Below are 144179 nucleotides of genomic sequence, written 5' to 3'. Positions count from 1 at the left end.
ACAAATACTGTATGATTTCACTCATATGTGAAATCTAAAGAGAACAAAACAAAAACAAACTCATTGCTACAGAGAACAGATTGGTGGTTACCAGAGGGGAAAAGGGTGGAGGGGTGAGCTAAATGGGTGATGGTGGTCAGTTGTATGGTGATGGATAGTAAGTAGACCTGTGGTTATCACTTTTTAAGGTATACAGATATTGAATTATAATGTTCTACACTCAAAACTTATGTTACATACCAAGTTTACCTGAAAAATAAATAAATAAATAAATACTCTGATAGATTGAGGAAATTCTTAAGAGAAAAAAAAAAAAACCTTTCACAAAATTTAACTATTAAATATCCAACCAGGTACAGGTTGTTTTCCTTGAAAACTATGGCCGTTTGAGAAATAAGGCAAATTTTTAATCACTAATTACAGATTTCTCACAGTGTTTCATTTACTTGGAGGAGAACAAAAAGGTAGGAGACTCTTATTTCTACATAAGACAGTAATCTAAAAGTGCCAAGGACTTCACCAAAACTCTCTCCAGATGAGAAAAATGGCCCATTGCAAAAAGTGCAATTGTTGGATGAAGAAGTTTCATTCTCCCTTGGTGCAGCTTGTGTGTTCTAAATCAAACCAGCTACCCCAACCTCTAAGAACAACTGGCAAATGTTTCCTTCTGTATCTTATGAGCAAGATTTCTCTCCCTCAGCTTTGGAAACAGATAGGAAAGGAATATATAGTTGCTTTGGTCAGGGCCAAATTTGTGAATGGTTAGTCACATTTTTTTGTTCCAAGTAATGAGTTGTTTATAGAAATATTCAAACACTGGTTTTGAAATCACACTGATATAATCAATCATTTTAAATAGGTACAGCGTAAAATATCTTTCCCTGAGATGTCCATGGTATATCGAGAAAGAAAATAGTTCAAAAAAAATCGGACAAAGCAAGCTTCTTTTCATTTGCTAATACTCACTATTTTTACATTTGATATGTGCCTGGATATTCTACAATCACACACCTTTTATAAATCACAGAAATGAAAATAAATATACATGGACTGCTTATATTGTAGAAGAAAAAAATAACTGTTTACTTTCATGAATGTCCCAATCTTCTAATCATAATGTACCTTTCCTTTTATATGCCAATGAAAAGAATACCCCCTACAAGAAAAAGTCTAAAAATGTCTAAAAATTATCCACATGATAGGGTTTTGTAATATAGCTTTAAAAATACATGAATATATACCTGTATATGAGAACAAGCCCATTACATCAAATTGAATATCCTTCAAAATGATAAAAACCCTTTTACTGGTGCTTGCACTTGGTGTCATTTGAATACCTAGGAAATCAATATCTGCTTTAGTATGTGTTTACAGTCATATAATTGAAGTATCAGACAAGCAGTGAACCACAGGATTTTTCTGTGCAAACAGCAAGGAGTTCTAACTATAAAGCTCCTCTCAGTGCTAGTGGACCTCAGGTTGTAATTACATAAAACTTTTAAATGTACTATTTTTTCAAAAGAACCTGTTGGGGTAACAATTCAAGGGAAGAAAAAATTCTAAAAATACCAGAATTGACACTTCATACTGAGGCAAGAAAGAAGGAACTGTTTAAAGGGAAATTGATAAGGAAGATTCTGGAGGGCTCTCATTCACAACACCTTAACAATACCATCCTCCTGATCACTTGAAGCTTTTCACGCACAGCCTGGAGTACCTTAGAAGCATTCAGCTTCATTCTTCACCAGATCATCAGGGATTTTACTGTTTCTTTACTTACTTCTAAAAGCTTAAACCTCTTTTTCTGGCCGACTCTCATACCTTGTCCTGAAAATACTTTCTATCTGATAAGAATAAATTCTTCTCAACCAGAGCCAGTGCACCATTGCAGCCTCTGGGATGCACAGTCCTTACTATCCTCTCATCCAGTAGTGCATTGGATCAAAGACACATGTGCCTACAGGCCAGGCAGGTGAGGTTGAAGCAAAGCACCAGTGGAGCAAACAATTAATAAATGGCAATTGACATCTAGCTTCAGAGCAGCGATGGAGTGGGTGTGGCTTGGAGTGTAACCCAGAGAATTTATTGCATTTCTTACTGTATATTATTTGAAGTTAATTATGTTAGTATGATTGCCGACCATATTTTTTGATACTCATGGAGCAATGGTGCAAAACTAAAATATTTGACTATGCTTTCTAATTCTAACTTCCTATAGAAATAAAACAATCCATTTACCTTAAGAAAAACTGAGCTATAGACTCTTATATTTGATAATGTATGCTGTAAAAGTTACTATGTAATAGAATGTATCCAATAACTTCCTAATTTCAAGAAAATTTCTGATCTTGATGATGTCATTAATTTCAAATCTATGCTTATTAGAAGGAGGTCATGATTTTTTTTGTATTGCTCATTTAAAGGATAAAAAAGAAACAATCTAATGTGATGTGCCACATTATGAATTTAATTAATAGTAATAATAGCTACTGCATTTTAAGCAACAACCATCAAAGATCTACATGTTAATAAATGTTTATTGTATTCAGTCCTTCAAGTTGTTGCTCTGTTATTTTTATATATTAGGTCCATTTCTCTGCAGCATGATGGCATTTTTCTCAAATAAAACTCTTTAAGTTTCAGGATTGTAACTGGGATGTTACTTAGCACATGCTAAAGGAAAAGAGGGAGTGGAAAGTATTGTAACTTTTATCATTGTCTAGGTTCTAGAGACTATGTGCACTTTTTCTTGGTCTTCAAAGATAAATAGGAACTGAATAATAACATAAGGACTCACAAAATGGGCTAAAGTTCAATAACTTATGATCCATTGATATATGAAACCACATTAATAAATGGTTTTCTATGAATCACATTGGTTTTATCAGCAGGTTTTTGACACTTGCCTGGTAGTCTTAATCTGTTCCTCTGTTTATAACACTTGGACCATTACCATTCTCTCCTCGGTGGGTGAGTTTTATACTTCCAAACAAGATTAGAAAAATCATGAACAAAGAATTCTTTATAATTTATCCTCTTGACATTCTAGACCAGCCTAACTTTGGTTCCAAAGAGTTATTCTTGCCTTATTTCTCAATACACAGTATTACTGAATACATATATTCTCTATATATACAATATTGAGCAATATATACTCAGTGTAAACATGGTGAACATCTAAAGTACTCCATCATATACCTCAACTATGCCTTTGATTCATGTTCCTAAATTGTTAGCTTTCTCTTCTGGGAATACCTTTTTTCCTACCACCATCTTTAAACACCATCTTTAAACACTTTACTTACTTTTAGTAGGTGTTATTTTTGGTTCAACATCAAAAACCTCTCCACATAATTGATAAATCTTGTGGATGGCATAAATTGTCTCATAGTATTAAAGCCAAAAAGATCTGATGTTCATAGTTCAAGACTCCCATGTAGTGAAAACACAGGAGTGACCTAAACATGGGAAGTTAGGTATACCTGCTTTGGATTTTGAATTGGAAGCTAAAGATACCAAAAATCAAGACTGATGAAGTCATGTTTGTGACAGAAGTGGTAATAGTGATATTTATTATATACAAACAGAAATGACAATGATAGCAGAGTCAGTGTCCAGTGGTCTTTTTATGGTAAGACTACATAAGACGTCATCTTTTTATAAGAAATTGTTGCTTCTGATGTTTACTGATTGATGTAATAGTACTCTAAACAAACTGACCCCATGGTAGGATTGTGACAGTGATTCTGGGTACATAACCTTCTTTGTTACCGTCTGTTTCTATAGCCTGGTTCTTCAATTATCCCAGGAGTTCTGTGACCAATAAATATATTTTCTGTTTAAATAATTAAGAATCAGTTTTTATTGCTTGCAACTAGGAAAACTCAGAATAATACATATTGATGCCAAGCTAGAGTAGTAAAGAAACTGATATCTAGCTGTTGCTGAAGAAAGTCCTTTATATTCTCAGTCTCATTAAATAAAAATGTTATAGAAATTGTTTTTGTCTGTCAGAGACATTAGAACATCTTTCCCATTTTTTCCTTCAGATTAAGTGAATTTTAAATTCTGCACCATAATTTGGATTGTAAGATTTTAATCATGTACTCATTTCATAAACCCTTGAATTGGTCCATAAATTTAAAATATTATATTGATAAAACAGGAAATCAGAAATTAATAGAAACTCAATACTCTTTTATTGGTAAGAGATATATCCCATAACATGCAGAAATTTGACGCTGAGTAAATCATCTGATGAAAAGGAAGGCCTGGCGTGTTGTGATATCCCCCTCAAAATGGAGGACAAAAGGCATCATATGACATATTTAGGTGTTCTGATGAATTAACCAGTTGACCCAAAAGGCTAACAGATTTGAGTTAGAGCCATTTCAACAGAATCTCTTCAACTGGTGCAAGTTTCTGTACAAGAAGCTTGGTTGAAAGAACTGTGGGATCTACAGCATGGCTTGGCAAACTTTTCTTATAAAACCAGACACTAAATATTTTAGGGTTACGGGCCATACAGCCTGTGTTACAACAGCTCAGATCCACATCATTTTAGCATGAAAACAGCCACAGACAATTCTTTAACAAATAGGTGTAGCTGTGGTCTAATAAAAATGTATTTATAAAAATAGGCAACAGGACATAGGCTATAGTTTGCTGATTTCTGATTATAGGATTCAAGTATCAGGGAATAGGTTTGAGGGGAAATTAGTTCTCAATTCAAAATGTTATTCTGACTTTTTACTATGGTAAATAAGAAGTCAATTAAACAAACTGTCTCAACAGCTCCTAAGTAAAATGAAGATAGCATTATTTTAATTGTATGTACAATTTTTAAAAATACAAGATTTCTGCTGGAATATTTAGGAATAAATTGGCATGAAGCCTGCACTTTACCTTCTAAAAGTATGGCAAAACCAAAGAGAGAGCTAAATCAAATATGGCAAAATTATTTTTTCTTTAAATCTAGGTAAATCATATAAGAATATGCACTGAAAAATTCAACTTTTCTCTAGGATTCAAAATGTTTACAGTAGATAGGAAAATCATAGTAAAATAAGAAGAAAATCACAATATTCTTATTTAGATTATTTTGAGTATCATTAATTCAAATTATTATGAATTTTAAATTCTTGGCTATAATATCCACTAGCCTGAATTTGGTATTTATACAGTAAGTAAACTTTAATATGTAACTTACTATTTGTATTAATCATTGGAATTCTGTATCCTTCAACTGGTTTGTTTCATAGGCTCATTTTATTTTTTATAATTCTAATAAAGCATTTTAACATATACTAAATGTTTGAGTATTATAGGAAAAGGTAGGATTAAGTGTTGGGACATCTTTAGCACTTCGTACTTTGCAGAAAAACATAAACATAAACAATTATCATTATACTTTCAGGTCATCTGACCCTTCCAAGTTCACATGATACTAGGAAGAAAATTAAATGGCCTACTCTAGGGGAAGCTGGGGTGAAGTGAGAGTAGCACTGACATATATACACTACCAAATGTAAAATAGATAGCTAGTGGAAAGCAGCAGCATAGTACAGAGAGATCAGCTGGGTGCTTTGTGACGACCTAGAGGGGTGGGTTAGGGAGGGTGGGAGGGAGGCTCAAGAGGGAGGGGATATGGGGTATAATGTATGCATACGGCTTATTTACTTTGTTGTACAACAGAAACTAACACAGCATTGTGAAGCAATTATACTCCAATAAAGATATATTTTTAAAAAATATTGTTAACGCACTAGTTCCTTCTTCTGAGTTGATCACAACTTAATTTTCTGCAGCCACACTGAGAAACAAATTATGCATGGATTAGTCAGACTTGTTTGTAATTAACTAAAAATCATTCATTCCATTCTAAAACAATCATTCTCCATGCATTATGTCTAAACAGTCTGAAGCAAGTAAAATAAGTGGATCATTTCCACTTTAACATATAGTAAAATAAAATCGAGGGTGCTGGATTCAGGAGAGAAGCTGTTTAGATTTAATAGCAAAGTAAAAAGAGTAATTTTAAAAACCAAAGGACATTAAGAGATAGTGGCTATGATATTAAAAACCAAAAATATCATACCATAATTGAATCTCATTTCTAAAATAAATAATACATTTTTATGATTTCTATTGAGGCTAATTTCACAAATTAAATATATGTATGTATATATATATTTTCTAAGTTGCAATAGATCTGGCACGGAAAATAGTAAATTTTCTACTAACTATGCAATTTGATGTACTTTTAAGTCTATGTAACTATAAGAATGTGAAGGAAGTAATTCTGGGAATAGTAGAGAAACAAATTACAAGTACACTATATTCACTGGGCGAATATAGTTGATGGAAGAAGTAAATAAGAGAAATTCAAGCAAAAGTACTGGGATGAATAGATAAGCAGTTTTGATGAGTGGCTTAATCTTTGCAGTATACATTTTCCATAATTTGCTTATTCTAATGTTTGGAAAGTTAATACTCATATTCTTTATGTTTGAAGATATCCCAGGGATATGAGTTTTTCCTTCAACAAACCTTGCCTTTTTTGTCAACTCTGATGTTTTCCAAATTTGTTCTGATCCTCCTGTTTTTATTTAACCAGAAACTTTTCTCCCTCATTTTCTCTTTTGGGTCTTCACTATAATTTGAGATTAATTATTTTGCAAGTAATTTCACTAATTCTGTTGTGGTTTGATCAGAGTGAGAAAAAGTCAAATGGGCCTTTCAAATGAATTTATGTGTATGCATAGAGATTAAAAGGGAAAAAAAGCATCACAAATTGAATCAACTGGCTCCCTCATAAGAACTCTAAATAAAATTAGCTCAAGGTTTATCTGTCATTTAGCGTTTCTAGTCTCTGGCAATACATATAGAGTTAAGAATATATTTTCCTCTTTGTTTCTAGAACTTATCCAGAGAGAAAACAAATTTAGGGGCAAAATTTTCTTTTTTCTTTCTTCCATTTTTATTGAGATATAATTGACATACAGTACTGTATAAGTTTAAGATGTACAGCATAATGACTCTCTTAACAAGTTTCATATATAACATACAGCAGTGTTAATTGTATTAATCATGTTGTGCATTACATCCCTAGTACTTATTTATCTTATAACTGGAAGTTTGTACATTTTGACCACCTCCATCCAGTTCCCTTTCCCCCAGCCCCCACCTCTGGTAACCACAAATCTGATCCCCCTTTCTATGAGTTTATTTATTTGTTTGTGTTTTGAAGTATAGTTGACCTATAACACTATGTTATTTTCTGGTGCAAAACATAGTGATTCAATAATTCTATACATTACAAAATGATCACCATGGTAAGTCTAGTTACCCTCTGTCACCATACAAAGATATTACCTTATTACTGACTATATTTATTTATATTTAAGTGGAATAAATATTCAGTGTATTATTAAATTAATATTTAAGTGGAACAATCTTCAAGATTATATGGTTGTAGTTAAATGCACAGACACTAGAACTAAATTACATAGATTTAAATTCTGACTCTACCACTCACTAAGATGTTTAATCTTTGGCAGGTTAACTCAACACTCTGTGCCTCAGATTCCTCATTTATAACATGGAGTTATTTTGTAACTGGAAGTTTGTCCCTTTTAACTTCCCTCACGTATCAAACCTGATAGCCTATAGATAAAGTTTTTGCCAAACTATTAAAGATTTGATTATTAAAGTATCTTAAAATTCTTATAATTTAATGATGCATAGATTCTGGACAAGAGAGCCATCCAACTGCATCCAGATAATTCTATGTAAAAAATTAGATGAGTGGCTAATCTAATGATATGGCCGTTAAGGTGAATAGACAGCATGAATCAGAATGATAAACTAGAGCAGAAACAGCAGTAGCCTTCCCCCAACATGAAAACACATGACACTTTATAAATTACAAGACAGCATAACAGTTTAAACAAATGTAAATTTCCCTAACTTCTGGTATCTTTAGTCCCAAGAAAACCATTATACATTTAGTGAATATTTAGATATACTTCTAAAACTCTTTATCTCTCCCTCTTTCCTGTTTTCTGCTTTATTCTTTAATTTTTTCCAGCTTCATTGAGGTATAATTGACAAATAAAATTGTAATAAATTTAAAGTGTACAGCATGATGATTTGATATATGCATACATTGTGAAATCATTCCCACCGTCAAGTTACATAACACATCTATCAACTAACAGTTACTTTTTTTTTTTCTTTTTGGTAAGAATGTTTAAGATCTACTCTCTCAACAAATTTCAAGTATACAAAATACTATTACTAACTATAGTCACCATGCTATACCTTAGATCCTCAGAATGTATTAATCTTATAACTGAAAGCTTGTACCCTTTACCAACCTCTCCTTCATTTCTTCCATCCCTCATCCTCTGACAACCACCATTCTACTCTCTGTTTCTATGAGTTTGACCAAATTTTTGGTAAAACTTCACATGTAAGTGATAACATGTAGTATTTGTCTTTTTAAATCTGGATTATTTTGCTTAGTAAAATGCCCTCCAATTTCATCTGTATTATCACAAATGGCAGGATTACCTTTTTTAATGCTGAATAATATTCCCTGGTGTGTGAATGTGTGTGTGTGTGTGTTTGTCTTTAGCCATCCATTCCTCTACAGACACTTAAGTTGTTTCCATTCTTGGTTATTGTGAATAATGTTGCAATGAACACAACAGTACAGATATCAATTCCAGACAGTGATTTTGTTTCCTTTGGATATGTAGAAGCAGGATTGTTGGCTCATCAGTTATATTTTTAATTTTTGAGGAATCTCTGTATTGTTTTTCATAATGGCTGTGCAAATTTACAGTCCCACCAACACTGTACAAGGGTTCACTTTTTTCAATATTTTACCATTTGTTATCTCTTGTCTTTTTAATAATAGATATCAGAAAAGATGTGAGGTGATAACTCTTTGTGGTTTTGATTTGCATTTCTCTGATGATTAGTGATGCCAAGCATCTTTTAAAGTACCTATTGGCCATGTTTAAAGTACCTATTTGTATGTTTCTCAGGTCTTTGCCCATTTTGTAAGTGGATTATTCGTTTTTCTGCTATTGAGTTTTGTGAGCTCCTTATATATTTTTGGTATTAACACCTTATTGATATATGATTTGCAAATATTTTCTCACATTCCTTATGTTACCTTTTAATTTTTTTATTGTTTCCTTTGTTGCTGTGAGGAAACATTTTAGCTTGATGTACGCCCACTTTTTAAAATTTTATTGCCTTTGCTTTTATCAAATCTAGAAATTTATTGCCAAGACCAATGTCAAGGAGATTTCCCCTATGTTTTCTTCTAGGAGTTTTACAATTTCAGGTCTTACATTTAGCATTTTAATCCACTTTAAGTTGATTTTTGTGTATGGTGTAAGATAGGGTTCTTATTTTATTCATTTGCATGTGGATATCCAGTTTTCTCATCACCATTTATTGAAGAGACTATTCTTTTTCTGTGTATTTTTGGCATCTTTGTTGTGAATTAATTGACCATATGTGTGGGTTTATTTTTGAGCCCTCTGTTCTATTCCATTGATCTCTGTGTCTCTTTTTATGCCAATATCATACTGCTTTGATTACTACAGATTTGTAATATAGTTTAAAATCAGGAAATGTGATGCTTCCAACTTGGCTCTTCTGGCTTAAGATTGCTTTCACTATTCAGTGACTTTTGTCATTCAACACAAATTTTAAGATTGTTTCTTCCATTTCTGTGAAAAATGCTATTGAAATTTTGATGGGATTACATTGAATCTGTAGATTGTTTCAAGTAGTATGGACATTTTCATAATATTAAATCTTCAAATCTATGAATATCAAATATCTTTCCATCTACTTATATATTCTTTAATATCCTCCATCATCGTTTTATAGTTTTCAGTGTACAGATATTTAACCTCTCAGGTTAAATGTATTCCTAAGTATTTTATTCTTTTTGGTGTTACTGTAAGTGGGATTGTTTTCTTAATGTTTTTGTCAGATAGTTCATTTTTAATGTAGAGAAATACAAATGATTTATGCATATTGATTTTGTATCATGCACTTTTACTGAAGTTTTTAAACTGTTTTAACAGTTTTTGGTGAAAACTTTAGGGTTTTCTGTATATGGATCATATCATATGCAAACAGAGAAAATTTTACTTCTTCCTTTCCGGTTTGGATGCATTTTCTTTTTCTTGCCTAATTGCTTTGACTAGTAATTCCAATACTATGTTGAATAGAAACAGTGAGAGTAGGCATCCTTGTCTTTTCCTAAACTTAAAGGCAAAGGTTTTAGCTCTTCATGATTGAATACAATGTTAGTTGTGGATTTCTCGTGAGTGGCCTTCATTATGTTGCAGAACATGCCATGTGTATACCTAATTTGTTGAGGGTTTTTACATGAAAGGATGTTGAATTTTTTCAAATGATTTTTCTGCATCTATTGAGACGATCGTGATTGATTTTTATCTTTCATTCTTTTAATGTAGTGCATCACATTTGTTGTTTTACATGTGTTGAACTACCTTGCATCCCTCATATAAATCCCACTTGAGCATGGTGAGTGATACTTTTAATGTGCTGTTGGATTCATTTTGCTAATACTTTTTGAGGATTTTGCATCTATGTTCATCAAGGTTATTGGCTTGTAAGTTCATTTGTTTATAAAGCCATCAGGTCTTGGGCTTCTCTTTTTGGGGGAGGTTTTTGATTACTAATTCAATTTCCTTTTTTCATTTTGGTCCATTCAGATTTTCTCTCTCTTTATGGTTCAGTCTTGGGAGGTTATTTCTTTCTATGAGTTTACCTATTTTTTCTAGATTATCCAATTTGTTGACTTAGAATTGTTCGTAATAGTCTCTTATGATCTTTTGCATTTCTGTGGCATCAGCTGTAATGTTTCGTCTTTCATTTCTGATTTTATTTACTTGAGACTTCTCTTTTTTCTTCATTAGGTCTAGCTCCAGATTTGTCAATTTTGTTTATCTTAAAAAAAAAAAAGCTCCTAGTTTTGTTAACCTTTTCTATTGTTTTTCTGGTATCTATTTCATTTATATCTTCTCTGATCTTTGTTGTTTCATTCCTTCTGCTAACTTTGGGCTCAGTTTGTTCTTTTTTCTAATTTCTTGACTTGTAAAGTTGGGCTGTTTATTTAGGATTTTTTTTTCCCTTAAAGTAGATGGTTATTATTATAAACGTTCCTCTTAGAACTGCTTTTGCTGCATCCCATAAGTTTTGGTATTTTGTGTTTCCATTTTAATTTGTTTCATGTTCACATTTCAAATGTTCATTTTTTTAATTTTTAGATTTCTCTTTTTATTTTTTATTGACCCATTGGTTGTTTAAGATTTTATTGTTTAGTATTCAAATATTTGTGAATTTTACAGTTTTTCTTCTGTTATTGATTTCTGGTTTCATATCATTGTTTTCAGAAAAGATGCGTGATACAAATTCAACCTTCTTAAATTTGTTAAGACTTGTTTTGTGGCCTAATCTATCTGAGAGAATGCTTTATGTGTGCTTGAGAAAAATGTATATTCTATGACTATTGGAAGAAAAGTTCTTTATATATCTGTTAGGCCTATTTGATCTAAAGGGTAGTTCAAGTCCAAAGTTTTCCTCATTTATTTTCTGTCTGGTTGATCTATTCATTGTTGGAAGTGAAATATTGAAGTCTCTTACAATTATTGTATTATTGTCTATTTCTCCCTTTGGTTCTGCTAATATTTGCTTTATATATGTAGGTCCTCTAAAATTGTATGCATACATGTTTACATGTATATCCTCTTGATGAATTGACCCCTTTATTATTATCTAGTAACATTCTTTACCCCTTGTTACAGTTTTTGAATTAAAATCTATTTTTGCTGATACAACTATAGCTACTATGCTCTCTTTTGGTTTCCATTTGCATGGAATATCTTTTCCATCTCTTCACTTGCAGTCTATATGTAGCCTTAAAGCTGAAGTGTGACTCTTGTAGTTAGGTTTTGTTGTTTTTTTGTTTGTTTATTTGTTTTTAAATACATTCAGCCATTCTGTGACTTTTGATTAGAGAATTTAGTCCATTTACATTGAAAGTTAATATTGCTAATAAGGAATTACTATTACAGTTATGATAATTGTTTTCTAGGAGTTTTATGTCTTTTGTTCCTTTCTTTCTCTCTTACTGTCTTCCTTTGTAATTTGGTGACTGTCTGCTTTGATATCTTCCTTTTTATCTTTAGTGCATCTACTGTGTTTTTTTGTTTTGTAGTTAACATGCAGTTTACATAAAACATCATATAACAGTCTATTTTAAGCTTATAACAACTTTAAATTGATTACATACAAAGGCTCTATGTTTTTTACTCTCTCCCTCCCCACATTTTATGTTTTTGATGTCAAAATTTACATCTTTTTATTTTATATTGTGTATCCATTAACAAATTATAGTAGCTATAGTTATTTTCAATACTTTTGCCTTTTAATCCTTATGCTAGAGTTATAGGGAGTAAATGTGAGTTTATTACACATATTATTTTAGAAATTATTCTTTTACTCATTAACATATAATTGACATCCTTCGCTATTTATACAAATGGGACTTTATCATTGGGTCAAATTATATTTTCTATAAATATAAATGTAATAGTTTGTAATGTTTCTGAATTTGTGTAAGACAAACTACTATGGTGAATAGGTGTAAAATTTATCAATATGATAGTTAAAATGTAAATTTCCTTACTAGTGAGGTAGGACATCTTTTTCAGTTGTTGAAGACTATTTTAAAGGTATTTTTTGTAGCTTTTGATTTTACTTATATAGCACTATTACTCAAACGTTTTTATTTGTATGACTTCAAAATATTTACTATTCTTTTTGATTTCTCGGTGTGCGTGTGTGTTTGTGTCCATGTTATGTATAACGTCCTCATCCCATAGTTTTATTTTCTATATTTTAAACTTTAATCTATTGGGGATTATTCTCAGTATAATCAGTACTATACAGATATAACTTCATTGTTCAAAAAAATACCAAGTTTCTAAAAATACATTTTATGAGACTTTATTCACCATAATATGACATCTCAAATATTTAATATACTAAATTATCACAAAGATTAACATTTGTACATTGCCATTATTAACATTTGTATTAAGTACTAGACAAATGGCAATACCTAAAAATACATATATAACTTTATAATATTTGATACAGAAACCTCTCTCTTTTTTTTTTTATAATTTTTTTTTAATAGCTACATTATTTATTTATTTGTTTAATATTTTTAGCTGTGTTGGGTCTTCGTTTCGTGCGAGGGCTTTCTCTAGTTGCGGCAAGCAGGGGCCACCCTTCATCGTGGTGCAAGGACCACTCTTCATCGCGGTGCGCGGGCCTCTCACTATCGCGGCCCCTCCCGTTGCGGGGCACAGGCTCCAGACGCGCAGGCTCAGCAGTTGTGGCTCACGGGCCCAGCTGCTCCGCGGCATGCAGGATCCTCCCAGACCAGGGCGCGAACCCGTGTCCCCTGCATTAGCAGGCAGACTCTCAACCACTGCGCCACCAGGGAAGCCCAGAAACCTCTCTTTTCAACCAATTTCTTTTATTACTTTTTTCTTCATTACTTCTTTCTATGTTTCCTTACTTTCTCTGTCGGTCCTTTTTTTTTTTTTTTAGTATACTTTTTAGCGCTTGTTATCATTGGTGGATTTGTTTTTTGTTTTGGTTGCTCTCTTCTTTCTTTTGTTTTTACTTTTTTATTTTTAATAATTAAAAAAATTTTTTGTTTTAATAACTTTTATTTTATTTTATTCTTTCTTTCTCTCTCTCTCCCTTTCTTTCTTTCTTTCTTCCTTCCTTCCTTCCTTCCTTTCTTTCTTTCCTTCCTTCTCTTTCTTTCTTTCCTTCTTTCCTCTCTTCTCCCTTTTCTTCTGAGTCGTGTGGCTGACAGGGTCTTGGTGCTCTGGTCAGGTGTCAGGACTGTGCCTCTGAGGTGGGAGAGCCAAGTTCAGGACACTGGTCCACCAGAGCCTCACAGCCCCATGTAATATCAAACAGCAAAAGCTATCCGAGAGATCTCCATCTCAACGCTAAGACCCAAATCCACTAAACGACCAGCAAGCTACAGTGCTGGACACACTATGCCAAACAACTAGCAAGACAGGAACACAACACCACCCATTAGCAGAGAGGCTGCCTAAAATCATAATGAGTTCACAGACACCCCAAAAGACACCACAGGACATGGTCCTGCCCACCAGAAAGACAAGATCCAGCCTCATCCACCGGAACACAGGCACCAGTCCCCTCCACCAGGAAGCCTGCACAACCCAATGAAGCAACCTTACCACTGGGGGCCGACACCAAAAACAACAGGAACTACGAACGTGCAGCCAGCGAAAAGGAGACCCCAAACACAGTAAGTTAAGCAAAATGAGAAAACAGAGAAATACACAGCAGATGAAGGAGCAATGTAAAAACTCACCAGACCAAACAAATGAAGAGGCAATAGGCAGTGTACCTGAAAAAGAATTCAGAATAATGATAGAAAAGATGATCCAAAATCTTGGAAATTGAATGGAGAAAATATAAGAAACGTTTAACAAGGACCTAGAAGAATTAAAGAGCAAACAAGCAATGAAGAACAACACAATAAACGAAATTTAAAATTCTCTAGAAGGAATCAATAGCAGAATAAGTGAGGCAGAAAAACGGATAAGTGACCTGGAAGATAAAATAGTGCAAATAACTACCACAGAGTAGAACAAAGAAAAAAGAATGAAAAGAATTGAGGACAGTCTCAGAGACCTCTGGGACAACATAAAACGCACCAACATTCGAATTATAGGGGTCCCAGAAGAAAAAGAGAAAAAGAAAGGGACTGAAAAAATATTTGAAGAGATTATAGTTGAAAACTTCCCTAATATGGGAAAGGAAATAGTCAATCAAGTCCAGGAAGCACAGAGAGTCTGATACAGGATAAATCCAAGGAGAAACACACCAAGACACATATTAATCAAACTATCAAAAATTAAATACAAAGAAAAAATATTAAAGGCAGCAAGGGAAAAGCAACAAATAACATACAAGGGAATCCCCATGAGGTTAACAGCTGATCTTTCAGCAGAAACTCTGCAAGCCAGAAGGGAGTGGCAGGACATATATAAAGTGATGAAAGGGAAAAACCTACAACCAAGATTACTCTACCCAGCAAAGATCTCATTCAGATTCAATGGAGAAATAAAAACCTTTACAGACAAGCAAAAGCTAAGAGAATTCAGCACCACCAAACCAGCTTTACAACAAATGCTAAAGGAACTTCTCTAGGCAGGAAACACAAGAGAAGGAAAACACCTACAATAACAAACCCAAAACACATAAGAAAATGGTAATAGGAATATACATATCGATAACTACCTTAAATGTAAATGGATTAAATGATCCAACCAAAACAGACTGACTGAATGGTATATATGCTGTTTACAAGAGACCCACTTCAGACCTAGAGAAACATACAGACTGAAAGTGAGGGGATGGAAAAAGATATTTCATGCAAATGGAAATCAAAAGAAAGCTAGAGTAGCAATACTCATATCAGACAAAATAGACTTTAAAACAAAGACTATTACAAGAGACAAAGAAGGACACTACATAATGATCAAGGGATCAATCCAAGAAGAAGATATAACAATTGTAAATATTTATGTACCCAACATAAGAACACCTCAATACATAGGTCAAATGCTAACAGCCATAAAAGGGGTAATCGACAGTAACAAAATAATAGTAGGGGACTTAAACATCCCACTTTCACCAATGGACAGATCATTCAAAATGAAAATAAATAAGGAAACACAAGATTTAAATGATACATTAAACAAGATGGACTTAATTGGTATTTATAGGAGTTTCCATCCAAAAACAACACAATACACTTTCTTCTCAAGTGCTCATGGAACACTCTCAAGGATACATCATATCTCGGGTCACAAATCAAGCCTCGGTAAATTTAAGAAAATTGAAATCGTATTAAGTATCTTTTCCAACCACAATGCTATGAGACTAAATATCAATTACAGGAAAAGAACTGTAGAAAATACAAACAATGAAGGCTAAATAATACACTACTAAATAACCAAGAGATCACTGAAGAAATCAAATAGGAAATCAAAAACTACCTAGAAACAAATGACAATGAAAACACAACCCAAAACCTATGGGATGCAGCAAAAGCAATTCTAAGAGGGAAGTTTATAGCAATACAATGCTACCTCAAGAAACAAGAAACATCTCAAATAAACAACCTAATCTTACACCTAAAGCAATTAGAGAAACAAGAACAAAAACCCCCAAAGTTAGCAGAATGAAAGAAATCATAAAGATCAGATCAGAAATAAATGAAAAAGAAATGAAGGAAACAGTAGCAAAGATCAATAAAACTAAAAGCTGGTTCTTTGAGAAGATAAACAAAATTGATAAACCATTAGCCAGACTCATCAAGAAAAAAAGCAAGAGTACTCAAATCAATAGAATTAGAAATGAAAATGGAGAAGTAACAACTGACACTGCAGAAATACAAAGGATCATGAGAGATTGCTACAAGCAACTATATGCCAATAAAATGGACAACCTGGAAGAAATGGACACATTCTTAGAAAAGCATAACCTTCTGAGACTGAGCCAGGGAGAAATAGAAAATATAAACAGATCAATCACAAGCACTGAAATTGAAGCTGTGATTAAAAATCTTCCAAGAAACAAAAGCCCAGGACCGGAAGTCTTCATAGGCGAATTCTATCAAACATTTAGAGAAGAGCTAACACCTATCCTTCTCAAACTCTTCCAAAATATAGCAGAGGGAGGAACACTCCCCAACTCATTCTACGAGCCCACCATCACCCTGATAGCAAAACCAGACAAAGATGTCACAAAGAAAGAAAACTACAGGCCAATATCACTGATGAACATAGAGGCAAAAATCCTCAACTAGCAAACAGAATCCAACAGCCCATTAAAAGGATTATACACCATGATCAAGTGGGGTTTATCCCAGGAATGCAAGGATTCTTCAATACACACAAACCAATCAATGTGATAAACCATATTAACAAATTGAAGGAGAAAAACCATATAATAATCTTAATAGATGCAGAAAAAGCTTTTGACAAAATTCAACACCCATTTATGCTAAAAATTTTCCAGAAAGTAGGTAGAGGGAACTTACCTCGACATAATAAAGGCCCTATATGACAAACCCACAGCCAACATCATTCTCAATGGTGAAAAACTGAAACCATTTTCTCTAAGATCAGGAACAAGACACAGTTGCCCATTCTCACCACTATTATTCAACATAGTTTTGGAAGCTTTAGCCACAGCAATCAGAGACAAAAAAGAAATAAAAACAATCCAAATCGGAAAAGAAGAAGTAAAGCTGTCACTGTTTGCAGATGACATGATGCTATACATAGAGAATCCTAAAGATGCTATCAGAAAACTACTAGAGCTAATCAATGAATTTGGTAAAGTAGCAGGATACAAAATTAATGCACAGAAATCTCTTGCATTCTTATACACTAATGACAACAAATCTGAAAGAGAAATTAAGGAAACACTCCCATTTACCTTTGCAACAAAAAGAATACAATACCTAGGAATAAACCTACCTAAGGAGACGAAAGACCTGTATGCAGAAAACTATAAGACACTGATGAACGAAATTAAAGATTATACAAACAGATGGAGAGATATACCACGTTCTTGGATTGGAAGATCAATATTGTGAGAATGACTATACTATTCAAAGCAATCTACAGATTCAATGCAATCCCTATCAAGCTTCCAATGGCATTTTTCACAGAACTAGAGCAAAAAATTTCACAATTTGTATGGAAACACAGAAGACCCCGAATAGCCAAAGCAATCTTGAGAAAGAAAAATGGAGCTGGAGGAATCAGGCTCCCGGACTTCAGAGTATAGTACAAAGCTACAGTAATCAAGACAGTATGGTACTGGCACAAAAACAGAAATATAGATCAATGGAACAGGATAGAAAGCCCAGAGATAAACCCATGCACATATGGTCACCTTATCTTTGATAAAGGAAGCAAGACTATACAATGGAGAAAAGACAGCCTCCTCTTCAATAACTGCTGCTGGGAAAACAGGACAGCTACATGTAAAATAATGAAATTAGAACACTCCCTAACACCATACACAAAAATAAACTCAAAATGGATTAAAGACCTAAATGTAAGGCCAGACACTATCAAACTCTTAGAGGAAAACATAGGCAGAACACTGTGACATAAATCACAGCCAGATCCTTTATGACCCACTTCCTAGGGAAATGGAAATAAAAACAAAAACAAACAAATGGGACCTAATGGAAATTAAAAGCTTTTGCACAGCAAAGGAAAGCATAAACAAGGTGAAAAGACAACCCTAAGAATGGAAGAAGATATTTGCAAATGAAGCAACTGACAAAGGATTAATCTCCAAAATATACAAGCATCTCATGCAGCTCAATATCAAAAAAACAAACAACCCAATCCAAAAATGGGCAGACAACCTAAACAGACATTTCTCCAGAAACGATATACAGATTGCCAACAAATACATGAAAGGATGCTCAACATCACTAATCATTAGAGAATTGCAGATCAAAACTACAATGAGGTATCACCTCACACCAGTCAGAATGGCCATCATCAAAAAATCTACAAACAATAAATGCTGGAGAGGGTGTGGAGAAAAGGGAATCCTCTTGCACTGTTGATGGGAATGTAAATTGATACAGCCACTATGGAGAACAGTATGGAGGTTCCTTAAAAAACTAAAAATAGAACTACCATATGACCCAGCAATCCCACTACTGGGCATATACCCTGAGAAAACCATAATTCAAAAAGAGTCATGTACCACAATGTTCACTGTAGCTCTATTTATAACAGCCAGGACATGGAAGCAACCTAAGCGTCCACTGACAGATGAGTGGATAAAGAAGATGTGGCACATATATACAATGGAATATTACTCAGCCATAAAAAGAAACGAAATTGAGTTGTTTGTAGTGAGGTGGATGGATCTAGAGACTGTCATATAGAGTGAAGTAAGTCAGTAAGAGAAAAACAAATACTGTATGCTAACACATATATATGGAATCTCAAAAAAGAAAAAAAAAAGGGTTCTGAAAAACCTAGAGGCAGGACAGAAATAAAGATGCAGATGTAGAGAATGGACTTGAGGACATGGGGAGGGGGAAGGGTAAGATGGGACGAAGTGAGAGAGTATCATGGACATATATACACTACCAAATGTAAAATAGACAGCTGGTGGGAAGTAGCTGCATAGCTCAGGGAGATCAGCTCGGTGCTTTGTGCCCACCCAGAGGGGTGGGATAGGGAGGGTGGGAGGGAGACGCAAGAGGGTGGAGATATGGGGATATATATATATGCGTATAGCTGATTCACTTTGTTATACAGCAGAAACTAACACAACACTATAAAGCAATTATACTCCAATAAAGATGTTAAAAAACAATAAATAAAATAAAATAGATAACCAAGAAAAAAAAAGTGAAAAAAAAATTAAAGAAAAATAAATTATTCTGCGAAGTTCTTTAAATCTGGTCTACTTTCTTCATTCCTTGTACAGTGAACTTAATATACAGTTGATGCCAATTTCTGTCCATTAATTTTTACATGAAAAATAAAATATTCTAGTTTCTCAAGTTGAAGGAATCTGATACTTGAATTCAGAAATGAGAATCATATCAGGATTTACTGTGGCATCTCTTTCCCTCCTACTTACGAGTATTTTAAAAAATTTAAGTAGAAAAATACAACTTCATAAGAGAATGTCACTTTTGTGCTTCTAAATGTAGAAGGATTTAGACTAGGGAAATCTTTATGCATTTGGAAGAATATTCAAAATTTATTTAATACTCTCAAATTGGATTTCCCAGAAAGTAGACTCTAACATACATTAGCATGTAAGATGTTCACAAGAGAGTGCTCTTGGGCTCAACCTTGTATAAAAAGAAGCAATATGAGAAGGGGTAGACGTTGAGCCACCATGCATTCCTGTCAAAGGCCTTAATTAAAACAGTGGGAGCTCTAGAGCTAATATGGATTTTCAGATTTACTCTGAGTTGGGAAGATGAAGCCGTATCTATACAACCTTATATTTATTAAGTATTGAATGAGGGATGCCTCTGGAAGAATGTGTGACCTTGAGCAAGGCAGTTTTTTGAACCAAGGCGAAACGTACAATAGGCTGACAGATAATGGATATTTTCTGGCACTGATTCCAGAAACTGGGAGGATGAATCTTTAAATCATAAGAGTGTATCTGGAAGTAATAACACAATATCCAACTCAAGTACTGTTGAAATTAGCCCTTTTTGAGTGTGAGAATCACAAAGATACTACCTCTGGATCAACTGAATAGTTTTCATGACAAATGTAAAAATAAATTATCTAATTTTAGTGTATTAGCCAATCATACTTTTAATATCATGAATTGCCTATTAAGCCTGAAAAAGTATATTATTTGTATATACTTATAAAATAGAGTTTGCATTCCACAATGTATTTTTAAATTAATGTGCATATATCACTCACAAGTATAGAAGAAAGGTTAAAAACTTGTGGGAGCAAAAAGAAACAATTAACACTTTTATTGAAGAATTTTTTTGCATCTATGTCATGCATAGCATGGACTGTCATACCTCCTGAAGCGAACATTTTCAAAATAAGAATGAGAATTTTGTTCTGAAGGAAAAGCAGAAAGTAGTAGAGCTAGCATTTGTTGAACACTTAATATATGCCAGGTTATCTACTGGACATCCTCTATTGTTATCTCACTTTCAGTCCTCACCAAATCCTAGAAGATTGGAGTTTATGTCAACAACTAACTAAAAGATATATCGCTTTCCATTTCCTCAAATGCTGAGATAAATAAATTTGATACTGGCTGTGGTACATGCCCTTTACCCTGAGCAAAAGTTATTAGTTTCTTCCTTACTTGTTTTTTCTGAAGAATAAACACTGTTCAGAGATGCAAAGACCCCACCAGAAGACCCCACAGCAATGTAGTAATTTAAAATAAAAGGAAAAAGATAACATTTGAGAAAGGAAAAATTATCATTCATAGATAAAGATGGTAGAGATACATATCAACTATTCAACAGAGTCCATAGTAGTAAGGACCTTGCAATGTGCTTGGAGAAAGGAGAAATAAACATAGAATGCAAAAAAACATTGCAAGTGGTACCAAACAATTCATAGTGAAATATAAGAGACATCAAAATGTAAAGTGTGATTAAAATTAATGGCTCATAAAATAAGAACCCAGGATTTCACTGAGAAGAGAAGCTACTGTGAGTTGAAGTAATCTAGAGATCTTTATTGAGAAGAATGAGATTTACCTAGGACTTAAAGAACTCTGGGAATTTGGGTAGTTACCAAAAGAGGGCAAAATAGTGAAGGAAGAAAAACTGCAGAGTGTGGTAGAGAGGGCAGCAATAGTTAGCCAACTACTAAGCTCTTCTGTGAAGGGAATATGTGACTAAATGTGAATTGTATTGAATTTGAGGCCAATAAGCCCTAAGTGGAGTGAAAAGTTATATTTACTCTCTAGATTTTCATGGGTAAACAAGCCCTGTAATTGTCAAAGGGAAGAATTATTTTTGTTATAGGAATTCTCTAATGGTTGGCATTCACTTGAGGAAAAAAAAAAAGAAGAGAAAGCATTACATTAGAAAGTGCCCAGTAGGGTGGCAAAAGAATATACTGCTCTTTGTTTTGGAATATAATCCTAGGAACAAAAAATAACAACAATAAAAACTTACTTATAAGCCCTGCTCCATTGGGGGTATAATTTTGGTCTAAAAACTTCACAGATTTTTATAGCATTCTGCTAACTTTTTTTTCATTGACATAAAACAAAGAAAATAAGAACAATCCAAAACACCTTGCTGCTAGTATTTTTTGTGAGTATTATTAAAACCACTAATGTTTATAATTCAACATCAGTGTCCTGGGCTCAAGTAGGACTAATTATTTCTTTTTCCTTTTCACTATTTCATGGCCACAGCCCTAGTTCAATCCTTCATATTCTTGCTTAGTGTGCTAACACCAATTCTCTCTTTCTTCTTTCCATTCCATCCTTCTGAATGTTATGGAACAGGTGTTGGCAAATTTTTTTTTATGTATTGGCAAGATAGTAAACATTTTAGGCTTTGTGAGTAATAAGGTGTCTGTTCAAACACCCAACCCTGCCTTTATAGGCATGAAAGTTATGTAGGCTACAGAAATAAATGATCTTTGTCCCAATAAAACCTTATTTATGAAAACAGTCAGTGGGTTAGATATGGCTCAAGGGCTGTGAATTGTCAGCCCACATTGTAGAACACATTTATTACAGTGACTATGGCTTTGCTAAGATAAAAGGGGCACAGTCTTCTTCAAGGAATGGGAGAATGATGGGTGAAGACATTCTTACAAAATCATGTGGAGACTGCAGGTATTAAAGTATATTATCTTTGAGGACCATAGAAGAGATGTTATTCTTGTCCTGAATCCCATATCCAAACAATCATTTCATATATACTATGCTTAACTGCACTATTCCCTGAACACGGTGAACACTTGAATAGCTCAAATCATATTGTTTTGTCTTTACCTGTGGCTTAAATATCATCACTACCTTTGCTCTATTTTAAATACCATCCACACATTATCCAAAGAGAAACTTGCTGATCACTAAAACTCAACCTAAATATTACTCTCTCTCTCTAATTTCCCTTGAGTACTCTCTGAACATGCTCTGATATGTGTTTCTAGAGAAATTCAAAGCAAAAATAATAGCTAAAATATATTTTAAAGCTTGAGCTGCATAATTAATATACAGTTTCTCAATTATAAAAATATGGCAATCTGTCTTCTTACATACATTCAATAATAAGGGCACAGTAGCCTTGAGTATTTAATTTATTTTCCCAAATTTAGTAAAAACAGACAAATATTTGTTTGAAACTAAAGCACATTTTCTCTCCTCTATGCCAGCTTATCTCAATTATAGCACTTGCCAATTTTGTTGCATTTATTTTTTGCACTACTATCTTTAGTCCTGGATTAAATAGTTCCTTGAAGGCATATTTGTGCATTTCTAGCCTTTTACACAATTCCTGAAACCTATTGCCCAAAAAAGGTTTATTGAAAAAAATTAATTGAAAAAAGTTGTCAGATATGCTTACCTCCATTATCAATCTTTTCTTCTTAATATAGAAATGTTTATCTATTCTTGTGAACCATTATACATGTATGAGAAAAAAGACAATAAAAATGTACTTCCCAATTTGTTTTTCAAAGTGACCTGCAGAAAAACCACATGTCCTTGAAGATATAACCAATTAGACTACACTAGGCTAGGGGAAGGTTTCAGTTTTACTTATATCTTGGAACTACATCTTATATTGCCAATAATAAGGCCAAAGGAGGAATTATGAGAGGGATAGACAGCAGAATGCCATCACCAACTCTATTTTGCTTTTGAGTTTTACCCTTTTAGCACCAGAGCACATAGGTAAGTTTGGGGTGATAGGTTAGATTTTTCTAAATCTCACCATCACTTCTGGCCACTGCTGCTGATATCAAGAAAAGGTACTGGAGACTGAAGTAACTGAGACCCTGGAAATAGCTTTGAGATTTAACAACATGGACTTGAGTAATTCTTCCTGCTTTTGAATACTATAATTCCCATTTCTGTCTATATATTTAATATCTCAGGTGATTAATGCAAAACACACACATACACATACACACACACTGCAAAATCTATTACTCTGTATTTACCTGTATATACCAAGATGTCAAACATTATGAGCCCAGTAGATTTTTGAGTATTTTACTAATACTCTTCACAACTATTTTTGTTGCCATATCTCTCTTGCTTGGTTTTTCTCAGAGATTTCCATGACATTCTTATTTTGACTAATTTTATGTGGAAATTATATGATGCTTGAAATACTCTTCATACTTATTTCAAATATGACACCTGTTAATATTTTAGTTTATTCAAAATGCTACTCAGTTTGATAAAATGTATTGTTTGTAATGCCCTTGTGACAAAGCTACTCTATTTTAAAGAATAAATCATCCTGTTATTATAGATTATTCAGTATTTTATGCTTATGGCTACAGAATATTTAAATAATTTGCTCTCATTAAGTACTTCATATTTTAACTAAAATAATTTTTATATTACTGCAATGCAATTCTGATTGTTGACTACCAGAAGTTAGGTCAAATTTCATAGGTTATGGGCACAGTCTTCCACAACACTTCTCTCAAATTGGACAACTACAAATTTGGAAGTTCCCAGGCTACACACACTTCTGACAACTTGCTACTAAATTTGGGGTTCCAACTACCTCCTCAGGTTTTATAATTCAGTACAATAACTCACAGAAATCAGGAAAAGACTATACTTATGATTATAGTTTTGTTATAAAGCACAAAAATCAGAACACTCCAAAATAAGACACATAGTGCAAGGTCTGAGAGGGTTCCAAATGCAGAGTTTTCTTGTAATTTCCCATGGAGTCAGGATGAGTCACGGTCTGGCATATCAATGTGTATCACCTACCGGGAAGCATACCTGAGCTTTGGATGTTCTCAATTCTTTTAGGTTTTTTTATGTAGGCATGATTGATCGAATCATTGGTCATGTTTTTAAACTGAATCTCCAGCCCTCATTTCTTCCTAGAAGATTGAACTGATATCATGTGACTCAAAACTCTAACCATCTAATCCCACATGGCTGGCCTTTCTGGTATGGCCAGGCCCATCCTCAAACAATCTACGGACCCCCAGGAGTCACCTCATTAGCATAAACTCAGGCGTGGTCCGAGAGGCTCACCATAAATAAAAAGACACTCCCCACAATTGGGGAAATACCCAGAATTTGGAGGCTTCATCCCAGGAACTGGGTACAAAAACAAGCCAGAGTCTTTATTACATAAGAAGTACACTAAGATTTTGCTTTAATATTTTAAGGGGAATCATTGAAACAAGTAGGGTACTGAAAACAAGTCAACAGATCTTAACTATAATCTCAATTTCAGTCAGACTACATGAAAGTTCAATGTGTTTTAGAATATCTTATTATAGCTATCATGTTAATAGGTAGACACCACACTAATTCATAAGAATGTAAGTAACTTCTAACATTGGACGTATTCATATGTGTGTGGTCTAATTGAGCATGGTCAAAAGATTAAATCAATCTGATTGACTATGGCCCACTTTTATAACCCTTTGACCATGAGGGAACCACAAATACCAATCTCATTATTCACTGAACCATTTTAGGAAGAAGAGAAACTCAATTATATTTATGCCCTGTCTAACCCTAAAATTTAGCCATCCAAATGTCACTTAAAAAAATTTTAAATTCACCTCTTTGTCCCCAAATTTATAAACATTATTTGAACAAAAGCAAATCACTGAAACTCTAACTTGATTTTTTTTTTTTCATCTAAAACTCAGGTCAAGGGATAAATTGGCTTAAATAATCTAAAAAATTCTTCCATGGTAACTATTATAAAATTTTCAAACATGAAAATGTGTAAGTATTTGTTGAATTTTTTTTGATACTATAATAAAATGACTAAAGATTTGTAACATAGGGTTTTAGACCCTTACTCCTTTTTCTCTATACTTTTGCAAACCTCAGAGCCCATGACAAAAGATACTCAATAAGTAGTTATTAATTAGTGACGGTAATGGAGGAATAAGACAATCTTTAGATTGTATTTTAATTATTCTTTTTATATAAAAATGGGTAAAAGTATACTTGTCTTGGTTTAAAATCATTTTGTATCAGATAATTTCAAATCTCAATAAACATCATCATAGAAAATCAAAAGTGGTGCATTAGTGTTAAATATATTAACATATTACTATCACTTTGTAGATGCATACTAGGATTGATAAAAATTTGTATATTTAAGATTATTTTTATATATGTTGTTATTATTCCTAGTATGTATATTAAAAAGGCTGAAAAGCAATACATGGAAGGCATAAAAATAATAATTTATTTTTATTTTTGATAATAATGTATTTGATTATTGACTGTTGATTTGATATAACATCAGTCTTGGGGTTTGAGGATGTACATAAGGAAATATGCATGTCTTTTTGTTTTCCATGTAGTTTATCTGTTTATTATAAATATTGACAGTAATAATTTTTTTTAAATACTACATTATCTTCTCAGGTAACAAATCTAACCTTAAAAAATAGCAATGGTATATTGAGGACAATTAAGTGAAAATAATTTCACAATTTTCCATATTCCTTTTAGAGGTTATATATGGCTGTGGCCTATACAGCATTGTCTCATTTAGGAACTATCTCTGCATGTCCATATTGCTGTGAGAGGACTGACAGTCCACTGTATGCTCCCAACCTACACAGAGAGAGAGGCAAGTGAGCCAGTTTGACCAATAAGACACTATCTCTTGATGGTGGTGATTTGTATAAGGAAGGGAAGGAAGAAACATCCTGATTTATCCCCCAGAATTGAAAAATAGATATTCTCTACTCTCTTGGTTAATTTTTAAGTAGACAATGTAATATGGGACTAGGAATAGTCATGTCTCACATCACTTTGGAAGAGCCTACCTGCAGAAAAAAGATTTTGAAACCAGGATGCAAAGAGAAAGGAGAGACTAGACTAAGAGATGGAGAAAGAAAATCAAGAACTCAGATGACATTTTTGAGTATTTACATACAGCTTGTCTGAAGACAGTTCTACAAATAAGTTTCACAGTTACATGACCTGATGAATTTTATTTATTTCTTAATGATGCTGTCTTGGATTTGTGCTCAATAATAAATACTAGATTTATGATAGCATACCACTGTGGAAGTAAAAAATACCTAATGCAATGCTCAGAGACACCTTGGGTTATATACTGGATATATAGCTACAAGATATAAAGATTTAATCTGTTGAGTTCTCTATGTATAGGAATATATTAAATTTAATAGTTGGTATATTTCAGATTGCTTACTATGTGTCAGGCAATACTCAAGGCCCAGTACATTCTGACATCACTAATTCTCATGACAATCATATGAAGGAAGCACTATTATGTAGTACTTTTATAGATGAAGAAACTGAGGAACAGAGAGGCTAAATAAATTGCCCAGTTAACACAGCTATCAAGGGCCAGAGTGAAAGGTGAATTCTAAGTCCAGAGTCTCAGCTCTTAATGTCTATTTACTATCCCTGCAAGGGCCACTCGGAAGTTTCTATTCTGCATGATAAAAGTCTTATTGACCTAAACTGTTGTCAAATGCTGACAATATACTCACTATAATCTGAACACCAAATAAAATTTTGTTTACTCAGAAGATATGTTCCTGTGGGGGAGTGTCTGATCATTGGGGTGCAATCTGCATAAACATATCATATAATTTTTACCAAAAAATCTATGAACATAAGAGATGAAATACTGTAAAAATTTCTATTATATAGTAATGATATATTTCTCAAAGGATTGGTAAAACTCAAATAGAATATCACTGAGGATAATTTTAAAACCATGTTTCGTTTTTATACATCATTATATACCTATGCTGCTTTACTGCATATTTATGGTTATTTTGGTATATTATATTTTTCATAAAAACCATTCCTTTAGTAACATTTTAAAAATTAACTGTTACATAGCAAAGAACTATATGGGATGCTTATTAATTCATTTTATAAAACATAGCATGGCATTACAATCTGACACAAAATTAGGAAAGAAAACAAAATTAGAGAGTTAAATAATCTTTTAAAAAAGAATATACATAAAAACTTTGCACTTCCAGTTTCCTGCCCACTTCAGTACAAGTAAAATATTGAACAAACTGAAAATTAACAACTCTTAGATTCATCAGAGAATTGAGATCACAGGGCAAACCTCTGTCCCCAAATTTGAGAGACAGGCAGACACATAAATTTATACCTTATTTGAACATAAGCACAGGAGCAGAAATTTCTTCTGGAGCCTGTATATAGGGGACAACTCAACCTGCAATTGATGAATCTCTGTAGGCTCAGTGTGGGCAAATTAAAAATGCCAGAGGGGCCAGTCATATGGTGGTCCCCAAACTTTCATGAGCTTTACTGTTAGGAGCTCTGCCAGATTCTCATACTGAAGACTGAAGAAAAATCTTCTCATACTTCCAGCAGGAGAAGGGGAAAAGTAGCTATTTTAAAAAACACCCAGAGCAATATCTTTTTCCTTAACAGGATTTGCCATCATTGGAAACTATTTTATCAGAGCCTAACTGACCTGGGGAAAGGACACACCTGAGTTAAAGTATAATGTGTTAATAGAAAGTTTGAGGTATAGTAAGGCCAACAGATCAGGAGATGATTTCCATAAAAAAGATAGTTTGTTGCTTATAGTTTCCAAGTGGAGGGGGCATACCTTGCAACTTGGGTTCACACTAGGAAACACCAGGTCAAACAGGAGGCTGAGGAAGGAGAGAGGAACTATGGACAGGAGCCTTTACTATGGTTTCCAAGGGGAAGAAGGGGCCAGGCAGGGTAAGCAGGCTAGTTTGAATAATTTCAGTGGACTCTGGGGCATAAAGCTTCTTCCGAGTTGTCCCTGGGGTACCTGTCCCTGGAGGGATTATAGCAGGTGCTCAAGTGGCCTGGAGTGTGAAAGCCTGAAAAAGAAGGTGGTTGAAGTGTGGGTTCTGGATTGATTGGATTGTATTTGAAAAGCACGCTCATGTGCAAGCTGCTTACTATCTCTAGGGATTGGCTCTAACCCTGGGAGGCTAAGTCTCTCCAGGGTCAGCAAGGCCCCAGATGTTAAAGCATCAGGGTGCAGAAAATAAAAGACAGTTAATACAACACCTAACTGCAGCCCCCTCTAACTTAATAGCCCAAAGGTGAAAACAACCTAAATGGCCATCACCTGAAGAGTGGATAAACAAAATGTCATGCATCATACAATGAAACATTATTCAGCAATAAAAATAATGAAGTAATGATCCTACAACATAGAGAAACCTTGAAAATATTTTGTTAAGTGAAAGAAACCAGGCACATATAATTAGATATGGCAATATTTGTGCAACATGTGAATATACTAAAAACCACCTTAGGTTGATGAAATTATGGTAAGTGACGTATATTTCAATAATGTTTTTAAAATGTAACATACAAACAGTAAATTAATATTGCAAGAAAAATAAAAACATCAGTAGCTATCCTATATTTCAGTAATAACCACACAGAAATGGTAGTGAAAATATTGTTGCATTTACAATAACTTTAAATAATATAAAATGTCCTGGGATATTAATGCCATAATGAGAAATACTGTGTGAAGAAAATTATGAAGCTAATTAAGAGTCATAAAAGGAGTTATTTTAAAAAGGGAAAGTCCACTGTCATAGTCATAGTAGTCAATATTACAAAGAAAAGAGTAAGCAGTCAATATTACAAAGAAAATTTATACATTAATGTATAATGTATACATTATACATTAATATATAAGTTAATGTATAATTTATACATTATTTTCTTAAAATAATTTATAAATCTAATTCTATCAAAATAGAGAACTGATGGGTTTGAGAAGGTTTGGGCTTTACATTTCTTCTAAATATCCCATAGATCTATATAATTTTGAGACTAGAAAGAGCTTTTTAAAAATTAAAATAGTTATGGCATCAGAATAGATAGACCCGTGAGGCAGAATATATATTCAGCAAATATTATCATTTTAAAATTATTTATTACAATAATAAAGTGGCCATTATATTTAGTGGAAAAATAGAATTATTGAATACACTCTTGGGACAACTTACTAACGATTTGGAAAATAATAAGGGTGTATTAATGTCTTATACCTCATTTCTATATGAATTAAAGTTTAAATAAAACAGTACAAATTTTAGAAGTACTTTAGAAATGACAGGTCATTATTTTATAGTATGAACATGGAAAGTACAATATTTTTAATATTAAATGAAATTATGAACACGAAATATAGTTTATAATTTTATATATGTGTATGTCAATAATATAGTATGAAGTGATTCAAAATAATGCACTGATTTTATATATGAAAATATATTAGTAAATGATCATACATATGTATATATATATTTATATATATATGTAGCCTTGTAGTTAAAAACAGTCTCTTGAGTGACATTTTGACCAATTACTAAGTCTCTGTTATCCATTTTTCACATCTGAAAATCATAAAAATAGCATTTACCTCTTGAAATATTTATCACTATTAAATGAAATTATACATGTAAAATAAGTTAACAGTGTTTGAGATGTAGTTAAACTTTAATAAATGTTACCTATTAATTAGTAGTGTAAAAGATTACACATTCTGAAATATATTAAGTAATAAAAAGGATCTCATTCAAATTCCAGCCCTTCCCCATAGGTAACCAATATTGACAATTGTGTATACAATTAAATACTTTTTACATCTACTTTCATACATGAGTATTTTAAGAAAATCTTTACTTATTGTTAACTTTTTATAAAAAGATATAATTTATATCATTCTGTGAATCATATTGTATTTACCTAACAATTTAGCTCATTTTGGTATATCATTGGACTTCCAATATCCATTCCTCCTATTCTTTTAACACAATCATATTTCTGAGCCATCACCTCTATCTAAGTGGATTGGATATGCCAGCTCCATCCCTAGCCCCAGGTGTGGTCACATGACTTCAGCCTAGCTAAACAGGTAATGGAATCTTCCTGGAAACAGTATCTTGTTTAGGGATGAGCAAATGATATGATTTTGTATAGTGTAACACTGTACAAAAGTACAGTGAAAAATGAAAACATTTATATTTCTTCTGGATTCAAAAACTGAGCCTCAAATAAGTGGCAGCAATGTTGCCACTAACCAGTGAGAATCAGCCTGGAGCCAACACAAATAAAAAGATAGAGAGAAAGTGATAGTATTACTTGAGGATATTGCTGGAACCCCTGCATCTCCCTTTGACTAAATCCAGAACATCTCTGAATATTTCCATTGCATGTAGAATATATTCCTTTTTCCTTAATTTTGTTTGAGTTAGGTTCTGTCATTTGCAACCAAAATTAATAAATATGTAGAGCTCTCTCTTTCTTTCTTTCTTTCTTTCTTTCTTTCTTTCTTTCTTTCTTTCTTTCTTTCTTTCTTTCTTTCTTTCTTTCTTTCTTTCTTTCTTTCTTTCTTTCTTTCTTTCTTTCTTTCTTTCTTTCTTTCTTTCTTTCTTTCTTTCTTTCTTTCTTTCTTTCTTTCTTTCTCCTTTTCTGTGTCTATTTTTAATTATCACACCAATGCTAAAACAAATACAGACGTCCCTCTGTATCTGAGCGGGGATTAGTTCCAGGACCCCCACATATACCAAAATCTTTGGATACTCAGGTCCCTTATATAAGATGCTCTAGTATTTACATATAACCTATGTACATTCTCCTGTACACATTAAATCACGTCTAGATTATTTATAATACCTAACACAATGCAAATACTATGCAAACAGTTGTAAATACAATGTAAATGTCATGTAAATAGTTACCTGTGCATGACAAATTCAAGTTATGCTTTTTGGCAGTTGCTTGAATTTTCTTTTTGTATATATTTTACCTGCTGTGGGTTGGTTCCATAGATGCGGATGCCAGGAATAAGGAGAGCTGACTGTACATTCATCTATAGAGTTGTGCATATGTGCAAGTGTTTTTTGTATATGTGGAAAAATAGCTAGAAGTTGCTCATTTGAGTCAAATTTATATACAGTTTCAATTTGGAAAAATACAATTAAATATTTCACTCTATTTTTTCTTTTAATTTAAACTTTAATGAAATAAGATACAAATTTATTATCAGGTACTTCTTTGCCAACACTGAATGTCACCAATATTTTATATTTTGCATAATCTGATGGTTTAATCATGACATATTAGTAAACATTAGCACAGTCTATACTATACATATGTATATATATCAACCATTTGTGTTTTTGATGTGCAATTTATCTGGCAATAACATTAGAATTTTTAGAAAAATTTTGTATTACTTTTCTCAAAGATTTTAAAGATCTTATATTAGAGTTAATCATTTGTTATACATACTGCTAAAAATATCTGCCTCTATCATCTTCTTTTTCATGATATCTTCTTTTATATAAAAGATTGTTTTGTTTACTGTCAATCTTTATGGCTTCTGACTGTGTGTCTAATTTAGGAATGCAGGAAAGACAGCCTAAGCATAATACCAAAGCAATTATCAAAAAAGAGTTGCTTGATAATTTAATAATGTAAAAATTAAAGAGCTTCTCAACAGGATAAAGAATTCAAATAAAATAAAGCACAAGTTAAAAAATGGAAAAATATTCACAATACACGTGGTAGAGGGTTCATGTCCATCATATACAAAATTCTTTTACAAAATTTTGAGAAAAAAATTATGAAAGATAAAAGATTTTAAATATACATATGAAAACTTCCATTGTCCAGGAGGTTATTAAGAAACAGGTAATCTAACAGACTGTAAGAAAGGATCCCTTATAAAATTTCTGGAAGGCACGTGATACATATGAATAAAGTTATGCAAAATATGCATAACAATTGACCCAGAAATTCTACTTCTGGGAATTCATTTCAAAGGAAGAATTTAATAATTATATGACATGCTCATATAATATATTAATTGCAACATTGTTTATAGAAGCAGAAAATTTTAATACAACCAAAATGGATTAAATATATTTATATCCATAAAATGGAAAATTGCCACAGATCAATTTGATTTGACAAGTAAAAATAGATAAGGCAAATTTCACATGAAAAAGTTATTATCAAATACATATTACTCCTATTTTAAATGTATAGATTTAAAATATATTTTTGTACAAAAATGCATATCTAGGCAGACTAAAAATAATTAGAAAAATAATAATATAATAATTAGAAAAATTAGTAGATATACTTTGAATGCTAAAATCAATTTTTTACTTTTATCTTTATATATTTTGGAGATTTTTAATATATTATAAAGATTTACTTTGATGGTAAAACAATTGCAAAAACGTTTATTTTGATGATAAGGATATTATGACAGAGGCTGTGACTAATTTGGGGAAAAGCAAGGAAAGGAGAAAGTTCTGAAGCAGTAATCATCAGATTAGAGTTTTTAAATAATCAAAATATTTGAATTACAAAGTAAGATTCTTTCTTCACTTCACTGGACTATTTTTTTTTATGTTATTTTCTCCTTTTCAGTATATCTTGGTGCATAATTGCTTTGTCTTTTTGTGATTGCCACCACCATATACTGTTTTTTTTTTTTTTCTTCTCAGTTCAATATGCTGTTTCTCAGCATTTCCTATCAATTCCTGTTTGCCACTCCATGCTAATTTGCATTTCAAGTTGTTACTAAAACCACCCTTTTGTCATTTCTTTTCTGTTAAAGACATTACGTAAATTTTCCTTTCTTTATTTCTCATTCTTTTCTCTCACTTTAATTCAAAACCAGTTTTATTTAGCCAGGAAATTTAGAAAAGTGTCTAAATGTGCATTAATTTTGTTAGAACTCAAGAGTATGTGTTTGTAGGTAGATTTTGCTACCATGGGTCTATTTTCACCAGTGTAACTGGTGTGAATTCTGACAACTCTGTGTTTATATTGAACTTAAAATTCAGAACTGAATTATTGGAAGATCAACAGTATGAAATAGTTGTATTTGTGCTATCTACTTCTCGTTAGAGCAAAAAAGATTCTCTGTCTTTTTGACCTTGCCATTCAGAAAAGGTCATAACAAAGTAATTTTAAAAAGATGTCCAAAATTAAAATATCAAAAAGAAATGAAGCATGTATGAATTTTAATTTCTTGGCACATGGTAATAAAATTACATCAATCTGAAACTGTGTAGAGCTGAGTTTTAAAACTTTCAAATATCAAATGATGGTAGAGTTCAATGTTTTATCTGTCTAGCCCAAGATGCATAAACATGTCATAGTATGGCATCAAATTACAGATACAGGTTTCTCCCCATTTCACTAGGTATTCAATGATACAAATATCCTGGAGTTCTCTGGAGGTCTGAGTTCAATATCTACAAGCTGAGTAATGGTTCCATTATTTTTAAAACTTTCTCTATAGAGAAAGTTATTATATTGGGACTTATTATGTCTACATTCACTTTACAGAATGTCATGTCATGGGTTCTTTCTTATGATACATTGACCTTCTCTAAAGCACTGAACTGCTAAGAGACCTCACCCAAAATGCAAAGTCCTAGATCTAGTGTCATCCTCTACTTCCAACCAGTTTTACATTTGATTACTGTTCGCATTTTCACTATCCCTTATAATCAAAAGTTCTAAATCTGCTCTTTTAAAAATCATGTATGATGACCATATGGCCATGTCGACTGAATTTTTAAAAAAATCACAGTGTGAGGGTTGTGAGTTTTAGTTTTATTTGGGGACCTTATTGAGGATTATAGCCTGGGAAACAGTCTCTCAGTAGCTCTGAGGGCACTGATCTGAAGAGGTAGGAGGAGAGGCCAGTATATATATGATTTTGGCTAAGGAATATGTGCAATCCACATTCATCTTGGTAGAAGGTTACTGCTAGTTATGAGGAACAGGTATCTCAGTTAGTGATTTGAGCACTTTTCTATGAATGGGAAGATGCAACAATCTGCATTCATAATTTTTTTGCCTAGAGATACTCCTGTCTAACTGAAGGGCCAGTTTTTCCAAAGGACAGAGTGCCTCATTCTGGTTTTTGTCATGAATTCCTTTTAGGGTGCACTGTTGGTCAATAACTGTAGTGACTAATGACTTAATCCTTGTAGAACTGAAAGGTGAGCAACATTCTTTGTTTTATAGCCAAAAGAGCTAATGATCTTAGAACGGAACTCTGAAGTTTAGCATCACAAATATATTTAGTATGCACTTAAAAATATCCTGTATCCACTTCCTTGAAAGAAATGATAAGTGCTTTTATTCCTTCATGATCCCTTTTTCTTCCTCTAGATTTGTTTGGACAGCTCCTTCACATCATATCAACAATCAAGCAATGAAAAAAAATGAAAGAACAATCAAACAAAACCCACAGTTTGAAAACTCAAAATATGATAATATAATTAATTAGGAAATGTAAAATAATAAGAGATGCTGAATAACCAGAATTACAAGGATAATATAAGAATAGCATAAGCTGAAACAGATCATATATTTATACATAGCTTGCTCCAACTATTTATTCTGTTTGATTTATTTTTATAAATCCAAAATCATTAAAAATTAGCCCACATATAAACCTTTTTACAGTTATTAAAAGTGACTTTAAATTATTAATACAAATTTAGTGGTTGGGATGGTATAATTGTTTTATTATTTTCTTCTAATTTTTATTATATTGTATTATATTGCAAAAATCATAGTTAAAAAAGAAAAAACTCAATAGAAATAAGAATTTAAAAATCTATAGTATACATGAAAGATAATGAAAAAACCTTTTTGTCTTGGGTTAAAAAATGATAAAATATCCTGAACAATTATATTTCCATTCCCTTCCCTTCAATGAAAGGAAGTAAAAGTTTTCAGTTATTATTACCATAGTATTATATTTAGAAGAAATCAAAGAAGCAATCATTGTTTACCTTTGTCTGCCAACTATGTCCTTCTAAAGAGGTATTGTACATAATACAAATAGATGTTCTTTGAATATAAGCAATTATGAAATAATTTTTAGAAATTCTGATTTAAACAAAAGTTAACCCACTTACTTACTATAGAGATTTTTGGGTGCTTAAAATTTCTATTGGTAAGAATTATCCATGGTAATGCCTTATGTTTTTGTACTTTACTTGATCAGAAATTTTTCCATCAAACATTGAAAAAATTTCTCATATATTTCATGAGATACCAGCATGCTAGCCTAACAAATTTTAACTTGCGTGCTATCTCTTCTTAAAAAGATATCTTACATTCTAAGTGACTTAAGAATTAGATAAAGTATCCTTACTGTTTTTCCCAAGTCATACATTAATAAAAACTAATTAAACTCAGTGTTACATAATTGTCATTTATCTAACTCTACAATATAAAACAATGAATTTTGGGGGGTGTAACATAGCAGCTACAAAACTCATATCCTTTTTTTGGTAGTTTTGCTCTATTTATTACTAACCTTTATTAATAAAATTCTTCCATTTCATTGTTGAGAAAACTAGAAAATGAACATTAAACTCTGTTAATGGTTTAGAATCTGATTTCAAAGATGAAAGAGTTAAACTTGGATAACTTTGTTAAGATCTATATACAACAGCAAAACCAGGTCTGCTCTCCATTGGACTACGTATTGATAAAGTTTGCCTTAAAACTTTGGGAATTTTAAACATGCTGCAAACAAAATCAATTCTGTAAAATTTGTCAAGCTTGAGTCTTTATTAGAATTACTAATTATCTGTACCATTTGATTGAGAAGACATATGATTCTGAGCACAGCAAGGGGTATGTAAAACCATTAACTGTCTCTCCCTCTAGATATTACAAGTGATGTATAGACCTAAACTCAGCAGGGACCATATTTATAACAATGCCCTGAGGGGAAGTGGAACATGCTTGAATGGAATACTGTTAAATGAGCCTAATATGACCCTTCTTTCTCTCCTCCTCCATGTACTTATTCTCTGTAGGCCTTGATTTTTGAAATGCAGGAATTAACTTCCATTCCATCCATGTAAGACATAACATGGTACATTACTATTTTAAACTAACCTAATAAAGATAAACATTGAACCACAAAGAATGTCAATGACGCAACGCAGTTATATTTTGAATTTTGTAAAGAACTCTGGTAACATGAAAAGTCATTTTGCAGCACAAACTATGATTTTAGCAGGACCATAGGTTTGGGCTACCCTACAGAGCAATACAATATTTGCTCAGTGCCTTCTCTCAGAATGTGCCCTATGTCAATTGTCTCAGAGAAAAGAAGGAATTTAAATTGGCCTTCACCCCTGGGAGCTCTACTTCTCGTCACACGACATCATGAGAGGTTTCCTGGACTATTCAGTGCAAGAACCCTGAGCAGTTAGTGCTCTTCCGTGATAAAATAAATTCTGTTCTCACTCTATAGATCTACTGCTCCTCAAAGGAAAACTTTGGTTAGAAAAAAGAAAATCTTCGAAACTGAAATAACTCTAGGTAACATTTTTAGCTATGTTAATAGGTCTGTAGGGGAAAAAACAGAAAAAAGGCAGGGAATGTGAAATAGTCACTCCATGGAGGCATTTGCGCTTTTACACAAAGCGGACAGGGAATGCCTCTCATGATTTTTGAGAGAAATGAATTAAACAAGAGTCTGGACCAGTTAATTATCTGGGAGAAAATCATTTTAAGCATAGGTTGTCATGAAGTCCAGTGTGGCTGAAGCAGAAGAATAGGGTACTGCAGAAGGAAATATAGGCCAGATTATATAACTCATTTTAGGCCACATTAAAGGTGGTGGATTTTAGGTATTACTTTGAATAAGATGGAATGCAATCATAGGGTATGCAATGGAGGAGTGACTTAATCTACCATATTTATATATTATTGTTTTCAATGTCAACTAAAGGCTTGTAGGTTAAAGATGGAAGCAGAAACACCAGTTGTAAGGCTTTTGCTATTCAAGTAAGATACGGCAACAGTTTATATTTGGATGATAATGATGGATCAGTAAATAGTGGTTGATTTGAGGTGTGTAATGAATAAAGGCATGATAGCTTTTGCAGATGGATTAAATGTGGTTTAGGAAAGAATGATGGTAGATAATGATGCATCTTTGGGTTTTTGTCCTGAGCAAGTAGTAGAATACTCTTGTGATTTACTAATATGGGAAAAAATCATGAGGATCAGGTATGATGAGGGTGAATACATGTTTGATCTTGGACATATTAAATTTGAAATGCTTTTTAGATATGTAACAGGATAAGTGAGTTAGGCAGTTGGCTATATAAATCGGATGCTTAAACAAGCCATCAGATTAGAGATTAAATTATGTGGTCATCAGTGAGGAGATGGTATTTAAAGACAAGGGACTTGATGAGATCCTTTAAGGAGAAGAAAAAATGTCAGAGATTTAAACCTGGGTTGTGCTGACCACAGTGATTGGGAAGATGAGGAGAAACCAGCAAAACTGGCTGAGGAGCTGGGGTAGCTGGAGGTGTGGTGATTAGGGGAATGGTTTTTGGAAGAAGAGAATAATTATCTGGGTTAAATGTTGGTGACTGATGAGAATTAAGAATTGGTAGTTGATCAGGCTACATGGATCTTGTATTAATAAGACTTTAAGAATTGAAACTTCTTTCTAATTTGGGGATAAAACTCAGGGAAGGAAAATTTTTTTTAAATTGAAGGATAATATTTTTAAATTTGGAGACTGTGCATATAGAGTTTTTCCTGTAAAAAGAACTAAAATAACAGTATGTAGTTGTAGGTCAAGGAATGATTTTTTTAAGATAGAAGAGCAGATGGTAAACATAAGATATTCTATATGATGTAATTGTCTACTGGAAATTGAAAGCAGGCAATTTACTCTCAGTTATTAAAATAACTTGGAGTAAATTGATTTGATATTTTAAGAACCTGAATATGGTTTGACTATGGTCTATATAGATTGTTGAGCCTGAACATAGAGAGCTGAAAGACCATATTTTCAAAGATATAATTATTCTTGTCTGGCATAAAATGATAACTAAAAAATAAATAACCTTCATAAATATTAGAAATTATTCATAGGACCTATGCCATGTGAACCCAGAGTGAAAATTATGTTCTGGGGCACAATTTGGCTACTCAGTTTAAAATGTAAATACAATAAATGTTTAAGATAGAATTGTCCAGAATTGAGAGGACAGAAAACATAATACAGAAGAGGTATGCTAACGAGAGAGAGAGAGAAATCACCAAACATGAATAAGTAATATCCAATTCCATAATCTTAAAAAAGAAATTCATATAATTAATATAATTATAGTTCATATAATTCATAGTAAAATAAATATAATTATATAATTTATATAATTCTTATAAGATTTTGCATTTTCAAAGACAATCATTTTATCAATCCAAAACTAGGTCTTTGAGAAGCAGAGCTCAGATCAGAAATATTACAAGTTGAGTCATCACCGAGAGAACTAAATTTGGCCAAGGGAAAACTGGCTCTGTTTTATAGGGCGTATTCAATTCATAGGCTTGAACACATTTCTAAGTTCTGAATTAAAACATGATACAAGGCATTAAAGTAAACTACAAAAGAAGATAAATTTGATTACTCTAAATCGTGACAGACATGCCACTCCCTCTAATTTTTTTTTTTTTTAATTTATTTTTGGCTGTGTTGGGTCTTCGTTTCTGTGCGAGGGCTTTCTCTAGTTGTGGCAAGCGGGGACCACTCTTCATCGCGGTGTGCGGGCCTCTCACTGTCGCGGCCTCTCTTGTTGCGGAGCACAGGCTCCAGAAGCGCAGACTCAGTAATTGTGGCTCACGGGCCCAGCTGCTCCGCGGCACGTGGGATCTTCCCAGACCAGGGCTCGAACCCGTGTCCCCTGCACTGGCAGGCAGACTCTCAACCACTGCGCCACCAGGGAAGCCCCCACTCCCTCTAATTTTAACAACACTTTTTTGACCACTGAGTATGGATAACATTATTTATTTTCAACGACAGGTAAAAGTTTTAAAAACTTTAAAACGAACTCAGAATATTTGTCTTAAAAAGATAGCAAAAGTAATATTTTCAGTGTATTTATGAAAGATTTATTTCCATGAGGTCTGTTATCACAGAGATAAAACTGTATTCCGTGTAATCGATAAAATATTATTAAAAGTATAATCAGGAAAAATGAACTGCCACCAATCTGCCACAACATTTTTCAGTGAATAGGATTTAGTTAAACTAATTAAAACAATGTGTTATTAAAATGATGGTGTAAGCTGTTATACATAATCATGTATTTAATGTACCACACTAAATAATAATGCATGCTTTATTCAAGTTTGTGAAGAATTTCTGAGTTTTTTAAGGTTTCATAGAAATGCTTTCATATATTGAAAGTTTGAACAGGAAAAAAGTGTTCCATTTTCTGGACTCAAATATGAAGTTGCTCCAGAGTGATTAGCTGCGCTATCATTTCCCTTTAAAAAGACATGAAACTAATATAATAACCAAAAAATAAAACTTCAGTTGATACCCATTTTGGAATTCATCTCAGGGAAAATAGTATATTTTTATAAGAAAAAAAGGCAAAGCAAGTATTTATATGGCACAAGAGTGGTACACTCAGAGTAAATGCATGGAGAAAAGGAAATCTTAAGATGAAATTTCATCAAGAAACCATGCAAATATTAAAACATTAAATATCTCAGTGACATGGGACTAGAACGATTTATCAAAATGTGATATGTGTATCTAAAACATTACTTTAAGAATTATTCCATATGATACTCTGCTTGTTAAACATTGCAGTAACCTAAATATAAGTGCATGGTTTGATGCTCAATTTAAAATATAGGAACTTCTCCAATCATTTAAATTGCACTCTTCTATTGTATTTGTTTAGTTTTTAAATTAGAACCAATTTTAGTTGTAAATTGAAAGCATCCGAAACCTATTTGTTCTGCAGGCCATCAAATCCTATTTCTTCATGGCTTCAACATGTTTTCCCTCAATTCATGATTGGATCATCATACTTCAGGACCCATCAGACTTAATCTTGGTCTGTACAGAATTAAATTCCAGTTCAATATTAAGACTGCACATCAAGTCATTTATTGAAGCTAGACTAGCTTTGATGTGTTTTTTTCTCTATTTGAAAAAGAAAGTATGTTCATCCTGTTCCCCAAACCTAAGACCTGTCTTATAATCTAATTTGCTTAATTAGATTCCATTTGTTTCCTGTGCCTGCGATCCCCTCTATTAGTAGCTTGCTAGTATCTTTGTCCATGTAAGCCTAGGAGTCTGTCAAGCTTGTGACATTCTCTTGAAGTCATACTGAATTTATTCTGGTGGCTTTGGCCACCATAAGACAGATTTCTAAAACATCAGTTGCGTTCTGCCTAGCTGTCAAATTCAATCGTCAAATTCAATTTCTAAATGGATCCAGGTTTTATAATCCTTGTCGATGCAGCCTACTTATCCCTTGCTTGTTGTTAAATTCCATGATACTTACTGAAGTTCCAATATCTGAAGTGCTGATTGTCATGTTCTAAATGCTGAGCTTAAATTCCCCCCATTACAGGATATTCCTAGTGTCTCCCACCTTCTAGCAAGAATGTCTACTTACAGACTCCTTCCTCAACTCTCTTTTTGTTCCATAAAACTTACCAAGGTAGATTTAGCTATGCGCCGAGATATGACAGAACTGTGTAAGATGGCCACTTCTATAATGACTGAATGGTTGCTATTTTTGGATGTTATGATATTATTATGTTATTTCAGAATTTGCATTGTAGTTATAATTTTTGCAGAGATTTTATCTTTATAAATTGATATCATTATGTGTTTTTATACTTAATTGTTAATAGAAGCAGTACCTTTCTTGAGTTCCATATGTTAGAAAAACAAATTGTAGAACATTTTAATTCCTTTTTAATTCAACAAGATTTGTGTTGACAAGTGTTTGATTCTTAGTTTTTTCTAATAAATACTGCGGCTTTAGTACAGGCTTATTTTAAAATAGGACATGAAAATCAAATACATAGCGGTTGAATAAAACACATAGCAGTTGAATGCAAAACTGATATTATTCTGTTTTTAACTGGTATGGCATAAGAAAGATTAAAAAATATTAGTAACATAAAGGAATCTATATAGGTATCAGAGAAAACCAGTTCCTAAGTGGTGGTATGCTAATTATTAGATGAAGATGATAATGATAGCCTTTGCAATGGTGTAGGGTAAGTCAAACAATGTCTGATTATTTAACTTCTAGCTGAATTTTTGTATCTCCTGACTGTTTCGATAACTTATTCAGTTCTGTTGAATTTACGTATAACAAAAAAGCACATGAGGTAATTATTTAAATATTTTTTAGGGACCAAGATATATGTTAAATTAATTACATATTCTGAGGCATAAACCAAAAGTATTCGTTTATTTTTTACAGATGTTTTCTCTATTTCCATAGAATATTCCTCTTCTATATAAAATAAGTTCCCATAATTTGAGCATCAGAATGAACAATGACTGGAAAAGATTCTAAAATATTCAATTAATAAAAATTTATGAGTCCATGATGACATTAAAAATGGGAGATAAGCATAAAGAAAAGCTCATTTGCCACCAATATTACCCAGCTCTGTTGTCTGATTAAAGAGGCAGAATTAAACATAAATGTTGCCCTTTAATCCAACTATAGTTCATTTCCTGCTGATAATCAAAAGCTCTTTTTTAAAGAGGGCCAGCTAAAAATATAAAAAGAACGATATAATTAGAAAATTATTTCATATTGAATAGATGATTTAGTAAATGATCATTAATGCATGCAAAAAAAAGTGAGTGAAGTATTATTGGGGATCAGATATTTTTAGGGTCAAAAGTACCTTACAGATTGAGATTGACATATATACACTAATATGTATAAAATAGACAACTAATAAGAACCTGCTATATAAAAAATAAAATAAAATTCAAAACTTCAAAAAAAAAGGCAAAAAAAATGTATATCATAAGAGAGAAGTAAAAAGGTGAGGGTTTAAAACAGATTTTTAAAAAAATAAAAAGACATAACCACAAATGCAATGTGTGAAATATTTTGGATCATGGTTGAAAATAAAATAGCTGTAAATGATATACTGGCAGACACATGGGGAATTTTGAATACGGACTGTATGTTAAGGTATTAGAAAAATATTATTATTTTTAGGTAGGATACAGGTATTGTGGTTGAAGAGTATGTCCTGTTTAGGAAATGCATGCTAATTTATATATATTATTTATATTTACATATATTTATAAATATAGAGTGTAATAATCAAGTTGTTCAGAAAAATATGTATATATAAATATTAATAAATAGATAAAGCAATAAGACAAAATGTGAAAGAATTTTTAATCTAAGTAATGAATATGATACACTGGTGTTTGGTATAAGATTCTTTCATTTTTCTACATATTTCACATTTTTCATAATAATAAGATGAAATGGAAATGTACCAGAACATTTTCAGAATAAGCAAAGTAGGATTATGATGCTGAGTAATTTTCTACCTTAATATGCATATTTTCCTTGGTGTAGTAAATCAGAATTTACAACATTGTTTAAATGATACCTTCAGCTTGAAACACAAAAAATCTAAATCTCAAAGAAGGTCTAACATTGTCAAAAGAATATTAATTACATATTTACTAGATTGGTCTCCATTCTCCTTTGAACACTTCTAAATTTGTAATACTCTTTTCTAATTTATAAAACTGCCAAGACCATTTTAATCTTGAGATTTTACACATAAACTTTGCTTCATCAAGTTGAAGCAAAGGTTTTTTTCTGTGGCTTAATGAGAGCTACTTCTGTTTTGCATTTAGTTCAATCTTGCCTAATAAATCTCATTGAAAATCATCCTGTGCGCTGTTGATACAAACTTTGTTAGATAATAAATAAGTAAAAGATTTAAAAACTTAAACAAAAGGAAATCATGAATTATAGATAGTACTTTTGTGAACCACAATAATCAACTTTGCTTTTTTGAAACCAAGTCTAAGTCTTTGCAGTAGTCACATTCCATTTGTGTGTGGTATATTGTAGTATCAATCTTGTTGCAAACAAAATATCTTTCACTAAAAATCAACAGGGTAGGATTTGCAGCTAAGAGTATTTGCAGCTATTTTTTTAATGGGGTATAGTTTCTTTACAATGTTGTGTTAGTTTCTGCTGTACAATGAAGAAGTGAATCAGCTATATGTATACATATATCCCCTCCCTCTTGGACCTCCCTCCCACACCCGCCCCACATCCCACACATGTAGGTCCCCACAGAGCACCGAGCTGAGCTCCCTGTGGTATACAGCAGGTTCCCAATAGCTCTCTGTTTTACACATGGTAGTGTATATATGTCAATCTCAATCTCCCAATTCATCCCACTCCCCCTCCCCGCCATGTCCACATGTCGGTTCTCTATGTCTGTGCCTATATTCCTGCCCTGCAAATAGGTTCATCAGTACCATTTTTTTGGATTCCACATATATGTGTTAATATACGATATTTGTTTTTCTCTTTCTGACTTAATTCACTCTGTATGACAGACTCTAGGTCCATCCATGTCTCTACAAATGACCCAATTTCATTCCTTTTTACGGCTGAATAATATTCCATTGTATATATGTACCACATCTTCTTTATCCATTCATCTGTCGATGGACATTTAGGTTGGTTCCATGTCCTGGCTATTCTAAATAGTGCTGCAGTGAACACTGGGGTGCATGTGTCGTTTTAAATTATGGTTTCCTCATGGTATATGCCCAGTAGTGGGATTGCTGGGTCATATAGTAGTTCTATTTTCAGTTCTTTAAGGAACCTCCATACTGTTCTCCATAGTGGCTGTATCAATTTACATTCCCACCAACAGTGCAAACGGGTTCCCTTTTCTCCACACCCTCTTCAGCATTTATGGTTTGTAGAATTTTTGACGATGGCCATTCTATCGGTGTGAGGTGATAACTGGTTTTGAAAAATGAATGGATAAATGTTTCTTGTGATTTCTAATTATTTGTTACTACATTAGGAGAAGATAGTGCAATGTATATAAGATGGATATAGGCAGAAATATGCGAAGTGCCAGGATCCCAAATAGCCTCAAATAGCTGATCACACAATGGCTCAGATTCAGGTGGGATAAATCCTTGTTGTTTGGAAGAAGTTTAAATGAAGACTGCTAGAGATGTTTGTATCTTTTTTTTAATTTTCTTTTTTTTTAAATTTATTTATTTTCTTATTAGTCATCCATTTTATACACATCAGTGTATACATGTCAGTCCCAATCTCCCAATTCATCACACCACAGCCCCCACACCCTGCTGCTTTCCCCCCTTGGTGTCCATACCTTTGTTCTCTACTACTGTGTATCAATTTCTGCTCTGCAAACCGGTTCATCTGTACCATTTTCTAGATTCCACATATATACGTTAATATATGATATTTGTTTTTCTTTTTCTGACTTACTTCACTCTGTATGACAGACTCTAGGTCCATCCATGTCTCTACAAATGACCCAATTTCATTCCTTTTTACGGCTGAGTAATATTCCATTGTATATATGTACCACATCTTCTTTATCAATTCATCTGTTGATGGGCATTTAAGTTGCTTCCGTGACCTGGCTATTGTAGATAGTGCTGCAATGAACATTGGGGTGCATGTGTCTTTTTGAATGATGGTTTTCTCTGGGTATATGCCCAGTAGTGGGATTGCTGGGTCATATGGTAATTCTATTCTTAGTTCTTTAAGGAACCTCCATACTGTTCTCCATAGTGGCTGTATCAATTTACATTCCCACCAACAGTGCAAGAGGGTTCCCTTTTCTCCACACCCTCTCCAGCATTTGTTGTTTGTAGATTTTCTGATGATGCCTATTCTAACTGGTGTTAGGTGATACCTGATTGTAGTTTTGATTTGCATTTCCCTAATAATTAGTGATGTTGAGTAGCTTTTCATGTGCTTCTTGGCCATCTGTATGTCTTCTATGGAGAAATGTCTATTTAGGTCCTCTGCCCACTTTTGGATTGTTTGTTGTTTTAATATTGAGCTGCATGAGCTGTTTATATATTTTGGAGATTAATCCTTTGTCCGATGATTCATTTGCAAATATTTTCTCCCATTCTGAGGTTGTCTTTTCATCTTCTTTATGGTTTCCTTTGCTGTACAAAAGCTTTGAAGTTTCATTAGGTCCCATTTGTTTATTTTTGTTTTTATTTCCATTACTCTAGGAGGTGGACCAAAAAATATCTTGCTGTGATTTATGTCAAAGACTGTTTTTCCTATGTTTTCCTCTAACAGTTTTATAGTGTCCGGTATTACATTTAGGTCTCTAATCCATTTTGAGTTTATTTTTGCATATGGTGTTAGGGAGTGTTTTAATTTCATTCTTTTACATGTAGCTGTCCAGTTTTCCCAGCACCACTTATTGAAGAGACTGTCTGTTCTCCACTGTATATCCTTGCCTCCTTTGTCATACATTAGTTGACCATAGGTGCGTGGATTTATCTCTGGGCTTTCTATCATGTTCCATTGATCTATATTTCTGTTTTTGTGCCAGTACCATATTGTCTTGATTACTGTAGCTTTGTAGTATAGTCTGATCAGGGAGTCTGATTCCTCCAGCACCGTTTTTTTCCCTCAAGATAGCTTTGGCTCTTCAGGGTCTTTTGTGTCTCCATACAAATTTTAAGATTCTTTGTTCTAGTTCTGTAAAAAATGCCATTGGTAATTTGATAGGAATTGCATTGAATCTGTAGATTGCTTTGGGTAGTATAGTCATTTTCACAATATTGATTCTTCCAATCCAAGAACATGGTATATCTCTCCATCTGTTTGTATCACCTTTAATTTCTTTCATCAGTGTCTTATAGTTTTCTGCACACAGGTCTTTTGTCTCCCTAGGTAGGTTTATTCCTAGGTATTTTATTCTTTTTGTTTCAATGATAAATGGGAGTGTTTCCTTAATTTCTCTTTCAGATTTTTCATCATTAGTGTATAGGAATGCAAGAGATTTCTGTGCATTAATTTTGTATCCTGCTGCTTTACCAAATTCATTGATTAGCTCTAGTAGTTTTCTGGTGGCATCTTTAGGATTCTCTATGTATAGTATCATGTCATCTGCAAACAGTGACAGTTCTACTTCTTCTTTTCCAATTTGTATTCCTTTTATTTCTTTTTCCTCTCTGATTGCTGTGGTTAGGACTTCCAAAACTATGTTGAATAACAGCACTGAGAGTGGACATCCTTGTCTTGTTCCTGATCTTAGAAGAAATGCTTTCAGGTTTTCACCATTGAGAATGATGTTTGCTGTGGGTTTGTCGTATATGGCCTTTATTATGTTGAGGTAGGTTCCCTCTATGCTCACTTTCTGTAGAGTTTTTATCATAAATGGGTGTTGCATTTTGTCAAAAGCTTTTTCTGCATCTATTGAGATGATCATATGGTTTTTATTCCTCAATTTGTTAATATGGTGTATCACATTGATTGATTTGTGTATATTGAAGAATTCTTGCATCTCTGGGATAAATCCCACTTGATCATGGTGTATGATCCCTTTAATGTGTTGTTGGATTCTGTTTCCCAGTATTTTGTTGAGGATTTTTGCGTCTAAATTCATCAGTGATATTGGTCTGTAATTTTCTTTTTTTGTAGTATCTTTGTCTGGTTTTGGTATTAAGGTGATGGTGGCCTCATAGAATGAGTTTGGGAGTTTTCCTTCCTCTGCAATTTTTTGGAAAAGTTTGAGAAAGATGGGTGTTAGCTCTTCTCTAAATGTTTGATAGAATTCACCTGTGGAGCCATCTGGTTCTGGACTTTTGTTTCTTGGAAGATTTTTAATCACAGTTTCAATTTCAGTGCTTGTGATTGGTCTGTTCATATTTTCTGTCTCTTCCTGGTTCAGTCTTGGAAAGTTATACCTTTCTAAGAATTTGTCCATTTCTTCCAGGTTGTCCATTTTATTGGCATAAAGTTGCTTGTAGTAGTCTCTTAGGATGCTTTGTAATTCTGCAGTGTCTGTTGTAACTCCTTTTTCATTTCTAATTTTATTGATTTGAGTCCTCTCCCTCTTTTTCTTGATGAGTCTGGCTAATGGTTTATCAATTTTGTTTATCTTCTCAAAGAACCAGCTTTTAGTTTTATTGATCGTTGCTATTGTTTTCTTTGTTTCTATTGCATTTATTTCTGCTCTGATCTTTATGATTTCTTTCCTTCTGCTAACTTTGGGTTTTGTTTGTTCTTCTTTCCCTAGTTCCTTTAGGTGTAACGTTAGATTGTTTATTTGATATTTTTCTTGTTTCCTAAGGTAGGCTTGTATAGCTATAAATTTCCCTCTTAGAACTGCTTTTGCTGCATCCCATAGGTTTTGGATCATCGTGTTTTCATTGTCATTTGTCTCTAGGTATTTTTTGATTTCCTCTTTGATTTCTTCAGTGATTTCTTGGTTATTTTGTAACATTGTTTTGCCTCCATGTGTTTGTGTTTTTTACATTTTTTTCCCTGTAATTGATTTCTAATCTCATAGTGTTGTGGTCAGAAAAGATGCTTGGTATGATTTCAATTTTCTTAAATTTACTGAGGCTTGATTTGTGACCCCAGATGTGATCTATCCTGGAGAATGTTCCGTGCGCACTTGAGATGAAAGTGTAATCTGCTGTTTTTGGATGGAATGTCCTATAAATATCAATTAAATCTATCTGGTCTATTGTGTCATTTAAAACTTGTGTTTCCTTATTAATATTCTGTTTGGATGATCTGTCCATTGGTGTAAGTGAGGTGTTAAAGTCTCCCACTATTATTGTGTTACTGTCGATTTCCTCTTTTAGAGCTGTTAGCAGTTGCCTTATGTATTGAGGTGCTCCTATGTTAGGTGCATATATATTTATAATTGTTATATCTTCTTCTTGGATTGATCCCTTGATCATCATGTAGTGTTCTTCCTTGTCTCTTATAACATTCTTTATTTTAAAGTCTATTTATCTGATATGAGTATTGCTACTCCAGCTTTGTTTTGATTTCCATTTGCATGGAATATCTTTTTCCATCCCCTCACTTTCAGTCTGTATGTGTCCCTAGGTCTGAGGTGGGTCTCTTGTAGACAGCATATATATGGGTCTTGTTTTTGTATCCATTCAGCAAGTGTGTGTCTTTTGAGTTGGGGCATTTAATCCATTCACATTTAAGGTAATTATCGACATATATGTTCCTATTACCATTTTCTTAATTTTGTGGGGTTTGTTTTTGTAGGTCCTTTTCTTCTCTTATGTTTCCCACTTAGAGAAGTTCCTTTAGCATTTGTTGTAGAGCTGGTTTGGTGATGCTGAATTCTGTTAGCTTTTGCTTGTCTGTAAAGCTTTTGATTTCTCCATCGAATCTTAATGAGATCCAGGCTGGGTAGAGTAATGTTGGTTATAGGTTCTTCCCTTTCATCACTTTAAATATATCATGCCACTCCCTTCTGGCTTGTAGAGTTTCTGCTGAGAAATCAGCTGTTAACCTTATTGGAGTTCCCTTGTATGTTATTTGTCATTTTTCCCTTGCTGCTTTCAATAATTTTTCTTTGTCTTTAATTTTGGCCAATTTAATTACTATGTGTCTTGGCGTGTTTCTCCTTGGGTTTATCCTGTATGGGACTCTCTGTGCTTCCTGGAATTGGGTGGTTATTTCCTTTCCCATGTTAGGGAAATTTTTGACAATAATATCTTCAAATATTTTCTCGGGTCCTTTCTCTCTCTCTTCTCCTTCTGGGACCCCTATAATGCGAATGTTGTTGCGTTTAATGTTGTCCCAGAGGTCTCTTAGGCTGTTTTCATTTCTTTTCATTCTTTTTTCTTTATTCTGTTCTGCTGCAGTGAATTCCACCATTCTGTCTTCCAGGTCACTTATCCGTTCTTCTGCCTCAGTTATTCGGCTATTGATTCCTTCTAGTGCATTTTTCATTTCATTTATTGTATTGTTCATCTCTGTTTGTTCTTTAATTCTTCTAGATCTTTGTTCAACATTTCTTGCATCTTCTGAATCTCCATTCTTTTTCCGAGGTCCTGTATCATCTTCACTATCATTATTCTGAATTCTTTTTCTGGAAGATTGCCTATCTCCATTTCATTTAGTTGTTTTTTTGGGGTTTTATCTTGTTCCTTCATCTGGTACATAGCCCTCTGCCTTTTCATCTTGTCTATCTTTCTGTGAGTGTATTTTTTGTTCCACAGGCTGCAGGACTGTAGTTCTTCTTACTTCTGCTGTCTGACCTCTGGTGGATGAGGCTATCTAAGAGGCTTGTGGAAGTTTCCTGATGGGTGGGAGTGGTGGATGGTAGAGCTGGCTGTTGCTCTGGTGAGCAGAGCTCAGTAAAACTTTAACCTGCTTGTCTGCTGATGGGTGGGGCTGGGTTCCCTCCCTGTTGGTTGTTTAGCCTGAGACGACCCAACACTGGAGCCTACCTGGGCTCTTTGGTGGGGCTAATGGCGGACTCTGGGAGGGCCCATGCCAAGGAGCACATCCCAAAACTTCTTTGGCCAGTGTCCTTGTCACTTGGTGAGCCACAGCTGCCCCCCTCCTCTGCAGGAGACCCTCCAACACTAGCAGGTAGGTCTGGCTCAGTCTCCTTTGGGGTCACTGCTCCTTCCCCTGGATCCCAGTGCGCACACTACTTTGTGTGTGCCCTCCAAGAGTGGAGTCTCTGTTTCCCCCAATCCTGCCAAAGTCCTGCAATCAAATCCCGCTAGCCTTCAAAGTCTGATTCTCTAGGAATTCCTCCTCCCGTTGACAGACCCCAGGTTGGGAAGCCTGATGTGTGGCTCAGAACCTTCACTCCAGTGAGTGGACTTCTGTGGTTTAAGTTTTCTCCAGTTTGTGAGTCACCTAGAGATGTTTTAAAATGCAATTAATGAAAGTATAACACAGTAAGAGTAAAATGTAGAGAAATGTAACAAAACTTATATTGGTGTCTACTAATAATTTATTGCAAATTTCTAATTTTATCTGGAAAAAGCAACCCACAAATATTTTAAGTAATCTCAATTTTTTTCTGTATTTTGATTTTTCCTTGCAAATCTTGAAGCAATTAAAACTAGAAAACCAAACTCTGTATGGCACCTTAACCATTCCTCTTGTAAATAATTGGATTTAAGCTATTGTTGAATCAAATTTCTGAGATATAGCTGAAAGTTGTCAGTAATACCAATTTAATGTTTAATCAGTTATTTAGAAGGAAGTAGTGAGCACAGTTGCCATGGATATATATCCAAAACTATAGGTTTGAGTATCAAATATTTCCAATTAAAAAAAATCACTTATTATAAGTGAGTTTTACTGGATTTTGCTTTTAGTGATTTCAATTTTTTAAAAAGTGTATCTAATTGGAGAAATAAATTCTGCTTATTTAAGCCTGGTTGAGAAAGCTGAGTATTTTATGATGTCTTGCCAGTCCTCACAGACAACAGTCTACACTGCTACAGTGAGGCAGCACCTTACTCTATTCTTTCTGTAAGGCCCTTAATGTATTTTACTTAAATGACTGATTTTCACATATGACTATCTGTGAAGAATATAATCTCTTTAGGTGATGGATCATGTCTGATTTATCTTTGACTGCCTGGACCAAGCACAGGACCCAGCACATACCTGATTCTTTTTTTTTTTTTTACATCTTTATTGGAGTATAATTGCTTTACAATGTTGTGTTAGTTTCTGCTGTATAACAAAGTGAATCAGCTGTATGTATACATATATCCCAATATCCACTCACTCCTGCGTCTCCCTCCCACCCTCCCTATCCCATCCCTCTAGGTGGTCACAAAACACCGAGCTGATCTTCCTGTGCTATGCATCTGCCTCCCACTAGCTATCTATTTTACATTTGGTAGTGTATATGTGTCAGTGTTACTCTCTCACTTCGTCCCAGCTTACCCTTCCCCCTCCCCGTGTTCTCAAGTCCATTCTCTATGTCTGCGTCTTTATTCCTGTCCTGCCCCTAGGTTCATCAGAATCTTTTTTTTTTTTTTTCAAGATTCCATATATATGTGTTAGCAGTATTTGTTTTTCTCTTTCTGATTTACTTCACTCTGTATGACAGACTCTAGGTCCATCCACCTCACTACACATAACTCAGTGTCATTTCTTTTTATGGCTGAATAATATTCCATTGTATATATGTGCCACATCTTGTTTATCCATTCATCTGTCGATGGATACTTAGGTTGCTTCCATGTCCTCGCTATTCTAAATAGTGCTGCAATGAACATTGGGGTGCGTGTGTCATTTTGAATTATGGTTTCCTCAGGGTATATGCCCAGTAGTGGGATTGCTGGGTCATATGGTAGTTCTATTTTTAGTTTTTTAAGGAACCTCCATACTGTTCTCCATAGTGGTTGTATCAATTTACATTCCCACAAACAGTGCAAGCGGGTTCCCTTTTCTCCACACCCTCTCCAGCACTGATTCTTAATATATTTGTGTTGAATGTAATTTAAGAAGCTGGAGAAGAGTTGCTGACTTTGTCCTGGCAGAGACCTGCCTTGTGTACCAGCTCACCTGCTCTACCACTTAGGGTCTCTGAGTGAACTTGAGAAAGTAACTTGGCATTACAGATTCTCAATTGTGTCGTATTCAAATTGTCAATAAGGTCATCTACTCACAGGATTGTCATGAGTATCAATTGTGATGATAGTAGTAACAGGTAATCTTTACTGAGTAACTTTTTTGAGCGCCTACTATGTAACAAGTGTGGTCCTCGATGTGATGTGCCCAATTTTCTCCTAAAAATTTTAGATAAATGATTTTATTTAGACCTCCACAACTCCATAAATTATGTATTATTACTTCCCAATTTTACAGATTGAAAAAATGAGACAAACGGAGTTTAAATAATTTGCTCAAGGTCAAACAGAAAGTGAGCTAGGAACCCAGGTGATTTGATTCCAGAGCCTTGTGCTATGTAAAGGGTTTGTATATAATACACGATCAATAAAGATTAGATTTAAAAAAACAAAACAAAAATACTTCAGTTGCTATTCATGAGTTTCCTTTCTTATTTTTTTAAATGCAGAGTTTCCTTTGGTTCAATAATTGCTAATGAGTGTGTCATTTTTATGAACGTATGATTATACTTAAGCCTTCAAAGACTCTCACTTCTGCAAGTGGTTGAACACTAAATGGATGTGAATAGCTGCCGGGAGATACTCTCTGCATAATAGGAGTGTCCTTTCTTTTAAAGAAAATCATGTGTGACTCGGGTAGGATGTGGCACTTCTGCCATATAATTTACAACAACATGTCTGTTCCTTTAACTCCTCCTAGCAATTTCAAGCCAGCTTATACATGTTTTTGGCTTAAATTGCCCTTGCCTTTCTGTGGAGATTCGACATTTGAAAATATGAAATAACAAGTGTTATTTCCACTTAATTTGAAAAATTTTGGTTTCCATCTAGACAGGCACCTGATTTAGAGAAAAGCAGAGGCTCTAGCCAGCTGGAAAGAAGGAAAAAGTAAAAAAAGAGTCAAGGTTTTCAAGAATGTAGGTCTCTCCCCACTTAAATTGTTCCAACCCACACTCACTTAAAATCATAGACCAAAAAAGTCTTGACTCTTTCTCCATAGAACCTTTTTAATCATCTATGGCAGGCCAAGGGCTATAGCTTGAGGCAGCCACATGGCCAGAATCTCTGTTCTCATGTCTTTGGCTATAAGAAAAGCCTGTAAACCAATTTCCAGACTATGTTAAAAGCAGTTTAACTGTCAGAAGAAAAAGAAAGTACTTTGATGTTCAGTATTTGAAATTAAATGTTTTTGGTTTATATATGTGGACTTTTTAGGATTATTAAACCATAACCAGTCACTTATACTTGAGACTCACATTGCTATACCGAACTAACAATTATACCACTTTTCAGCTGCCTCCAGTATTAAGTTTACAAGGGCCGGTTATAATTTAAAGTAATATTTAAAGAAAATTCACTTCACAGTTTATCCATAGTACTACACGCATTTACTTTGTTGACTTCCCTGTAGGTAAGCTAAGCTAAACAGGTAAAGTTCTTCTAAAAATTGCCCTCCAATTTTTTCCCGCCAATATTTATAGCTTTCAAAAAAAAAGTGTTTTCCATTATTTTCTGACTTATAGCTGCTATGACATAGGAAAAACACTGGTTTGAGTGACTCAATTCTAGGAGAATGCGTATTTATTTTCCCCAATATAGGAATACTTTTACCTTCGTGAATATTTCCTCCATTAATACTAGAGAGTCAGGGTACAAATTCCGACATAGAAATAAAACTTTTAGTATCTGAATAAAACTGAGACTAGTTAGCTTGGTACATCCCAGCATAGCAGATGAGTTCTTCCTGAAAACAGTCTATTCTCTGCATTGCAAACCAGCTACTGAAGAACATTCATGAGTCTCTAAAGAGAAGTTCTATTTCCACAGGACTGTTTCTACAGAATACTATTAACTGGCAGCAATAAGATGTTTGTGGTACTTTATTTTCTGTCTCCATCCATTCCTCTAGGTCATCCCACATAAATACCAAATTGAAATGCACTGTGCTTGGTATTCAAAGGAAGCAGTATTCAATTGATCATGTATTATATGCAAACCCTTTACATAGCACAAGGCTCTGGAATCAAATCACCTAGTGTTGAATCTTCAAAGGAAGATTCAACACTAGTCCCCGACAGTCTCCTTCCAGCCAGACTGGCTCTCCTAAGCCCCACTTAAATAGGCATTCTGAAGCTACCACTGGTGTTATTCCTTCTATTTTGAAACAGCTTAATCAAAATAAAATTTGAATGCAGTAGTTTTCTTATTCTCATGCTTTAAAGGTTTGCCAACTTCACAGAGTCCTATTTGTGCTGCCTAAGTAAGAACGGTTAACAATTTTTTCCTTCTATGAAATTAGGGAAAAGGGCTCTAATTTTGTGTAATTGTAAACCTTGGATGCAACATAAAAATTTGTTTCGAGTCTTCATCTCGACAGCATCACTTCTAAATTGTTTGAAATATTCAAAACTGATACATAGATTTTAATTCAGTAACCAGACTTCTTATCAAACCCAAATTTATTGAACAATTTTTTAAAAATTAATTCTATAAAATATTTAAAGTAACCCCTGATGATATCAGCATAGTTGCTGCATTTTTGTACATTAATGAATTAGAAGGGAAACAATGAAAGAGAATAACCTTCAGTTATTCAGCAGGTACAAAGTGCTTATATATTTCATCCAGAGAATGATTCATACTTTCATACTTCTGCTTATTAAAGGAATATGATATTCATTTTGGCTTGTAGACTTTTCCTTTGTAATTCAATTGAACAAAACTTTTCTCATAGAGTCTCATTATAAGAAAAGTGTATTTGCCGATACAGTTTATGAACTCACAAACATTAATGTGTCCACTATTTGATTTATTGGGGAGATATACACATTGCTAACTTCCCTTAACTACATTATCCATTAGACTGTAAATGTAGAATGAGATCCAAGCAAGAACCTTTATTTTCAAGCTTATTTAGTAATTTCATGAATTTAATATAAATATTTTTCTTGCCCATGATTGATATGTCATAGAGGCAGTATAAAAGAAGATGGCTTGTAAGCTACAATTGGTGGCTTGAAAAGTAGTTTTATTTTCTACTTTACTTCCTACTTTGTAAAAAATAGTGTGAAATTAATATAACTATGGTAAATTACTCAAATACAAATCAATTAAAAGCAGTTTAACTGTCAGAAGAAATTTCCCTAATATTTAACTTCAACTTTATGTTTAAACGTGTATAACATGCATAAAGGTAAACAAACCTATGAGAGGAAGATAGCTGGCAAGGTTTTGTTTGTGTTTGGTATGTCAAAAGAAGTACCCACATATAACCATTAAACAGAGCAAGAAATAGAATTATATCTGTATTCTAGAAACCTCTACTATGGCAGGGAGGGGGGGGCTCCTTCTAGTTATAATGAACACAAAGGTAAGTACTTTTCTTACTTCCATAGATTTAGTCACCTGGTTTAAAAGTTTATGTAACAGAATCATGTAGAATGCATCTTTCTGTGTCAAAAGTCTCTCTCTCAAATGTTTTGATTGTGAGATCTATCCATGTCAATACGTGTTACAGTATTATTTCATCTCCATTTCTGTGTTGTCTTCCATTGTATACATATACTATAATTTATTTATCCACCTATTATTAATGAACATTAGGTTGTTTCTAAATTGGGGAATTTTGAATAATACTGCTATGATCATTCTTATGCATGTCACCCGTTGCACATATGTACCTGTAACTGGGTCAACATATGCATGTATGTAGAATGGAATTACTAAGTCATATGGTATCTGATGTTCAGCATTAGTAAATACTGCCATTTTCCAAATGTATTCTACCAGTATATGCTCTGTTCAGCAGTGTATGAGTGTTCCAACTGCGCCGCATCTTTGGCAATTCTTAATAGAGTCAATGTTTTGTTTTGTTTTTGTTTTAATGTTCTTGATGGATGTGAAATGTCATCTTATTACAGTTTTAATTTTGTATTTCATAATCACACATTTACTGATTTTTTGAATATAATGTTTAGACAATGACCTATTTTATTAAGTTATTTGTTTTTTCTAATTGACTTGTAAGCAAACTTTAATCCAGATAGGACTCCTTTGTCAATCAAATATATTAAAGATAACTTCTCTCATTTTACAATGATATTTCACTTACTTAATAATGCTTTATAATTTAAAACATATCACTATTAATTGCTATTAGTATCATTATGAATGCTTTATAATTAAAAATATTAAAAATTAGCCTAAGTATCACTTTTTAAATTTTATAATTGATGCTTTTTGTGTCTAAATATCATTGTCTATACTCATGGTCTTGAAGATATAATTCACACACCATAAAATTTTCCCTTTTTAAGTGTAAAATTCAGTAGTTTTTAGTGTATTTATAATTAGTGCAACCATCACCACAAATCTTATCACCTTTAAAATAAACTATCTCTTAGGAATCACTCTCCTGTTTCCCGTTTCCTTAGCACTCAGCCACAACTAATCTACGTTCTATCTCTATGAATATTTCTATTCTGGAAATTGCATATAAGTGGCATCATACCTAATGTAGCCTTTTATGTCTGGCTTCTTTCACCTAGCATAATGTTTTCAAGGTTTAATCATTTTGTAACATGTATTAATGCTTCTCTCCTTTTTATGGCTAAATATCAATAATTATCCGTTGTATGGATAAACCTTAAATATCTATTTATCAGTTGATGGGAAAGTGTGTTGTTTTCACTTTTTAACTATTATTAATAATTCATCTATGAATATTTGTGTACAAGTTGCTGTGTAAACGTAATTTTAAAATTTTCTTTGGTACTTATCTGGAAAGGAACTGCTGAGTCATGTGGTAAATCTATGTTTAAATGTTCGTCAAACTTACGTCAAATTATGTTTAAACATTTTGTCAAATGTTTTTCAAAGTGGCTGGACTATATTACATTCTCACCAGCAATGTATGAGTGCTATAATTTAGTAGTGTATTCACAAATAATTGTTATGGTCCCTCTTTTTGATTAGAGCAATACTAGTTGGTATAAAATAGTATCTCACTGTGGCTTTGATTTGCATTTCACTAATGACTATTGATGTTGATCACCTTTTACTGTGCTTGCTGTCCATTTTCATAGGTTCTGTAGAGAAATATATTTAAACAGCCCATTCTTAAAGTTGGGTTTTCTCTTTATTGTTGAGTTGTAAGAGTTCTTCAACTCTTATGTGAACACTAGTCCTTTATGATTTTCAAATATTTTCTTGATTCTGTGGGTTGTCCTTTTCAAATTACTGATGGTACTTTGGAGTCCAAAGATTTTAAATTTTTGTAAAGTCCAATTTATCTATTATTTTTATTTTGTTGCTTTGCTTTTGGAGAAATATGTAAGAGACCTTGGCTAATTCAGAATTACGAGGATTCACACCTATGGTTTCTTCCATGACTTTTATAGTTTTAGCTGTTACATTTAAGTCTATGATCCATTTGTGTATTTTTGTGTATGAATGAGGAAAGAGTTCAGCTCATTCTTCTGCTTATGTATATACAGTTGTGTGGTCATCATCATTTGTTGAAAAGAGTATCCTTTCTCCATTGATTTGTCTTTAAAACTTTGTTTTTAATTAATTAACCATAATTTAAGTGTCTATTTCTTCACTCTCAATTCTATTTTGTTGACATATGTGGCTGTACCTATGCCAGTGCCATACTGTCTTGATTACTTGTCGCTTTGTAGTAAGTTTTGAAATCAGGAAGCTTGTGTCCTCCAATATCCTCCAAATTTATTATTTTTCCCCTAGGATTTTTTTGGCTAATCTGCATCCCTTAAAATTCCATGAAGTTAAAATAAGTGTGTCAATTTCTGCAAAAAGGGCAGCTGGGCTTTTGATTAGGATTGCCTTCAATCTGTAGAACAATTTGGAGAGTGTAGACATCATAACAGTATTAGTCTTCCAGTTGAGTTTTTTTCATTTATTTATGTCTTCTTTAACTTCTTTTAACAATGCTTTGTAGTTTTCAGTGAACAAATCTTGCATTTTTTGTTACATTTATTCCTAAATATCTATTCTTTTTGATGCTATTGGAAATGAAATTGTTAATTTTGGAACTATTCATTGCTAAATTCTTGAAACGCAATTGATTTTTTTAATAGATCTTGTGGCCTGCCAACTTGGTGAACTTGTTGATCAGATCTAATACATTTTTGTTTATTCCTTAAGTTTTTCTAAATAAAAGGTCATGTAATATGTGTGCAGAGATAGTTTAATTTCTTTCTTTTCAATCTGGATGCTTTTTAAAAATATTTTTATTGCCTGAATTCATTGGCTATAACCTCCATCTTAATGTTCAATAAAATGGTATGGTGGACATCCTTGTCTTGTTTTTGCTCTTATGATGAAATCTTTCTTCTTTTTCCATTCAGTTTGAGGTTAGCTGTGGGTTTTTCAAATATATGTCTTTTATCTGCTTGAGGAATTTCTCTTCTATTTCTAGCTTGTTGAGTGTTTTCATTAAAAAAGGGTGTTGATTTTCTCAAAATTTTCTTTACTGTACTATTGACATAATCATAAGGTGTTGTTATTTTTTCTATCACTGTAGGGTATTACATTGATTAATTTTGATATATTAAACCAACTTTGTCAGCTTGAGCTAAATCTACATAGATCATATTGCTGGATAAAATCTGTTCATATTTTGTTGGGAAATTGTGTGTCTATATTCAAAAGGGATATTGTTTTGTATTTTTCACTTCTCGTGATTCTAAACCTGGTTTTAATTTCAGTATAATCCTGGAATGAGTTTGGAAATATTTCTCCCTCTTCTGCTTTTTGGGAGAGTTTGTGAAGTATTGGTGTTAAATATTTAAAAGTTTCTTACAATTCAAAAATGAAGTCTTGAGGGCTGGACTTCTATTTCAGGGGAGTTTTTTGATCAATAATTCAGTTATTTTACTTGTTACAGATTTATTCCAATTTCCATTTCTCCTTGAGTCATTTTTAGTAGTGTGTGTCTTTCTAGGCATTTGTCCATTTCATCTAGGTTATCTAATTTATTGGCGTACATTTGTTCATAGCATTTCCTTATAATTATTGTTTTAATTTCTGTAAGATTAGAATTAATATTCCGTTTTTATTTATTTTAGTAATTTGGTTTTCTTATATAGTTTAGCTAAAGATTTTTTTTTAATTTTGTGGAAATTTGTAAAGCAACAAACAGGTTTCAATGATCTCTATTTTTCTATTCTTTATTTATCTGCTCTAATTTTGTCTTCTTCTTCCTACTTGCTCTGATCTTAGTTTACTCTTCTACTGCAGTTTATTTATTAATTTGAGATATTTATTTGTTTTAAATATATGCATTAAATTTATGAATTTCCCTTTAAGCACTGCTTTAGCTAGACTACAAAAGTTTGCGTATGCTGTGTCTTTATATTCATTCATCTCAAACTATTTTAAAAATTTCTCTTATGATTTCTTGTTTTGATCCCAGGGTTACTTTAGGAGTGTGTTGTTTAATTTGTACGTATTTCCTCCTGTTATTTATTCCTTTTGAATGCCCCAAATTTCCTTCTGTTATTGTTGTGGAATTTCCTTCCTTTGAGATTGAAGAAAAACTTTTGATGATGAGTCCTTTTAAATTTTTTGAGACTCATTTTATGGCCTGACATATGGTCCATCCTGAAGATTTGCTCACTTTTTCATTCATTTTTCTTATTGTTCCTCAAAATGGGTAATAGCAATTGCTCTACCTCCAAGTATGCTGATTCTTTCTCTCTGTGGCTTGAGCCCCTTTAGTGAATTTTCATTTCAGTTACTGTACTATTCAACTCCAAAATTTTATTCCTTCTATCTCTTTATTGATATTCTCTGTTTGGTGATAATCACTATTTTGTTCTCATACTTTGTATAGTTATCTGGACATCATTTGTTTGTTTTAGTTCTTTGAAGATATTTTAAATAACTGATCTAAAATTTTTGTCTCTTAATCCAGTGTTTGTGTTTCCTCATGGGCTGTTTCTTTCAACTGCTTATGTTCTCATGTATTGGCCATATTTTCTACTTTTTATATATCTTCTAATTTTTTGTTAATAATGTACGTTTTAAATCAAATAATGTGGCAACTGTGTAAATCAGATTCTTTTCCCTCAACGTAGTTTGTTGTTGTTACTATTTAGTATAGTTTTTCTTTGTTTGCTTAGTAACTTTTTCAAACTAATTCTGTAAAGTCTATTTTCGCTGTCACATGTGCTTACTCTCTGCTTGGCTAGTTTAGTGGCCAACTAATGATTGGATAGAGATTTCCTTAAGTGCCTTGGACTAAGAAGTCTTTCAGCCTTTGCTGAGGTGTTCTGTATGGATTCTGGTGTATGTCTTCAATATTCAAGCAAGCAGTTTACAACACTCTATTATTCTTCACTTTCTGTTTGTGCAGAACCTCAAGTTAAGCCACACTTGAGAGATGGGGGCTTGATCAGGTCTTTCCTGGGCATGCACAAACCCTGAGTATGCATACCATTCTGTGCATGTGTGTGGTCTTCTAAATTCTCAGGGGCATATCAGAGCTCTTCAAGGTTCCCTGTGAACACACATTCACCAGTTTTTCCTTTTAAGTTTTTTGGTTAACCTCTTGTTTGCCACAAATGTTATCACGGCCTTAGGCAGCTGAAATGTTAAGCAGTTTCTGCTAATTCTCACAACCACTCTGGGAAAGGGCTGTGCTGAATGAATTCTGAGTGAATTCTGAATAAATTCATTCTGAGTGAATTCAATTTAAGAATGTCTTGGCCATTATCTCTTCAGTATTTATTCTGTCCTTTTTCTCTCTCCTTTTTCTGTGATGTCAATCTTGCAAACGTTAGATAGTTTGATATTGCCCCAAAGCTCTTGGATGCTCTGTTATGCATTTGAAATGATTTTCTCCTTGCACTTCAGTTTGAATAAGTTTTATTTATTTATTTTCAGACTCTCTTAATCCTTCTGGGAAAAAATTCTGGTTGTGTATTGGGTATAACTGGAAAATAGGTGAAGTTATAACGACCTCAATAAGACACACTTGTTTTATGTTGGTAGCAAGAGAACAATAATAATCTTATCAATCACCTGAAGGTAAGACTTCAGACACTGGGAGGGAGTTACGCTAAGTGTGTCTTTTAGAATCACCCCTAGAACCTTCTTCATAAAGGACACCCCTTCCCATGTGACTCTCCTGAACTATTGCAAGTACTTTTAATGTTAAAGTGCAATGTGCAAAATTTTAAATAAATAATATTTATTAATATGCTTAGTAAAAAAAATTACAATTAGATCTACCAGACAGACAACACCATCCATGATTTTACTGCCATTCTCTTAATTTTTACTCATACATATATTGGAACAGAGGAGAGGCCCCCAGCAACCCCATCTCCAACAAAAAACACCTGTCAAGGTCTTTGGACGTCTTGCCCACCTGCATTCCAGAACCATCACCCAGTCATTCTGTGGGGCAGACAGATGCCATTCTGTTGGTACCCTAGACAATCCCTTTGAAACAAGAATTAGATCAATTATTCAAACTGAACTTGGAAACCCCAAATTTATTAGTTTTTAGGGAGACTACATTGCAGGCATTCTCAATCTCTGCCCTTTCCAATGGATATTAGTTCCACTTACAGGACCCCAAATTTTTGAAAAAGAATTTCTTTTTTGGAACTTTGTATCTGTCTGTGACTTTGTGCTTCTTATCTGGTAACAGTTAACTTACCCTGCTCCCCAAATCACAGTACCTTAAAACTTAGAGGAAGATGTAAGAGACCTTCAGGTATTTTATGAAATACTAACAGTAGATCAGGCAGCTCACATATAACTGTGGATATCTTTTCAAAATGAGGCAGCTCTTGGTTGCTTGGGGATACTTCCCAGAGGGCTAACTGATTCATTATTTATATGCTCCTTGGAGGCAGTTATCTCTACCATGTGTCAACAAATTAGAAATCATGGTACAACACTTATCCCTGACTTTAACTGAAGTGATCAGTTACATTGCAATGGTCCTGGAAGGCATTCAGCCTGGACTCACTGGTCATAGTAGTTATGGATGATTGCTTGAAACTTGTTCCTTACAGGCAAAGGCAGAATCTGTGCAATCACTAATGCATCTGCTGTGCCTGGACTAATACCTCTAGTCAAGTGGAAATATCAGTGCTGAAACTTACAGAGTAAGACACCAGGCTTTCTGAGTTAAAGCCTGACTTGTTTGTTCAGCAGTGTCTGGTACCTTGGATGGCATATTTTAGTCAACAGCTTAGGTTGTCTTCATCAGGCTGCTTAGAATTTTATTGAGAAGAGCCTTAATTAAATATTGTACGAAACAATTGAATGGATTTTGTTAGCCTCTCTAGATCAGATTAATCAGAGTGGCCGATAAAGTGGCATCATATTTACTGGAAAATTCATCAGAATTCAAGACAATGTAGAAATTAGGGGCAAATATTTTAGGGAGTCAGTAATCCACAAATCTCTCATGTTTCTGCATGCTTTGTGAGTGAGGCACTGATGGACCTTTTCAATGACATTTGCACAGAGGATTTCCTTGGAAGACACAGTTATCACTCTCAAGATCAAAGTGCACACATTCTTAGTGTCCAGTACAATAAAGATAATGACTCCCTACAGAGCAATAAGTGTAATTATTGACCACTATTAAAAAAAAAAAAGGTTTCCTAAATTTAGGTTTAATTTCCTGAAACACAACCCACTTCATGTGGCACACTTTAACCAATGTGACAGTGGGAAATTCTACAGGACAAATTAGCCCATTTATTCAAATAATAAATAGCCTGAAAAAACAATGAATAAGGATATATGATGCCCTAGAGTAAAAAAAAAGTCAACCAACTGCAATATGTAGATCTTGTTTGATCTTATTTCACAGGAATCAACAATAAAAATACATTTTTGAAACAATTGGTGACACTAGCTATCAGCTCTGTATTGGATGAGATCAAAGAATTATTATTAATTGTGTTTATTGTGGTTACTAAATTAAGGTTGTGTATAAAAAGAAAGTTTTATCTGTTAGAAATACATACTAAGTATTAACACATGAAAGGGCATTTTTGGGAATTTTGTTTCAAGTTAAAAAAAATTTTAATGAAATTCTTTGCAAAAAAATTGAGGTTTAGCAAAGAAAACAAGGTACATGCAGATAAATAAATACTGCGAATATAATCAAGTACAAAAAAATTTAAGTAGTCAAATCCCTAAATTATTCTGTTATAATGGCACATAATTACTTTCAGAATGGCCTACAGTCCGTGGTCTAATGGTCCAATAACTGACCAGTGGTTCTCAATGTGAAGCAATTTTATTCCTCAGATGACATTTGGCAATGTCTGGAGACATTTTTGGTTGTCACAACTGGGGAGGTGCTACTGGCATCTTGTGGGTAGAAGCCAGGGATGCTGATAAATATCCTAAAATGCACAGGACATCCCCTCAAACAAAGAATTATGCAGTTCAAAATGTTAATAGTGCCAAATTTGAGAAATCCTGTACTAGATAATTAAAATAAGGTGGAATTATCCACTGTTGTCATGTTTAAATTAGCACGAAGAGTGAGAGTAGGAAAAACCTGGATGTGCCAGTATATGGTCAGGCCACTCATGATGGCTGTTCTCTTGCTGTTTGTATGTCCCCTGCTCGACCAGTCCTGCTTCACCTACACCCTACTCATGCAAACATGCTTGACCCTGCCCCTTAAGCCAGATGGCTCCACCTGCTAGTTTATTAAAAGGAAACATTTGCCCTCATTATGATCGTTAAACTGAGGGGCTGTGAGGGATGTACCTCAGCTGCTGGTTTCCCTGGTAGTTGATGAGCCAGCCTGATGTCAATTCCCCTTATAAATGGTAGCTTCCTTCCCCCCTGAGTAGCAAAGATGGCTGCCATGTCCTTTCTGCCGTCTGCTGAACATGTGTGTAAGATCTCCTGTCTATTAAACCAGTGATGTCTCTGGTGCTGTCTTGGGGCTCTTCCTTCAGTCTTGAGGCTGGGCAACTACAAGGCTTTCAGGCCTGCGAGGTGCAGCCCAGAAGCCAGTTTTATAAGTCAAGTTCTGGACACTTGCAAATAGCCCAAGCACACCACTGTCATCCTCAGCTGATTCAGAGAAGGATGTGATTCTGCAAGCTGCAATGGAGACAAGGAGGGTTTAAAGTTGATATGCACTTATCTTCAGTGAATGTGAGCATCTCTCAGTATGTAAGAAGAAACTGCCGGCTTTCCTGGATCCATGGTGATCTTTTATCTTCTGACAACTTCTCTCCAAGGAACAACAAACCAGTACTCCGGTTGCTTTCTTCCTTTGTTGTACTGCTGGATCACAGCTGCAGTGTGAGTAGCAAAGGCTTTTCTCATTGGTTTTCCCACTTTATAGAAATATGGGTGGAATCTTAATACTCTTCTCTTCTTTGGAAGGACATATATTTCCAATGGGTACCTGAATTATTTTTAACAGTCATAACTGAATTTCAGATTTATTATCAATGTGCACCTTAGCAGCTGATATCTGAAGTACATACCAAAGAGGAATCTAGTGACTTTTTACTCAGATTTTCTTCTGTTAAAGAACCTAGTTGCAGTGAAAGAGACTTTCTCTCTCCTTCAGGTTTTATCCGGCTCTTAATTGCCCTCAGTTGAGGGATCCCATGCCTGGAGAAAAGAACTACTAAGGGTGATGTATTTTCCCACTGTTTCAATAATTTTTCCATCATTTAATTCTGTCTTCTGCAAGTTTTCATGTATCTGTGACCCTTCTTTGTTCTTATTAAGGTAATATTCGATGAGTTTAACTTTATATCTCCATGTATGTTCAATGTGTTCTCCACCTGGCTTTCTGGGGAACCGAATTGCTTGTCCACTTCCAGCATTATATCATGATTCTCACAGGCTTCTAAATCTAGGGCCCCCTCAGTTCAGCATCACACCCTGTTCCCAAAAAATTCAGAGTTGAGTGTATTTGAATTCCTGTAGCAGAACCAATTATTTGTGACTTAGCTACCTCAGCTCCTTGCAGTCAAGAGAAAGGTACTGCTTTGAGGTGTCTTTTTTGTTCATTCCACTATCAGTTTGAGAAGAAAGTTCTTCTAAGTAAGCAAAGTCATCATCCCCTAAAAAGGAATTTTCTTTGCCTATAGATTCAAATGCAGCATGAGTGTCAGAGGTTCTTGCTGACCTTACTCAGTTCCATCTAACACTAAAATGTGGATATGTTGGGGAGGATACAGTTAAAACAAAATTGGACAGATATTTCTAGTTGTTGAAACTGGGTGATGAGTATATGAAAATTCATTATGCTATTATCTCTCCCAACAAAACAAATATGGAACTTAGGGTATAGCTTTTATGATGAATCCCAGGTCCACTACCTAATAGTTGTGTGACCTTAATATTGTTTCTTCAAATTTTCCTCAGCTGAAAGTAGGAATAATATTTATTTGTACCTATTTTATAGAGTTGTAATGAGTTTTAAATGTGTTAATATTTTTAGGCACTTAGAACAATGCCTTGCTATGTATATTACTTAAATAATAAAAGATAAATATTGCTGGATTATAGTAATTATAAAGAATTTTGCCTCACAATTATGTTTAAAGGATTAATTAATAATGCATACTATAGAATAAATACATACCTAATATTAAGCACATGAATGGTAATGATTTGTAGAGAATCAATTAACAAGATTTATAACCATTCATGTACTTGTATTTTTACCCTAGAATGATAATGGGAGCCTTTTAGAGAGTCTGATTCTAATTCAAAATCTCCCAGTATTTTCATGACAGCCACTGTATGCACTAAATCTAGGAATTAGTTTAAAAATTCCCTTTTACTTATATTCAAGTTGAAAAATCATTTCACTTCTCCTCCAGGTCTGAATAAATATAGATCATTTTTATGAGAAAAAAATCCCCAGAAAGCAAAGAAGATATTTTCTTTTCTGAAATATACATTCAGAAATCTAGCCCCAATGCTTGGCAAATAGATAACATTCCATTAACCAAACAAATCAATCAACCAATCAATCAATATTTAAATGAATTACTTAACAGAATTCAAATGTTTCCTGATTCAAGGTAGCACTAGTAAAACTGTCTGCTTCATAAAATTCACCTGTTAATTCATAATAGAGACTAGTATTCACAGCAAGAAAATCACATTATCTACTTCCTCTTCCCCCAATAAGTTAAAAGTGGTACTTATATCTACTTCTGCCAGAGAACTGCATTTCCTACTCACTGCTGAATGCCCTTGCCTCAAATATAATTCACAGAAGGATGATAATTTACCTTTCTCAATAAGAAATAAATGTTCAGTGGTTTAAAGGAGAGAAAAGTCTCACCTACTTGTTTATTTCAAATGTTTTCCCACAAATTAACCCCAGTTATATTGGCTTTCTCTGAACATGAGAATGTAAATTCCTGGAACAGAGATTCCATTTCGCAAACTAAACGGATGTAGTAGTTTTACAACTCAAGTGGCTGTGGTACTTCATTTCACATTTTCTCAATTAGGATAATAAACCCTGGAACAAGTGAATGGTTGTTAAAAGCTACTAGAGAAATTTACATAAAAAAGAAAATATAAAGTAATATCTTTTTTAAAATTAATTAATTAATTAATTTATTTATTTTTGGCTGTGTTGGGTCTTCTTTGCTGCGCGCGGGCTTTCTCTAGTTGTGGCGAGCGGGGGCTACTCTTCGCTGCGGTGCGCGGGCTTCTCATTGTGGTGGCTTCTCTTGTTGTGGAGCACGGGCTCTCGGCAAGTGGGCTTCAGTAGTTGTGGTACGTGGGCTCAGTAGTTGTGGTGCACAGGCTTAGTTGTTCCGCGGCATGTGGGATCTTCCCAGACCAGGGCTTGAAACCGTATCCCCTGCATTGGCAAGCAGATTCTTAACCACTGCACCACCAGGGAAGTCTCAAAGTAATATCTTTTTAGAAAGAGCAAGTCTAGTTAAGTTATGTAACAAACACAATGAAACAATTCTGGGGAAGATTTTGTATGACAAATTTTACATGATTATAATATCAATTCAATTAATAATCTCAAAAATAACTAAATTTATACTACAGAATTAGATAAAACCTTTTTTAAAAAATTTGAGTATAGTAGACATACAAGAGTATGTTAGTTTCAGGTGTGCAACATAGTGATCTGACATTTAAATACATCATAAAATGATCACCACAATAAGTCTAGTAACCATGTGTTACAATACAAAGTTATTACAGTATTACTGATTATATATCTTATGCTGTATATTGCATTCTCATGAAATTTTTATTTTATAACTGGGAGTTTGTACCTCTTAATCCTTTACCTATTTTACCCATCCCTCATCCCCTCCCCTCTGGCAACTACAAGTTTGAGACTGTTTCTGTTTTGTTTGTGTTTTAGATACACATGTAAGTGAAATCATATGGTATTTGTCTTTCTCTGACTTATTTCACTAAGCTTAATACTCTCTAGGTCCATTCATGTTGTCACAAATGGCACGTTTTCATTTTTCTGTGGCTGAGTAATATTCCATTGTATATACATACCACATCTTCTTTATCTATTCATCTATCCATTCATCTATCAATTTGATACCAAATTTTAAAAGTCAACATTTGATCTTATTGTCAATTAATGAATCAGTCCTTTGTTGTAAGCATCTGTACCTGTATAAACTCAGAATGAGTCAGAAGTTTCATCCTGAATTTTTATCATTTGAAATAAAATTAGGAATATTAATATAAATATTAATTACTTCTACATTTATATCTACTTTAAATTGCTTAAGATCCAATTTATATTATAAAATTATTTTATAGACAATTTGCTAATGAGAGTGTGAGCTCTCTGACAGCAAGTTCTGTGAGGATATAATGCTGTATATTGTTTTAGAAATATGTATTTTAGAAATAATATGGCCTGGATTCTAATTCTGACTTCATCATTTACATGACTTTAGGAAATGACTTAATCTTTCTGAGTCTTAGCTTTCTAATTTTATAAGTGAGGATAATATCCATAAAATATAAATACACATAGAATTTAGGAAATGATTGAAAGCTACCTAATTATGAAGCACATATAATCCTGCTAAAACCTGCCAAAATAACACAAAACAAACAAAAATTACAAGCTAAAACATAATAAACTGTGAGTGAAGTAGTCATTGCTCTAGTTACATTTATATCTAGTTATGTTTATATCTTAAAAAAACAAATTCCTGGTTAAAAGAACAGGGATTATACATTTCTGTAATGCACAATGGGTTGATATGTTAACTGCCATAACTTTTCTAGGAAGAGGATATGATACATGAGGTTTAGAATTCTCACTTATGAAAAAAGATGTTAATTTCTAAATAAAATACTTTGAGAACACATTAAACGCATACTAAAATGCCTTTTTTGAAATTCAAATAAAGGAAAAAGCAAGAAAAGAGAACTAGATAGATTAAAATAATAGACAACTACACAACAAATTAAGAAGTGGTATATTCAATCCAACAATATTAATTAGATTAAATGTTAATGGACAAACTACTTCAACTAAAAGGCAAAGATTGTCAGAAGGGAATAAAACTGTAAACAAGTAAAACCCCTGCCCCAACTAGTTTTCTATACAGATATGCATATGGTTAGTTAGTGACACTTGGTGAAGAGTTATTTCATACTGAATTACCTGTCTACATTTGTCCAACCTTGTTTTTTTTCCTCAGGGTTGTTTTGGCTATATTAGGTTATATGACTCTGCATAAAAACTTAAAAGTCAACCTGTTGACTTATAAAACCTAGGATGTTGATATGCAATCACAGATCAAGTTGGGCAGAGTTGCAGTTTAACAATATCAAATCCTTCAATCCATTAACACCAGATCTCCGTTTATCACATTTTCTTTAATTTCTCTGTGCAGTGCTTTGTAGTTCCCTGCTCTAAGCATATGTGACTAAATATATTCTTTAGTATTTTACTTTTGATGCTACTATGGTTGGGTTTTTTTTTTTTTTTTTTGAGTATTCTGAATTACAAATGGCGTTTGTAATTGATCTTGTGTCCTGTGACCTTGCTAAAATTACTTGATAAAGTAACTGTCCTAATAGATTTTTCTATATCTTTTAGGGTTTGTACCTATAATATTAATACAATAAAATACCTATAATAAAGACAGTTTTATTTCCATTCTAATCTTTGTTATTTATTTGTGTTTCTTCCCTTATTTTATTAGCCATTATTCCTGTTGAATATTGTAGTAAACTATGTAATAAAATAAAGATGTATTATATTATAAATAAATTGTAGTATAAATATACAATGAATATTATCTATAATATATATATTTAAATTACATTTTAAATAAAAATACAAAGAACACAAAAATGATCGACACACTTAAGCAGATACTTCTAAAAGGAAAATATGCACATGGCCAAGAAGCGTATGGAAAAGTACTCAACAATAATACTCATCAGAAAAAATGCAAATTTTGCCATATTGAAGTACTACTCTATGTTACTAGAATGACTATTATTAAAAATACTAAAACCTCAAATGTATACCAAACTCTCTTACATTACTGGCAAAAGTATAAAATTAAACAACCACTTTGTAAAAATTATTTGATAGTTTTTGTAAACATATGTCTATGAGCTAGGAGTTCCACTCACATGTTTATCCAAGTGAAATAAAAATGTATTCACAAATGACTTCTAAAATCATATGCATAGAAGTTTTCTTCACAGTGGCCAAAAAAAGGAAATATTCCATAATAAAAGGGTTGAATAGATAAATATATTGTAAAATAGCCATACAATGGAATACTTTCAGCAATTAAAAGGAGTGAACAACCATTATATGCAATGAAAATTTGACTCTCACAAAAATCATGCTGTTCTTATACAGTTTTTACCCTCTGATTTGATTAGCGTGAATTTTCAGAATAGGCAAAAATTAGGTAACCAAAATTGGAAGAGTGTCTGCCTGCTGAGTAGTAGATGTACTGCAAAGTGGCAAGAGGGAACTTTCTGATGTGAAGAATTTTTTACGTCTTAATATGGATATGAGTTATATGGGTACATTCATTTGTCTGAACTCATTAAACTATATACTTAAGATGTATATCTTCCTGTATATTTATTATACTTAAATAGAAAAAGATTTTTAAAAACAGAGAGGGAGAGAAACTGTGTATATATATGTAGATATATAAAATTATACCTAAGTAAATGAATAGAAATATATGTATAGACCTTGTTTTATTATATTACTTTATTATAGTTTACTACAATATTGTTCAATAATGCACTACTATTAAATTGAAGTGAAACTGTCTTATTTGACAAATCAACCAAAAATATTTTTTGTAAAAAAAAAAAAAAAAGTGACAAATCTCAAATTACAGACATTTTAGGGTAAATTAAGATTTTTGGTAAATTTGTTTGCCTAAAATTAATACTGAATTTATGCTAATAAAACTTATCTCTAGAGATATATACAGAAGTTTTTATAGGTATATTACATATCTTGAATTTGAAAGAAAAGGAAAATGGTGTTGGTGGATGAAATAAAGAAAACAAGATAAGCAAAGTGATAATTTTTGAGGTGCTACACGTGGGTTCATTTTTAATACTTTCTCTTTGGGGTACATTTGAAATTTGCCTAATAAAAGCATGTTTCTATGTGTTTTTTTTAGTTTTGATATCATAAGAAAATTTTCCCCACTATAAGATTTCAAATGTCTCTCATGATTTATTCTAGTTAAATACTTTTTAAAAAAATGTTAGTTTTCATCAATACCTATTCATTGTAGAGCAATGAGAAACTATAGATAGACCAGAGGAAGAGGATAAGCATGCATGATCAAACTGCTTAGAGATAAGGACAATGTTAATGATTTTCACTTAAATAAATACGTCTTAATTGAAGAAATGACACAAAGACAATCTCTAAATGCATCTTACCATATTAAAGGCTGTGGTACATTTGGCTATAAAGAACACTGATTAACTTTGCCTAATTACATGTGTGTTCAAGTGTGTGTGTATTTGTGTCTGTCATGGGTGTGAATGCCCAAGAGTTTATGCAGAAGAGTTAGACAAAACTTGTTACAATTTTTATAACTCAGTTTCAGACACTATCCATTTACATTTTCATATAATTTTACCTTTTGATATAATAAAATAGCTTCATATTCAGCATTTATGAATTTTTTGACAAATGAATGTTAAAATTTATGAAATGCCATTTTGGTATATTGAATTGATTGTAGGGCTATCTAATGTTAAGCTATTTTAACTGAATTGAATAATCAACCAAGAAAGTGAAAATATTAGCAAACAAAAAAGAAAGGAGTAAGAGAAATTAATACTAAAATGTATAATATTAATTAAAAAGTATAATTGTTTTAAAATAATTGTATTGGATGTTTTTATAAAGTATTGAAATAGGAAGCATTGGAAGGTAATTTTTTAAAAAGTTATAAAGCATAAATGTACTCTATTACAACAGAGAAAATGAACATGCTGGAAATAATTTAGACAAAATCAATAAATACAGTTCAGTTAACAACTCTATAGCACAGCATTTAAAAACAAATCAAATGCCTGGATATAAAGGTGGCTTTTGTTATAGTTTAGTCTGAGTGTGTATGGAGTCACAATATGTATAGAGATTGTGGCCCATAAAATTGATTGAGATTGTCTTTGAACAAACTTTTTTTGGTAAATATTTCATTGGTATAAAAAATGTAGTTATAAAGAAGGTGAAAAAGATAATACAAAGTGTATTATCCCTTCAATAAATTAACCATATTACTTATACCATTAAATAAACACTATCTTTGTATATGTTTTGCCCACTTGATCTGCTAAAGAACATCAAAATGTAATAATTGCTTTTTTACTTCTGTCTACTTATATTTGCATTTCCTAACAGTTTTACACAAAGTATTTTTATGACTTTGCAAAAATTTTCATTACAATTATATTTTGATCATGAATTTCACCCTTTCATACAAGGTATAATTTAATGTTCATTATCTTGAGTTCTATTTTATGCAGTATTACTATGGATTTGGAGGGCTCTTTTTATTTACATTAGTTAGACATGGCTTTGATCAACCTTTTGTTTTTAATATTTTTTGTATATTTTTCTTGAGGTATACCCTATATCTACAGCATAGGCTATATTGCATGTTTGAAAACTTAGGAAATACATTTTTAGCAAGAAATTTTAATGCATTTAATTTGTTTTTATGAGCTATATTTGTTTATAATTTGTCATCTTGTTAAAATTTTTATATTTCTTACCCTCTTAGATTTCTTGCTTTTATTTTTGGTTGTATTATTATATATTTAGTGTGCTTTTTCTAGTTGTCGAAGTAAAGATTTAACAGTATCTTTAAAGACTGAAGCCCTCCATTTAAAGCAAAGCTTAAATAAGCTCTTTCTTAGCTCTCCCCCAATTTCCTTCACTTTTCAGTAATTGTTGATATTATCTGGCCTTTAAAAGCTAGAGTTCACATTTATACATACTTTCTCCTTTCAAAAAAACTTATATTGCATTTGCTAATAATATGGTCAGAAATTATTCTACTTTTTAAAAAAATTTAATAGTGTTTATCTGTTAATCCCATAGTCCCAGTTATCCCTCCCTCTCCCTTCCCCTTTGGTAACCATAAGTTTGTTTTCTATGTCTGAGTCTGTTTCTGTTTTATAAATAAGTTCACTTGCATTATTTTTTAGATTCCACACATAAGTGATATTATATGATATTTGTTTTTCTCTGTCTGACTTCACTTAGTATGATAAATTCTAGCTCCATCCATGTTGCTGCAAATGGCATTATTTCATTCTTTTTATGGCTGAGTAATATAGGTAACACCACATCTTTATGCATTCATCTATTTGATGGTCACTTAGGTTGCTTCCATGTTTTGGCAATTATAAATAGTGCCGCCTTGAACTTTGTGGTGCATGTATCTTTTCAAATTAGAGCTTTTGTCTTTTCTGGGTATATGCTCAGGAATGGGATCGCTGGATCGTAGGGTAACTCTATTTTTAGTTTTTTAAGGTATGTCCGTACTGTTCTCCATAGTGGTTTCACCAATTTACATTCCCACCAGTAGTGTAGGAAGGTTCCCTTTTCTCCGCACCCTCTCCAGCACTTATTTGTAGATTTTTTGATGATGGCCATTCTGACCTGTGTGTGGTGATACCTCATTGTAGTTTTGGTTTGCATTTCTCTAATAATTAGTGATGTGGTGCATCTTTTCATGTGCCTGTTGGTCATCTGTATGTCTTCTTTGGAGAAATGTCTATTTAGGTGTTCTGCCTATTTTTTGATTGGGTTGTTTGGTTTTTTGTTGATATTGAGTTGTATGAGCTGTTGGTATATTTTGGAGATTAAGCCCTTATTGGTCCCATCGTTTGCAAATATTTTCTCCCAGTCCTTAGGTTGTATTTTCATTTTATTTATGGTTTCCTTTGTTGTGCAAAACCTTATAAGTTTGATTAGGTCCCATTTGTTTATTTTTGCTTTTATTTATATTGCCTTGGGGGACTGACCTAAAAAATGTTGCTAAGATTTATATCAGAGAATGTTTTGTCTATGTTCTCTTCTAGGAGTTTTATGGTTGTCATGTCTTTAAGTCTCTAAGCCATTTTGAGTTATTTGAGTTATTTTTGTGAATGATGTGAGGGAATGTTCTAACTTCATTGAATTACATGTGGTTATCCAGCATTCCCAACACCACTTGCTAAAGAGACCACTTTTTATATATTTAATTTGTAATCCTTAAAACAGGTCTCATTATAAAATGATACTCTTTTTTGGTTATCAATATTCAAGTTTTCTTTGTTACTTGGAAACCACCCTCAAATAATTTTTAGAAGAGTAAATACATCAAATGTTTTTTGAAATCTTACTTATCTGATGTTCTTTCTGTGACATTTGTAATGAAAATAGCTGGGTATAAAAATAGTCTGTGATACACATTTGTTCATTGCAGTATATATGTTGTCATGGTAACAATTTTTATTTAAATTTGTAAAAGATGTTTTGGTCATTTCTGAGTTTTGTTTCTTTACATATATATTTGCATTCAATACGATTTTTCTTTATGTTTATAATAGAATCATAGTATGCATGGAAGTGTACATTTTTTTAGAATATCATTTGGAGTTTTTCTGGTTTATCATTCTACTTTTACTTTGTTACATTTCTTTTACTTCCTTGGTTTATTCTTCAGGAATATCAATTAACAATTTACTGTATATCCATTTCCTGAATTACACATATAAACTTTCCTCAAAGTTTTTTTTTTTCAACTCTCTTAAATTTATTTGCATTTTTGGATGTTTTCAAATCTGTTTCTACCTCATTGATTTAATTTTCTTTAATATCAATTTTGCTTCTTAGTTAAGGGTTTAACTATTTGATTATAGTATTGTGATTTAGTAGATGCACTCTTATGTTTTTTTTTCTTATTCACATTTCATTCTACTGCCATCTCATCTCACCCTTTTTCACTTTTTGGCTGTTTTTACTGATAATATTTTCTTGGTTCTTATTTCATGAAGAATGTGTCTTTTTCTTGCTCATGACAGTGCCAAACTTTTTTTCTGAAATTTGAAAGGTGAGGACCCTAAATTATGTCTTTATTTCAGATGTAGCCACTTGTGGTATTCACTTTCCCTTCTGCTATATTTTTAGTGGAAATATTTTCAGATTTTTTTTTACTTAATAAGGTGGTTTTGGCTTATATTTTATGGTTATGTACTTATGTCCTCTTGAAAGTATTATTTTTGACAATTAAAAATAAATCCTTTTCTTATATGTTAAGCTACAGGTCAAGTTGATACGTTTACCATATCATGCTTTACATATTTATTGGCTTTCTCCAGAAACTTCCTTGTACTCCTCTACTTGGTTCTCTACATAATTTTAAATAATGTGCAAACTAAAGTTCTCCAGAATGCATAATTAATAGTATGCTTTCGTCTTCAACTCTTTCTCCAGTGGTGTATTTGATAAACTATTCCTCCAACAATAGAATCAGTGGTTTCCCTCAATTCATTTTTAGAACTCCTCCCTATTCCTTTCTTTATGCATAAATATATCCTGTTATTTCTCACTCTAAAAAGCCGTTAAAAGATGATATCCAAGAAGTACTGATGGCTCACAGAGGCCTCAGAACAAAATCCTAAGAGGCAGATTGAAAGTTGTCCAGTTTTCTGATTGTTACATGCTCTGATTCTCTAACACAGAAAACAGATGGTGTAGGGGACTGCATAATTCTTGTAACATTTTTTTAGATATATTCTATATTATATTTTTAAATGGGTGTTTTAGGCAAAGAGTTGAAGCTTAAATATACTTTAAAAGAATATGGCTCCATCTGTCTTTAATAAGTGTTGATACATCCACAATTCAGGCGTTCAATTGTCTGAGTCTAGTTTGGAGAGTACACCAATGTGTTTATGGTTATCTTACTGAAAATTTTGTATAGACAATATTGTCGGCTTTTAGCCATATTATTTTGAATTGAATGTATTACTTATTTAATTAGAGAAAAATACATTTGCCCCAGTCTTCTCATAATCTGTTAGAGTAATCATAAATTAGTTGAAACTTTTAGAGGGCAATTTGATGATATCTATTATGTTCTAAATGTTACGTATTTGCTGTCCAAATAATTTCACCTAAGAAAATTTATAGAGATATGTTCAAAAAAATGTGCAGTAATTATATGTTCATTAGTCTTTGTAGCATTACTTGAAATTGAAATAAACCTGGAAAAAGTTGAAATGTTTATCAGCTGAGGGTTGTTTAGATATTAAGCATACCTTGAATAGAATGAGGTGCATCCAATTGTACTGGTTTATAAATTCCTCAAAATTCTATTGTAAATTTTAAAGCAAGTTTTTGGAGGATATGAATAATATTTTCCATTTATACACATAAAGGCTATAAGATGATGCACATATTAATATTTTTATAGTCTTTATAAAATATGTGTGTTTCTGTGTTAATTTGTTTAACTCAGGTGTATAACTAGAGGATTGTGAAGAAGCAAGGAGAATGTTATACTTTTGAGTATATATATTATTTTGTTTTATTTTTTAAGCAGATTTATTTTCATAAATTATAAAATAGTTAAGGAAAAAAGCAAAAGGAGATTTTTTAAAGTAATCCTATTTCAAAATATTATAAAACAAATATGATGTGCATGATTAGAGATTTGTAATCTATAGCATACTATAAAAAAGTTATAATTATATTTTGTTTGTGAATCCCACAGGACAACACTTAAGCACAGGATTTTTTACATATCAGATAGTGTGCTTTTGTAATATACATATCTATGGGGTAAACATGATTCTTTTTTTATAATCATTTAACTCTTACTTATTTTGAAAAATTGTTTACAGCCAGAGGAATTCTGCTTAAAGCATATCATTTTACTTGTGTTTCAGTTACTCTTTTACTCTTAAAAAAAATAATGTATTAGCTTTAGAAAAAACATATGGAAGAATGTCCTTTGCATAGTCTTAATAGGAAACAGCTATATTTCAGTTAATTATCAGACTATTCTAATTTTTATGCCTTTGCATGTACTGTTTTTAATAAAAAATAATGCTTTAGGGACATCCCTAGTGGTGCAGTGGTTAAGAATCCACCTGCCAATGCAGGGGACACGGGTTCGATCCCTGTTCCGGGATGATCCCACATGCCGTGGAGCAACTAAGCCCATGAGCCACAACTACGGACCCTGCCCTCTAGAGCCCGCAAGCCACAACTACTGAGCCCACATGCCATAACTACCAAAGCTCACGCGCCTAGAGCCCATGCTCCACAACAAGAGAAGCCACCACAATGAGAAGCCCGTGCACAGCAACGAAGAGTAGCCCCTGCTCGCAGCAACTAGAGAAAGCCCGTGTGCAGCAACGAGCAACGAAGCCCCAGCACAGCCAAAAATAAATAAAAATAATGCTTTAAAATATCATAATGATGAGTAGATAGATTTATGGTTTTGAAAATAACAAATCTGACTTTATTTTCTATATTTTCATTTAACATTGCCATATTGATTGAGAAGAATGGTGGGAGAATGCCCTAGCAGGTAGCAACCATCTGTGTTAGCATCAACATGTCCAAACCAGAAGGCATATAGGTTCATAAAGGTAAGATACTGAATTAAGAATGACTTTTACAGTCTTTTAAACAATAAAGAACTATGGATATACTTATGTAGCACAAAATTGATGTATATGCAGAGTTCATAGACTGGTTGAAAGTAGGGCATCTCTTATTAACCAGTGGACAACTTAATCTTTAAGAATTAGTTGAGATCTTACAGTATACTATTAAAAATATCTAATCTATGTTGACAAAAGGCTCATGAGCTTCGATAGGTGGCTAGGAACACATCTTTTGAACAAACATCCTGGGCTTTCCATTACCCTCTTCCTGCCTTTCATCCTCTGAAAGTCATCCAAAGCCTGACTATTATTTCCTTTATATCTGCCAACTGTCCCTCCATTGCTCCTGTGCGTTTCTCTGACAGGACTCCTGAGGAGACGCATCACTCAGTGCCCGAGTGGTTTGATTACAGGTTTTTTTTCTCTGTAAAAAATCTCTCTAAAATTTAATGTTTTTTTTTTTATGGAAAAGATAATGGAAACAGAACTGGCACAGTGGTTTTTATGGCAAATGTTATTACAAATATGGTGATGTGCAAAATTCATTAAGTGGTTCTCATTTAAACTTCAAACTCTAATAGGTGCTGGATTTTCACAAAGCAAAGCGGAGGCCCTATTGGAGTCCTGGGTTCTATTCAAGGTCATGCATCTGATTTGCTGGGCAATCTTTGGCAAAGTCACTTATGTCACCTTAACCCAATCTAGTGGGTTTTCCCCCATCTGTGAAAAATTAGGTTAATAACACATGTTTATTTGTAAAGTGCTTTGGTATGCTCAGAGTAAAAATGTCACAAGTACAAATATTGTTAGTATTGTACTTATTAATTGCTGAGGATAGCTTCAGTGCACCTTTGCTATTTAAAAATCCTGCTTGCAGCTGTGAAAACATTATGCTTAACACATGTAATTTTCAGTGATGTTTGTTGTAGAACTCACAGGGAATGCAGCTGCTGGAGTGGCCATTTATTAAGAGAAGAGTGCTAAAGGAAAAGAAAAACTGTAGGTATTTAAAAGTTAGTGGTGGGGCTTCCCTGGTGGCGCAGTGGTTGAGAGTCTGCCTGCCAATGCAGGGGACACAGGTTCGAGCCCTGGTCTGGGAAGATCTCACATGCCGCGGAGCGACTAGGCCCTTGAGCCACAATTGCTGAGCCTGCGCATCTGGAGCCTGTGCTCCGCAACAAGAGAGGCCGCGATAGTGAGAGGCCCGCGCACCGCGATGAAGAGTGGCCCCCACTTGCCGCAACTAGAGAAAGCCCTCGCACAGAAACGAAGACCCAACACAGCCATAAATAAATAAATAAATAAAAGTTAGTGGTGAAAAAAATATATATATATGTCAAATATCAGATTATTTTAATTTTATGACTTTGTACTATTTTCAATAAAAATAATGCTTTAAAATATTATAGTACTGAGTAGATAGATTTATGGTTTTAAAGCTTAAGTAGATCAACAAACCTAATTGTATTTTCTGTATTTTCATTTAACATTGCCATATTAACTTGGAGAAGAATGGTGGGAAAATGTCCCAACAGGTAACATCAAAATGTTAGCATCAAAATGTCCAAACCAGATGGCATATATGTTCATGAAAATTGATACCGAATTAAAACTTTTCCAGTCTTTTAAACAAAAAACCTTATATTTGTGTATATATAATATACATATACATACACACACACACACACACACATATTATATATACCAAACACTCCTGTATCTATCACCAAAGAAGGAAAAGACTGTGGGGCTTGTTTTTTTTTTTTTTTTTTTTTGTCTGTGTTGGGTCTTCGTTTCTGTGCAAGGGCTTTCTCTAGTTGCGGCAAGCAGGGGCCACTCTTCATCGCGATGCGCGGGCCTCTCACTATCGCGGCCTCTCTTATTGGGAGCACAGGCTCCAGACGCGCAGGCTCAGTAGTTGTGGCTCACGGGCCTAGTTGCTCCGCGGCATGTGGGATCTTCCCAGACCAGGGATCGAACCTGTGTGCCTTGCATTGGCAGGCAGATGCTCAACCACTGCGCCACCAGGGAAGCCAAACTGTGGGGCTTTTTGTTTTGTTTTGTTACTGTCAGTCTCTTGCCTTTACCATCTTCCCCTAGGCCCATCAATTCCTTTCTCTTCCACAGGGTTTGCTTTTATGTACAGTGTATTACTGCATTTTTGTTTCTCAGTAAGGATAGACATATTAAAATATTATAATAAAATAGGGGAAAAAGTTAGGCAGCAAGTATGAAAGATACAGATCTTTGTAAAAATTACATCTTCTCCTCTTTGATCCCTTCAAGCTCAATAGCATTTGTTCAGTTTGGCAGCAGAGGGATTAAAAGTATTTGTTTCTCTTCACCTACATATTTTTTCTTTTACTGATCTCTGTCCATGTGTTATATTATTTACTACACCCAAAATTACCTATAGTCACAAACGTTTATTGTCAGTCTTTCAAAGGTGGTGTGTGTAGATTCTTTGAGCTTCATACCATCAGCAGTTGTGTTGCTGCTTATGGAGAGGCGTGGGTTGACAGAAGATAAGACCCTGATGTGAGGGGGAGAGAAAGGCACTAAAGCCCTTCCTTAGCTACCTGCTTCTTGCTCTTCACCATCTAGCTGAATTAGAACTCCTCTATACAATTTCTTTTAGTGGAAACAAAATAAGGTTTTATATTCAGGGAGGATATAATTAGTAAAAAAGTCCTTATTTACAGAAGGAGAAACAGAAAAAAAGAAAAAGAGAGCCCTAAGAGGGGTGGATTTACAATGTCCAGCTTGTTTTCCACTTTTCTTTTGCTGCTGCTTTCAATTGCCTCTTTCATCTCTCATTTTTCCTTACTCTATTTTTTCATTTTCCCTTTTATTCTCCTTCTCTGCTTTCTTCACTCTCTAGATTGTGCAGTTTTACTTGTGGCCATTTAACTGATAGGAAAAAGTCATCTAAAGAATGTGTAGCTAGTAAGCTGAAATGGAACCATGACAAAATAAAGTGACTGTACAGATTATTCAGGTAAATTATAAACAAGTCAATCTGCAAGGGAAGTGACACACACAGATGTTTTACGTTAACCAAATTAAATACTGTTCACAACATGTTTTGCTTAGGTTTTATGGGCCTTATATAACAGACACCCTTGTGAATACGATATTATCAGGCTGTTTATTTTTAAACTCATTAGGAGAGGGTTGGGTTAATAATACGCTTTTATTAGTGTCACTCTCTTCTCTTATTTCATTTATTCCTTTTCATTCACATATTCCTCTCACCTCCCTACCCATCTCTACTCTGCTACAATCTTTCTATACTATCTTTTTTTGTTGTTGTTTGCTTCTACATGTTCTTATAACAATGTACTACTGTATTATGTTATAAAACTTATTTTATTGCATGTGCTTGGTTCACTGAGCACTATGATTTTAAGATCCATTTGTGGACATAGGCGATATTTTAATCTAATGCTCCTAAGAGAGGCATCCTTTAAAGTGGAATGAGTTTTACTTTGGGGGGCAGTTAAGCTACTTGGGGATCAGTTTGAGACTTTAAAGTTTTGTTAGGGTAGGCTAGCCTAGACTTTACCTTAACTAGTTAAGCCTTACTACAAGCTGAGGCCCTTCTAGGCTTACTACAAGCTGAGGCCCTTCTACTGAATATCATAGGTGTTCAGTTAATTCTTTCTGATCTGGCTGGTTGGATCTTGAATATATTCTACTCTGTTTGAATCTGAAGAACTTTTTTTTTTTTACCATCTTTATTGGAGTATAATTGCTTTACATTGTTGTGGTAGTTTCTGCTCTACAACAAAGTGAATCAGCTATACGTATACATATATCCCCATATCTCCTCCCTCTTGCGTCTCCCTCCCACCCTCTCTATCCCACCCCTCTAAGTGGTCTAAAAGCACCGAGCTGATCTCCCTGTGCTATGCAGCTGCTTCCCATTAGCTATCTATTTTACATTTGGTAGTGTATATATGTCCATGCCACTCTCTCACTTCTTCGCAGCTTGCCTTTCCCCCTCCCCATGTCCTCAAGTCCATTCTCTACATCTGCGTCTTTACTCCTGTCCTGCCTCTAGTTTCATCAGAACAGTTTTTTTTAGAGTCCCTATATATGTGTTACCATACGGCATTTGCTTTTCTCTTTCTGACTTACTTCACTCTGTATGACAGACTATAGGTCCATTCACCTCACTACAAATAACTCAATTTCATTTCTTTTTATGGTTGAGTAATATTCCATTGTATATATGGGCCACATCTTCTTTATACATTCATCTGTTGATGGACACTTAGGTTGCTTCCATGTCCTGGCTTATGTAAATAGTGCTGCAGTGAACACTGTGGTACATGACTCTTTTTGAATTATGGTTTTCTCAAGGTATATGCCCAGTAGTGGGATTACTGGGTCATATGGTAGTTCTATTTTTAGTTTTTTAAGGAACCTCCATGCTGTTCTCCATAGTGGCTATATCAGATTACATTCCCACCAACAGTGCAAGAGGGTTCCCTTTTCTCCACACCCTCTCCAGCATTAATTGTTTGTAGATTTTTTGAAGATGGCCATTCTGACTGGTGCGAGGTGATACCTCATTGTAGTTTTGATTTGCCTTTCTCTAATGATTAGTGACGTTGACCATCCTTTCATGTGTTTGTTGGCAATCTGTATATCTTCTTTGGAGAAATGTCTGTTTAGGTCTTCTGCCCATTTTGGGGTTGTTTGTTTTTTTTATATTGAGCTGCATGAGCTGCTTGTATATTTTGGAGATTAACCCTTTGTCAGTTGCTTCGTTTGCAAATATTTTTTCCCATTCTGAGGGATGTCTTTTCGTCTTGTTTATGGTTTCCTTTGCTGTGCAAAAGCTTTTAAGTCTCATTAGGTCCCATTTGGTTATTTTTGTTTTTATTTCCATTTTTCTAGGAGGTGGGACAAAAAAGATCTTGCTGTGATTTATGTCATAGAGTGTTCTGCCTATGTTTTCCTCTAAGAGTTTTATAGTGTCTGGCCTTACATTTAGCTCTTTAATCCATTTTGAGTTTACTTTTGTGTATGATGTTAGGGAGTGTTCTAATTTCATTCTGTTACATGTAGCTGTCCAGTTTTCCCAGCACCACTTATTGAAGAGGCTGTCTTTTCTCCATTGTATAGTCTTGCTTCCTTTATCAAAGATAAGGTGACCATATGTGCATGGGTTTATCTCTGGGCTTTCTATCCTGTTCCATTGATCTATATTTCTGTTTTTGTGCCAGTACCATACTGTCTTGATTACTGCAGCTTTGTAGTATAGTCTGAAGTCAGGGAGCCTGATTCCTCCAGCTCCATTTTTCTTTCTCAAGATTGCTTTGGCTATTTGGGGTCTTTTGTGTTTCCATATCAATTGTGAAATTTTTTGTTCTAGTTCTGTGAAAAATGCCATTCATAGTTTGATAGGGATTGCATTGAATCTGTGGATTGCTTTGGATAGTATAGTCATTTTCACAGTATTGATTCTTCCAATCCAAGAACATGGTATATCTCTCCATCTGTTTGTATCACCTTTAATTTCTTTCATCAGTGTCTTATAGTTTTCTGCATACAGGTCTTTTGTCTCCCTAGGTAGATTTATTCCTAGGTATTTTATTCTTTTTGTTTCAATGATAAATGGGAGTGTTTCCTTAATTTCTCTTTCAGATTTTTCATCATTAGTGTATAGGAATGCAGGTGATTTCTGTGCATTAATTTTGTATCCTGCTGCTTTACCAAATTCATTGATTAGCTCTAGTAGTTTTCTGGTAGCACCTTTAGGATTCTCTATGTATAGTATCATGTCATCAGCAAACAGTGACAACTTTACTTCTTCTTTTCCGATTTGGATTCCTTTTGTTTCTTTTTCTTCTCTGACTGCTGTGGCTAAAACTTCCAAAACTATGTTGAATGATAGTGGTGAGAGTGGCCAACCTTGTCTTGTTCCTGATCTTAGTGGAAATGGTTTCAGTTTTTCACCATTGAGAACGATGTTGGCTGTGGGTTTGTCATATATGGCCTTTATTATGTTGAGGTAAGTTCCCTCTATGCCTACTTTCTGGAAAGTTTTTAGCCTAAATTGGTGTTGAATTTTGTCAAAAGCTTTTTCTGCATCTATTGAGATGATCATATGGTTTTTCTCCTTCAATTTGTTAATATGGTGTATCACATTGATTTGCGTATATTGAAGAATCTTTGCATTCCTGGGATAAACCCCGCTTGATCATGGTGTATGATCCCTTTAATGTGCTGCTGGATTCTGTTTGCTAGTATTTTGTTGAGAATTTTTGCATCTATGTTCATCAGTGATATTGGCCTGTAGTTTTTTGTGTGTGTGTGACATCTTTGTCTGGTTTTGTTATCAGGGTGATGGTGGCCTCGTAGAATGAGTTTGGGAGTGTTTTTCCCTCTGCTATTGAAGAACTTTTCAACATAAATTTTCCTAGTTGTTTTTCCCCTGAATTTCTTCTTTGACATGTCTTATGGTTCCTATGCTTATATCCCTAAGTATTTACTCAGAGACTTAAGATTACTCCTACTTAGATACATGGAGCTCTTTTTGGGGGGAGGGGTAGCTTCCTCCTCTCCAATAATCTCCTTCACAAATTCCAGGTGCTAAACTCCCTAAATGCTTCTCTCTGTCTCTTTGGCAGTGCTTTTTGTCCAATATCTGAACAGTTGTTTAGTATATTTTTCTCAGTTATCTATTATGAGTAGTTAATTTCAGTGCCATTTCTTCCATTCTGGCCAAAAGCAGAAGTAAGAAAATTTGGAATCTACATCTTTTCTGCTTAGATAGTATCACTTGATTATCAAAGCTTGAACTTTTCAACACAAAAGAAAAAACTCCAAATTATAAATGTAAAATGCTTTGTTGGATGCTGAAAATGCAAACTAGCATAAAATATAGGCAGATTAACTCATCTATGATTAATCATCTAGTATTAGCTGAATAAATTTGTATCAGTTCATATCGCTAGTGATATGGTTTCCTTGGAAGAAACAAAAACACTAGATTACCAGTAGATTAGATAATCAAAAACTAGTCTTTATGAAAGAAATAGCTGAAATGATGCTATAATCCCAGAAAAGGGTGAACATTGACAAATAGGTTATGTATTGTATTAATTAATAAGACATGCATAAGGTATTTATTACCAACTTATATAAAGCCAAAAATTAAAATTGGTTCTTTTTAGTAGAAACTCAGTCCAATGTGGTGGGATGGGGCTTGTGAAGAAGAACGTACCTTTTTTTAAAAAATCTGTGTATATAAAATATGATAAATAAATCAATTACATAAATAAAATGCAATTATACTTACGAGTGTTATTTATACAATTATAATAAATCTTCATAGAATAGTGGTATTGATTTGGGTCTTGAATTCCAGAAGGGATTTTTGCACATCTGGAAGAGAAGGAAGGAAATTGGTGCTGGAAGAGAAAAAAAGGGAGAATAAGAAATTTTTCATAAACCAAAGCATAATGGTGAAGAATAAACAATTGAGAAGATCACTGTCGTTAAGTCAGAGTTCTGTTGTAGGGTGTCACAAAAGAGAAAGATAAAAAAAAAAGAAATATGTAGAGTATATTGTTATTAAGACAGTGAAATTTATCTTGAAATTTAAATTCAGGTTTTAAGTTTTTTTCCAATATGTACAGGGCAAACAAGTTCAAGAAAATGTATTTTCTAAAGCCTCACTATCTTCGTCTATAAAAATCTCTACCGAAAACTTTGAAAGGTTATTTTTTTCTCATCAAATGAAATAGTGTTGGTAGAAAATGTTGGATATTGAACATGTTTGAGAAAATAAATATCCTAGTGAAATTTTTGATATGGAATAATCTAGCAGTTTGAAAATTATAGATTTTGGTAAAGAAAGGCAGCAGTAATATAATGCGATAGCTCTTGAAAGAGTTCCCCTATTAGACAATAAGGTATGACTGTTTATTTATTTATATTTATTTATTTATTTATTTTGGCCATGCCACATGGTATGCGGGATCTTAGTTTCCCAACCAGGGATTGAACCCATGCCCCCTGCAATGGTAGCGTGGAGTCTTAACCACTGGACTGCCAGGGAAGTCCCAGGTATGACTGTTTATTTTAAAAGAACAAAAATGGATAGGAAGCATTTTTCAGGGTTTAGATACTGAGCTTAGGAGAGATAATGGAATAACTGGTTGTTCTATTGTGACTTTAAGTGGATTCAAGGAAGTTTGATGGATCAGTAGAATATAGAATATATTTAACTGTAAATATACTGAAATTCCTTATAATTTCCCATTCTGTCATGTATAATTCAAATCCTCAAATTTAAAAGTAATAAGGAAGATTAACTAAAATTATGATCTGTTTTCTTATTCCTTATTTTCCTAAATCTTAGAAAAAGTTCGTTCTTGTAAGCAGTACTTTTAAATATATTAAGCACAACTGATTTGATCATTCTTATTTTTTTTTAAAGAATAAGGAATGCAAAAAATAAAAGCTGCAGCATCTGGAGAGTGTTAAATGAGACAAACAGAGCTTGTTATCAAAGAGCTTAGACTTCAAAATTTTTACAATATAAATAAGTACAGACCACATATATCAACCACTATAAAAAATCAGTTTCCTACAAACTAATTGTGTTGTGTTTTTTTCAGACTACATACTCCTTTAATTTTTGTCCCCTATTTTCTTTGACTAATCATTTTTAACTCTATAGAATTCAATCTAATTTAAATTTAAATGTCATGTCATGGGGGGTTGGGGACATCAGACTAATTCTGGACAAGAAGAATGGTGCTCTGTTCTTATTTACATGGGTTTTTTCTTCTTTAAAATTATTCTCAATTCTATCATTGCTACCTTAGGTACTTTGATCTGTTCTTCCTATCCTCAAGTCATTTTGCCCAAACTGAATACATATCCAAGCTTGCAGAAACATGAGTATACTAATAAGAAATTTCAGCCTGTTTGTGGGTGCTTAAATTTCTCTTCTAAATATGGCCTAACACCTGCAGAATGATCTGTGTACACCTATAAATCAAAGAGAGAAATGGACAAATAATATAAAAAGGATATTTACAGGAGATATCATCCAATAAGTGATGATGCTCAGAAAGAAACAGATGTCAAAATCATTAGCAATCACAGAAATGCAAATTACATGGATAAGATATCATTACATGCCTATAAGAATGACAAAAATTATAGAGTTAGATGATAAAAATATAATTTTGGGGGGAGAATGAATCCCTAGCATTGCTAGGGGATGGTTGTTGAGGAAGTCTTTCCAGAGAGCAATTTGGTTCTACTTAGATGAATTGAGGATAAAACTACTTAAAACCCAGAAATAACATTCCTGGGGATATTTTCCAGATAAATCTTCACAGTGATTCATGAGGAGATATGTTTAAGAGGCTCATCAGTGTTATTTGTGGTGGGAAGAAGATGGAGGTAACCTTGAGTCCATGCCAAACCCAACATAGTGAGTACGCACAGTCTGAAGGACACTCAACAATGTAACAATCACAGTTTCTGGCATCTAATCAAAAGTATGAGGCATGTGAGAGAGGAAGAGAAAAATAGAAAATAAATAAATATGACCCATAATAAAGAGGACAACCAGTCAGTAGAAACAAACTTGAAAATAAGAAAGGTTTCAAAACGCTGATTTTAAGTATGTTGAAAGAATTAAAGAAAATATGAATGCAATGAGTAGGAAAAAAAGAAAATGTTAAGAAAAATGAGAAAAACTGGAGATTAAAAATATATCTAATTTTTTATTGAAGTGTGGTTGATTTACAATATTGTGTGAGTTTCAAGTGTAGAGCATAGTGATCCCTGTACTCTACAGTAAATCCTATTTTATCCATTTTGTATACAGTGGTGAGCATCTGTTAATCCCATACTCCTAATTTATGCCTCCAGCTCCTTTACCTTTGGTAACCATAAGTCTATTTTCCATGTCTGTGAGTTTTTCTGTTTTGTAAATTAGTTTAGTTGTACGATTTTTTTTAGATTCCACATGTAAGTGATATCATATGATATTTGTCTTCCTCTGACTTATTTCACTCAGTATGATAATATCTAGGTCCATCCATGTTGCTGCAAATGGCATTATTTCATTCTTTTTTATGGCTGAGTAATATTACACACACATATTTCACATTTTCTTTATCCACTCATCTGTTGATGGGCATTTATGTTACTTCCATGTCTTGGCTGTTGTAAATAGTGCTGCCATGAACATTGGGATGCATGTAACTTTTAAAATTAGAGATTGTTTCCTTTCCAGATATTTGCTGGATCATATGGTAATTCTAATTTTTTTGTTGTTGCTGTTGTTCTTTTTAGGGAACTTCGATACTGTTCTCCATAGTGGCTGAACCAATATACATTCTCACCAACAGTGTAGGGGGGTTTCCCTTTTTCCACACCCTCTCCAGCATTTCTTATCTGTAGACTTCTTGATGATGTCCATTCTGACTGGTGTCAGGTGATACCTCGTTGTAGTTTTGATTTGCAGTTCTCTAATAATTGGCAATATGGAGCATCTTTTCATGTGCCTGTGGACCATCTGTATGTCTTCTTTGGAGAAATGTCTATTTAGGTGTTCTGCCCATTTTTTGGTTGGGTTGTTTGTTTTTTGTTTTTGAGTTTTATGAGCTGCTTGTATATTTTGGAAATTAAGCCCTTGATGGTTGCATTGTTTGCAAATATTTTCTCCCAGTCCTTAGGTTGTCTTTTTGTTTTGTTTATGGTTTCCTTTGCGTGCAAAAGCTTATTAGTTTGATTAGGTCCCATTTGTTTATTTTTGCTTTTATTTCTTTTACCTTGGGAGACTGACCTAAGAAACATTGCTAAGATTTATGTCAGAGAATGTTTTGCCTATGTTCTCTTCTAGGAGTTTTACGGTATCTTGTCTTATGTTTAAGTCTTTAAGCCATTTTGAGTTTATTTTTGTGAATGGTGTGAGGGAATGTTCTAACTTCACTGATTTACATGCTGCTGTCCTGCTCTCCCAGTACCAATTGCTGAAGAAACTGTCTTTTCTCTAATATATATTCTTGCCTCCTTCATTTAAGATTAATTGACCAGGGGACTTCCCTGGTGGCACAGTGGTTAAGAATGTGCCTGCCAATGAAGGGTACCTGGGTTCGATCCCTGTTCCAGGAAGATCCCACATGCCATGGAGCAAGTAAGCCTGTGTGCCACAACTACTGAGCCTGGCTCTAGAGCCTGCTAGCCACAACTCCTGAGCCCATGCACCACAACTACTGAAGCCCGTGCACCCTAGAGCCCGCATGCCACAACTACTGAGCCCACACGCCACAACTATTGAAGCCCACGCACGTGCCTCAACTACTGAGCCCATGTGCCTAGAGCCTGTGCTCCGCAACAAGAGAGGCCACCACAATGAGAAGCCAGCTCATTGCAACGAAGAGTAGCCCCCACTTGCCACAACTAAAGAAAGCCCGTCTGCAGTGATGAAGACCTAACACAGCCAAAAATAAATAAAATTAAAAAAAAATTTTTTTTAATTAAAAAAAATATTAATTGACCAGAAGTGTGTGGGTTTATTTCTGGGCTCTGTTCTGTTCAAGTGATCTACATGTTTGTTTTTGTGCCAATACCATGCTGTTTTGATTACTGTAGTTTTGCAGTAATGTCTGAAGTCTAGGAGGGTTATATCTCCAACTTCGTTCTTTTTTCTCAGGATTGCTTTGGCAATTCTGGGTCTTTTGTGGTTCCATATAAATTTTAAGATTATTTGTTCTAGTTCTATGAAACATGTTAGGGGTAATTTGATAGGGATCATGTTCAATCTGTAGATTGCTTTGGTATGTATAGCCATTTTAACTATATTAATTCTTCCAATCCAGGAGCATGGAGTATCGTTCCACTTCCTTGAATCATCTTCGATTTCCTTTATCAATATTTTATAATTCTCAGAGTATGTCTTTCACCTCCTTCATTAGGTTTATTCCCAGGGTTTTTTTTTTTTTTTTTTTTGATGCAACGTTAAACAGGATTTTTTTTTTTTTTTTACTTTCTCCTTCTGATATTTTATTCATGTAAAGAAATGCAAGAGATTTCTGTATATTAATCTTGTATCCTGCTACCTTGCTAAATTTATCAGTTCTAATAGTTTTTGTGTGGAGTCTTTAGGGTTTTCTATATAGAGTATCTTGTCAGCTGCATATAATGACAATTTTATTTCTTCCCTTCTGATTTGGATAACTTTTATTTCTCTTTCTTGTCTTCTTGCTGTGCCTAAGACTTCCAAAGCTATGTCGAATAGAATGGCAGGAGTGGGCATCCTTGTCTTGTTCCAGATTTTAGCAGGAAGGCTTTCAGCTTTTTACCATTTAGTATTGTGTTGGTTGTGGGTTTGTCATAAATGGCTTTTATTATGTTGAGATATGTTCACTCTGTACACACTTTGGCAAGAGTTTTTATCATGAATGAATGTTGAATTTTATCAAATGCTTTTTCTGCATCTACTGTGATGATCATGTGGTTTTTATCTTTTCTTTTGATGCTGTGGTATATCACATTGATTGATTTGTATATGTTGAAACATCTTTGTGACCCTGGAATGAATCCAACTTGATCACGGTGTATGATCTTTTTTATGTGTTATTGGATTTGGTTTGCTAATATTTTTGGGGGGATATTTTCATATATATTCATCAAGAATAACAGCATGTAATTTCCTTTTCTGGTAGAGTCTTTGTCTTGTTTTTGTATCAGGGAGATGGGGCTTCACAGAATGACTTTGGAATATTCCCTCCTCTTCAATATTTTGGAAGAGTTTGAGAAGGATAGGTATAAATTCTTCTTTGCACATTTGACAGAATTCCCCAGTGAAGCGATCTGGTCCTAGACTTTTGTTTGCAGGGAGGTTTTTTTGTTTTTTTACAAATTTTATTTCACTTCAAGTTATCAGTATGTTCAAATTATCTGTTTCTTCTTGATTCAGTTTTGGCAGGCTGTATGGTTCTAGGAACTTGTTCATTTCTTCTAGGTTGTCCATTTTGTTAACATGTAACTGTTCATAATATTTTCTTAAGGTATTATTTATTTCTGTGTTATCAGTTGTTATTTCTCCTCTTTCATTTCTTATTTTGTTTATTTGGGTCCTCTTTCTTTACTTCTTGGTGAGCCTAGCCAGATGTTTGTCAATTTTGTTTATCCTTTCAAAAATCCAGCTCTTGTTTTTATTGATTTTATTTTCTTTTTTTAATCCCGATTTTATTTATTTTCTCTCTGATATTTATTATTTTCTTGCTTCTGCTGACTTTAGGTTTTGTTTGTTCTTTTTTTCTAGTTTTTTTTTTATGTGATAGTTTAGGTTGTTTAGTTAGGATTTTTCTTATATTTTGAGAAAGGCCTGTATTGCTCTGAACTTCTCTCTAAGAACTGCTTTTGCTGCATCCCATAGATTTTGTATGGTTGTGTTTTCATTGTCATTTGCCTCAAGGTTATCTTAAATTTCCTCTTAGATTTCATTATTGACTCACTGTTTTTTAGTAGCATGTTGTGTAGTCTCCATATAATCTTTTTCTCGTTTCTCTTTCTGTGCTTAATTTCTAGTTTCATGCCACTGTGTTCAGAAAAGATGCTTAAAATAATTTCTATCCTCTTAAATTTTTTGAGACTTGTTTTGTGTCCTATATGCAGTATATCCTAGAGAATGTTCCATGTGCACGTGAAAAGAACGTGTATTCATTTTTTTTTTGGATGTAGGGTCCTGTAGATGTCAATTAAGTCTATTGTATCATTCAGGATCTCTGTTGCCTTATTCATTTTCTGTCTGGAACATCTGTCCATTGATGTCAGTGAGGTGTTAAAGTCTCCTAGTATTACTGTATTCCCATTAATTTCTCCCTTTATGTTTATCATATTTGTTTTATGTATTTAGGAGCTACTAAATTGGGTGCATATATGTTAATGGGTGTGATAGTCTCTTCTTGTGTTAATCCTTTTATCATGATATAGTGTCCTTCTTTGTCTTCCCATAGATCTCATCTTTTGCCGTCATTTTTTCATTTGTTTTTCTGTCTGCTGTTCTCATTGGGTGATTTTTGTTATTCTGCCTTCCAGGTCACTTATTCATTCTTCTGCATTATTTAGTTTGCTATTTATTGCCTTTAGCTCAGTTTTCATCTTGGCAGTTGGTTTGTCTAATTTTAACTGGCTCCTGTTTATTATTTCTAGTTCCTTGTGTCAATGATCCACATTTCTATATTCTTTCTTAATTCCTTCAGCATTTTTATTACCTCCTTTTTGAACTCAGGGTCTGGTAGACTGGAGAGGTCTGTATTATTGTTCTTTCAGGAGATTTCTCTTGTTCCTTTAATTGGTAATAGTTCTATTTTTCATATTTTCTTATTTCTCTTACTGTATGAATTTAGGAGAAACAGTTATCTACTGTGGTCTTGAAGGGCTGTTTTTATGTGGGAATGACCCTGTGTAGCAAGGACACAAGGCATCACGTCACTATAAAAAAAAGTTATATGTCTATACCTTAACAATAAACAATTGAAAATTAATTTTTAAAAAGTACCATTTACAAAAACATCAACAGTATGAATTGTAAGAACCAATTTAAATATGAGCAAGATACATATTCTGAAAACAAAATATTCATGAGTTTGAAGAATCAGTGTTGTTTACATGTTGATTGTCTCTAAATTTACTTGTAGATTCAATATAATTCCAATCACATTCTCAGAAGTTTTCCCCAGAAATAGAGACGACTCTAATACACGTGGAAATCCAAAGAACTTATAGTAACCAAATTTTTTTTGAAAATGATGAAAAAATTTGGAGGATTTACTTTTTTCAGTGTCACTATAAAATCACTGGAATCAAGATAATGTGAAAAGAGGTGTTAAGGTAGACATATATATCAATGAAACAGAATGGAGATCCTATAAAAAGACCTGTACAAGGTTAATTAATTTTCAATGAAATTCAAGATTAAATTAAAAGGAAAAGATTGCTTTTTTTCAACAAATGGTACTAGTCCAACCAAATCTACACTTGAAAGCTGGAAGTAAACACTTCAACCTTTACTTCTCAGCATAAACAAAAATTACTGCAAAGGTAAAAGCCCAAAATATAAAATATATAGATGAAAGCAAAAGAAAGATCTTTGTGAACTTGGTATAGGCAAATATTTCTTTGACAAGCCATAAAAGAATGCTAACTATAGAATAAAGAGTAAATTGAACTTGAAAAAAATGAAAACAAATATCCAGAGTACAAAGGACTACAATCCAGAATGTATAAAAACAAAGATTTGCAATCTAGAAGATATTAAAAAAAAACTTTTATAATTAGCTAACATGATACAAATGTATTAAAATTGACAATAGGTATGAATGGACACTTTACAAATGACATATCAATGTACATGCCCTATAATCACATGAAAACATACTTAAAATTCTAGTTATCAACAAAATGGAAATCAGAACCACAAAAGATCCACTGAAGACCCTCTAAAATGGCTACAAGTAAAAGGATGAACACCACAAGGTGTTGGTGAGGACCGGGAGCAACTGGAACACTCATCTATTGCTGGTAGTAGTAGAAAATGTTGCACACACTTTTGAAAACCATTTATCACTTTAAAAAAAAATAAGTTTAACACATACATTATATAACCTAACAATTTTACTCCTAGGTAGTTACCCAAAAGAAATGAAAACATGGATCTACAAGAAGTGTACACAAGTCATATGCACAATAATTTTATTCATAATAAAACTGGAAAAAATGTTCAGCAAAAACTGAATAAATTGCTTTATAGCCATACAATGGAATATTATTCAGCACTTTTTTAGAAACAAATGGTTGATATCTATACAAAATACGCATTGAAAGTACATCCATAATATGTACCATATACATGAAAATATAGACATATAAATACATACAAAATATATTTTTTAAATGCTATGGCAAAAAGCATAACAAAACAAACCAAACAACAAAACCACATACATATTTATATGAAATTCTAGATGAGGTACAAGTAACGTATGTTGCCAGAAAATAGTTGGGCAATTCACTGTTGGTTGGGCCAGAGATAGGGAGAAGTGAGGAAGTAATTGACATCAAAGTTACATGAGGCAGTGGTTTGTGGTGATAGAAATATTCTGTATCTTGACTGTTGTGGTGGTAATTACATGGAGATATGCATTTGTTAAAATCATCACATTATTCAGTTAAAATATATGAATTTTATTTAGTGCAAATTATACCTCAATCAAATTGAATTTGATTCAAATGGGATCTGACTGGGATGTTCATGTTGCTGCAGATTGCCAGAGAAAAGAAAATTCTTTCATGATTTGTTGAAAATGTATATACAGACATTAGGCTTAGCTTCTTATATTTTAAATTACTTTTGTATTATAAAATTTTTTTCAAAAATGTGGAATAGTTCTACCTTATAAATGTAAGAAAACAAGGCAATGAATTTAATGTACACATTTTAATCACATACATAAAATTACAAAAATAAATATCATTTGATTGAACACATTTCTTGAAAATGAATGACAGAAATAAATATTTGAAATTACATTATATAATATAGCTTAGGAGGGCTTTGTCATTTATACAGATGAAAGTGCTTAATTTCCTATTATGCACTGAAAGCCTCTTTAAAATAAAACTTCTTATAATTGGAATAACATTATAATTAATTGACAGACTTTAGGTCATCCCAGTCAAAATGAAACCATCCTGATAGCAATCTGGGATGCCTGAACCAGTGCTCTATATGGGGAGATTCCTGTATGGTTAAAATATGCTAAGGTAAAAATTTTTAAGTCCATAGTTAGAAGTTAACACGTTAAATTTTATCACATTGATAGGAAAGTTTCAAAAAAATAGAAGGGAATATCTTAACCCCTCTAAAGAATGCCATATTATTTTAAATAAATGAAATAATCATAATTCTGTTATGGAAGTTGCAACAATGATATTTATTTGGTGAAGTTGTATGAAAAATGATTTTGTAGCACATTATCAAGATTTATTTTATCTTTATTTAACAATATAATCAAAGGATAAAAGGAGGAAAAGATTTCAATATCATAAAGTTAGATTTTTAATATTATTTAATTTTGCCTTGCACATATTATTCCAACCTATATAACCTTTGTCGAATGACCATAAGTGGCATGCACCACAGATGGAAGACCTTGGCCACCTACAGCTATGTATATCTGGTGTGTCGGTTTGTTCTTGTTAGCTTGCCAGAATCCACGTTTTTGCAGGGGTGGTAGTAGGCAGGCAGTAACACACAGATGTTTTACTTAAAACAGAAAGTATAATCCAAAGACTGTGAATAAATGCACTTCAACACTAGGGATAAGAATACAAATAAGAGGGATTGAAAACAATTTACTCTTTGTATGGTATAAACTCAAAATAGCTAAAGGAACATTTAAATAATTTTTAGTCAGATTAGGTGATTCACAAACTAGACAATTTATTCTATTTTGGAGAAGAGAATTATGAGGAAGTTTGTTTTGGGTTGTTTCTAACAAGATTTACATTTAAATTTGCATGATGAGTGGCCAAGTGCAATCCCAAAGTTTCCTGTTACAGATTACTTAAAATAATAATTCCACAAATATATGTAACATTAGCAAAACTTCATCACAATGCAAAATTGGGCTTATTATTTTGTTTACAGATAGAAAATAATAAGAAACTTGAGCCTCATATTAACAAATGTAGTCAGTGATGTCATTCTTATTTATAAGGTAATAGAACTTTGAGTTAGAAAACAATACACCCTTGATAATCTACATAGTCTGCATGTTTGTAGTTCTCTTCATTTTGTCTAGAATGTCTTTATATGTAATTTTCTTGTTCACTAAACTAATTAGAAATTGGGTTGTTGTGCACACCAACACAAAATCACTCCAAATACATAATCTATACTCGGGCCAAGAGTGACAGTGGAACATATGCTGGAGTGATCAACATGAAGGCAGGGGCAAGCAGCTCCCATACTACCATTCAGGGGTTCCCAGCAAGACACTGAATGAGAGGGCAGTCTTTACAAAAAAAACCCCTTTTTATATTAAATTTTTTTTCTCTTTAGAGAAAAAAATTCTATTCTGATTATTAAAGTCATGTATGCTTAATTATATAACATTTGGAAAATACAGAAAAATAAATTAAAAATTATTGGTAATCTAAACATCCAAGATAATGTGGTTCAACAGTTTAATGCAATACTTCATAGCTATGCTATGCAAATATAAAAAATAAACAATGTATTTATAGTTTTTATTACATATATTAGAAATCAAGTACCAAAAATTACTTGTGCTTTTATATAAAAAATCAAATTTGTAATCAGGTGCCTAATGCAGAATTATTAGAAAATAACATCCCATACCTAATGATCGTCAATATATAGTAACTGTACAAACACTTGCTCTGAAATTAAATTTGAGTTTCTTACAACACTTAAAGACTTTAATCAACAAGCTTAGCATTTCCTGCTTCTAAATTTTGTGTGCATTTGATTTGTTCAAACAAGTGTGACATTGTAAAAAAGTAATTTATTTTTAATCTCAAATACTCATAGAGAAATGCATTTAAAATATTAGCTGTGTTTTTCACATTTTAAAGGTATATAATAACATTTTACTAGTATTCTCTCTCATAATTCATTCTTTGTATATACCTATGACAAAATTAGAAATTTTATATGTATGTACATAAGATTTAATATTAGAAGTGTTATGTATATGTATATATTAATGTTTGTATGCATGTTCAATATCTTGCAAGTGCTCAGTTAAAATAACAAATAATTTAAATAAACTCATCGGTTGGAAGTGAGGGAAATATTAGAATGAGACATCTATGGTGCAGAGAACAAAAAAAGAACCAAAAATTTAAAAGAAGTGACAACTTAAGGGTGTGTAAAACATAAAGTTGATCAGATTAAAGCAACCAAGTATGCAATGTCAGTTAATTTTCTCTATCCCTAACTTTATTTTAGAGTGTTTTAAAAGTTTTTATTAAGAAATTGTCTTAAGTTTCTGCGTATAGCACCTGGTTGTTAATACCCCCTACTGTGTCTATTCATTACTGTAAACTATTCCCTTTGTAGATAATTCTGGTCAGTGTTGTACTTTTGATTTTTCTGAGATATAGAGGAGTAACATAGCTTTGGAAAGTCAAGAAGTTGAGCAAATAAAGGTTAGTTATATAACAGACACTAAGGGATTCATTTATGTCCTTTGAAAAGCAATCTATTAGGAGATATAATTTTGATATGGAAAAATAAGATATGTAGGAAAACTGTACTCCTCCTTTCTTGCTGCTGTGAAAACTCCCCAAACTTAACCTTAAATTTTATAGAATTATATAATGAAAAATATTACTTAATTATGCTTAAAGATACCTGTATTGGTTCATATCTAATTGGTCCCACAAAAGTAATTTAAATATCTGTTCCTGATTACAGAGAAACAAATTTTGTGTTCAAAAGAAAAATGCAAAAGAAAAATTCATAACCTAGGATGACCTATTCATCTGGAGTATTTTATTTTAAAACACCTAAATTTAACCTACTGAAGAGATAAATTTCCACCGTGTAATAAAATTATCACAAATGGTCATTATTTACTTTCTTATGAAATACCTCAGGCATGATTAAACTATATTCATAAACTCGAGTAGTAACATGACATGTAACGCTTAGGGAAGTACAGAATCTGGTATAATTGAAGGAAAATATCTTCCATCTAAGCAAACAAATACTAAATTATACCTTAAAGTAAATACATACTGAGACCTGGCCTAATGCTTCCTCATATTTTCCTATATAGGAAGCCAAATATTTTGACATTAAGGATTTAAACCTAAAGCTTCTATTCTTTCCTTTTCAGTTTTGGATGTTAATTACATTTTTTGACTGTCAATGACCTAAGATTAAAATCAAATCAAATATGTCTTTCTTTTTCCTGTCACTTCAGATGTAACAAGATTCAAGTGAAAGGTTAAGATAGAAGTGAAACTTAAAAAATTTACTTTTTAATAAAAAGCATATGGATACTTTTTCTTATAAGTATCAAAACACAAGTCTTAGTCATTATTATATGTGATTCAAAGGATAAATTGCTCCTTAGAGTCTTAGGAATTATAATTGCCTCTTAGAAGTTTCATATATAGGTTACACTGAAAGTTACACCCAGAACTGGCCAACAACTGAATTTTAATTTATTAGCAACATATTGGCTATGCTATTGAAATTAAATTTAATGCTTTGAAAAAACTGACTATAGACATAAATAAAATTTTATGCAAAGTAGACAAATTGAGCAATATGTTTTGATAATGTAGGTGCAAACTTGAAGGCTAAATTCAATATAAACATACACAAATTAATAAACTTCTTTGTCAAGGATGACAATGTTTTGTCAACACAAGGACATATGTTCTAGCTATGTATTGAGGAAATGGACGAAACCTGATTCTAGCTAATTGGATATACCATTATGTAGACGTGGCATAACACTCATCTCAGTAGGGTTAATTTTGCAATATTTAATTATTTTACTCTGAATAATTTTTACTGAAAAATTATAAGTACATTTTGTATACAAGACTGAATTCTGCATAAGATACAGCACTTCAGGAGCAATTCCTCTTGAAAGGGACACAAATGTAACTAAACGTAATATTCAAGGAAAGGGAAATACTACAAAAGAGGTGCAAACGACATATAAAAAGTAGTTAGAGAAAGATACGATTCACTCCACCAGGAGCATTAGGAATGTCTATGAAGAGATGTCAAATAAACGTAGCAGTATTTCAGTGAGTAGAGGTTAGCAGAGGAACTTGAGAATATAAAGAGCGGAAATAAACGTGGAATAGTGGTTGGTTATCAGGTGCTAGAGACTGTGGTTATACACGTTACATACGCTGTCATTTAATCGCTACAAAAATTGAGGTAAACAGCAATATCTACAATTTAAGTGCTGAGTTACAACACATAACTATCTTTGAGTCATGCCAGAGCCCATTCTTTTAACAATCAAAGCAATCTATCTTTCTGGACAGAAGAAAGCAATATTTCTGGATCTTATGCTGATAGACTAGCTTTGAGCATCATTTCAGAGCTGGCCAGTCTTTGTATCAAGCTAGGTCTGCAACCATACATGCAAATCCATTTTAATTTTTTCACTTTTATCTGGATATTTGACATCATATTTGTGACTTTAGGGCATTCGTTATCAATTTATGAACTTAGTGACTTTTCACCAAATAGAAGGGAATAAAAGTAAATTTTTTGGAGGAGAAAACCCAATTCAATACAATGAAATGTTTCTAGTTCAAAATCTCACCCATGTGTTTATGCCATAAGGGCTCTGTATGGCATATTTAGCTTGTATTGGAGTCTGGAAAATAAGAGGGGGAACACCAGAAATTATTTTAAAATACCCACCCCCCCAAAAAAGATAACAATTGATTTAAATAAGAATACTTAAACCTGATCCTATGATTTCAGTAGAAATAGTAGAAAAGTTTCTAGTGCCCATCTGTCTTATGGAATCTCTATTTTTTTTTAGCACTACTGTGAAATAATGATGGTCCTTTCCATAGGGAATTAACAGAGCATCTTAAATGTTTCTTTTTACCCAATGTCAATTTGTAAACCATATTGTAAAATATTTTAAAGATTTGTAAAAAAGTAAAAGGAGATGCAATTTTAAAGCACATGGTGGGATAAGAATATTCTAATTTCCTCCTCACTGCTATAAATATTACATTTCCTCAGGCGGTGCATAAAGAACTCTGTTTCAACTCCAGTGATTTTTGAAGGTAACCAATTCAGTTTCTAACTAGATATATGACTTTGGAAAATAATTCAAACTCTCAGATACTCAGTCCTTTCATATGTAAACTGCTAAGATTGAAATATATGTTCCTTAAGGCCCAATCAACTTTAACATTCTGCTGGAAGTAGATGTTGTCTTGAATTACTGCTGTCATAGACTGGAAGGAAAGATGCACAGCTATGGTAGACTGATTAGAGTATGACTAGTTCAGTAGGAAGACATAAAACTTGAAACCAAATGTACATATATTGCAATTATTTTCTGGAAACTGGAAACCATATTTAATGTGTTGTTTTCCTTTTATGAGCCAAAATCAAGAAAATTTATGGACCTATTGATCAACCTTTCTAAAAGGCAAATAAAATATGTTTTTTTCTATTTCCTCATTTTATTGCCTTTCTTTTTTCATACTCCATATGATCAGAATCATAGAATAGTCTCAAAGTCTCAAACAGTATAATTTAATGTAAATTATGTTGGTTATATACATAAATACATTGATATTTCTCTATATTGAAATCATTTTATTGTTCACTTATTTATTTTTTATTCTTTGTTATATATATAAAACTTTTGTTACTTGCATTCCTTCCTATCTAATATTTGTAATTCATTCTATTATTACTACAGTTAAGAGAAACTATGTTTTGGAGGGGGTCAACTCTATGGTGTTGGATGGCAACTAGACTTCTGGTGGTGATGACTTTGTATTTCAATCAAATGTCAAATTATAATGCTATATACCTGAAACTCATAGAATGAAAAAAAAAGCAGCTATGATTTAAATTACATAAACATTTTATTGAACACTATCCATTAGAAAACACATAGTCAATAATCACTGCTAATTTTATTTATTTTATACACACACACACACACACACACACACATATGTAAGGCGCTATGCAATCATTGAAAACTATATAGCCTGCCTGATGGCAATATTCATCAAAACACTAGGAAATAAGTTGCAAGGTACTATGTGGAAACACATCCTGGAGTGGGATTTCACTTCACAGTAAGTCATGAATCACCTTGGTGACCCTCCTTTTCCCTCAACTATATGTCCTACTCTCAATGGTCTCCACTATGAACAGACTGTTTGGTTTGCCATTTCTTTTTTTTTTTTTCTTCCTAATTTTATTTTATTAAAGTATAGTGGACTTACAATGTTGTGTTAGTTTCTGGTATACAGCAAAGTGATTCAGATATATATATATATGTATATATGTATATATTCTTTTTAGATTCTTTTCCATTATAGGTTATTTCAAAATATTGACTATAGTTCCCTGTACTATACAGTAGGACATTGTTGTTTATCTATTTTATACATAGTAGTGTGTATCTGCTAATTCCAAACTCCTAATTTATCCTCTCCACCCCCTTTTCCCTTAGGTAACCATAAGTTTGTTTTCTATGTCTGTGAGTCTGTTTCTGTTTTGTAAGTAAGTTCATTTGTACTATTTTTTAGATTCTACATGTAAGTAATATCATATGATATTTGCCTTTCTCTGTCTGACTTCACTTAGTATGATAATCTCTAGGTTCTCCCATATTGATGCAAAAGACAGTATTTCATTCTTTTTGATGGCTGAGTAATATTCCATTGGGTATATGTTTATATGGTGGTCTGATGTGTCATTGCAGACACACACCCTCAGCATGTGCCATCAGAGCATGGATGGAGGAGCAGCGTTTGCAAGTCCATCTGTCTGGCTTCACTCCTTGTGGATGGGCTGTGTCCCCGCTGGGAACACAGGCCACTCCCACAGCTCCAGGAGCACAAGCTCACACCAACAGTTGGTGTGAGATATATATATATATATATATATATATATATATATATATATATATATATATATATATATCACATCTTCTTTATCCATTCATCTGTTTGATGGACACTTAGGTTGTTTCCATGTTTTGGCTATTGTAAATAGTGCTGCTATGAACATTTGGGTACATGGTATCTTTTCAAATTAGAGCCTTAGTCTCTTCTGGATATATGCCCAGGAATGGTATTGCTGGATCATATAGTAACTCTATTTTTGTTTTTTAAAGGAACCTCCATACTGTTCTCTATAGTGGCTGCACCAGTTTACATTCCCACCAATGGTATAGGAGGGTTTCTTTTTCTTCACACCGTTTCCAGCATTTATTATTTATAGACTTTTTGATGTCCATTCTGACAGGTGTGAGGTGATACCTCATTGTAGTTTTGATTTGCATTTCTCTAATAATTAGCTATGTTGAGCATCTTTCCTGTGCCTGTTGGCTATCTGTATGTCTTCTCTGGAGAAATGTGTCTTTTGCTCATTTTTTGTTTGGGTTGTTTGTGGTTTTTTTTGATATTGAGCTGTATGAGTTATTTGTATATTTTGGAAATTAATCCCTTATCTGTTGCATCATTTGCAAATATTTTCTCCCATTCTGTAGGTTGTCTTTTCATTTTGTTAATGGTTTCCTTTGCTATTCATAAGCTTTTCAGCTTAATTAGGTCCCATTTGTTTATTTTGCTTTTGTTTCCATTATTCTAGGAGACAGATCCAAAGAAATGTTGCTGCGATTTATGTCAAATAGTGTTCTGCCTATGTTTTCCTCTAGGAGTTTTATAGAATCCAGGGTTACATATAGGTCTTTAATCCATTTTGAGTTTATTTTTGTATATGGTATCAGAGAATGTTCTAATTTTATTCTTTTACATGGAGGTGTCCAAGTTTTCCCAGCCCCACTTTTCTCCAGTATATATTTTTTGTCTCCTTTGTCATAGATTAATTAACCATAAATGAGTGGGTTAATTTCCAGGCTTTCTATCCTGTTCCATTGATCTATGTGTCTGCCTTTGTGCCAGTATCATACTGTTTTGATTACTGTAGCTTTGTAGTATAGTATGAAGTCAGGGAGTGTGCTTCTTCCAGTTCTGTTCTTCTTTAACAAGATTGTTTTGGCTATTTGGGGTCTTTTGTGTTTCTAAACAAATTTAAAAATTATTCGTTCTAGTTCTGTGAAAAATGCTGTTGATAATTTGATAGGGATTGCATTAAATATATAGACTGCTTTCAGTAGTATGGTCATTTTAACAATATTGATTCTTCCAATCCAAGAACATGATATATCTTTCCATCTGTTTGTGTCATCTCCAATTTCTTTCATCAGCATCTTAAAGTTTTCCAAGTACAGGTCTTTTGCCTCTTTTTTTTTTTAATAAATGTGTTTATTTATTTATTTTTGTCTGCATTGGGTCTTCGTTGCTGTGCACACACTTTCTCTAGTTGTGGCGAGTGGGGGCTACTCTTCATTGCGGTGCGTGGGCTTCTCATTGTGGTGGCTTCTCTTGTTTTGGAGCACGGGCTCTAGGCACGTGGGCTTCAGTAGCTGTGGCACGTGGGCTCAGTAGTTGTGGCTCGCAGGCTCTAGAGCTTAGGCTCAGTAGTTGTGGTGCACGGGCTTAGTTGCTCCACAGCATGAGGGATCTTCCCGGACCAGGGCTCGAACCTGTGTCCCCTGCATTGGCAGGTGGACTCTTAACCACTGTGCCACCAGGGAAGTCCCTCATTTGTCTCTTTAGTTAGGTTTATTCCTAGGTATTTTATTCTTTTCGATGCAATGGTAAATAGGATTGTTTCCTTAATTTCTCTTTCTGATATTTTGTTGTTAGGGTATAGGACTGTAATAGATTTCTGTATATTAATTTTGTATACTGCAACTTTATTTAATTCATTGATGAGCTCTAGTAGTTTTCTGGTGGCATATTTAGGATTTTCTATGCATAGTATCATGTTATCTGTAAACAGTGACAGTTTTACTTCTTCCTTTCCGATTTGGTTTCCTTTTATTTGTTTTCCTTCTCTGATTGCTGTGCTAGGACTTCCAAAACTATGTTGAGTAAAAGTGGCAAGAGTGAGCATCCTTGTCATATTCCTCACCTTAGAGGGAATACTTTCATGTTTTCACCATTGTGTATGATGTTACCTGGGGGTTTGTCATATGTGGCCTTTATTACATTGAAGCAGGTTCCCTGTGCCCGCTTTCTGAAGTGTTTTCCCAAATCCTAAGCTTTGCCCATTGGATTTGACCATGGACTATTTTCTCTCAGCTCTAGCAATGTGTCTGATTCTGCTAGATTACTTCTAATCACATGGCCTCCTGTGCGCATGCAAAGCAAACCACATGATATTCACCTAAAAGGACAACATGAAATCATCTTCTTAATTTGATGGTTTAGAACTCAAACACCAAATAAGATCGACCATAGTATTTTTTTAAAGGTATCTAACTTAGAGGATTTTACTTTATCTTTAAAGTACAAATGTCTCAAAAATCTCTAAGCTACATTATCTTTACCTCTCACATTTGTGCATGTTCAAGGAAATAATATTTCTTCAAACTCTAATGAATTTTCTAAGAACTATAAATAAATTATACTCAAACACATACTTACATGTATGAATATTCAAATAAATTACTGAATAAACCAATGAGTTATTGTATATATATATCGTTTTGGGCCTTTTCTTTCTACCCTGTTTTTAAACTCTGAATTTTTCTATATATTGCATTTTGTAAAATTTCTTTAGATTTCTTTGTTTACCAATGTTCTTATCTACTGTATCCAATATTCTAATAAATCCATATGTGTTTTATATCAATAATTCATTTTCTGTTTGGAATTTCCTTTTATATTTTATTATATATATTTTTTTTATATAACTCCTTTTTAATTCAGCATGTGTGTGTATGATTTTGGATTTGGGTTCCTATTCTTTCACTTTGTTTTTTGTTTTTTTTTTCTTTTATATTCGTAATCCTTTAAACATATTCATTATGTATTATCTTTCAGATTATTGTATTATCTCTTAGACTTGGGGTTGTGATACTCTTATTTGGTTAATCTACTATCTCTATCTTTTGATGAATTGCTTCTTTATATAGTTTTACATCTTTGTTGTTGAACTCATACTCAGTGGGAGACTATATTTTATGGGATTCCAACATATTCCTAAAATGAGGAAGTATCTCTAGACTGTGATTTTGCCCTTGTTTCTGCCCAAGGGATTTTACTTATTTTTGTGATATTATCTCACCTCCTAGATTCCAGCACCACATGGGCTATGGAAAATCTGTCCATATATCCATGCATGATGTAGACTTCGTGTTTCTATTATTTAGTGGAGGCGTTTTTCCCATTCACAGCTCCATACAGAGCCAAGCTTTCCTAAGTAAGAAAACAGATTACAGTTTTTCTTTGTTTATGTAGCTGTGTGAATTCAGTTGATCTCTAGACTTTTTGAAGAAGTTGCAACTCCAATCTCTAGCTTCTAAAGCCTTTATCTGAATACAATATTCCTCTGGGCATCTAGAGCACTAATTCACACAATGATTGCTTAGATCATTACTTCCTTCTGTCAAGAACTGTGAAAGATTAGAGATTTTATCCTACTTTCAAGCTATCAAGTCAGCCTGCCACAGTTTCGCAGATGCTAGCAGAAGACATGAGACTCCTAGATGAGAGGTGAAGGATAGTTTATTGTTCACAACAATAGCAGTAAACAGAGTATTAGTATTTTCTTGTGCTGGTTTACCAAGCTTCAAATCCAACAGGAAAATGCAGAGGGCCAGGTGAAACTTGAACACTCAGTGGATATATTTAGGAGAGGGACCATGAGTTTAAGGATCCTGGATCGTTTATGTCTGACTTTTTCTCAAAAGGCACTATCTTTATCTTCCAATCTGTAACCAAATCTGCATTTTGCTGCAGAGAGAAACATCATCTCTAAATTCCAAGGTTGTTTGCCACATAGATTCCTTCAAAAGATAGGAACAAAATGACAGTGTCTCTCTCACAAGACCTGCCCTAATGTGAGAAACCCATAGGGAATGTCTTCCAATACTTTGTTTCTAGACCCTAGAAATTTACCCTTAATTTTTTTTGGGGGGGGGGTTCTAAGTATTCTATCATTTTGCAGTTAAATGGTAACCAGTATGCCAACATATTTGAAATAGGGAGAGAATAGTCTCTCTTGCATGTTTTCTCACATAATTACTTCTCCCTTTAAAAAATTAAGGCTCAAAATTGTTTTCCTGATCACTTCGAATTTATTCTAGTCTCTTCTGCCATTGATTTTTGCATTGATTTTTACAAGAAAAAGAAATCTGAGATTTTAATGTTCCTAATTTATAAGTAAGCTGCTTTGTCTCCCTTTGGTATATTTTAAGATTATTCTCTTTGATTGTAGATATTATGCATTTTCACTCCAATTTTCTTCAATGTTCTAGTTACATCAATATACTAGTTACAACTAAAATGTTAAACTTGTTCTTGGAGTATTTCATTTCATTTTTGATCCCTAGATAGATGTTAATAAAACCAAATTATCAATCATTTCACTTTTATGTGTTCTAAACACGTTATATAAATCAACTTCATTAGTTACTCATTTGGAAAAAAAACAACTATGCCTATATATTCCACAGGTACCAATAAACCTCTCCAGAAACTGAGCACAGTTGAATTATTTGTGTCCATCTATTTAATATGATTTATTCCCTGATATCATTCCTATAGTTTGGGTCACTGTCACCAAAAAGAGTTTTAACCCTGTTTTAGAGTGCAGACTCTTTCTATCTTTATAATTGTGATCATTAACAAGTATTTATGCTGTGATAAGTAATGGGTTGGGTGCTGTTGGACTTCAGGCAGAGTGACTGCACTTCAGAGATAAAATTCTACTCTACAGCTTTAATTGGACTTTAGCAAAATGTGTATGTGTGTATTAGATATTTTAATAAAGTATATAAATGCAGATTTAATATATTCATGAACATACAAAATTTAAGAAACCTCAATGTTCATGAAGATGTAATCGGGATACAATGGGAATCATGAGTTTAATTCTTAATTTCCTAAAATTTCTAAAAATGCTTCATTCCAGACCTGCCAATAGCCTCTGAATATGACTATGAGTAGGGTTTAGTTTCAAAGAAAAAATAAACATATTAAGGACATTTTGATGTAAGTTGTACTTTTCAACTTTTTCAAAAGGAGAATTCCATGGCATTCTTTCACTTAGTTATAAAATTTACATAAATAATGACTTATTCTAAACTGCTGTTGGTAATAACTTTACTTTTCATTTTTCTTCATGCTAATATTTAGCCATGTGGAGGATTTTTCTCTGTATTGCAGTCAGACAGCATTAAGCTCTTTTTGTTGTTGTTACCTTTCTATTAAGCCAATTTTTCTTGTACCAGACTGGTACTGATAAAAGTGAACTTCCCTCAATTGAGCGTGTTACTTTAAGACCCACCCTATTTCTATGAGACTAACTGGATTTACCCATCTGTTTCCCGTGTGACCTCTCTTTCTCCATCCTACCAAATGTAATAATGATTTTATCACACTATTAAGCCTTGATAAAATAGATTTCCCTCTCCTTCTTATTCTGCTGATTTAACATCTGAAACTATTCAGGATTTTCCTTTATTATAATTTTCTTAATAGAAAATATAAAGATGTTGAAGGTGTTTTCATCTAATTGAGCCCCCAAATAAACAAAGTGGTCAAAGTAGAGGTAAGGAGTGTATGGAAATAACCTTATTTCTCCAGTTATCTTTATGAAGCTCTGTCAAATTGACTTTTCTATTTTCTATTTTCTCTAGATATCATCTAGATATTTTCTCTAGATATCATCTAATATTCCTTTTTTCCTTTATGCTAATCACATTTTGATCAAAACAAGGTATAATATACATACAAATGAGTATACATTTCCCAGAGAGGTTAAATTTCTGTTAGCACTTACAAGTAACACTCAATTCACATTTATATACTGATTGAGTACAACTGTTAAGCTCTCTTTTTAGAACTGAATAGCATTCCATTGTCTGGATGTACCACAGTTTATTCATTCATTCACTACTGAAGGACATCTTGGTTGCTTCCAAGTTTTGGCAATTATAAATAAAGCTGTTATAAACATTCATGCACAGGTTTTTGTATGGACGTACGTTTTCAGCTTATTTGGATAAATACCAAGGAGCACAACTGCTGCACCATATAGTAAGAATATTTTTAGTTTTGTAAAAAACTGTCTTTGAAACTGGTTGTTTTGTACTCACAACAATGAATGAGAGTTCCTGTTGCCCAGATCCTCATTAGCATTTGGTGTTGTCGGTGTTTTAGATTGTGGTTATTCTAAAAAGTGTATAGTGGTATCTCATTGTTATTTTGATTTTTAATTCCCGAATGCCATATGATGCTGAACATCTTTTCATATGCTTATTTGCCTTTGATGAGGTATCTGTTCAGAATTTTTTCCCATTTTTTAATTGCGTTTTTCACTTTATTGAGTTTTAAGAGAACTTTATATATTTTGGATAACAGTCCTTTATTAGATATGTCATTTGAAACCATTTTTTTTTTCCCAGTCTTTGGCTTGTCTTCTCATTTTCTTGACAGTATCCTTGCAGAGCAGAAGTTTTTGATTTTAATGAAGTCCAAATTATCATTTGTTTCTTTCAAGGATTGTCTCTTTGGTGTTGTCTCTAAAAATTAATTGCCAAAGCCAAGGTCATCTGGTTTTCTCTGATGTTATTTTCTAAGAGTTTTATAGTTCTGCCTTTTATATTTTGGTCTATGATCCATTTTGAGTTAATTTTTGTGAAAGGTGTGACGTCTTTGTCTAGAATTATTTTTTCCCCTTATATATAAAGACATTTTTTAGAGCAGTTTTTGGTTCACATCAAAATTGAGAGGAAGGGGCAGAGAGCTCCCATTTACCCACTGCCCCTACACATGTGTAGTTTCTCCCATTATCAACATCCCCCACCATAGTGGTATATTTGTTGTAATTGATGAATCTGTATTGACAAAATCATAATCACCCAAGACCATAGTTTACATTAGAGTTCACTCTTGGTATTGCACTTTCTGTAGGTTTGGACAAATCTATAAAGACATGTATCCATCATTATGGTATCATACAGAGTATATTCACAGCCCTGTACTCTGCCTATTCATCCCCCACCTTCACCCCAACCAACTCCTGGCAACTACTGACCCTTTTACTATTTTTGTAGTTTTGCCTTTTCCAGAATGTCATATAATTAGAATCATACAGTATGTAGCCTTTTCAAATTGGCTTTTTTAACTTAGTAATATTTATTTATAAATTCTTTTTTTTTACAAAAGGATGTTCAGTTGTTCCAGCGCCATTTGTTTAAAAAACTATCCTTTCTCCATTGAATAGTCTTTGCCCCTTTGTCAAAGATCAGCTGACTATATATTGTGTGGGTCTATTTTTGGGCTCTATGTTATGTTCCATTGATCTATCTATTATTTCCCCCATTTAATTTTATTTTGTTTTCTAGAAGATTATTTTTATAAAGTATCATTTATATTATCAATTTCTAGAATAGTAATATTCTAACATTAATACATTCATGGAATGCATTTAATGTACACATTTTCAGTTTGGATTTCTTCACCCAGAACTTAAATAAAGGCATTGAATAATTAAGCACTAAAATAAATTTTTATTGCACACATCTTTATTTTAGACATTTAAGAATTAAGAATTGTGTTTTTTGCAATAAGAAGTCCAAATGATGACAATTGTAGCTTAGCTTTAGCTCTACAAGATAAAAATTATGTCATTAAACTGATGCAGATTGGTTATCTATTTAGAAAAAAACAAATTATTTTTGCCTTGTACCTTATTATAAAATAAATTTCAGATAGAGTAAATATAACAAATGAAGCCAGAAAATAGCTTTTAAAAAGTATAGGAAAATATATGTCTGGTGTCAAGCTGGGGAAGGTCTTACTAAGTATTCCAGCAAAGGAAAGGTTGATGGATTTGACTATATAAAATTTAATTAACCTGAAGTGAAAAAAAAGATATCATAAACAAATGTCAAATGTTTGCCATATATGTAAATCAAAGGCTTTATATTCTTATCCTATAAAAGTTTTAAGAATCAATAAGCGAAAGATAAATACTCTATTAGAAAAGTAAAAGGGAGACCCATGCAAGGAACATAAGACGTTCTAATGGCCAATAAACCTATGGAAAAAGGGTTTAATCACAAAAAAATGCATATTAAAACAATAATAAAATACCTCATTTTCCTTTTCACATAGGAATTTTTTTATTTTAATACCAAGTGTTGGCAAGATTGCATAGAAGCAAGTTAATGAAAGGAGCTGATATTCATTGAGGATTAACTTTGAGCCAGGAAATCTCACATATGTCTGGTAGGATTGCACATTGTTACCAAACAAAAAACAAAAACAAACAAACAAAAAACTATACTTTATAATTATTTTATCACCTTATATTGTTTTATAAAGTTAACAGTTGTTCTTTTTTTTTTTTTTTAAGAATGTGCTTACATTTTTTTGACTTCTAGATCTAAGGTTTTTTGATTAAGGCATGAACAGTATGTATGGTATATCATACATTTGTCCTAAAGTTCATTAATTTAACTTTTACTTTGTAAGATAATAACTTTAAATTTTATATCTACTCTGCTATTTGTTTGGTTCATCTGTTAGCAGAACAGAATAGGACAATGAAGAACTCATCAGGTTTCTATATTTTCCCTAATGTTTACTGCCTTAGTTAAGTCACTTTTGTGCTTTCTTCCAATGTAAATAATTACACTTTTTGCAATTGCCCAAACTTGTGCCAAAAGTTTTGTAGTTAAAGCAGATAGAGCATTATGATATAATCACATCATCAAAATTGAGACAAAGTTGCTTAAGAGAAAAATAGAAAGCTGTAACCTGAAACTTGCAAAATATTTTTCTAAAAGAAACAAGAAAATGTACAGCAAACAGTGAAGACATGTTTACTGTAAATTCCAGGGGGGGCCCTATTTTCTGTTTTCAGTAAGAAAGCATTGCTAATCAGTCCCAACACAGTTTTTAGTACAAAGGTTAATTTCTATCTGAGAACCTAAATATGCCTAAGTCATGACCAACAGTATATTCAAAACTTACATCATACCAGGAGGGGTTTTATCCTGGTTGGAACACTTTGGAACATTGTTAAAATTGCTTCTATTAAGAAAAGCATAGGAATAACACAATTATGACTATGAATTATGTATGCACACAAGTATGTTTTGTCTTCTTCCACAGAAACTTTGAGGAGAGACATTTATCATTATTAAACTATTATTTGTTGAGCAGGGATTATGTGTGTAGCACTGTTCTAGGTGCTTGGAAACATCATTGAAAACATAGATAAAAATATGTCCTGTTGACTTAAAATTACAGCAAAGGAATAAAGACTCTATATAGCAAATTATATAGCATATTAGAAGGTGATTAGTAATGTGGAAATAAGAAAAAAAAGGGTTGAAAAGATAAGGGCTGGGACGGGAGTAAAGAGAGGTTTTAAATGTAAATAAGATAGTCAGGAGTTGAAAAAGTAATATATGAACAAATACTTTAAAAAGGTGAAGAAGTTAGCCATGGGATAACGGGAGGAAGAACACTTACAGGAAGAAAAAACAGTCAATGCATTGGCTGAAAGGATGAAGTATGCCAGGCATGCTGTTCCGCTTTAGGATCAGCATGGGATGCAGTGTGGCTGGAGCAGAATGAATGGAGAGGAGGGTAGTAAGGAGTCAGGTCAGAGAAGTAATGAGGATGGGAGGGTTTAGCTCATGCTGGGCTAGAGAGCCCCTCTAAGGACTCCACTGGAGCCTGGTATCAACCATAGAAATATGGAGAAGGCATTAGATTCTGGGTATGTTTTTAAGGCAGAGCTAACATTTTCTGGTGGATTGGAACTGGAGTGTGAGAGAGAGAAGTGCTGAGGATAACCTCCTCTTTGCTCTGGAGAGAGACATTCATTTTGTTTTTCAAGGCTGTTCACTACATAAACATTTTTGACAAGATACTTTGGAAGAAAAGGCAGGCAGTGCCTTGCTCTCAAGATGTGCAAAAATGTGAGACCCATGGAGAATTGTCTGCCATTGACCAATTTTTCCATCACGCAAGTTCCTTTGTTTGGCAAAACAGTGCTGCTGTACACTTTGCCGTACACATTGCCTAAGTCAGAAACTTAATTTCTAAGCCCTTCATTTTGCTGGGAGTATTGCAACAAAGATATGCCTTCTTCCTGCTGTAGCTGACCATGAAAAATCCTTGCACCCATATTGGGACCTTGAGTGAAACCAGCCTTAGGATTAAGCCAGTTCTGATGAAGACAGGACAGAGAAATGCAAAGTAACTGGACTTTAATGACAGTGTTCAAAAACTCTTTCAATGCTCACCTGTGCCCACAGCAATCTTTAAACATTTTATTTCTTATATTGTTTGTGGATTTGAGTTGGATTTTCAGTTACTTACAACAAAAATGTACTCTTTCCATTCTTTAATATAAAACTAGACTTCTCCCTATAATATTTTCCTAATCGTTAAAAGGTATTTTCATCTATTTTATCACATAATTATTGTTTTTAGCATTTAAAAACTTTGACCTACTTGCTTTCCAATTTTCTGAAAATTTAGTGTTTTTAGATTACCTTTCAATTTTTTATAAATTCCGTAAGAATGTCATAATGCATTCAGCATTTCTTTTTGTATGTAGAAAGTATATCTCTGCTCCAGAATGGTATGAGAGCATACCATACTGAATGATAATAACATTCGGTAATCATAGATATGCTTTTTCCAATAATACTAGTATTTAAAAATTAAATCTGGAGGAGCGACATTACCAAACCGGCAGAGTAGGAGACCTCAGTCTCCATGCCCCCTGAAGATCAACAACTAGATAGCTAGCCACAAAAAAAAGCAGCTCTTAGATTGCTCAGGAGCACATGTATGAAACTTCAGGAAACACAGTAGAACAAAAAAACCTGAGAAGAACCACATAAAAAGGGAAGAAAGAATGGTTTTCTTCTGCCTGCATCATCCCACCACAGAGGCAGGCACTGCTCAGCATTAAGAGGGAAAACCTCACCTAGAAAGACTTCCCTCTCTGGGAAAGGGAGAAGGGAGTGAGTGACCAGCTTCCTCAGCCATTTGGGGCACAACATGAAGGACCTTGCTTTGGTTTCACCCCATCCACAGACTGGCAAAGCTGAGAGTATCTAGATGGCCAGGAAGGAGGAAGACGAACAGGGGCTACGGGTATTAGCCACATGGTGGGAATGACCATGGTTCCCAGCGACCTGCTCCGCAGAGGGCCCCAGAAGCTTTCACTACTGAAGAAACCAATGGCCAGCACAGCTACCATAGACCCCCTACAGAGCTGACCATTTTTTGCCTCACAGATACTCAGTTTGCAGGCGTCAGCCACCTGAGTCCCTCCCTGCTCTTTCTCCTTCCTACCCTGCCAGAGCCAGGATTTGCACAGGCATCCAGCCCATGCCTTTGTGGCTGCATGAGTGCAAGACAGCCTAGACCTGGGTGGCTGACCCCTACTGCTGTGTGAGCCTTGGGGGCTAGACCCTGTGCACCTTCACACGGCAGTTCTGATGCCTGTGACTGGGTCCCTATGTGCATGCCTGTGGTGAGATCCGGTGACCATGAAATGCACACTCAGATCAGGCCCTATATCCTCCCATTGGCCTGCACCATCAGGCTCACCTACAGCTATGTCCACCAGCTCTGCACATGTACACCTCTGGCCCAAGTCACTTCACTAGCCTCCACTCCCATGAACTCACCCATAGGAAGACCCTGCAATGGCAAGAGTACAGCTGAGTGCTGAAAGCTAAGGTCCCCACAGCTGCTTGTGATCCCAGCTCTAGACCTGTCTCCTGTAGCTGGCCTGCTCTGCTGGCCTTGCTTGCAACCAGACCCTCTGACTGTGTACCTGCGTCCCACTGGCCCAACTTCCCTCAGCAGCCTTCACTGCCATGCTCACATCCGTGGCAAGACCCTGCAGCCACAGGAGTGCATGCTGACCCCAGAACCCCTGCAGTTGCCAGAGTGGCTGCAGTTGGCCCTGGTTTTGCTGCTGGCCCTGGCCCCCCGCCAGAACGTGTGTATTTGCAACCTGCCCCAGGCCAGTGTGTGCGCATCACTCCAGCTACCACCACTACCTGCCACTGGACCTGGAGGCACGGCTGAGAACCCCAACATCACTTGTAGCTACTGCTGAACACGCACAGCCCTCACCAAAGACTACACAGGTGTTGATGCTGCAGACTCCAGTGATCTGAGCCAAAGAGATACAGCCCCACCATCCCAGAGCTACCGTGTGCCCTACACCAGCTCCCTATGCGACTAGGCTTGGGGTCACAGTGTGCTCCAGTGCTGCCACCTGAAGGTGAAGTTCTTTCCTTGCCCGAAGTCAGTCAGTCAAATCTGGAAGAGGTGCCTGCTTCTTCAAATGTGCAGACACCTTCGCAAGACTGCAGGGATCACAAAGAATCAGGGAAACAGGGCACCACTGAAGGAACTGACCTCAAAGAAATAGAGATACATGAATTGCCTGACAAAGAATTTAAAATAATTGTTCTGAAGATGCTCAGAGAGCTACAAGAGAACCCAAATATACAGCACATTAAAAGGATCATAAACCATCATCAAGTAGGATTTATCCCTGGGATACAAGAATGATTCAAATCAATAAATGTGAAACAAGACACTAATAGAATGAAAAACAAAAATCATATGATTATCTCAATAGATGAAGAAAAAACATTTGACAAAACTAAAGGTTTTTGGTTTTTGTTTTGGGGGGTGCAGTAGGGGAGAAGTAGTCAAGGATGGGTTACTGCATTACCTTTAAGAAAGGCAAGGTCAAATTGTAAACTTAAAGCCTGAGAGCTATCAAGTAATGGTAGTTAATTTTAATAGTATGTTTCCAAATGGCAGCTATTGTTCCTCTAAACACATAGTAACTGATTTAATGCTTAACACAGCACGGGGAATTAGGCATGTTTGCTATCATCAGGCCACTACGATACAAAGAGCAACTCAGCCAAGGTCGTGCAGGATTCATGCCCCAAATCCCTGCTTCAACTATTCCGTGTATTATTTGTTATCCTTCATGGTTCGTTCTGCTTCTTCTAATTTCATAACCTAGCTTGAGAGTATTTTATCATTGTTTGTTTGTAATCAGTTTTCATTGAATTTAGTTTGCTATATGTTATACATAATCTTCATGGGAGATCCATTTATAAGGGATGGAACACAGGTTTTCATGTTAAAGAAAAACTTACAATTTGCCAGATTTGAGCTTGAACTTTGATGCACTAGGAGGTATTTTGCAGGTAGGTCCTTTTAATACAAAAATAAGTACAAGGATGAACATGAGACTCACAGAGTGGGCTTAATAGGAACTCTTCACCATCTGGCTATTTCTATCAGTAGAGTAACGCTGAAAATCCTCACAGGAAACAAACTAACATGTTCGTGTCTGTCAAAAGAATGGCACCTTAGAAACAAAAAAAATGGAATCACTGAGTGATAGGAAAATTCTGACAGTCTATGTTGATCATTGGTGTGAATTTATGACTGTATAAAGCAGTGGTATCCTCTCATCTGTACACAATATTGGCTGTATCACTACAAGAAATATATATATATTAGTGATTGAAAACATCTGAGGAATAAACTGAAAAATTATAGGTGATACTGTATTACCAGCTCTTGGTACAGCCTGGAGTTAATAGTGAGCACATATACCTTATCTGTGTCTTTCTAGCACCTCCCACCTAAGGGAAATAATAGCACGTTTCAGGTTACAGCTCTCTATTTATCCCTTAAACCACCCTGTCTCAATTTTGATGTTGTGATTATATCACGGGGTTGTATCTACCTTAACTACATAGCTCTGGCATTACTTGGAGAAACAGAAATGGCTGTATAATTATTTGGTTTGGAAGACAAAAGCCCTCAAGGGAATTTTATTAAGGAATTGAAAGTCAAAGAAGTGCAGAAATATGATTATCTCATCATAAAGGAGTTAGTTAAATTGTGGTTAAAGAGCAATACAAAACAGTTCTGTTAACACAGGCAAAATGGTTGGTGAAATCACTACACAAAAGCTGACAGAGCAGGTGCAGTGCTGGTATTGAATCCATCCTGAGCTGTGGGCCCAATCAAACGGTTTCCTTTACCTACTCTGTTTAGGGCCAGGTTGGCTGAGGCTGCAGCAGGGCTGAATTCAGATGCCAGATAGAGTTTGGGACCCTGCGCCTGTAGGCATGTGTGTAAAATGGAAATCATCCATAGGGACCTCTAGTAGTATATGATTCTAAATTATACTCTATTTTTTTAAAAATCATATGAAAGTTTTGATATTTGGAAAAAAAATTAAAACAACACCGAAGTCTAATTTTCATTAATCCAGCTGCCTACAGATGCCACACATTTTTTGAGGGAGAGGTGAAGACCATGTAGCTAAATAACTTGAATAATTGGCACAAAAGCTATTTATTTGAGTCCAGAGTATAAATTAAGCTTCTGGTGAGAAGGGCAATAATTTGAGGAAGCTACAAACTCCTTTGAACTCTCAGAAATAAGGTTTACTACAGCTGGCTTAATTCACCCAGAAAAACTAGCAGTTTTTCTGAACCTCCCTGTGGTTCCTTTTGTGTCTCTAAAAGTGTAAAGCAAAGAGGATAAAGGAGAGGGTGCTTTCTTCCAAGTGGGGAGCCTCTGGCCTCTTATTGCAACAACCAGGCCCTAGAGAAAAATTTAAGAGGTCAATTCTCCTCAGCAACAGAATAAAAAATATCGCCTGTATCATAATTTTGCACTGAAAACATGTAGTTCTCACTAAATCTTGTGAAATATAAACTAACAGTATTACCCCAAATGACTAAACACATACTTGAACTGACAAATTTAGGACATTTTATTACATTTCTTATCAAAGAAGAATTTGCTTTGGTATGCAAATTTTAAAATGCATGAATATATGGATCTAAGCCAAAAATACTAATCAATAAAACACAACAGAGTGCAATTTTCATAATTACAAGCTGAACTAAGCAGTATAGCAAGACTTAAGGTACAGTCTTGATTGTTACATTATGATAAATGCATGCCCTTCGGTTGTCTTCTAGGGAGGAGAAATGTCAGTTACTGCAGGGTAGATTTCTTTAAGGTTTTTTTAGAGACATTAAAACAGGACAACATTTCAGAAGGGATTTAAGAAGATTATTTTCTTGCTGTAAAATTGTAACTGTCATGTGTTTTTTGTTAGATCATTCTGGCAGGAATGAGAAAAGGTGGATTAGAGTTGAGAGTGGTGCTAGGGAGGCCTGTCTGGAGACTTCTGAGGTTTTGGGAAAGAGTGGACAAAGCCTGGACTAAGACGTTGACAGCGAGTGTCATGTGGGATGGTTTTGGATTAGAGAAACCTCCCTGAGGTAGGACTGTGTGCCACAGGAATGTGAGCCTAGCACAGTGTTCCATCCTAGCACAAATGCAGTGGCTTCTTTCCCTATGAACATTTCATAGGAATGCAAATTTGTTTAATTTTTCTCTACCATAGTTTAGCACTGATCTCAACACATAAACTATATATAGTCTTTCACCCAGCAATCCCCCTTTCAGAATTTATTCAAATAAATAAATTAAGGAAGTATAAAAAGTAGAGGACACACAGTTGTAAAGCAATTATACTCCAATTAAGATGTTAAAAAAAAAAAAAAAGTAAAGAGGACACAAAATAGGGCTGTGATAGCTCCAACCCAAGACTAGTTACTTCCTCTTCCATCTTGTAGAATAGAGATAGCTCTTATCTGCAGCCGGATCATCATTTCATTACTGTTATGTAACTGTGCATGTGTGATGCCTGGTTATTTCTTTTTATACATTGTGGAAAAGTAAGTAAGCTTTCCAGTGACATAGTAAAAAATTATATTCACAACACAAATGTTAGAGCCAGGTGACATGGGTTGCTAAAGGCATTATAAAGGGTTATTATAAAAGGTATTTATCACAGAGTTTCAACATTTCCTGGTTGGAAATTGAGATGTTGGAAAGCCACACTGAGGGTTTTCCACAACCTTGCAGAAATTCAATCTAGACAACTTGAAACCAATCACCACTGACCTGAACTTCTCTCACGTGGATCTTGAACAACAGGAGGAGTCCTGATTGATTACCCCAGCCTGTTTTGCTTTTTGTTTTGTTTTCTTCATGGTATATCTTTCTAGCTCTTTCAGATAACTGTTACTCATAAAAGACTTGTCAGTGTATTTTTCCCAGGGGACTTAAAAACAGTCCTCTGTGGAACTGTATGAAGTATACATGGAAATGGTAAAGACAAAAAAGTAAACACTTAAATAACAACAATTAGCATTGTTTTAAAAATTATAATTATAGTCATGATAGATATTAAAACAACAATGATGACAATAATAATAGCAGTTAATATTGATTGAACACTTACTTTATGATCAAGCAAAGGTACTCTTTTAAGGGTTTTACACACAAACATATTGAATTCTTATGACAAAATCCGTGAGCCTAGTTCTATAATTGTCCCTATTTTACAGTGCTTGATTCCATGGAACCTGACTTTAAAACCAGGACTGTACCTCATTTAACTCCATTCATTACTAAAGAAGTTTGTGTGTGTGTGTGTGTGCGCGCGCGTGCATGTGTGTGTGTATTTTCCCTTCCTTTCATCCTTTCATTCATTATATATACACATACAGATTGGAAATCAGTAGATATCTATTTAAATGTTAACTGTTTATTTCTGATGGAAGATTCAAGGGATTTTTGATCTTCATTGTGCACACCTTTCTGCATTATTTGAAATTTTATCGAGAAGATATCATTTTTAATAAAAATATTTGAAAACTAAAATATATGGCTATATGGAAAATGTTTGAAATACATTGTTAAAAAAAGTAGGTTTCCAAATTCGTATGCATTTATGATGACAATGTGGTACTCTTGAGCCTACACATACACCCACACACATACCCACACTTACAGGTAAAATGGTGGAAGTACATCAAAATCTTAGTTATAATTATCTACGGGTGATGAAATTATGCATAGTTTCAATTTTCTTCTTTTTGGCTAAAATGAACTTTATCATTTTACTATACATTAACATATGTTATTTTGTAATAGAAATAAAAGCCAAAAAAATAATAATAACCTTAAAGAAGAAAAAGAAAGTGAAAGAGAAAAAACAGGGAAGTGGAGTTGGAAGCACCTTGGGTGTAAAACCTACTTCTAGTGCCATCATTTACTGGCTGTCACTTCACCTATCTAAACCTCAAATTCTTTATTTGTCAAGAAGTTTATAGTGATAATACCTCATAGGATTACTGTTTGAAGCAAATTACGTAGTTTATGTGAAACGTAGTTATGAAAATGAATTCAAACTCTAGGAATGACTCTTCTGTTTGGACTAAAGCTCAAGAAAACATATAACACAATTTCTAGTGGGAAAAAGAGGTGTGGCTTCAGGCTAATGTGGAAAACTTATAGTTCTTCCTAAACTAGATCCACTTAGCTACTTATCTAACCAATAGGTTCTTTGCCTTTTTGGTGGTATTCCCATTCTCTGTCTTAGACTTGCACAACTTCAAGCAATCGGATTCACAGAAAAATGTTGCACTCAGTGTTTGCCCTTCTTTCCATTCAATGCCAAAAGCGTAATAACAGTTTCTGGATTCCATGCCTACTCCACAAATAATGGAGCTTGAGATTAAAACACATTCTTGTTGCCCCATGGTACTTTCTACCTCACTCTTAGACTGAATCCTTTCCCAAACTTCAGATCACTGACTGTGGCCATAATATCCAGCTTAGTCCTTATCAGTTAACTTCCAAATATGAACACCGCTTCTCCCGCTTGACTTCAAAGTTTTGAGAAGATCTAGGGTTTTATGCTCCAGGGCACTGCCTCTCTGCTTGTGCCCCCGCAGGAGGGCCTCACAGATGGCGGAAGGCATGATGACTCTGGGCTGCCTTTATAACAGATCCTTTTTCTGGTTCTATAACTCCACAGTTTTTAAAGTTTGGGGGCCAGGATGCCCCATACAATGGTGTCTATTGGAGAGCCTCACGTAACTGAATCCATTATTCTATGTTTGAAGGATGTTGCTGATCTCCAGAATGGGTAACATGAAAAGGCTGTCTACTTTTTGTATCTTTTATATTTAATCAATTGACCAACTAACCCAACAAATAATTTTCTTTATTCCCAATTTGTTTAATTCTTAACAATTTTAAGTTTGCTATCTTGTTAGTCTGTTCCTACTACTGACTGACCCATGTCAGCATGATGGACATGTGACCTTCTAAACACTGCTTTGAACCTATATTAGAGCATTTATCATGTTCTATTTTTAATATGATTTTTTATATTGGAATATATTTGATTTACAATGTAGTGTTAATTTCAGGTGTACAGCAAAGTGGTTTAGCTATACACATACCTATATCTATTCTTTTTCAGATTATTTTCCCATATAGGTTATTACGGAGTATTGAGTAGAGTTCCCTGTGCTATACAGTAGGTCCTTGTTGATTATCTGTTTTATATATAGTAGTGTGTATATGTTAATCCCAATCTCCTAATTTATCCCTACCCTCCTTTCCCCTTTGGTAACCATAAGTTTGTTTTCTATGTCTGTGAGTCTGTTTCTGTTTTGTAAATAAATTCATTTGTATCATTTTTTTAGATTCCACATATAAGTGATATTATATGATATTTGTCTTTGTCTGACTTACTTCACTTAGTATGATAATCTCTTGATTCATCCATGTTGCTGCAAATCGCATTATTTCATTCTTCTTTATGGCTGAGTAATATTCCATTGTATATATGTACCACAACTTCTTTATCCATTCATCTGTTGATGGACATTTAGGTTGCTTTCATGTCTTGGCTATTGTAAATAGTGCTGCTATGAACATTGGGGTGCAAGTATCTTTTCAAATTATGGTTTTCTCCTGATATATGCCCAGGAGTGGGATTGTTCGATCATATGGTAGCTCTGTTTTTAGTTTTTAAGGAACCTCCATGCTGTTCTCCATAGTGGTTGTACCAATTTGCATTCCCACCAACAGTGTAGGAGGGTTCCCTTTTCTCCACACCCTCTCCAGCATTTATTGTTCATAGACTTTTTGATGATGGCCATTCTTACTGGTGTGAGGTGATACCTCATTGTAGTTTTGACTTGCATTTTTCTAATAATTAGTGATGCTGAGCATCTTTTCATGTGCTTTAGGAAACCATAAACAAAACAAAAGGACAACCCACAGAATGGGAGAAAATATTTGCAAACAATGTGCCCAACAAGGGATTAATCTCCAAAAAATACAAACAGCTCATACAGCTCAAAAGCAAAAACACAACTCAATCAAAAAAATGCGCAGAAGCTTTAAATAGACATTTGTTGTGTTCTATTTTTAAATGTTCATTTTTTGTTTCTCTCTTGGATTATACTTTTTGCTCTCTGAGGGCAATCACATCATCCAAAAATTACCCCACTTCTTCTTGGCCCCAGGATCCAAAGGCCTCATCAGGCTGTTGATTCAATCCATCCTAGGTGAAAGTAAATTAGCCTCAGCATCCTGGAATCTGTTCTGGGGAAATCATTTATAGTGATTTGCTTGTGCCACATGTATGTGGTACTTGGCTTTGGATAAACAAAAAATAGTGATTTACATTTTTTAATACAATTATATAATGAAGTTTGGTGGTTCAGTTTTATGCTCAATGTCATATTTGTGGTAAGTACTAAAAAATGTTTCTCAAAGAAATGTTGAGTTAGAAGGAAAATAACATTGTAACAGAATCATAATGTTGGCTATGAGACATCAGTATTAGACTCCATTCATCCTTAAAATGGGAGTAAATATTTAGGGATCAAATGAGGTGGCACGTTTGAAAATGTTTTCCCAAAAATAGGTTTTAACACATTCAGTTAATGTTAAACTTACTATGCCTAAAACACAAAGAACCACTGTTAAGATATTCTATATGTTAAATTAGTTGGACTTCAGTGACCAATTATCATTATCACCGCCATCATCATTATCCTTATCATCCTGATGATAACAATAACAACTATAAGTATTTAGTGAGGGTTTACTATGTGCTAAAAATGGTTTTTGTTATTTTTATAATTCCTCTAAACTTTGTGACTTGCAAAGTAGGTATTATTCTCTCAGTTTGACAAGATGAGGAAACTGAAGCTCAAAGAGGGTAGCTTGAGCAGCACAGCAGAGCCAGTACATGACAGAGATTAAAATAAAATTGTAAACCATAGGTTCTCATCTGGAATCACCAGGTGACTGGAATGATAATAAGACAGATTAGTTGTTTTTTCTTACAAATGTAATGGTTTTTTCAAAACATATGTGGATAAAGGGCAAGCAATTGGAGAGTACCTGTAGATCTGCTCTTTGGGATTCTGCATCCACAAGCTGTCCACCTATTCTCTGAATTACTCATCCCTCTGCCAGGGTCTCAGCTTGTGTACTTGGGATATATGAGTTGATTGGCACAAGAGTTACCCAGCTGGACTTAAAAGGAATGACCATGCTTAAGAATGTAAGTTATTCAAAAATTAACTTACTCTCTCACAGCTTATTTTTAACAATGGCATTATATTGAAATCAGATTTTGTTATTTGATTTCTGAAGCTATCAACACAACAGGACTCCTTTAATGTTTTAACCATCAATATTTAGTTTTGCTAAAGTCAACATTGACAACTGTACCTGGTATAGATTTGTGTAAATATTCTCTTGCCATTTATGTGATAATTATTATGGAAAATTGCCTTCACAATCTCCAGAACAATCCCCGTTGCTTTCTATCACCATTATTTCAGGAACAGTGTAATCTTCCAGAATTTCATTCCTGACTTCGAAGAAACATTAATTTCTCTAGCTTCAAGGTTCACATGAATAAAATTTAGATGATATTGCTGTCCTGAAGCTTTCTTTAAATGAGATAATATATGTAGAATGTTTCATACATACATGCCTGCTCATTAAATTATAATTCCTTTCCTATTTTCACCCACCTAGAATGAATCAACCTTTGGAAAAGACAAGGCAATAAAAGATATTGTGTCATAGTGCATATATTCATGAAATTTTAAGAAGTACAGTGATTTTGTGTCTGTAACACATCAATCTTATATGACCAATTTTTCTTAAGGAAAAAATTTTAAAAATAGTTTAACTTGAAGTGAGGGTATACATAAATGTCCCTAAGAGTAAAGGCTTATTAAAACTACTTCTTGCCTGAGCCCTCTCTTGAGGTTTGGGAATTGAGCACAGCTTCACTTTATCCCTTTTAACCACATCCACTTAATTTCTCTATTAAGTAGTTCTGCTCCATTTGACCCAGAGACTCTTAACCCTTATTCCAATTCTCTCCATTTTAAGTGAAGAATAAAAATAACACCTGTGTTATTCCTCAGAGGGTTATTGTGAGGAGCAAAATGAAAATAAATGAAAGTGAAAGGACATTCACAAGCTGAAAATATTGAAATAAATATGTTAGAATTATTCTGTGAGGAGCGACCTTGAGTGGATAGATCCTTTAATCACAGATTTCCAAGTCTAAAAAACTGAGGTGGAGATTGCTTATGTCACACACATCTACTTTTCTCCTCTTTCCCTGGGTACATTATTAGAATACTTTTCTTGATCTTCCTTTATGTGTGACCCAGCGACTAAGTTGTAATCAGCAGAGTTTGAGCAGAATGATGTATTTGACTCCCAGACTTGCCTCATAAAAACCTCCCATGTAGACTCGTTATTTTTTTTTATTGTTTTCACTTAAAAATGCTGGAATGGAGACAATTGGCAAGGTGACCCTGGGCACACTTTGTTCAAAGTGGCAAAGTCTCTGTCTCCATGGGTCAATGAATAACTATGAGTGAGAGAGAGAGAGATGCATCATTGACACGTAAGGAAAAAATAATCTATGATGCAGATTTGGGTCAATTTGTTATAGCAGTCAGAATAAACCTAACTAAGATAGAAAGCTACTCTAATCGTGCTGAGATATACTTTCATTTATTTTGATTCAATTAAGTCCTTCTAATGAAAACTTGAAAAGTAAAACATTTGCCGAAATCAACCTAGGACATTTGCTGCCAAAAACAGCTATACAAGTATTTCTCAGTACTCATTTATGGAAACTATAGGTCTGAATAATGCTTCTAATGCTCATAAAGTTTTACAGTGTTGTCCTGATGATTATTTTGTATATTTTATGTAAAGTGATTATTATATTATCAGGATTATAGTTAGTATTCTTTAAATAGTACCTTAATTATACATGGGGATCGCTGAGTTTTTCAACCTTTCAAAAGAGGTACTGCTACTAACAATTTGTTACTAATAAAAATTACTATGTGCTTGGGATATTCTTAGAACTTTACATGCATTTTCTCATTTAATTCACACAACAACTCTCAGAATAAATACTACTATGACTCTAATTTAACAGACAAGGAAACTGAAGAGTAAGAGATAAGCATCTTGCCCAAGGTCACACACAATACTGGTCAAGATAAGCTAGGTCATGCTGCAATAAACAAAGCAAATTTTAGAGGCTTGACAAAGTTTCTTCCTAAAGCTACAAGTTAGTAAGTTTCCATGGGTTCAAGCTCACTGTTGTTGCTCAGGGACCCAAGCTGACTAAGTCCTCATTTGGAACCAGCTTTCCCTCCCACTTTGACAAGAGGAAATAGACATGACAAATCATGCACTGATCCTGAAGCTTTTCCCAGAAGTGATACATGCTGTTTTTTTCACATTTGGAGAGTTAAAGCATGTCACAGGATCACACCAACTTTCAAAGAGGAAAGTACAATCCTACCGTATGCCAATCCTACCATATCTCCAAAAAAAAAAAAAAAGAGATGTGAATCTCTTTTATGAACAGCCTTATATCTAAAGGTTACAGCCAGTAAGTAGTGGAAGCAAATTGCAAACTCAGGCAGTCTGGCTGTAAAGTTAGGACTTTTAACCATTACGTTCTGTTCCCTAGATAACAGGGGTCTTGGGTGTATTGGAATGAGATTTAAGCAAGGAGTCATAGATATTGCCTTTCTGACAGGAACCTGATAATTTCTTTGTGACTGGGTACCATGGACACATGACCTCTGCTCACAGGGTTTCACCATTGTCTTATACACCTTGAGGAGTTAGGGCCAATGGCATCCAGGGCGCCTTTCTGTTCCTGTCAAACATGTTCTAGAGATACAATTATAAATCCAAGCCTCTTTTCCAAGAATACTTCTGCTATTGGTTATGTAGAATGTTATCCCTGAATCTGACCATAACAACCTGGTTTTGATTCATATCCTTCCTTCAGTTGGCTGAGTAATAAGGTCACCTTGCTTTTGTATAATGCTTTGCAACCTACAATGGTCTTTCATAATCCTATCTCCTACCACATCCACAAGTTTTGAAGGTGTGGGGGAAAGTAATTTATAGGATATCAGCAAGCAACTTTTCATCTTTTTTTTCATTGTCCTGTATAGAATTTCTCACCAAGAGACAGGCTATAGTGTGACAGCCATTGCTGATATAGAGGAAATTAACTATTTTGTCATTTTAAAATTGTGTTTGGAATACAATTTTATATGGTGTTGTTATTTAATGGAGTCTCAATTTAAAATGAAATAAACTAGAAACTGAAAATAAATACTGCCTTTGGTTAAATATGACTAAATATACATGTTTATCTCAACTCAGCTTTTCCTACTCCCCCAAGAAAAACATTAAATAATGGAATTTTGAAAGGCATAATCCTATAAAGACAAAGTAAACAAGAGAGCAGATACCTTTTTCTTACTTTTTATTGGCCTGTTTAGTACTGTATATAAAATTTAAAGCATTTTTTGACATCTGTATAAAATTAAGAATCATCACCACAATCTAGATAGTAAATTTATCCATCACCCAAGAGGTCCCTTGTGTGCCTTTGTAATCCCACTCTTCCTTATCTCCCTGCCACCAAAACACCCACCCATCTTTAGGCAACCACTGATCTGATTTCTGTCCCTAGATTAGTTTGCATTTTCTAGAAATTTATATAAATTGAATCTTATATTGTTTTTTCACCTGTTTTTTTTTTTTAACTCAGCATAAGAGATTCACCCATGTTGTTGCTATATCAATAGGTAAATCTTTTAGTCACTAAGTATTATTCCAATGCATAAATATAACACAATTTATCCACAGACTATTTGGTGGATATTTCAGTTGCTTTCAAATTTGGACTTTTACAAAATTAAGCAGCTATGAACATGGATGCATGAGTTTTGGTATGGACATGTGCTTTCATTTTTCTTGAATAGTTACCTAGGAATAGAATGACTGGTTTGTCTGACGGATGAAAGTATGACAATTTAAGAAAATGCAAAACTGTTTTCTAAGGTGGTTGGACCATAAGCATTCTTATCAGCAGTATAAGAGCTCAAGTTGTTTCCCATCCTTGACAACACTAAGTACAATGAGACTTTTACATGTTACCCATTTTAATAGGTATATAGTGGTATCTAATTGTGATTTTAATTTGCATTTTCCTAGTGACTAATGATGTCAAGTATCATTTTATGTGTTTATTTGCCTTCCATATATCTTTCTTGGTGAAGTATTGGCTCAAAACTTTTTCCAATTTTTTAATTGGATTGCTTCTTATGTTATTATTGAGTTTTAAGATTCTCTCTCTCTCTCTCTCTCTATATATATATATACACACACATATATGTAATATATATATTTCATTTTATCTGATTTTATTTATATATATACACATATGTATGTATATATATGTCAGAAGTTTTTAATTTTGATGGTCCATTTCATCAATTTTTTTTCTTTTTAGTGTCCTATCCAAGAACTCTTTGTTTAACCTAAACTTCTTATTTTAGTCTTAACAAGTTTTGGAGTTTTATATTTTACTTTTAGATCTGTTATCTGTATAATAGGTAAATGAATTATAAACTAATTTTATGGTGCAAGGTAGGGATGAAAATTAATCTTTTTGCATACATACATTTAAATTTCTCAGTATCATGTTGAAAATTTCTCTCTCCACTTATTATCCTTGCAATTGTATCAAAACTCAGTTGTTTATATGTGCATGGGTCTATTTCTAGACTCTCTCTTCTGTTCTACCAACTTACATGTCTATACTTCTGTCAGTCCCATGAAATTTTTATTACCTGTAACTTCATAATAAGACTTGAAATCAGTTATTGTTAACCTTTCAACTCTGTTCTTTGTCATAAAACATCTTTATGTTTTGGCTACCCTAGACTCTTTGCTTTTCTGTATGAATTTTAGAATCAGCTTGTCAATTTCTACCAAAACAAACACAAAACAAAAAAGCCTAATGAAGTGTTAATTTAGGTTATATATTTAACATACAGATCATTTTGGGAAACATCACATCTTCCGTTCATGTAAAGCTCTCCATTTATTTAGGTCTTTTTAATTTGATAGTTTTTATGTCTTTTGTCAAATGTACCTCTTAAGTATTTCATATTTTTGATACTATTATAAATGTATTATTGTTTTATTTTCATTTTTGTTTGATTGTTAGTAATATATTGAAACATGACTGATTTTTGTATTAATCTCACATTTCTGCATAGCTTTCTCCATTGTTCTTCCCGGTGAAATCTAATCCTTTTCATCTCAGACTCTCAGCTCTCTCCTCAAATGAGAGGTCTACCAGGGTCATCTGGTTTGAACCTCCATGAAAGAAAGAAAAAAAGAAGGAAGGAAGGAAGGAAGCGAGAGAGCGAGGGAGGGAGGAAGGGAGGGAGGGAGGGGGGAAGGAAGAAAAATATATTTTAAATTTAGCAGCAGAAGAGAGAAAGCTGCAGTCTTATGCTTATGAGAATGGGAGTAGGTGTATGTGAGAGAAGAGAGAGAATAAAGGCTATCATCATTCGCTTACATTATTTTTAGAAAGGCTGGGGATTTGGTGACACCAGATGCTTTTGAAGGTGGGTTGCTTTTGAGGGTGGAGTTGAAAGTCTTTGTAAAGAATTCATTGAAAGACTTTATAAAGAACGATGATCAAACCCAGACAAACAGGAGACAACTGCTCAGAATCATATGAAAGGACTTCCTGGGACTTCTGGGACCGGGACCATTCAGTTCAGATCAGTGCAGGGAGTCAGAGGACTCCAAGAAAGGGTGGTCAGCAGATATGGGAAATAAAATCACTTGACAGATTAACTGTGTGTTTTACTGTATTGCAAGAAAATTTTATAGTTTGTCAGGATATTTGGGAATGAATTAATGTTAGGTTCCCAGAAATCTAAGTGAATGAAATGAGGCAATTAACAACTTCAAGGAAAAAGTTGTGCAGGAATGAAAATGTAACTTCTGTGGTTGCTTAGTCAGGCCCAAGATTAGACAGTATGATGCCATTCTGAATACTGATTTAAGAAAAAGATGTGACAGGGTGAGAGAGTGTCATGGACATATATACACTACCAAATGTAAAATAGATAGTTGGTGGGAAGCAGCCGCATAGCACAGGGAGATCAGCTCGGTGCTTTGTGACCACCTAGAGGGGTGGGATAGGGATGGTGGGAGGGAGGGAGATGCAAGAGGGATGAGATATGGGGACATATGTATATGTATAACTGATTCACTTTGTTATAAAGCAGAAGCTAACACACCATTGTAAAGCAATTATACTTCAATAAAGATGTTTAAAAAAAAAAAAAAAAGACCCAACGCAGCCAAAAATAAATAAATAAATAAATAAATAAATAATTTAAAAAAAAATGATATATATTGAAATATCTTTAAAATATTGATATCAAATATAATAAAGTATAAGTTATAGTCAATAAAAAAAAAAAAAAAAAGAAAAAGATGAAATTCCATTGGTAAGAAGGCAGGAGTGGATGCATGCCTGTGTGCCTATGGTGACTCTAATCTCTTTGTAGCAGGTAAAAATTATCATGCACTTAAAAATCAAGAAAGAACAGTATGAACATACTTTGTTTTATTTTTAGAATTATATAGATAAATTACAAAAAAAGAAAATTAAAAGTGACTGCTTAGAGACATTAGGAGTCAGATGAGTAGTGTGCCAAAGGCTGTTAGTGATTGCTCATGTTTGTAGGTCTGTGTACATATATTACTTTGATTAAAGTAAATATAACAAAAGTTATCTCAGTATTTAAACTTACACTTAGAAACTTCAATGTGTCCGTTTAAAAGCTAAGAATCTGTAGCCTGCTCTAGAATCTCTGCTCCACTGGTGATTAAGTCATATTGAAAATGTTGCTTCACCTATTGATGCTTCAGTTTCCTAGTCTGCAAAAAGGAAATACTAGCTGTATCTGCCTCATAAGGCTGTTAAGGGGCTTCAGTGGGGTAATATTAGTGAAGTGCTTAGTATTGGGACTGGCCCATAATAAGTGCTATCTTCTAGTCTATTATAATAAAAACAAAAAAGATATAAATGTTGTAGGAATGTTACTTTGGCTTCATTTTAAAATCTGTACTGAAGAATCAATGCCAAGAACATAGAAACATCACTTTACCTTAAACATTTGCATTGATTTTAAAATATTCAAAAATTAAAAAAAATAAGTTGTTTTTGATGCTCCTATATCTGCTTAAAAAAATGTTTCTGAGCACATTAGTCAGATTCTGATTGCCCGTTTTATTCAAAATATGTCCATTCAAGAATTTTTTTCAAAGCATTCAAAACCCTGCAATATGATTTTTCAAAACCAGAAGTGTGGAGAAACAGCTGGCCTGGCCTGGCCAAGCTTCCTGGCCTAGTTGTGAGCCTGAGTCTGAGATGGATTATCAGAAGAAAAGTTGGCCTACTTTGAATCTTTAGATAAAAGGAGTTTGTTAAAGCTTTGTGACCACCTAGAGGGGTGCAATAGGAAGGGTGGGAGGGAGACGCAAGAGGGAGGAGATATGGGGATATATGTATATGTATAGCTGATTCACTTTCTTATAAAGCAGAAACTAACACACCATTGTAAAGCAATTATACTCCAATAAAGATGTTAAAAAATAATTTAAAAAAATAAAACCAAATATTAAGTATAAAAAAATTATAGTGAATAAAAGTCTAGGACAATTTTAGTATATGTGCTGCCGAAGCGAGCACAAAAGTCTAGGACAAGATGAAAAGTTTCAACTCTCAAACAGCATGATAAATATTTGTATAAATAACATGTCTCATCATGCTGAAGAGGTTTTGAGTACAAAAGTAAAGAACAGCTCCCTTATTTAGGTTGATGAGTCAAGAGATTTCATCAATAAATATTACAATATAGCATTTGTATGATTTATAAATATTGGGAAATTTAGAAAACTTTTTCTAGAGCATCAAGTTGTGCAAAACTAACAGTCTGAGATTTATTCAAAGTGTTTTCTTCATATCAGGAAACAAAAAGTTTATCATGGAGGAAATAGGTCAGCATCTGTAATGATGCTGTATCATCAGTGGTTGACGCAACGAGAGGTTTTGCTACAAAAGAAAGAAAAAGATACAGAAAGAAAGAGAGAAATAGAGAGAAGGGAAGGAAGGAAAGAAGGAGGGGAAGAAAGAAGGAAGGAAGGAAGAGAAAAAAGAAAGTTCCTACATTAAAACAAATTACTTTTTTCACAGAGAATTGATGTTGAAATTCTTGGGGATATATATGAATCTGTATATCTATTTATTTTATTCATTAAGTAAAACACAAGAAAAAAAATGACCCTGAAGGATGTTGCTGGTGTAAAAAATAGTTCACTCCAGTTTCTACTTATTTGTTAGACACTAGGGAAGATATAAACTATATTAGCCTCAAGGCATCAGCTTATCCTGTGGAACCACTGCAAAATCATTCCAAAATATGTATGAAAATCAGCACAACACAAGATCAACCTTTTTCCTATCTTTTCCTTATTTTAGTAACCTCGTTGGGATTTGTTGCCTGTGAATATATATTACTATGAGGAATCCAGTATTGTAAAAGGAACATAATTATCCTGAGGAAAATATATCCCATTAACTCAGAAAAAAAAATTTAAAGAGAAAGATAATGAAAATTTCAGACTACGTATTTTTTAAACATTTAGTATATCATGACCTCCTCAAGGGCAGTGAGTTTGACTTTTTTTGTGTGCCTCTCTCACTCTGTGCGATGTCCAGAAAATATTCAATGTTCAGTGAATATTTATTTCATTGAGTTAAATCCTGGTTAAAGATATTTTTCTGGGGACATTTTATTTTCATTGTGACTCTGAGACTGTCTTGATGAATATGCAGTTTATTCACAGTACGGTATTGTAGCATAAAGGTCACCGTGACGGGGCAGTAGAGAAAATATGAATATACGAACTTGAAGATGAGTTGATTCATTTTACAAAGGTAAACGCCAAATGCTGCATAACTGTCTGCTTTTAATTAGCTTGTCAAAAGGTTTTGACAAAGACCTCCAGTGGATTACTGAACAAACTTGGGCGCATATTACTTCTATTGAATCATTTATTGTCTTTCATGGCTTTTAATAGAATTGGTCTAATCACACTCATTCTATTCTCTTATCAATTTTACACTCCTCTTTTGTTTGCATTTTTAACTATGAGGTTTTGTAGAGATAATTTTGCCTTGCCCATGTTTGCTATAGCTGCTCTCAACTTGAGCACATACTTTAGATCTCTCCTGATATTTTTATGTGGGTCTCAGTATGATGTTTCTAGTAATGTTTATACTTCTATTTGTTTCCCTTGGTTTTTGATAACAGTTTTTTTTATAGCTATCATTTCCTTCTCCCATTTACTATTATAACAAAATTAAAATATGGTCATTTTTTAAAAGAAACTCAGGAAATTAATGCCTTCATTATAATATCCAATTTCCTTGATCTTCTCTTTCTTATGAGTCTTTTTCATCCCCCTCTTCCTCATTATAAATAGGAATGAAATGTTTCTGAAATTAGCAACTTATCTATAGAGTGAGATGATCTGATACAAATCAATTTTCATCTTCACAGTATTAAATGAATTAACTCACCAAAGTAGCTTGCAAGATAATGAAAGCAAAATGCAAGCAAAGAAATTGAACGACCTTTAACAAGCCTCAAATAGAATTAAATGTCAATGTCCTGAAGAGGAGTTCCCTCTGTTTATTTCTGGCAGCTACAGATTTTAGCCTAGACACCGTGATGGGGAGTTGCTGGGTGGTTCTTACAACTTGGATTCTATTACTGGTGAAAGTTTATTATTCCCAGCAGGACCACGATGTATTTTTTTACTTGAATGATTCCTTTCTCTTGAACCTCTCAAAATATATTTTTTTTTCTGAAAGAGAAACTATTTTATCAGGTATTGCCTTTCACTTGGCGTATATAAAAACTACATATTTAAGTCAAAGTCGGTAATAGTATGTGATATATGTATATTACAAGTGTCACAAAAGTTAAAGATATTTTTCTGATCAAAAGTCAGAGTAGACAAGCTGTTAAAGTGCTGAGCAAATTAACTGAAATTGTCCACAGCAAAATGAGGAATCTTAAAATACTCAAACTCTTAAGAAGCATATCAAGAGGGTGGGGAAAAACAGAAATGAATAAAAGTAGAAATAATAATAATATTAATAAACCTAGACATTATGTTTGATGAATAAGATGGAGCCCTATTCTAACATCAAATTATTAATACTCCTCCAGCAGGTTATAATTGATTGCATACTATATAGTATATGAACAATTACTTATAACTCCATCAATCAATTTTATTCTGCATTTGGAAATTTATATATCACTCTTTGCTGGTGCCTCTTTCTCAGTTATCGAGAGGTAAGAGACAAAAACTAGGAGAAACGCAAGCTAGTGCCTCACAAAATTGTGGCATTGTAAAAGACATTCTTATGTACTGTTGAGCTGGATACATAGAAATGTAAGAAATATAACAACTTCCTCCAGGTAACATAGATCACCAAATGAAGGGACTTGAACCAGTGTCTTGATCTCCATTTCAGAGCACTAGCTATGTGTTATGCATAAAAGTGAGAGAACCAACAGTTTTCAGTATAAAAGATAAGAAGAAAAGCATAGAGAATCAGGCTTTGAGCCACTGGATACCAAGAGCAAAATACTGTGCCTATTAATGCAAGGACAGATTCATTTCGTTTTTTCCAGGATCTAAAGCACCTCTCTTTACACAGTTATATAAGAAAAAATTATGTCATTGATAAAAACTAAAAGTAAACGCCTAGATAGAGAAATTAGTTTTATCTTATCGACATTTGTAACTGAATTTCAGAAACTCAGTCAATTCATCTTGTTGAAAATATATTAGCATGGATGATATACAATTTAAAATCCCACAGGAAATACTACTAATTGACAATGTGGGCATATGTAAGCAAATGTTTGTACTTTTTTGTTTATTTGATTATTTTTCTAATTTAGCAAGATATCTACCTAAATTCATTCTGCAGAGTTCCCTGAATAGAAAAAAATAAAGAAAAAAATATCTATTGAGAACTGATTATGTGAAAATCACTGTGCAAGCAAGTAAGGGATACAGAGAAATGTAGGACAGAGTCTTTCTCTTCAAGAATATTAAAAAACTTATTTTATCAATTAGCATCTGCACACAGGAAGCAGTTATAGTAAGGAATAGTGTATACAATTACCTCCATATATTAATTTAGCAAATATCTACTGATCACCTGCTCTTGCACATTGTATAAGAATCCTGTGGTGTATACTATTTCTAAAGTTTCTACCCTTGTTGTCTTTATCGAGTTTGGGGTAATTAGACAAGTAAATATAGTGTGATGGGGTGAATATTGTTACAGTGCTCCAAGAACGAGACATAATTTTTCATTGTTATGTACAAGGCTGAATTTATTCTGCATGTTAGAAGTTGATTGTAATAAACAAGTTGATAGGAAAAAGAGAACAATCCAGGAATGAAGTCAGCATAGGCATACCCCTCCTCTGATTGTCATAGTAATGGGGATGTATTATCTTTCTGATTTGAGTAAGGTATAAGCAGTCTGAGTCCTAATACTTCAATGGGTTTATTGATTTTAAAAATGTATTTGTAATTTCTACCTCACCTAGTGCCAGGCCTTGGACAGAATAGTCATGCCATAAAATTCTATCAATTTAATTATATATTTTTCTCATCTATGTATGTATCCGTAAAACTTTATTTGCATCCTCAGAGAGAACTAATTTCAAAATACAAATTTCATGAGTAAAATGCTTTTGAGTATGACATCTGACTTACATGAGCTTTAACTTCCATGTCAACAAAATACAGTTTTAATTCTTAACACGTATGTATTAAAATATTTAATCGGAATTGCATGTAACATGCCTCCAAATTGTTCCTGGAACATGGTAGCCTCATACCCTCTCCTCCTCAGCTTAGCTCCTTCTTAAAGCTTAAGCCACTACCACATTCTAAGAGCTGATGGCATTGTGTAAGAAGAATATATGCTTCAGCTTGAACTTTGATATTTGTATTAACATTTTGGCAGATTTAGTAAAATTAATTACCCCACCTATTTTTCAATTCGGCAAGTTCTAACATTTGTATATCAGCATTACTTGCACATGTACAAATACACACGTACTGCCAAGACATGCCTTAGAATATAAAAGGATTTGAGAGGAAAACTGTCCGTTCAAGAAAAATTTGAAATAAATCCATTTAATATTAGCATTCTTTCTACTTCTAAAATTGTATCTCTTCTACCCAGGGCTGATTTTTGGAGATAGGAGAATGCATTTTGCAGTTCGCAGGGCTGAGAGCAAATGGAACTTTTCTTTGCTAAACTCAATAATTTCAGGAACAGGCACCTAATCTGGATATTACATTTTTGTGTGAAGGTGCCTTTTCTCCATCTCATGCACTAGGCATTTAGTCCTAATGGATGCAATTTGCAGACGTTGCCTCACCATAAATAACTGTTTCAATTAGACCAGGACCTTTTCGTTTCAACCTGTAGTCAGTGCTGCAACTGAATGGCATCTGTGCTTATATCCTGCTTCAGGGAAAAACACACATACACACACATACACAATCTCAACTGTTTCGCAAACCAGATCTCCATTCTGCACATTGTTTGTGTCAAGAAAGTTTTGGTCAGAATGAAGCAAGGTAAATTGAAGATGACAAAATTTCTCATGTTTTCTAGTCACCAATCAAAATGTGTTGTGCTCTGCTGTATATCTGCTTGCATCCATCCTACATATTTTATTTATTTTCTCATTTATTTCTAAACAACTAGACCTACATTTAAATTTACATATATAGAGCATGGAGCCTCTGGGCACATTTAAAATACAAGGAAATAAATAAGCGTTCTTACAAAAATGCTATAAAAATCACAATGGAGCCCAATTTTCTTTGTATAGCAAGGAAAGGGAGAAAAAGACACCTGAGCCTGAAGAGACCAAGTAAAGATTTTACCATGTTGAAGTAAAATTGTGGTTTCATGAAACACCCTGTCTTATAGAGGAGGGGAATATCTGTGTAGTAGAATAGTATGAAGAAAGACATGGTTTGATAATGATAGTAAACTCGTTAGTTTAGCACTGAGTAAATGTGCTTATTATTATCATTATTTTATTATTACTGCTATTTTAATTATTTTAATTGCTAAGCAGATTCATTAAAATCCCTATAAAAGTTAATAATCTTTGAAGGAGTCATTAATATCTCTTGAATCCACTTCATAGAATAATTGTAAAACAGTATTTTCATAATTGAATCATAATTGAACAAACATCATAATTGACAAAACAAATGTAATAGATCTTCATGTTCCAAGGTAACATTCAAATTAAGGTATGACTATGAATATTGGACCTCAGGATGTTTCTACAAAGAAAAGAATTTTAAGAAAACAATTTACCCAGGTAAATTCATTGTACTCTGCAGTAGACTAGTATGGAGAAAACAATGGTACCAAACCTGTTGTGAAGAGTGGAATGGTTTGGCACACAGTAAAAGTTCCTATTATTATTGTTATTGTTGATATTATTATTATTTTCATTGTTAATCTGATTCATTAAAATCATTGAAGAGACTAATAATTCTTCTAACAAGATTAACATATCTTTTAGTCCATTACATATAATAATTTTAAACAATCTTGCCACAATTGAAAAAACAATAGTATAATACTCACAGATGATTATAAATAATGGACCTCTGGATGTTCCAGTAAAAAGAGAATTTTACCAAGAGGCTTTTCCCTGGTTAATTTATTGTAATGTGAGCAGAAGAACTGAGGAGGAATTTAATGAAAAGACTTCTCCTGTGATTGTTTCTTTAAGCATGTGAGTCTTTGACTCTGTTCAAATGGAATGGAGAAAATGGCCCATGAAGGTTTTCCTTTATAACTAAGATTATATTTGTGTGTTTAATTTTAAATTGAAACTTTATGAAAAATAAACTATAGTCAACTAAATGTAAAAAATCATAAATCTCCTTCTGACAAAGAAGTAATTGTAAATATATACATTGAGAGACTTTGGGGACTCTAGTCCCCAGTAAAAAACACTAACATTCTAATTAAAATTTAAGTAATTTGTGCCTTCATAGTTATTCTAGGTATGAATTATTAAATATTTACACTGCATTACTTATGAATGTCTTGATTTGAGTAACAGTTGTGACGTATGATCTTCTTGATGTTTTATCTGTAATTACATTTTCTCACATAAGAGAAAAGTGCATAATAGACGACAGAAAAACCTTTCCTACTGTTTAAACGTTTCAAATGTCAGAATCCTTTAGAAGCTAATTATCAGTATTTCAAACTTTTTCAGTTCCAAAGAAAAAGAGCACCTTGGAAACCAGTAAATAGAGAAAAATGGTAAAAGCCAGACAATTTTTTAAAATATTTATTTATTTATTTTGGCTGTGTTGGGTCTTAGTTGTGGCATGCTGACTTCATTGAGGCATACATGTGGGATCTAGTTCCCCCGACCAGGGATCGAACCCATGCCCCCTGCATTGGGAGCATGGAGTCTTACCCACTGGACAACCATGGAAGTCCCAAAAGCCAGACAATTTTTAACGGTAATTTAGAAAACAAAGTTTTATGCTAATAACAGTAGGTATTTATTTTCAATTACCCTAGGTAATTTGCTTTCCTTAACTGCAGGAAAATAGTTTTTGGTAATTAATATTGCCTTAAACTTTATCTGGAACTCCTTCTTAAAATTTCTTCCTAAATGGCATAGAATTTAAAAATTAATGACCTAATTTAGGAAATATACCACATTTAAATCCCTGGTTTACATGATTGTTGGCGTTAATCTAGAGGAAACATACAGAGCAAACAAGGAAACATGACAATAAGAATGAAATCAAACCAAATACATTTGTGTGTGTGTATGTGTGCTTGTGTATAGATAGATATCCTCTGATTCTGTGTATTAATAATGTGTGGCCCATTCCTTTCATTTTACTGGAGACTTTAACTGACTTCAGAAGGAACTAGTGTTTTATAAAGAAATGATTGACAAGATAAAGAACTGAAAATAATGTCTCATAATATACATAGCTTCAGTGCTGGTTTTGTCATTTCTCTACCTTGATTGTTTAAGAAGGGTACTTACAGGTAATCTAGTTCCTTCTTAATCAAAGTGTGATTCATGGACGAGCAGCATTGTATAACTTAGAAGGCAGAATCCCAAGCCTTACCTGAAACCTACTGAGTCAGAGCCTGCATTCTAACAAGGTCCCAGATGATTTGTACGCATACCTTGGTGTTTCAACCAATTTAGTTAAAATCATAATTCCAAAAGTTGGGGGTACAAGAGCTAAGGTTGAAAAACAGGGGCAGATCATAAAAGGCTTTGTCTGGCATGCATAAAGATGTATGTAAAAGAAACCCTCACTCAGTGGACTTTAACAATAAGGACATTTGTTCCATGTCCAGAGTCAAGGTGGCCTACAGGGATGGTAACTTCAGGGGATGAGTTAAGTATCACTTCAATTTGTGCTGACTTCATTCTCAAGCTGGCAGCATAATGGGTGCAGGTTTTCTGGAGGCTACATCAAGAGGCATCATTTCCTCCCATAAATATTTTATAGGAGCAAAGAAAAATTCCAAGAATTCCCTCAAAGGACACTCATTGTTTCTCATTGTCCAAAACCGGACCACATGCTTATCCCTAAAACAATTAGTGGCACTGGAAAAAGAGATCACCATGATTGGCTTAGATAATCAACATTAGTCTCAGAAGCTCAACTTGGGACCTTCTTCCCCTGAGTCATACAGGGTTAGTTTGAAAACTTGAAAAACAGGTATTCTGTTGGGTTAGATGAATGGAAAAAAGAGGTTTTTTTGTAGACAACTTCCTCCTATAGTCAATGTGGAAAGATTGAAAGATTTTTAAGCAGGATAGTAACATGATTAAATCTGTTTATAAAAAAAATATTGTGGAAGATACATATTAAGTACAAGGCAGAGAAACTATTATTAAGAAGCTATTAGAATTCCAGTGAGAATAGACTAAGAATCCAAATTTAATTAATTGTAGAAATAGAGAAGAGATAGACTTGAGAGACACAGTATTTAGGAAATACACTAAAAGGACCGGTGACTGAGTAATTGAGTGGCTACGGAAAATACAAGGATAAGAAGGGGCATAGGAGAGATTTGGGGCTACACAGATGGAATATTTCTTCAAATGTAGAAACTATGTGTATTTTGTTCACTAGAATATACCAAATCTTTAGTGCAGTAAAAGATGCAATCTAGGTGATTAATAAATATTTATGAATGTAAGAAATAAATGTGTCATTAACTGAAGACATTAATGCAGGTAGAGGAGAAGACCTGAGGATGAACAAAAATGCCTGTGTATCTGTGGAATGATGCTGTTCAGGACACAATTAAAAATTTAGATCTTGGGGGAGAGACGGGATAGATACTTAGATAACTTCTAGCTCTTTTTTACTTATATTCTCCGGGATTTTTTTTGTTTGTTTCTTTTCCTTTCCTTTATGTTTTCTTTCTATCCTAGTCTCACCATCAGGCTTATTTTCCCACCTGGATGACAGGAGAAATCATGATATTGCAGGCCATTCGGGGGAAGTCATGGTCTCTGAATTTCACGACCCTAGACTTACAAACTTTGCATATCTTTTCAATGTAATCATGTTGTCTTCTGTGAGGATAAGATAATAAATTAGGCAAATTTCTAGAAATGAAATCCATTTCTGAGTCATATTATAGGATTATCTAATACCACATTTTCTCACACATCTGCATTTTTCACATTTTGTTTCTTCTTCTTGGAATGTTTTACTGCCTTTATTAGCCAGCTTAATTTTTACTCATCCTTGAAGTTTCAAGTAAGTGTCACTTGAGTTCAATTTTGAAACTTCTGTTGGATACCTACTATGTAATCCCAAACTGTGCTAGGTGCTGGAGTTACAAAGATAATGAGATATAATCTTTTTGTTCAAGAAGTTTACCACATAGTGAGGAAAACAAGACAAAGTACATGAACAAATTTGTGATGTCCATTGAATTCTATGAGAGCTAACTGCTAACCTGACTTTGAATGGGGAGCTGAATAAGGTCAAGGAAATCTTCTAAAATAAAGTGACCCCTAAATTGAGCCTTAATCCTAAGATAATACGTAAAGAGTAGGGTCAGTCAGGAAAGGAGATTGTGTGAGTGAATGCAAGCAAGCGATGGATAATACTACATGTGCAGAGTGGATTTTGAAGATTGGGGATAGGTTCTTTTTTCTGATATATACATGAAGGAGGAGGCAGAGGACTGGCATTAGCTGAGGCTAGAAAGGTAAGCATAGCCCTGTTCCTGGAAGGCTTTGGATAGCAGATCAGTTAGCTTGGAACTTATCAGATAGGTAATACACAGACTTTTTTTTTTTTCAATCTTCCCTCTCCAATCCTACCAGACTGATTTCTAAATCTTTTCTTCATTTTTACTATAATACCAGGTGCACAGCAGTGTTAGAACACTCATTTCTTTTGTTTTTATTTTTCCTTACTAGTGTGAATGTTTCATCCTATTTATTTCATTCTATTTTTTTTTAAAGGAATTCCTTTATTTTTATTATTTATTTATTTATTTATTTATTTTTGGCTGTGTTGAGTCTTCGTTTCTATGCAAGGGCTTTCTCTAGTTGCGGCAAGTGGGGGCCACTCTTCATCACGGTGCGTGGGCCTCTCACTATCGCAGCCTCTCTTGTTGCGGAGCACAAGCTCCAGATGCGCAGGCTCAGTAGTTGTGGTTCACGGGCCTAGTTGCTCCGCGGCATGTGGGATCTTCCCAGACCAGGGCTCGAACCCGTGTCCCCTGTATTGTAAGGCAGATTCTCAACCACTGCGCCACCAGGGAAGCCCTCATTCTATTTTTATAGTGCAATGCCCACAGACATTGGGCATTCAATAAATGTTTCTTGAATGTATTGATAAGTGTACCTCTAAAAAACCAAATTTTCTTCTGCTAAATATTCGTTTCACAGTTCACCAGATTGTTAGACTCTTGAAATCAAGACCTGTGACTTCTTTATTACTGTACTAAGTTGTTCAATGATATATATGTATGTATGTACATACACATGCATATATATATGTGGATAAAATATATATCCCTCAATAAATTTAAAGCTTGAATTAAAGACAAATGGTAGAGGAAATCAGTTCTTCTTGTTTAAAAAGTTCATTATACCAGAAGAAAATCTTTATACTCAATATACTATATACTTATAATTAACTATATTCCTTTCTCACTTTGGGAAAAAATGAGAAGATGAACTAATGCAATAGCTCCTAGATTTCAACCTTCTCTGTTAACATTTTTATACTCTTTCAAGATCTTCCCCATACTCTAAGGGAATTATGGTAAAATAAATGACCATTATCACTCGCTTGAGTAGTTTTGATATCATTTAATAGCCCATCTGCGTAGATGTCAGTGAGGGCATCTATTGACCTAATACAGACATTAGGTTAACCTTCAGGTAGACTTGATAGAAAGAGCTATTAATTATGCATGGATGGTTAAAACAGGTATACAAGCGAAGTTTATAAACCAGCACAAATGAGAAACACCCTGACTTATTAAACAGACCTGTTTCACCATCCCATCAAGATAGCAAACATTTAATAGATTATATTCTGTATTTTAAAATACTTTATTCAATAGTTTTTCAGTACATTGAACAAGCAATAGCCCTGTCAGACTATCTGAAAGTTCCTGGAAAGTGTTAATAGACACGAGTCAATGGAGTCAGAGCACAGTCTTGAATATCACACAAATTAGTTCTTGACCTAGCGATATAGAAACTAGAGCCAAGCAAAATATCGAATTATCTTAAGAAACAGATTGTGACTGGCAGCTGAGATCACTATGGATTTTAAAGTATATTTAAAAAAAGCTTTGTGAAGCTTTCTTTATAGTTTTTCTAAACCTACATTTTATAAAGGTCACATCAAAAGTGATGTAGTGGGAAAAAATCTGAGATTTTGGGTAAAGATAGTCCTTAGTTTGAATCTCTATTCACTCACTTATTAGTTGGATAACCTTGGGTAAATAACTTAACACCTTTATACCGTCTTTCTTATTCATGGGCAGTTGACAATTGCTATCTTGCAGTGTTGTGGTGGGGATTAAAACAGTAAATAAAAAGAGTGAGAGAGAGAGACAAAGATAGGTATGGTGTCATGCAGTACACACTCAACCAATGGAAGCTTTATTATTATTGCCAAATATATGAACTTAGTGTCTTGGTTCATCTTGAATACTATGGATTACTTTATGAATATTTCTTTTTTTCTTCCATTTTTATTGAGATGTAATTGACATACAGCACTGTGTAAGTTTAAGGTGTACAGCATAATGGTTTGACTTACGTACATCATGACATGATTATCACAGTAAGTTTAGTGAACATCCATCATCTCATACAGATACAAAATTAAGGAAATGGAAAAAAAATTTTCCTTGTGTGAGAACCCTTCAGATTTCCTCTCATAACAACTTTCATATATTACATAAGACAGTGTTAATTATATTAATCATGTTGTACATTTTATCCCTAGTACTTATTTATGTTATAATTGGAAATTTGTACCTTTTGGCCACCTCCATCCAATTCCCCCTTCTCTGACTTCCCACATCTGGTAACCACAAAACTGATCTCATTTTCTATGAGTTTGTTGGTCTATTTGTTTGTTAATTTTTTGAAGTATAATTGACTTACAACACTGTGTTAGTTCCTAGTATATCACATAGTAATTTGATATTTCTATACATAATAAAATGATCACCATGATAAGTCTAGTTACCATCTGTCACTATAGCAAGATAATATATTATTATTGGCTATATTCCCCACACCGTACATTTCATCCCTGTGACTCATTTATTTTGTAACTGAAAGTTTGTACCTCTTAACTTTCCTCACCCATTTCACTCATTCCCTAACCTCCCTCCCCTCTGGCAACCACCTGTTTGTTCTCTGGGATACTAGTGATTTTTTGAGTAGGGACCATTAGCATATAACATAAATGGAGTCTCTGGTTCTTGTTACAACTAGGGGTCTTTGAGAAAGTCATTTAATTTCTTACTAACTTTGGTTTCTATGTGGAATACTGTAAAAAGAAAAATTAGAGAAAAATATGGTTTTCTCAAAGTTATTTACTAGTTTTTTTGTTGTTACTTTTATGGTTTAACAGCTCAACAATAATAATAGCAAAATATCATGGTGTTTATTAGATATTAGGCACTCACAGTTCTAAGTACTTTATAATTAATGCATATAATCCTCAAAAAGCCTCTATGAGAGAGTTAGTATTATTATTCCTATTTTGGATTTGGGGAAACTGAGCCATGAAGCTAAATAACTGGCCAAGGTCACACAATGAGTAAGTGGTAGAACCAGAATTCATTGTCAGTCCAAGTCTATGCTTTAACCATTACACCGCATTGACTTTCTAGTGTGCTTTGTTTCCATATGAAATTTTACAGTCAGTGTGTGTGGGTTTTTCCAATATAAATTCCCAAACTGGGAATTATAATTTCTGTCAATAGAGTCATATATTTAAAAATTTATATACATTACAGTTTGAGAGTCTTACCAGGGTAATTTCAGTGTTTATGTCATTCATTCAATTTATTTGCAAAAGTATGAAATAAATAATCTTAGGTTGGATTTCAACATGAATGCATAATCTCATATTTATATATATACTTTTAAATTTGATTTCCCAATTCATCACACCACCACCACCCCCCACCACTTTCCCCCCTTGGTGTCCATACGTTTGTTCTCTACACCTGTGTCTCTATTTCTGCCCTGCAAACTGGTTCATCTGTACCATTTTTCCATGTTCCACATATATGCATTAATATATGATATTTGTTTTTCTCTTTCTGACTTACTTCACTCTGTATGACAGTCGCTAGATCCATCCACGTCTCTACAAATGACCCAATTTCGTTCCTTTTTATGGCTGAGTAATATTCCATTGTATATATGTACCACATCTTCTTTATCCATTCGTCTGTCGATGGACATTTAGGTTGCTTCCGTGTCCTGGCTATTGTAAATAGTGCTGCAATGAACATTGGGGTGCATGTGTCTTTTTGAATTGTGGTTTTCTCTGGGTATATGATGAATTGGGAGATTGGGATTGACATATATACACTAATATGTATAAAATAGATAACTAATAAGAACCTGCTGTATAAAAAATAAATAAAATAAAATTCAAAAAATAAATAAATTTGATTTCCCATTAACTTCAATATTATAAAGATTTCAGGGAATGGATTCTTAATGATAATTGGGAATTCATTCACAGTCTTGGCAAAGGTGTCATTTATAGAACAAACATATTTCAAAGATCATTCTAGACTAGCAAGATTATTTATTTTTTGATATAATAGCTAGACATCTAACTGTGGACTTGTCTCATGTATGAAAGTAAATACTTTAGTTACTTATAAACCATAAAATGATAGGAATATATTTTCGCAATTTTATTTATTACAATTGTTTATCATCTCGGTGAGCAGCATTGCAATTGAACAGCATCAAGTGAAATTCATTTATAGTAAATTATAAAATACTTCCATTTTAAAAGCACTAAATCTTTTAAATAATGATTTAAAAGTGCTACAATTTAATAAACTACCATATTTTGATCTGCCCACAATCCTTCATACTCTGAGATGTTCTCTTTCTTCTCCAATTACTTTTGGCTTTAATCACTTTAAAAAACATACAGATGGCTTTGAAATATAGGCTGTGACACCTGCTGGTGAAATGAAGTCTTCAATCCTTGGGCTCACTCCCTTAGAACCAGGGCAGTCAGAGCCAGCACCCTCTAAATCAGGGACTAGATTTGGCCAGATTTCCAATAGGTATAAGGTGAACCCTAGACTTGTGCTCTCCCAGGCTCCAGCCTTCCCTAACTCTTGCCATTCTGCTACAAGTGAACACCTCTTCTTTCTTTCACATATGTCCTGTTCCCAAAGATGGGTTGTAAGTTTGCTGAAGCCCTATTCGCTTTGCCATCCAGCTTCCAGGAAACCAGAACCAATGTTATGAACCATCTTTACAGCAATCCAGTGGAATAAGATCTTGTTCTAAACAAATTAATGACACAAAATGAATGCAGTGCCATCCACTTAATTCTCAAGTCACTTAATGCTTAGAGCATTCTCCTTCCATGTTTCACTGACACACTAGGTTCCCTGAAAGACTGCAATGCACGTTTTTAAACTGTCTCTGACCCACCCAGATGGAGA

The 144179-nt window shown here is 33.6% G+C and overlaps 1 pseudogene; it reads right to left on the bottom strand.

The window, feature by feature from the left end:
• Positions 1 to 64355: 64355 nt before the first annotated feature.
• On the bottom strand, positions 64356 to 112697 carry LOC133102245 (nuclear receptor coactivator 7-like; annotated as a pseudogene).
• Positions 112698 to 144179: the final 31482 nt, after the last annotated feature.

Source organism: Eubalaena glacialis, chromosome 12 (assembly GCF_028564815.1).
Source record: "Eubalaena glacialis isolate mEubGla1 chromosome 12, mEubGla1.1.hap2.+ XY, whole genome shotgun sequence".
Classification (NCBI taxonomy): domain Eukaryota; kingdom Metazoa; phylum Chordata; class Mammalia; order Artiodactyla; family Balaenidae; genus Eubalaena; species Eubalaena glacialis.
This window is presented reverse-complemented; position numbering and strand designations above follow the sequence as displayed.